General features: G+C 62.5%; 7 protein-coding genes across 24 annotated transcripts; 2 read left to right on the top strand and 5 right to left on the bottom strand.

The window, feature by feature from the left end:
• Window positions 1–13,256: 13,256 nt before the first annotated feature.
• Window positions 13,257–19,256, top strand: MAPK15 (mitogen-activated protein kinase 15). 5 transcript variants are annotated; one of them, XM_087864526.1, is made up of 14 exons: window positions 13,257–13,380; window positions 14,535–14,633; window positions 14,890–14,919; window positions 15,029–15,119; window positions 15,617–15,747; window positions 15,835–15,998; window positions 16,223–16,362; window positions 17,107–17,164; window positions 17,569–17,706; window positions 17,846–17,951; window positions 18,080–18,281; window positions 18,375–18,508; window positions 18,585–18,713; window positions 18,845–19,108. In XM_087864526.1, exons 1-14 carry the CDS (start codon window positions 13,312–13,314, stop codon window positions 19,031–19,033), a joined length of 1,680 nt encoding a protein of 559 aa, XP_087720652.1. In that variant the 5' UTR covers window positions 13,257–13,311; the 3' UTR covers window positions 19,034–19,108. The 5 variants fall into 5 exon arrangements, with proteins under 5 accessions (XP_087720652.1, XP_087720651.1, XP_087720649.1 ...); XM_087864525.1 differs by having other exon boundaries at window positions 17,527–17,706; XM_087864523.1 differs by having other exon boundaries at window positions 18,375–18,713; window positions 18,845–19,256.
• A 1,450-nt stretch (window positions 19,257–20,706) lies between these two features.
• On the bottom strand, window positions 20,707–30,288 carry SACK1H (scaffolding CK1 anchoring protein H). 3 transcript variants are annotated; one of them, XM_045777409.2, is made up of 5 exons: window positions 30,087–30,288; window positions 26,476–26,937; window positions 25,487–25,651; window positions 25,293–25,417; window positions 20,707–25,083 (listed from the first exon to the last, which is right to left on the bottom strand). In XM_045777409.2, the coding sequence occupies exons 2-5, from the start codon at window positions 26,920–26,922 to the stop codon at window positions 22,314–22,316; spliced, it is 3,507 nt and encodes a 1,168-aa protein (XP_045633365.2). In that variant the 5' UTR covers window positions 26,923–26,937; window positions 30,087–30,288; the 3' UTR covers window positions 20,707–22,313. The 3 variants fall into 3 exon arrangements, with proteins under 3 accessions (XP_045633365.2, XP_087720645.1, XP_087720644.1); XM_087864519.1 differs by lacking the exon at window positions 30,087–30,288 and adding an exon at window positions 27,651–29,920; XM_087864518.1 differs by lacking the exon at window positions 30,087–30,288 and having other exon boundaries at window positions 26,476–29,920.
• Window positions 30,289–30,513: 225 nt separating this feature from the next.
• Window positions 30,514–54,185, top strand: IQANK1 (IQ motif and ankyrin repeat containing 1). Its single transcript, XM_087864521.1, has 12 exons — window positions 30,514–30,590; window positions 32,033–32,121; window positions 35,518–35,607; window positions 35,780–35,782; window positions 51,249–51,631; window positions 51,702–51,893; window positions 51,964–52,089; window positions 52,544–52,825; window positions 52,962–53,054; window positions 53,251–53,546; window positions 53,622–53,756; window positions 53,819–54,185. Exons 2-12 carry the CDS (start codon window positions 32,037–32,039, stop codon window positions 54,120–54,122), a joined length of 1,989 nt encoding a protein of 662 aa, XP_087720647.1. The 5' UTR covers window positions 30,514–30,590; window positions 32,033–32,036; the 3' UTR covers window positions 54,123–54,185.
• Window positions 54,186–54,220: 35 nt separating this feature from the next.
• On the bottom strand, window positions 54,221–75,311 carry SCRIB (scribble planar cell polarity protein). Of its 4 annotated transcripts, none has more exons than XM_045777300.2 (37): window positions 74,809–75,311; window positions 73,537–73,654; window positions 73,350–73,428; window positions 73,169–73,258; window positions 73,011–73,067; window positions 72,850–72,913; window positions 72,680–72,754; window positions 72,467–72,611; window positions 71,942–72,060; window positions 71,531–71,730; window positions 71,274–71,440; window positions 71,056–71,186; window positions 70,838–70,963; window positions 69,923–70,066; window positions 69,293–69,700; window positions 68,544–68,606; window positions 68,007–68,096; window positions 67,438–67,515; window positions 66,486–66,809; window positions 66,308–66,388; window positions 65,969–66,223; window positions 65,564–65,674; window positions 65,172–65,465; window positions 64,877–65,065; window positions 58,694–58,804; window positions 58,562–58,609; window positions 58,259–58,333; window positions 57,099–57,161; window positions 56,267–56,374; window positions 56,019–56,178; window positions 55,804–55,939; window positions 55,499–55,690; window positions 55,268–55,410; window positions 55,154–55,191; window positions 54,968–55,042; window positions 54,675–54,726; window positions 54,221–54,597 (listed from the first exon to the last, which is right to left on the bottom strand). In XM_045777300.2, the coding sequence occupies exons 1-37, from the start codon at window positions 74,965–74,967 to the stop codon at window positions 54,452–54,454; spliced, it is 4,914 nt and encodes a 1,637-aa protein (XP_045633256.1). In that variant the 5' UTR covers window positions 74,968–75,311; the 3' UTR covers window positions 54,221–54,451. The 4 variants fall into 4 exon arrangements, with proteins under 4 accessions (XP_045633256.1, XP_087720642.1, XP_045633260.1 ...); XM_087864516.1 differs by having other exon boundaries at window positions 56,267–56,326; XM_045777304.2 differs by lacking the exon at window positions 54,968–55,042.
• A 568-nt stretch (window positions 75,312–75,879) lies between these two features.
• On the bottom strand, window positions 75,880–88,558 carry PUF60 (poly(U) binding splicing factor 60). Of its 7 annotated transcripts, none has more exons than XM_045777306.2 (12): window positions 88,444–88,558; window positions 83,829–83,912; window positions 81,430–81,525; window positions 81,214–81,303; window positions 80,189–80,239; window positions 77,870–78,031; window positions 77,695–77,787; window positions 77,342–77,555; window positions 77,072–77,262; window positions 76,800–76,935; window positions 76,392–76,627; window positions 75,880–76,309 (listed from the first exon to the last, which is right to left on the bottom strand). In XM_045777306.2, the coding sequence occupies exons 1-12, from the start codon at window positions 88,465–88,467 to the stop codon at window positions 76,010–76,012; spliced, it is 1,677 nt and encodes a 558-aa protein (XP_045633262.1). In that variant the 5' UTR covers window positions 88,468–88,558; the 3' UTR covers window positions 75,880–76,009. The 7 variants fall into 7 exon arrangements, with proteins under 7 accessions (XP_045633262.1, XP_045633263.1, XP_045633267.1 ...); XM_045777307.2 differs by having other exon boundaries at window positions 83,829–83,909; window positions 88,444–88,514; XM_045777311.2 differs by lacking the exon at window positions 88,444–88,558 and adding an exon at window positions 88,002–88,167.
• A 3,220-nt stretch (window positions 88,559–91,778) lies between these two features.
• NRBP2 (nuclear receptor binding protein 2) lies at window positions 91,779–99,592 on the bottom strand. 3 transcript variants are annotated; one of them, XM_045777418.2, is made up of 18 exons: window positions 99,203–99,590; window positions 98,566–98,688; window positions 98,392–98,493; window positions 98,180–98,269; window positions 97,974–98,014; window positions 97,793–97,887; window positions 97,652–97,675; window positions 97,498–97,581; window positions 97,368–97,423; window positions 97,190–97,285; window positions 95,999–96,131; window positions 95,802–95,904; window positions 95,635–95,685; window positions 95,425–95,560; window positions 94,351–94,404; window positions 94,189–94,252; window positions 94,036–94,091; window positions 91,779–93,949 (listed from the first exon to the last, which is right to left on the bottom strand). In XM_045777418.2, exons 1-18 carry the CDS (start codon window positions 99,323–99,325, stop codon window positions 93,881–93,883), a joined length of 1,500 nt encoding a protein of 499 aa, XP_045633374.2. In that variant the 5' UTR covers window positions 99,326–99,590; the 3' UTR covers window positions 91,779–93,880. The 3 variants fall into 3 exon arrangements, with proteins under 3 accessions (XP_045633374.2, XP_087720641.1, XP_045633375.2); XM_087864515.1 differs by having other exon boundaries at window positions 94,189–94,404; window positions 99,203–99,592; XM_045777419.2 differs by lacking the exon at window positions 98,566–98,688.
• Window positions 99,593–101,521: 1,929 nt separating this feature from the next.
• On the bottom strand, window positions 101,522–129,414 carry EPPK1 (epiplakin 1). Its single transcript, XM_087864514.1, has 4 exons — window positions 129,351–129,414; window positions 109,679–124,136; window positions 103,070–109,573; window positions 101,522–102,977 (listed from the first exon to the last, which is right to left on the bottom strand). Exons 2-4 carry the CDS (start codon window positions 124,082–124,084, stop codon window positions 101,937–101,939), a joined length of 21,951 nt encoding a protein of 7,316 aa, XP_087720640.1. The 5' UTR covers window positions 124,085–124,136; window positions 129,351–129,414; the 3' UTR covers window positions 101,522–101,936.
• Window positions 129,415–132,887: the final 3,473 nt, after the last annotated feature.

Below are 132,887 nucleotides of genomic sequence, written 5' to 3'. Positions count from 1 at the left end.
GGTATGTGAGCGGTGCCAACAATGCCAGCACCTAGCAGGCCCGGCCTCCCACTGTGTTCGATGCCCCTGAAAGAGGTGCCTCTCTATGCCCTTGGACCTGCAACTTCAATCCACACCTGTTTGGGTCCTGTCGTCCTGCAGTCCGTCTTCTGTGCAGGCCTGTCCACGTTTGCTGGAGTGTGGAGAGACCTGAGAACTGTCCACTGGCGAGTCGGTGAGGAGCCCGCTGTAAGGAAACCCACATCTGTAGGAAGGCTTGTGTGGAGACCCGTCTCAGGAGGCTGATTTCAGAGCTGTGATAATTCCCTCGTCTCTCGGCTTGCTCTCTCGGCTGCACCCGCGTGGAACATGGGGCCGAGCCTCCTCAAATTAGGAGCACAGAAGAGGTATTTTCCTCATAGTAACAAACGTGGTTTATCAGTGAGAATAAAATGACACACTCAAGACCACGAGGGATCTCCACTTGGCGTTAAAATTCCGAGGCAATGTGGATTCATAAACTGAAGCAGCGTCAGACAACAGACTGTCGTCCTTAAATGATACGGTTTTGTGTCTTTTGGTTGTTTGAGGCGGCCCAACGCCCAGCCTGCAGCCGAGTGCGGGGCCTGAACTCAGACCCTGAGATCCAGACCTGAGCCAAGATGGAGAGTTGGAAGCCTAACCGACTGAGCCACCCCCGGGCCCCCATGTGTGTTTTGTTTTGTTTTGTGTTTAATACGAAATTGGTGCCTAACTTCTTACGGGAACTTGGGAAAAGACCAAGTAGACTCAGGGAAAATCGCGAGCGACCCCGCAGTGGGGGCTCCCCCGAGCCCAGGGAGAATGTTTGCTTCTACTCTCCAGGGCCTGGCGTTACCAACCAGGGTCCCTCTGCTCCCGGGACAGACGGCTGCGCTCTCCGTCTGGCCACCTTCAAGACCCGGCAGGGGCCACCGTCCCCATTCTCCAGATTGCTGGACAGGCCGCCCCTGCACACACCCCACCCACCCCCCGGGCTCCAGCGCCGCACACCGCCGTCGCGGGGGGAGAGGGGGTCTGGTTGGCCTCCGCCTTTTAATTTCTGGTGCGAGGTGAGGGACTCAGCGGCAGAGATGATTGGTTTAAGTCGTCCCAGCCTCCGGGATTTCGCGGTGCTTTGTCTTCGCCTTACGGCTCACAAACGCCTCCTCCCAGAGGTCCTGCGAGCGCTTTGTTCTCCTCTGCCTCCAGTTTTCTCGGGACTCCTTCTTCCCAATTCTGCAGTCTCGAAGCAAGGGTGGGAGAGCCACGTGGGAAGCCCCCGCCCGGCGCCCAGCCCTAGTGCCCCCGGGGTGCACCGGGGCGCACCCCAGCCCGGCGCGGCCCCAGCCTGGGTCCCGCCCTCACCACCTTCAAGCCACGCCCAGCCTGGCTCGGCTCCTTCCCGGCCGCCCCCCACCCGCGCCAGCCACTCCCCCTGCGCCTCTGCTCCCGCTGGAGTCGTGGCCTCGGTGTGCCCGGCTTCCCCGCAGACCGCCGCGGATTAGGGGAAGGCGGGGACCCTGATTTCCCTGCTTCCTGGCGCTTGCTCTGCGCCGCGGGCCTCGGGGCGCAAGCGTGACTCCAGGAGCAGCCCCTCTCCCCGGGAAGAAGAGAGTGCCTGGCTTGGAGGCCCGCGGAGATCACCCGCCACCCACACCCCCACCCCCGGGGGCCTTTCCTGTGCTGGGAAAGGGGTGTCTCACCAGGTCCCACCGCTGCCCACAGAGACAGAATTAACCCCTGAGGGCTCAGATTCAAAGCCAGGCCTTACCTATGACATTTCTCCCCACACTTGGGGTTCCTGCCCCCCTCCCTCCGTGAATAGGCTGGTGGTCTCTGTCCCTCCAGACTCAGGCTGGGGAGAGTCTGGGGTGAGGGGTCACTCACCTCCTGGCGGGAACACTGAGCTGGAAAGACACTAGGAGGAAGGGGGGTGAGCAGTCCGCTCAGCTTCTGACAAGGCTGCCCCTCCCCCACTCCTGGGCTCCCCCAGCTCTGTGCTGGGGGCTTGCCCTGGACCCCCGAGGGCAGTTCACACTACTCCTCAGGCTACTTACTACCCACTACACACACCCACATCCCCAACCCCCTAGTCAGGCCTCTTAAGGGCCCACTCTCCGACCCCATCTTGCTGTGCCTTCTGTCTTTCATGGCCCTCCCTACTCAGCTCCTGAGACTTGGGATGAGCCCTTCCCTCAGGAGTAGCTAGTGGGGTTGGGCTATGCTTGGCCCTGAGGTGAGCACTTCAGAAGCAGCGGCTTCTGCTCCCATTTCACAGATGGAGAAACTGAGGCACAGGGTGCCTTGTCCAAGGACCCCTGGAACCAGTAGGGCTGTGACTTGGACATTGGTGGGCCCTTCCCACCGTGTAGACTACCTCTTGTCAAGTCTTTCCCCATCTCTGCGCTGCGCCCAGACACCTTTATGGAACCTTACCCCACAGCGGCCTGAGGCCAGCACGTGGCGAGTGCCCACGACCCTTCTACCTGCCTAGCCCAACCGGACCTGGAGAATTGGGGGGTTCAGGTGATACCCAAGACCTGATCTTGAAGCTCAGCCCTGGGCGGGAGCCAGATAGTGAACAGTGGGCAGAGGCAGGAACCCTGGGGAGTCTGGTGGTCGGGATGCCCCCGCCCAGTACCTCGTCCCTTGATCAGAAGCACAGCGCTGATGGTGATCGCCACGGCCAAGGGGACGATGGGCAGGACTGTGAGCAAAGTCCAGGAGAGTCTGTCTATCCAGTGTGTCCTCTGGCTGGGGTCAAGCCCTGGGTGACCCAGGCCTGGCTGTTCTCTGGGCCCTGGGCGGGACCCAAATCTGGCCCCTTGCCTATATCCTAGTTTGGGTACTGCCTGCAGGCCTCCCCCCTCCCCACCCCGCCCCCCGCCCACATCCCCAGACCAGGGAGCTGGCTCTAGGCCGGGCAAGGGCCTCCCCTTCACAGCCAGGTACCTTGGAACCTGTGCCAGAGCCACACCAGGTTCACGGCCAGCCCCAGGTGGAATGCCCAGGTCCAGGCCACGATGTGCGTCAGCTCCCACAGCCACGGCTGCCCCTGCAGGAAGCACTCTGCCCTCCCTGACACACGGTGCAGTGAGGGCCCTGGGCCCTGCCAGCGCTTCTCAGGAGCAAAGACAGGCCGGAGCCAGTGGGAGCCCCTGGGTGTGTGCATGGAGCCCACGAAGGCCAGGTGGGGCTCCACGGTGATGCTGCGGTGGTGACCCAAGTCTCTGGCCTGCTCAGGGTTGTCAGGGTCACAGCTTTGGTGCAGGCTGATGAGCTTTGAAAGGCCTCGTTGGAGCCCAGGGCCTGTGGGCTTGGCTCCCTACTCCTCCCTGGAGGGGGTCAAGCCGGGAAGGCTGGGGTACGGCCCAGGTCAGCCTGCATGCCCCCCTCTCCAGGGGTGCTCACCTACCTCTGTTTGTGAGGAAGACGATGACAAACAGAGGGATGCCCAGTGTCCAGAGCCCCCCGCAGGCCCCGAGGGCAATGCCCACGCCCACCTCCATGGGCTGGCTCAGAGCTGCCCCTGCGAGACAGCTGTGAGCAGGATCCCAGCCAGGAGCACACCTCCTCCGGGACCCCCCCCCCCCCCGATCTCAGAGATGACCACATCTACACTCCCAGCGTGTTTTCCTGGAGTGACCTGGAGCACCTGAGTCCACAGCCCACGTCGGGAGCAGGAGAGAGGAGATGATGGCTTCAGAGATCCAGGTTCTAGAGGAGTGTAACAGGTCCATTCCCGCAGAGTGGAGAGGCTGTGCTTGAGACAGGGGTGGGCAGCAGGGGACACAGCCGTGCTACGGACTCAGACCTTGACACTGAGGGGTGAGGGTGGGGCCCACGCACCTGGACTGTGACCCGCAGGAAGGGGCGGGGCCCATGCACAAGTACTGTGACGGTCTGCAGTCTGGGAGGTGGGGACCCTGTGAACTTGGTCTCCTGAGTTACAAGGAGGCTGGTGATGGATGAAGCAGGGGGTTCTGACCACATTGTTTCAACCCAGGGACTTTGATCTGCCGCTTGCTCGCTGCCTGCCAACTGTGGGTCTTCTGGACAAGGGCTCCCTAAACTGCCATGTAGCAGTTAAAAATTAAATACACAGTCCACTTTTTAGCTAATGCATGATAAATACCCCAGCTGATAATGAGCTCAAAACAAAGCTGGGTGTTAGAACTGCATGCAACAAAATTTATTGTTGGCTAACAACCGATGAGAAAATGAAATCTTCTTGGCCAAATTTGTATCTGTGAGGTTATTTGGACAGGGTAAAGTCGGACTGCGTAGACATATGGCCCCAAGAGAAAACACATAATAGCAGCTTTAAAAATAACTAATGGGTGAATCAAATGCCTATTGAAAAATTGACTCGACAATTAAATGTAATGAAGTCCACTCTGCAGAATTCTTTTTTGCTGAAGTTCATGGATTTTGGTATAATTTTGCTTATGGGCTACATTCTCAGTGGCAGAATGGCAGGATCAAGACCTCCTCTAGCTTGGGGTTCGTGAGGGAAGGCAAGAAGAAGAGGGGCTGGCCTCTGTCCCCTGTCTTTGGTGCTCCAGCTGCGCCCTGTCCTCAGCAGCTGCGTGGGGCTGCTCCGCACTCTCCTGGGAAGAAGCTCTTGCTGACCGAGCTCACTAAGGGTCCTGTTGTCCCTCTCCTGGCCATGAGCTCTCCATCAGTGCGTCCAAGTCTCATTTCCTGCAGACTGGCCAACGAGCTACCAGTCCTCCCTCCATCTCCATCCACATGCCTTCTCCTCTTTGTCCTAGTGGACGTATCGCTTTTCAATCTGTATTTATATTTATTCTTGAGTATATTTGGGGAATGCTCCCGCTCATTCAGATTTGCCATTTCAGCCAAGTTATCAGATTGATTGATGTGAGGTTGTTCATAATACACTTTTTTTTTAAAGATTTTATTTATTTATTCAACAGAGATAGAGACAGCCAGCGAGAGAGGGAACACAAGCAGGGGAGTGGGAGAGGAAGAAGCAGGCTCATAGCGGAAGAGCCCGATGTGGGGCTCGAACCCAGAACGCCGGGATCACACCCTGAGCTGAAGGCAGACGCTTAACCGCTGTGCCACCCAGGCGCCCCCATAATACACTCTTGTTATCTTTTTAATGTTTGAAGAATCTGTAGGAATATACTGTCTTTCATTCCTGACATTGGTAATTTCTCTCTGAGTTTTAATCAGTTTAGTTAGATTTTATTCTATTTATTCAAAGGATCAGCTTTTAATTTTTATTTTTTAATTAATTTTTTTAAAAGATTTTATTTATTTGAGTGAGAGAACATGCATGTGAGAGAGTAGGAGCTGGGGGAGAGTCAGAGGGAGAGGAAGAAGCAGACTCTCTGATGGTCATGATTAGGGAGCCCAACTCGGGGCTCAGTCCAGGACTCTGGGATCATGACCTGAGCCTATGTCAGACGCTTCACGGACTGAGCCACCCAGGTGCTCCAAGAATCAGCTTTTAACTATTGTTTTTTTTCTCCTGCTTATACACTTTGCATTTTGATGATTCTTACTCTTGTCTTTACTTCATTCTTTCTACCTACTGTAGGTTTAATTTTGTCTTCTTTCTCTAGCATTTTAAGGTGAAAACTGAAATCTTTTGTCTTTTCTAATATAAGCGTTTACAACTGTAATTTCCCCTCTGAGCTTTGGCTGCACCCTGCACATTCCCACGTCATGTTTTCATTACCTTCCAGCTCAAATTTTTTTCTAATTTCCCTTGTAATTTCTTGTTCGACCCACTGTTTATTTATATGTGTGTTTAATCTCCAAATCTGTGGGGGTATTTTCCAAATATCTCTCTGATTTTTAATTCTAATTCAATTTTGTGGGATCCGAAAACATACTCTGTGTTATTTCAGTCCTTTAAAATTTGTTGATCTTTGTTTTATGGTACTTAGAATATGGTTTATGTTGGGTGACTTTCTTTTTTAAAAAGACTTTATTCATTTGAGAGAGAGAGAGAGACAGAGCACAAGCAGGGGGAGCAGCAAAGGGAGAAGGAGAAGCAGACCCCCCAGTGAGCTGGGGGCCTGGTGTGGAGCTTGATCCCAGGACCCTGAGATCATGACCTGAGCCGAAGGCAGATGCCCAACCATCTGAGCCACCCAGGTGCCCCATATCTTGGTGACTTTCATATACATTTGAAAAGAGTGTGTATTCTGATGGTGGTGGGGATTGTTCTATAAATGTTAATTAGGTGGGACTCGTGGGGGGCTCCGCCGGGTTAAGCGGGTTAAGCGTCTGCCTTCAGCTCAGGTCATGATCCCAGGGTCCTGGGGATTGAGTCCCGCATAGGACTCCCTGCTCAGCAGGGAGCCTGCTTCTCCCTCTCCCTCTGCCGCTCTCCCTGCTTGTGCTCTTTCTCTCTGCCAAATAAATATATAAAGTCTTTAAAAATAAATAAATAAATGTCAATGAGGTCAAGTTGGACAACAGTACTGCTCAGGTCTCTACATCTTTATTTTCTGCTTGCTTGCTCTACTAATTATTGAAAAAGGAGTGTAAATTCTTCAACTGATTTGATTATTTCTTCTTTCAGTTCTCTCAGGTTTTACTTTATGTATTTTGAGAATTTGTTATTAGGCGCATACACTCTCAGGACTATAGTATCTGCTTGATGACTTGACACTTGTATCATAATGAAGTGTCCCCTTTTCTCCTTGGTAGTATTCCATGTCCTAAAGTCTACTTTGTCTATTATTAACATAGCCGCTGAAGTTTTCTTGTGATACTATTTGCGTGATGTATCTTTTCCCATCTGTCTTAGCCTACTCAGGCTGCTATAACAGAATACCATAGACTGGGGGCTTATAAACAACAGAAATTTATTTCTCATGGTTCTGGAGGCTGAGAAGGCCAAGATTAAGGTGTCTGGCTGGCTCAGTCAGTAGAGCATGCAACTTTTGATCTTGGAGTCATGGGCTTGAGCTCCACGTTGGGAGGTGGAGTTTACTTTTTAAAAACAGTCCAAGATCAAGGAGCCAGAGTGGTTGCAATCTTTGTGGTTCATAGCCAGCTCCTGTCTGTGTTCTCACATGGTGAAAGGTTAGGGATTTCTCTGGTGCCTCTTTTATAAAATCATTAATTCCAGCATGGGGCTCTATTCTCATGACCCGAGCACCTCCTAAAAGCCCCACTTCTTAATACTATCACGGTAGGAGTTAATGTTTCAACATGCAAATGTGGGCAGGGGGGAACCAGTATTCAGACCATGGCATCATTTGTTTGCCTTTAACTTATGTATGTCTCTATAATTAAGGTGCATGTTTTGTAGATAGCATATTCTTGGATTTTGATTTTTAAAAAATAAAGGTTGTGTAATTGCTGCCTTTTAATTGGTGTAATGAGACCATTGACATTTAATGTAGTTATTGAGATGCTGGGGTTTAAGTGTACCATCTTACCGTTTGTTTTCTATTTGTCTTATCTGTTTCTTATTCTGTTTCTTTATTTTTCTGACTTCTTTCTGATTAACTGAGTAATTTTTAATATTTCATTTTATCTAGACTATGGGCTTATTAAAAATTATTTCATTTTATCTAGAATATGGGCTTATTAACTATGTCTCGTTTTTATTTTATTTATTTTTACTTTTATTTTACTTTTATTTTATCTATCTTTAGATAATATTGTCATTCTTCACATGTAATATAAGAACCTTACAATAGAATATTTCCATTTTCCTCCTTTGCATATTGGCATAATACATTTTACTTTTACAGGTTATAGACCTCACAATATATTGTCATTATATCTACTTTAAACAGTCAACTATCTTTTTAAAAATTATTTTTAATCATGGTAAGAAACACAACATAAGTGTTACCACCTTAACTATTTTACGTGTATAGTTCAGTAGTGTTAAATATATTTACATTGTTAGGTATAGTCACGTATTCACCGATCTCCTGAACTTTTTTATTTTGCAGTCTGAAACTTGATACACATTAAACAATAACTCCCCATTCTCTCTTCCCCACAGCCCCTGTTAATCACTATTCTACTTTCCATTTCTATGAATTTGACTACTTTAGATATTCATACAAGAAGAATCACACAGTATGTGTCTTTTTGTGACTGGTTTATTTCACTCAGCATAATGTCCACGTTCATCCATGTTGTAGCATGTAACAAGATTTCCTTCCATTTTGAGGATGAATAATATTCCATTGTATGTATGGACCACATTTTGTTTACCCACCCACCCACCAGTGGACATTTGCATTATCTCTACCTCTTGGATATTGTGAATAACGCTATGAACAAGGATGTGCGAATATCTCTTTGAGACCCTTTTTTCAATACTCTTTTGGTATATACTGATAAATGGGATTGTTGAAACATACGGTGATTCTAATTTTAATTTTTTAAGGAACCACCATACTGTTTTCCATATTGGCTACACCATTTTACAGTCCCACCAACAGTGTCCAAGGGCTCCAATTTTTCCACATTCTCACCAACACTTTTTTCCCCCATTTTTTTTGTTTGTTTGTTTGGATTGGGTTGGGTTTTTGTTTTTTGTTTCTTGAGGTTTTCTTGCCATCCTAATGGGCGTGAGGTGGTATCTCATTATGGTTGTGGTTGGATTTGAGATAGACTTTTGATCATATCATTGAGTTACCTGGTCTAGCTAGGGCAGTCAGCTATCTTTTAGTGAAATTTACTAGATAAGAAAAATGTCTTATATATTTAGCTACTATATCCCATTTCCAGGGTTCTTTATTTTTTTTTATGTCAACCCAGATTGTCATCCAGAATCATTTTTCTTCATCCAAGGAAAATTTCATTAATATTTTTTGTAGTTCAGGGACACCTGGGTGGCTTAGTCGGTTAAGCGTCTGCCTTCAGCTCAGCTTATGATCCCAGGGTCCTGGGGTCAAGTCCTGTGTAAGGCTCCCTGCTCAGTGGGGAGCCTGCTTCTCCCTCTGCCTGCCTCTCTCTCTCTCTCTGTCTCTGCCAAATAAGTAAAATCTTTAAAAAATATATGTTTTGTATACATATATTTTGTCTACAATGTTACATACTCTCAGCGTTTGTTTGTCTGAAAAAGTATTGTCTTCATTTTGGAAGGATATTTTCTCTGAGTATATAACTCTAGATTGGCAGTGTTTTTGTTTTGATTTGTATACTTTTGTTTTTGTTTCTAGCACATTAAGGATGTCCTAGCTTTGTCCTCTGCCTTGAAACTGTCTTCTGACAAGAATTCTGTGGTTATACTTATTTTTGTTCCTCCGTTTGTAAGTTTTTTTGGATAATTTTAGTATTTTTTTATCATTTTTTCAGCAATTTAGTTATCATGTGCTCATTATGGCTTCCTTTGTGTTTTTCCTACTTAGGTTTCATTTAAATTCCTGGATTTGAGAGTGTATTACTTTTCCTTCAAATTTGCAAAAATTTCAGCCATTACTCTCTCAAATATACTTTCTGCATCACTCATTTTATGTTGATACTGTCTCACAGGTTTTTAATTTCATTTTGGTTTTTTTCCTGTTTCAATTTGGATAGTTCCTGTTGCTGTATCTTCAAGTTCACTGACATCCCTTCTGATGCTAAGTCCATCAAATGAGTTTTGACTTCACATACTTTATTTTTCAGCTCTAGAAATTCCATTGGGTTCTTCTTTATAACTTCTCATCTCATCATATTCATATTTTTCTTTAAATCCATGAGCATACTTATAACAGCTGTTTCTTAAAGTCATTGCCAATTGTGTCGTCTCTGTCATTTACAGGTCTAGTTCTATCAACTGATTTGTTTTCTGGATATGGGTCATGTGTTCCTGCTTTCTCACAAGCCTTGTAACTTTTTTATTGAGGTGAAATTCACATAAAATTAACTACAATAAAGCATCCCTTCAGTGGCATTTGGCACATTCCCAGTGTTATGTAACCACTACCTCACGCTAGTTACAGCACAGGCTCACCATGTTGTAACAAGTAGCGTGCACTTCAGCCGTTTTTGCGGCCGAATTATATTCTGTATGGATAGACCACATTTGGTTTATCCATTCATCAATTGGTGGACATTTGGGTTGTTTCCACTTTTTGGCTTCTGTGAATGTTATGAATGCTTGTATGCAAGTATTTGTTTGAATACCTGTTCTCTATTCTTTTGGGCACATACCAGCAGTGAAATTTCTGGATTGTATGCTAATTCTATGTTTAACATTTTGAGGAACTGCCAAACTGTTTTCTGCAGCAGCTGTACCATTTTACATGCCCACAAGGAATCAATGAGAGTTCAAATTTCTCTCCAACCTTGTGAAGACTTGGCTATTATTATTATTATTATTATTATTATTATTATTATTATTGCAGTCATCCTAGTGAATGTGGAGTAGTATCTGTAGAGGCTGCTTTTAGGCCACAGGCTTGAGCACTGGAAACTTGAGTGAGATAACAGGGCCCACTGCGACCACGGGGCTGAATGCAAACAGGCTCATTAGGTGACCTACCTCAAAATAGCCATAGGCTCTAGCCCTGACCAATGGGCCACTGACAACCAGGAACATGTACCAAAAAAGAAAATTCCATATGTTCCTGTACCCCCTCACTCCCCTGCAGTAAATACAGCACCCCCACTCTCCCACCCGCCTCCTGGCAGATGGTGTCTCCTTTGCTGTCCTGCCCGCTGCTCTTTTGTGGTATATTCAATAGACTTCTATCTCCTTTGTTCTGTTTTTGGTGAATTCTTTCCCCGCCCACACCACCGGCCTCCACCTGATCGGGTCACCTGACAGTATCTCCTGTATCTTTGGTTGCATTTCCCTGATGATAACGATGTGCATCTCTTCATGTGCTGTTGACCGTTTGTGTATCTTTTCTGGAGCTGTGTCTATTCAAATTCTTTGCCCATATTTTTAACTGGGTAAATCTAGTAACTTTTTTTTTTTTTAAGTAGGCTCCTCGCCCAGCGTGGAGCCCAGTGCAGGGCTTGAACTCACAAACCTGAGATCAAGACCTGGGCTGAAATCAAGAGTTGGAAGCTTAACCTACTGAGCCACCCAGGGGCCCCAAATCCAGTAACTTTTTATTACATTCTGGATGCTGGGTATTTTGAATTTTGTGTGATTGAGTGTTGTTTTGTTGGCGTTTCCCTTGAAAGAGTGTTGAAGTTTTTCGCCTGGCAGTCAAGCTATGTTTGTAGCATCTTGTTCCTTTTAAGGCTTGTTCTCCACACTCGTGATGGGTGTGGAGTAAGCTTTGGTCTAGAGCTAGCTTAGTCACTTTATTGAGATGTGACATGTCTGGGGTCTCTCCTGAATGCTATGGTGTGCACTTGGCTCCTCGGCACTTAATGACCCCCCTACTGAAGTGAAATCTGGAAATTATTCAGCAACACCATCCCCCACCCCCTGCCACCAAGTTGTTCTTTTTATGGACTCGCTGCCAGCAGGCCAGGTCCGAGAACCCAGGGGGTCCCACAGGACCAGCCAAGATGGTCCTTGGCTTCATGGAGGATAGAAATCAACCATGAGCCAGCAGGAAGCGAGAGCAGAGATTATTGAAGATATAGAGAGAGCAGATACAGACAGAGCATCTGAGAGACTCCGGAAGGAAAGGAACATGAGTCTGGTCTTTGGGGAATGGGGTGTTTATCGAGGATGGTGGTCTGGTGTACTTGTCCCCTCAGGCATCCAGGAGCTCTCATCACAGATGAGAGCTCAGGTGTTATTCCTGGGAGCCAGGAGGTGTGGAGCACTGGTGGTCTGGAATATGCATATGATGACTTGTCTGGTCATTCTTACCTGGTCCTTCCTTAGACGCTATCTGTTCTAGAGAAATCATTAACTCCTTGTCTCTTACAAGGAGGACATACACTACGTGTATTCCGAGGCCTGTGTGAAGTGGTGGTGCAGGTCCTAGCAAGAATTGAAGCAGGAAAAGGAGTAAAAAGCAGATTTTTACGGATCTTCGAGTTTCTCTGTCTCGGACCAGTGGAAATTTCCCCCCACCCGTCCCTGACACATTGCTGGCACTGGAGTCTAGAGGTTGTTTGTTCCTGGTTTCCTGCACTGCTTGTTGTCCAATTTGCAGAAAGTTGTTTCGAGTATTTTGTCCAGTTTTCCAACTGTTTACTGGGGGATGGCATCATGTCCAGGGCACCCCTGGATGCTCTCTGGGGACCAGAAGACCAGTCTCTCCCACCTGGCTTCTCTCCCTTGCTTATTCTGCACGACCTCCAACTTTATATCGAGATACAACCACGTATTTAGTGTATGATTTAATTAACTTAGACAGAAGTATACACCCTTGAAAGCTTCCCCGCAATTAAACATTTCTATTACCTCTGAAAATTCCAATGCCTCTCTCCCTCTGCTCCCCCCAGCGGCCGTCCCTGGACTGTAAGTAGCATTTTCTACAGTTCCATATAAATGGGTTCATACAGTGTATTCTTTTAAGGAGGGGTCTGACTTAGCATAATGATTTTGAGATCCATTCATGTGGTGTATTTCTGTAGTTTCTTTCCTTTTTGCTGAGCAACGTGCCATTGGACGCCTAGGCCACGTTTCGTTTATCCGTTCCTCTGTGTCAAATGTTGGAAGTGGCATTGGAGTCGTTTCCAGTTTGGGGCTCCTGGAAGCAAAGCTGCTATGAACATTCGTGTATGATTCTTTGTGTGGACCTGTTTTCATTTCTCTTGAGTAACTCTCCAGCTCAAGAATGCCTGGGTCATGGTAAATTTCTGTTCAAGAAACTGCCGGACTGTTTTCCAAAGAGGGTGTAGCATTTTACGCTCCCACCAACAGTGTGTGCAAACTCGCCTCCTGCCGGCCCGCCCTGGGCTGCTAGGGAGACGCCCCCGCCCTGAGAGCCCACCCCCCAGCTCCTGGGGCGCCTCGACACCTGCTCGCCCTGGCGCTTGCCCCCGCAGGGGACGGCCCGGCCCCCGCCCCAGCCCGCTCGGTAGTGGGGGGCGGTCTGCGAGCACCGCCCTGACCGCCGGCACCACATCGGCGGAGCGGGGAGGCAGCGGGAAGAGCACCCCGGCCGAGGGCACCCGGCGGACACACGCGCCGCGCCTGCAGCCTGGCTCCAGAGGCCCGGGCCCCGCTGGGGGGGCGGGATAGGCGGGGCGGTGGGAGGGGCGGGGCCTGGAGCCGAGTGGGTGGGGCGCTGCCGGGGGCGAGGCGGCGGGGTGGGGCTTGGGCCTCACACCCCGCCCGACACCGGCGCCGCGCAGGCGCGCGGGGGAGAGGGTGGGCGGCCCAGTCTCCCAGGCAACCGGGTTCAACAGTCCCAGCCCAGCGGCCGTGTGGAGGCCTCTCGTTGCCCGCCCGCCGGCATGTGCGCCGCGGAGGTGGACCAGCACGTAGCCCAGCGATACCTGCTTAAGCGGCGGCTGGGGAAGGGGGTGAGCCCGGCCACCTGCAGGGCGGGGGCAGGTCCAATGGGAGGTCTGTTCTGTCCGACACTGCCTGGGGTCCAGGGCTCAAGACCTGTTTCCTCCACGGACTGGACGGTGGCCTTGGGCAAGCCCCCCAGTCCCTCGGGCCTCAGCGTCCTGCGCAGGGCTCTAACAGCGCCTACTCCAAGGAAGCCTGTCGCCTGGCTCTGGGCCCACAGTGGTCTCAGGCCGGTGGGATCCCGGACAAATCCCCTCCCCGGCCCCCACCCGGCGTCCCCTGCTCCCAGCTGCCTCTTCTGGTGCCCATACGACACTCTAAGGAGGCCGGGCCCACACTCCAGTGGCTGAGGGCGATGGGCGGATCCCAAGCCTGGCCCAGGAAGGGCCTGAGTGGGTAAATGGGCATGAAGCGAGAGCCAGAACCTTGTGTGAGCAAATGTGCATGTGGGATTTTAAGAGTGTATGTGAGGGTGTGTGACCGTGTGGGTGTGTCATGGGGGAGGAAAGAAAGACTCTTCCAAACAGTGCAGACAGCAAACGCAAAGGCCCTGAGGCAAGGACCTGCTGGCTGTGGGGAAAGATCAGAGTTTGTGTGAAGGGGGTAGGAGTGACTAGGAGGAGGGCTCCGATCTCCTGCGGGTTTGGGAAGCTGCAAGGGCTTCTAGTGAGCATGACGCAGAGGGTGGTAGCAGGCTTTGGTGCCACAAGACTCGCCCTGCTCTGTAGAGGAGGGACGGTGGATGTGCGAGAGGCAAGAGGCTCAGACGGTGGGGCAGCAGAGATGGTAGCAAGTGGTCAGATCCTAACGAATTCGGAATGTGGAGCCAACAGGATTTGCTGATAGGCTGGAGGGGGGATGTGGAAGACGGGAGCGGTGCCCAGAACAGGCTTCATCTCCCACCCAGACTCTCCCATCTGTGACCTTATTTCCTCCTGGGGCCTTGCTTCCCATCACCCTTCTCTGGAAGACGCCGGGGGCCTGGGCAACAGACTGAGCAGCCTGCAGCTGCAGGGACCTCCTCACCCAGAGCCGCAGCCCCTCCCCACACCCTCATTCCTTCCCAGGAGCCAGAGCAGGCACCACGAGCAGTCCAGTGGGCAGGGGAGGGCTGGGCGGGAGGCCGGCCCTGCGCCCAGCAAGCTGACGACCCTTCTCGCAGGCCTACGGCATTGTGTGGAAGGCAGTGGACAGGAGGACTGGTGAGGTCGTGGCCATCAAGAAGATCTTCGATGCCTTTAGAGATGAGACGGATGCCCAGGTGAGTGAGTGGAGAAGAGGTGTGAGAGGGGCCAGGGCAGGGGTGTGGGGCTGACTCCTGCTGCCTGGTGCCTGGAAGCTCTGGTGTTACTCTGAAAGCCGTTCCCAGAAGGGTTCTGTCATTGCTCAGAGCACCGTCTGCTCTGTGACCCTATAGTCCAGTGGATGTGGGTGACAAGCATCAATCCCTACGCACCCTTTCACGAAGCGGGCTTCCTTCCTCCCCCACACCCACACATGTTTCCGTCTCATTCCAGAGAACGTTCCGGGAAGTCATGCTGCTCCAGGTGAGTGGCCAGGGCTATCTGACCACCTCCCCAGGTGCAGTTTCTCCAAACAAGGGGGGAGGCCCAGACCTTGCCCCTCAAAGCACACAGCCCCTGGCTCTCTCCTTAGGAACTTGGGGACCATCCCAACATCATCCGCCTCCTGGATGTGATCCGGGCGGAGAATGACAGGGACATTTACCTGGTGTTTGAGTCTATGGGTGAGTGAGGCCTTGCTCAGTCCTGGTGCAGGACCCTCCGGTGGCCTGCCTCCCTTGTATGGCCCTCTGCTGCTGGGGTCGCCACAGCGGCCAGCCCTCAGCTAGGGCGGTTCCTCGGTGCGCAAGGACAAACAGCGGGCGTGTGTCCGCCCCGGGGCCTAGCAGTGACCACCTTGAGCCCACCTCCACAAGGCTCCTGCTTTCTCCACTGTTCACAGCTGTATTTTCCTTTTTTTACCCATTTTATAAAACAAGGCAACAGGAAATAAAGTATTAAAAATAATCCCACAGACTTTTACTACCGTACCAACAAAGGCAGCAAGCAGGCCTGAGAAGCCTGCTGGGACCACTGGGAAGTGTGTGTGCCCAGGACAGGGTCAGGGACAGGGCTTCGAGGGCGGCCAGTGGGACCTGGGCACTGCAGCCACCGAAGGGCTCCAAAGCGGGACCCCAAGCCCTCTGCCCAGGCCCCCAGGCTGACTCCCATGCTCCCCTAGACACTGACCTGAACGCCGTCATCTGCAAGGGCAAGCTGCTGAGGGACATCCACAAACGCTACATCATCTACCAGCTCCTACGGGCCACCAAGTTCATCCACTCAGGATGTGTCATCCACCGGGACCAGAAGGTGCCGCCCATACTCCATTCGTGGGCCCTGTCCCCCCACTGTGGGGACCCACACCTGAGAGCCCTCAGTCCACCTCCTTTCCTGCAGCCATCCAACATTCTCCTGGACTCCAGCTGCTTGGTGAAGCTCTGTGACTTTGGTCTTGCCCGCTCCCTCAGTGGCCTCCCTGAGGGGCCTGAGGGCCAGGCCCTGACAGATTACGTGGCCACACGCTGGTACCGGGCTCCCGAGGTGCTGCTGTCCTCCAGCTGGTAAGAGCCCCACTCCCCCCTCAACCCTCCCCTCCCCCTCTGCCCAACACCCCCCCCCATAACCTCTTGCTCAGCCAAGGCCCCCAGGCCTTCTTGTGCCCCCACGTGCATCCTCACTGGCTCCCTTCTAGTACCCCAGACCCTGCCCCCTTGAATGTCTCTCTTCCTCCTTCCACCTCTGCCTCAAGTGTCCCCCACCATGCCTCCACCCCTTTTTGCCCCAGGTACACCCCTGGGGTGGACATGTGGAGTCTGGGCTGCATCCTGGGGGAGATGCTTCGGGGGAGGCCCCTGTTCCCCGGCACATCCACGCTGCACCAGCTGGAGCTGATCCTGGAGACCATCCCACCGCCATCCAAGGAGGGTTAGTGTGTGCAGGGACCTGCTGGGCATCAGGGAGTCTGAGGGTCAGTGCACACAGTTGTACGGGGACAGCTCATGACAGGCCAGGACTGGTGGGAAGGAGGCTGGGGATGAGGGCGAGGGGGAAGGGTCCAGAGCCTCAGAAAGACTGGAAAGGGCAGGCCCTACATATGATAGGCCCAGGGAGGAGCTACGGGTCCTTGAGGGCCAAGTAGTGTCCATTGCTGGGTGACCCAGTGCTGGGTGGGTCAGGACAAGAGCAGGACAAGACCTGGGACTGGCGGGAGCAGGTCCAGCAGCTGTGCTGGGAGTGGGGCTGCAGAGATGGGGGAAGAGGTGGAAGAAGATAGCCATGGGGGTAGGTAGTCTAGGGAGTCCTTCCTCTTCCCTGGGGGAAGGAGCAGGGCAAAAGTGAGGGGAAGGACCAGGTGGGGGGAGCCCTACTGTCATCCCGGGTGGAGGGGGAAGGGACTCTTCCAGGGAGGTGGGGATGCCCAGACGTGGAGTGCGTGTGCGAGAGTGGGAGTGGAAGAGTGTGCCAGGGCAGGCACACGTGCACATACGCACACATAGCACACATCCAGGTAGTCAAGCTTGGAGTCCTGCCAGACGGCCCAAGCCCTGCAGAGAGACAGGCACTCCACAGGGCAGGAGGAGACGAGGACGTAGCCCAGACCTACCCGAGCTGCCCCGCTGGACCAGGCTCTCCCCATCACACACCTCCTTCCGTCCACCCACCCTACAGACCTCCTGGCTCTTGGCTCAAGCTACAGTGCCTCGATCCTGCCCTGCCTGGGGTCCCGGTGAGTGGGGCTGCTTAGGAGCCTGGCTCTGGCACTCTTCCTGTCAACTTGCTGGCCGGTCTGCCAGTCCAGACCTGGGCCCTGGTCTTCCGATGACGGTCCCAAACCCAGCAATTTGATGACGCTAAAAATACGGAATCTCCAGCGTCACCCAGCATGGCCTGAGGTGTGGGAGGCCCACAGGAACCGAGCAGGGCACGGAGAGGAAAGGACCAGAAGGCAAGGCAGGGAGGGGTCTGGCCACCCTCCCAGGCTACCTGAGTGTGTTGCATGGGGAGGGGAGAGGCACCGAGACAGCTAAGTAGTGCTGGGCTGAGGGTCAGGGTGGGAAGCAGAGCTGCCACAGATAAGGATGTGGGGAGGGCCCCCGACCTGGACAGGGGACAAAACGCAGGCGCCCGCAGGCCACGGCAGACGCTGGACACCCTCCTGCCGTCAGACACACCCCCGGAGGCCTTGGATCTCCTCAGGAGGCTCCTGGTATTTGCCCCGGACAAGCGGCTTAGCGCGGCCCAGGCACTGCAGCACCCCTACGTGCAGAGGTAGGGCGGGGTCCCGTGGACCAGCTCCTCCCCTGCTGGGGCCGGGTGTTGGGTCGCAGCTCTGGGCTCGGTCGGAGAGGCCCGCTGGACCGCAGCCGAGTCTCGCTTCTCCCACACCCGCCTCGACGGCTCCCCGCAGGTTCCACTGCCCGGCCCGTGAGTGGGCACTGGATTCGGCTGTGCAGCTCCCGGTGCTTGAAGGGGTTCAGCTCTCAGCCCCCGAGTATCGCAGCCGCATCTACCAGGTGCTCCGGCGGCGACCACCGCCGTCCCCCACCCACGCTCACCCTCGACCCCTCCCACTGCCTCAGCGACCCCCAGGACCCTCTACACCCGCACCCGTGAGCCTCTGAGCGCCCCTCCCTTTCCGCAGATGGTCCTGGAGCGCAGGGGCAACAGCCGCGTCCCCAGAGAGAAGGGCCTGGGGGGCACAGCCCCCGGGGCACAGCCCAGTGCCCCCCGGCCCCAGGCGCCCCTGCTCAAATCCAGAGTCGTCCCGCAGCCGGCCCCGGGCTCGCCCCCGCAGAACTCCGGACGCAGACCTCCGAGCAGCCCCGGTCACCAGCGCGCGCACGGTGTGTGAGCTCCGACGGCCGCCCCTTCTGGGTGGAGCCACCGAGCGTCCGCCGCGCGGGACTAACCCCGGGGTTGATCTTGCGACCCCACAGGCGTGGCCTGCGGAGCCAAGAACCTTCCGCGGCAGAGCTCGGCCCCCCTGCTCCAGCCTCCACCCCCAGGAGGTCTCGGGAGAGGGGAGAGGCCCCCTGGGGCGACGGCGGAGGCCCCCTCGGCACCCTCGTGGGTAGGTCGGCCCGGGCGCGTCCCTCTCACTCCTTTCCGCGGGCCCGGCAGTGACCCCGTGACGCGCCCCTTCCCAGGTGAAGCCCAGCGGGAAGGGGCCGGCGCCCTCCCTGGTCTCCCAGGCCGCCGCCCAGGTGGCCATCCAGGCCCTCATCCGGAGCGACTGGAATCCGGGCCGTGGGGTGAGGGCGACCGGCGCGCGACGGGTGAGCTCGCCCGGATCCCCGGCTCTCGGCTCCCTTGCCATCCTCCCCGCCCCCTCCGCCGCTGGGTTCGCGCGGGGCAGGGCCCCCACCCGGGCCGCCCCTTACGCGGCCCCTCGACTGACCGTGTGCAGGTCCCTCGCGGGCTTCCTGCGGATGCCCGGCCCGCGCCCCGGCCGGGCAGGAGGATGTTCAACGCCTCGACCTCGCAGGGGGCCCAGGGCGCCGCAAGGGCTGCTCTCGGGGGCTACTCTCAAGCCTACGGGACCGTCTGTCACTCGGCGCTGGGCCACCTGCCCCTGCTCCCGGGGCCCCGCGCATAAGCTGCCCTACCCGCCTTCAACCCAGCTCTTCTGCTCAGCCCTCGCCCCTCTCCCAGCCCCGGATTTGCCCCCAAGTTCCCCATGCTCTTCACCCCCCTTCTACCTGCTCCCCCTTTTGCCTGGCTATATTCTTGAGATCCCGGGAGCCTGTGCAGGCCTCTCTGGGGGAGTAAATGAGGTTCCCACCCATCCCCAATCACTTCCTCCAATAAAGTCTTGTCCATCCCCAGCCTGCCTGCCTATCTTCTATTCCCAGTGAGGGACTCCCTCTGAGGCCACACCACCCCTTGCCTGGAGCCCACCCCCTTCAGAGGACCCCCGTGTCGAGTACAGAGCCCATGAGAAGCTGCGTGGACCCTTTCTGCTGTCCCTGTGTGGCTCCTGTCTGACCAGTGCCCAGTGCTTTCCCTGGAGGCTTTCAGTGCTAATGCCTGGCCTGGGGGCTCCTCGGGGCTAGCTTCCCCTCCTCTCCACAAGGGTTCCGGAGCCTGCCTGGTGCAGGAGCACCATCAGAGGGACAAGGCTGTCCCCCAAGGGGCTCCAGGGGTGGGCAGGGACTTGTGCACCTGTTGCCTCAGTGTGGTCATCACATGACATCATTTGTGACGCTGAGCCAGAGTAAAAGTGTAAGAGATGATGGGCCCCAGGGCACAGCCCCTGACTGTGGTCACTGTGCTCCCGGCCGCCAACCGTGACTGGCAGCTGGTCTGTCCTGATAGGGGGTGGGTCCAGGGGGGTAGGAGCTGAAGAGATCCAAGGGCCCCACAGGCACCTGTCTCATGGTTTCCAGGTGTGCCTTGCACCACACCTGACCCTGGGCAGGGGCTGGAACACGCAGGCCGCTTCCCAGCTGCGGGGCTGGAGCTCAGCGTCTGAAGGATGTGGCCTGTGCCGTGTTGGGGGCTGGGCTGCCGGGAGCAGGAACTCTGCTCACCTGTAAAGCTGCTGGCTGCTAGGAGAGGCACAGGTGGGAAGGGCAGGGAGAGCTGGGCAGAGGGTGGGCCCAGACCCGGTGGCTGCGAGAGAGATGGAGAAAGCAGAAGAGAACTGGGAGGAGGCCCAGAAAGGAGGCAAGAGGAAATGCCCCAATCCTGGCTTGGAGGTGAGCCAGTCAGGAGACTGGGCTGCCGAGGGAGTAGTCGGTTGATGGGGGCAACACGGACTGAGGAGGAGGACGGATGAGGCAGCGGGAAGGAATGCCACAGCCCAGAGAGGAGCAGGTGGGGCCCCAGGAAGCCCAGCCCTGCGCGCACACACGGGGCGGGGGGGGGGGCAGTGTGGCCCGAGAGGGATCCGGACACCGGGGCACCGGTGTCTGGGGGGCGGCTGGGCAGTGTCTTCTGGGCTCTGTGACCAGGAGCCCCCAGGGGAGCACCGTGTGGTGAGCCTGCATGGAGAGCGGGCGGGGTGAAGAGTGGGAGTAGCAGAGGAAAGCAGTTTGCCTGTGAAGGGAGCGGGTCGCGGGCAGCTCTGCGGTGGAAGGAGTCTCCTGGTTAGATGTGGCTGCAGGTGTTGGCAGCACAGACGTGTGTGGGGTCTCTGGTGGCCCCCACAGGGATGGGTGGTGCTGTCCAGAGGGAAGCGTGAGTTCCCGACTAACGCTGGCAATGTATAAACTGGGTGATTAATACATACATACATACATACATACATATATATGTATAGGAATGTGCTGGAGTATTTTGTTGTGTTTTATTAACACCAAAATGTGCAGACTCGCATCTGAAATGTGGTGTTCAGCACGACGTGGAGGACGCAGACAGGAGGCTGCAAGGGCTCCCCCTGAGCAACGGGGCCACGGCAAGCCACGCAATAGCACACGTGTCAGCAAGCACCTCAAGGCCAAGGAACAGTCCAGCACATCTGGCTCCTCGGTGACCTTTTCCACCTGAACCAAAGTACCCCCAGCCCCCAGCCCGCCCTCCCTTCTCCCGCTGTTTGGAGTCAGACTGCTGCCTTTGCTCCGCGGCCTTGTTCCTTAAACCCTTTCCCAGTCTGAGTGATTGTGATTTCTTATTCTTAAACACAAAGCAAAACAAAACAAAACAAAACCCCACAAAAAACAAACAGTTGCAGAAAGACTACTTCCACAATGCTAGCACTTACAGCGGGGCACTTCCTAAGCATCAGGTGTCAAACGTGTTATTCAAATCAAAGTCACTCTCCAGAGGTGAAAAAGAGGAAGGATAGGTGGCGAAACTTCAACTTTGCAGGCTGGTGACAAAGAGGGAGGGATCCAGAACAGGATGGAGTCAGGCAGGGTCTGCTGAGCACCTGAAGGGTCAGGACCCTTGGAGCAATGGGCTAGGACTCAGGCACCACCCCACTGGACCCCTACCCTCACCTGTTCATAAGCTTTCCCATCCAGCCCTTTTCCAGGGCATGGCCGAGGCCCAGCATCCATCGAGCCCTGGCTTTATTGTGCTGCAAAACCCGGCGCTCTCACCCCTTGCTGGGTGCTGGGGTGCTGGCTGGAGCCCTGCAGGAAGGGGCCCAGGTTGGCCTCAGTTCTCCTGGCAGGACAGTCTCTCAGGAGTCCTCTGGGCCCCCCTCCCCCCCGCAGCAGCCCAGCAGACAGCACTTCCGAGAGGAACAACCTTTGGGTCTGGTCCCACCGCCAGCACGAATGGCCTGCCGCCAGCCCTGCCCCCCACAGTGAAAGGACGGGCCACTGAAGAGGGTGCCAGGAGGCAGTGAGGAGGAATGCAAGCAGGGCAGGAAGTGAGCCCTGAGCCCCCTGAGGTGGAGGGGGAGACCCCAGCCCCGGGGAGGTGGGAGGCCCAGGGAGAGGGGCTGGGGCTGCCAGGACACAGAAAAGAGGCAGCAGCGAGGAAGCAGCAGAGCCAGGAGGCAGTGAGCAGAGGGGAACCCTGAGACATGGAAGCCCTGAGATGTGGGGCCCCCAAAGGTGGGGGACCAAGGCACAGAGATGGGCCCCCCCAAAGGTGGGGGCCCTAAGGCACAAAAAGATGGGGCCCTGAGGTGAATGAAGGTCTAAAGGGGACCTGAAGCCCAAAGAGGAGATGGAGGCAGATGTGTAGGAAGGGGGAGACTCAGGACACAGGGGCAGGGACTGAGCTAGAGGCAGTGAGGGGCTGGCGCCCGCGCGGGGAGAGGCCGGGACCAAAGGCAAGGCAGCTACTGGGAAAGCTCCAGGCGGAGCCGAGCTCCGGCTGTGCTCAGCCGCTCGCACGCTGCCTTGATGGGAGAGCCAGGTGCTCTGCCTGGTGGTGGCGGCAGTGAGGCAGGCGCCCGGTCCGGGGCTGGGGGGCCAGGAGGCTCACTTCTTTTTGAAAGTACCCAGGATCCTGGGCATGAACTTGCCCACCTTGCTGTCCCTGGTGTCGTCCTCTGCTGTGCCCTCCCCTGTCCCTGGGCCTCCGGCCTCTTCCTTTTTGCAGAAGACCTCAAACCGACTATAGACACGTTTCTCCTTGCGCATACTCTCCATGCGGCGCAGCAGCCGGTCGCGATCCTCTGCGCTGGCGGGCAGGGTACGGCTTAGCCTACCTTGCGTCCCCAGGCTGTCCGAGCGGAAGATGGCGGAACATTTGTCCTTGTCGGACATGTCAGGGGCCAGGCCGCCAGCGGCTGGTGAGCGGCCTAGTTCAGGACTGCTGTGAGCCAGGCCGGGGGCCGGGGCGGGGACCCCGCGGTGTTTCTGGCCGTGGGCGCTGATCTGCTCCAGAATGGCTTTCGTGTCATCCCGCAGGTTGCTGCTGTACAAGGCGTTGGCCGTGGCGGAGGCCATGCGCGCCCGCGGGCCCCGCTCGTCTCCAGCGGCAGCCTCAGTGCTATCAGCCCTGCCCAGCGACGGCCGCCGGGGGCTCTCGGGCTGCCCGTTTTCCTGCGGCGCTGGGAAGCCGCCCTCTTCCTCTGTGCGCCGTTCCCCCTTGGGGCTCAGCAGCTGGCGGAGGCGCAGGGAGCCCTTGCGCAGGACTTCCATGGGGCCGCCAGCCGCCTCCTCCACGGTCCCAGTCTTGGGAGACTCCTCGGAGAAGGTAAGGGTTAGACTGCCCCTGCGCTCTGGCACAGGCGGGACCGGGCTGCCTCTGCGCTCCGGCACAGGGGGGACCGGGCTGCCCCTGCGCTCGGCCACAGCGGGGACCGGGCTGCCCCTGCGCTCGGCATAGGCCGAGGTGGGGCTCCCTTTCGGCTCAGGGTAGGCAGAGGTGGGGCTCCCTTTTGGCTCAGGGTGAGGTGCCTGGCGCGGCCCAGGCCCCTCCAGCGGGGGGCTGACCCGCCCTTGTGGGGAGGCGGAGCGGCCCTGGGCAGAGAGAAAGCGGGAGGGCAGCCGGTCAGTGCCGCTCCGGCCCAGCGTGTCTAGCAGCTGGGTGGCAGTAAGCGTGGCAGCTCCAGGCTGCCTCTCGGACTCCTGGTGCAGCCGCTGTGCGAAGGAGTCGCGCAGGTCCAGCAGGCAGCTCTCGAGGCTGCGGCGCTCGCTCCCCGCCCCACCCGGCGCCACCGCCTCCTCCCGCCACGCCTGGGACACTACAGCCTTGCTATGGCTGGCGACTGTGACCTGGGCCCCCGCCCCTCCGGCATCACGCGCCGGGCCCTTGTATTTCTCCAGGAGCTCGGCCACCTTGGTGGATGTAGCGGAGCGCATGGCCTCGCCACTGGGGCCCAGCGTCTCGGTAACCGCCTGCTCCTTGTGCAGCAGCTGCGCCTTCTCTGTGGTGGCCCCCATGGCCCCACCGGCGCCCTCGGCCTGCGAAGTGCTGAAGATCAGGGAGGAGCGCAGGCGCGAGCTGCGCTGGATCAGCGGGTTCAAGCGCGAGCGGAAGGAGTCCTGCTTGGCCAAACCTGCCTCCTCCAGGCCCTCGCGCTCTGGGCTATCGCCACCGCCGGGGCAGGGCACCAGGCCCTTGGCTGGAAAGGGTATGGGCGCACGGGAGGCTGAGGGGAGCAGGTCCCCGGGGCCCATTCGGCCCCCGGACACCAGAACATCGTCTTCATAGGCCTCAGCCTCCATGGGTGCCGTCAGGCCCTCTTCGCCCACGTCCTCGCCATGGCTACCGCTCAGGTAGGAGGCCAAGCGCCAGTGCCGCAGCCCGGCCCGCCCCTCGGGCCCGCCCCTGCGCTCCTGCTCAGCGTCGGGCGCGGCGTCTGGGCCCAGCCTTGCCACTGCCTGGCAAGGGAAGCGCTGGCCCAGGTTGGGGCGTGGGGCCCCGCTGGGCTCCAGGCCGCGGGGCCCGGGCGCTGAGGCGGGGTCTGAGCCGTGGCGCACCTCGCGCGACGCACTGGACGGCACATAGTCCAGCCGCTGGTGTCCGTCGGGACCGAGCTCGGGGAAGCGTGGCCCGGACCCTAGCGCGAAGTCGTCGTGCTCCGCGAAGCCGGGGCGGCCAGCACGCAGCTTCTCGAACAGGCCCTGCGGGCGCGCCGGCGCAAGCTGAGGGTCCCACTGGTAATGCTGCTGGTAGAGCTGGTCACGGTGGAAGTGACTGGTCTGGAAGCGGAAGTCGTCACCGTGGCTGAGGAACGTCTGCCGTGACACCTGCCGCGCGGCCGCAAAGTTCTCCACCGCGCCGGTGCCGTCGGCGGCCGCGTAGCTGTGTCGCTTGAAGGTGTCCATCTCCAGATGCCGGGCCTGGAACAAGCCCCGCGGGCCCGCGAGCTCTCCCCCAAGTCCTGCCTCGGCGTCCAGCCGCCGCGACAGCGGCCGCAGCCCCGCGTGCGGCTCCAGGGCTCCCGCGGTCATCCGCGCTGGCTCCTCCCGGCGGAAGGCCGACAAGAAGTGGCGGTCGGGGTCGAGGAAGGAGGGGAAACCCAGGCCCTCTTCCCGAGGCGGTGGGAACAGGAGGTGCGCTCGTTTGGGGAAGGAGAAAGGCGTCGGTGCCCCGGTCACCTGGCCGCCCATAAGGGGCCCAGCTCCCGCGTACGGAGCCAGGGCGTAAGCGTCCATGCGGGCCAGCGCCCCCGCCGAGGGCACCAGAGGCTCGGACTGCGCGAATAGGATGCGGAACTCCTCATCGAAGCTGGAGACCAGCTCGCCCTGGAACACGTGCGCCAGGCTTCGGTGGATCTTCTCGAAGGACCACATGAAGCTGCGGGTGGGGCGGGGGTCAAGATCAGAGTCGAGGAGGGGGCGGGGCCGAGTAGCCCCAGGGGGGCGCGGAAGGACACCAGTGGTTCTGAGTGTCAAGTCTGCAAGGTGGAGGGGCGGGGAGGGGTCTGTGTTGGGGCTACTGGACCAGCGCCTGGGCAGAGGGGGTCCTTAGGTGGGGAGGTGTCGGGGTTGCGGGGCTGGGCGCACCTGTAACTCCCACTCATCACCACGGCACAGTCCACCAGCAGGAACTTCTCCTTCACGTGGCCCTTGAAGGACTTCCCAGTACGGCAGTAGTAAGTGGGGCCCGCCACAGTGCGCACGCGCAGGAACTGGGGAGGGAGCGGCATTAGGTCTCCGCGGAGGAGTCTTCCACCTCCCCACACCCCTCAGTCACTCACATCCACGTGGTGCAGGTTGACGCGGCACTTGTCGGCCATGTCTAGGAAGTGCTGCGCGTTCATCTCGTCCAGGAGGATGTAGACAGGGACGCGGCGAGCGGCTGCCTCCAGCACCTCACCGAGCAGGTCCACGTCGGTGAACATGTCCATCACCACGGCCACCACCTGCGGGGGGCGCGTTAGGGACAGAGGACACACCCCTCTGCTGTCCCCACCATTCTCTAGCCATTCCTGCCTGGCCCAGCTGGGGCCTCGGGCTCACCCACAAACACTGCAAATCGCCCTCTGGCCCATCCCAGGGGAGACAGGGGTCCTGCCAGGGAAGGGGAGTCAGGAGGAAGAGGCCTGCCAGAGGGGGTGTGGGGCTGCTGGCTGGTGGGTGGCCCATGATGGAGCCCTACGCAGGCACGGGGCCTACCTCCTGTTGGGGAAGGGACAAGGCAAAAGAGGACCCTGCCACGCACCTCGAATGGCCCCGCCCAGGCTCTAGCCCTGCCCCTGGGAGGAGACTGCTGTCAAGGGTGCACAGGGCAGTTGGGGGTCTCTAGCTTCTGGACCTGCTGCCTCAGCTTCCATCCATGTCTGGTTCCCTTTGCTATTTGCCACCTGTTTGGTGGGGTCAAGCCTGTGTCAAAGGTTCGACTATGAGGGGATCCTCTGAACCATAAATCCAGACCAGGAGGGGGGCCCAGCCACCCCAGAGCCCTTGAGTTTCTGGGCACCGGCCATGACCAAGAGCAAGCAGAACTGTGCAGTGAGCCCACAGCCTGCAATAACCAAACACTCTGTGACCCCAGAAGTTGGCTGCCAGGGAGCCCGTGCTGTAGCTTCAAGGCTGGAGAGGCGTGGCCAGCTGGCCCTAGCCTCACCCTTGCCCCCTAAGCCGGAAATGCTGGTATTTTTCTTTCACCCGCACACTCCTCCTCACGCTTCAAGGTCCAGCTCAGGCAGCCCTTCCCCCACGGCCCACCCAGCCCGCATCAGCACACCTGCTGGGCAGAGCGGATCATCCTCCGAGCCTCATCCTTGATGCTGGGGCTGTCCGGTGGTGGAGGCTGGACCAGCGTGGTGACTTCAGTGCCCTGGAAGCCGAAGGTCAGGGGCCAGCCCAGGTCAAGCTCGGGCACTGCCTGGTCTGAGTTCATGGGCCAGTAGGTGCCCGAGGAGCCATCCATGTCCACATTGGGGGGGCTGCCTTCCGGGGGCTCGCGAGCAACATGCTGTGGGGGCCGCAGGTGGCGGCTCACGTGCTCCAGCTCCTCGGGGCACAGGAAGGCAGGTGCTCCCTCAGACGCCAGGAAGCGGCTGTAGGCCTCCGGCCCTCCCTCGGCCAGGGCATCTACCGCCAGGCGATAGTACTCTTTGTAGTGAGGCGGCAGGTACCCGGGTGCCAGTGGGTTGTCCCCCTGCGAGGAACTCTGGGAGCGACGGGCCATGTCGGGGCCAGGGGCCTGGGGAGGGGCAGGGAGACACATTACTGGGGCAGTGGCACTGGGCCCGCTCCCCCCACCCCACCACGTGTAGACACACATTGTAGCAAGGGCTGTCTGTGACCTTGAGTGGGCTGTGGTGTGCAGGCCATGCCTGGAGGCCTTCTGGGCACCCCTGGACCCCAGAATGCCCCCTAGCTGGGGGATGCCAGCAGGGTACCCAGGCACAGGTGCCCTGGCCGGGTCTCATGTTGCTCCATTCTGGCAGGGCCCTTCCTCTCCCCAGGACCTCAGGAGCGCCTGCACCCTGGTTTCCAGGCAGGGGTTCTGGCTGCACGAAGCCCCCACTCAGGGCTTCTTTATGGCCCTTGTGACCCAGTTACTTCTTTGTGGGCCCCTTTCTCCATAAAAAAAAACCCAGTATTTTATGACTGTTGGTATAAAGAAAATATAATCCAGGCTGTTCTTTATTACATTCGTTTTCTTCTGATTTTGGCATGAACGCATTTTCATGGGCCTTGAATGAAGTTGTGTGTACTGAACAAGTCAGGTGGCCCCCGCCTGTGTGTCTGCCCACAGGACAGGGGCGGCGGGGGGGGGGGGCAGCCAGGGCCGCTCACTGTGCCTCTCTGGTTCACTGTAAAATACAGCTGTCAGGGCTGACCTGCTACCATGCCTGGCCCAACGTGAGCTCAGCTTACAAAACCTGGCACTACTTCTGTCCCAGGACTCACCATTAAGTCCGCAGTCCCTGGCCACACCTGCACCCATTCTATGGGCTCACACACTCTGAGCCCCACAACCCATTCACGGACTTCACAGCCCAGCAAACTCTGACCTTTGCCCTTTGTCCCTGTCCACCAGGACCACTCCCTTCCCTCCGACCCATCCCTCCACTTCTCTAGCCACCGTGCCACCTTAGATAAAAACTCTCCGGGCCACACCCCCTGGAAGATCCGGGCAGCAGCCTCCTCTCTCCACAAGCTTAGAGTCCTGCATGGCTAAAGCCAGCCCTGTGTGCCAGTGGTGGTCTTCTGTCTCTGGTCATGTCCTGCTCCCCCCGTGCTCTAGATAAAGCCTGAATCCTTGGCTGTGGCCATCGGGCTCCTCCAGATATGCCTCTCACCTTATCCCAACTTCACACTGACACCTAAGCCCCACCTCGTCCGCTCCAGTCCACCTGCCTCCCAAGGGCCTGTAAGGGGGCCTAGGCTGGGAGAAGCTGCCATTAGCTCTGGAAGGCCACATGGGGGCCTCTTTTAGATTCCCAGGGGGCATCAATCTCCAATCCCTGAACTGCCTGGATACCTGTCCTCCTCCTACCCTGGAAGGAGAGAGCCAGGCACTGCCCACCCCACCCCAGCTGCTGCTCGGGGCTGGGACTGAGCCGGACTCAGATCCCACCTAGCTCACGGGTTCCCGGATGCTGGTCCTGCCAGACTGCACAGTGTGCCCCAGTCCGCAGGGGCAGCTGGTTGCTGGACTGGCTGGGGTCACTGGGTGGTTGGAGGCAGCTGGGAACGGGAAGATGTCAGGGCCAAGACTGCTGTGTATGACGACCTGAGGAACCTCTCCTGTCCACTCTCCCTGGGGGGTGACAGGCTGACTGGACGTGCCGTGGGGCTGGGCAAGGCTACCTGCTGGACGGTCTGAGGGAAAGCTGTTCTGCCGTTCCTTCATCGGGGTACCATCCCCTACACAGTTACATACAAGATGCCCACACTGCTCTCAGGGGTGGACCACACTGGGGCACAAGGTGCAGGTCTGTCTGTAGCGGGGTCTCCCACTGTACCTGGTCACCGTGGGGAGTGTCTCCCACAGTGTCCCACAGAGGGTGGGGGGCGGGAAGACACTGGAATTTGGCTGTGTGGGGTCAGCGTCAGACAAGGCAAGGCTTGCGGGCACTATCCTACGGTGGAGAGGGAGCCTTCCTAAGCTGGGGAACCCTGCAGTCCCCTGCACTTCACTGGGAGGGGAATCAGCAGAAACTGTCCCAGCTGGCAGGTGGGGGAGGGGGGGACGCCTGCCATGGTGCCCAGGAACCACCTCAGCAGACAGGACTCGTCAGGAAGGGGGGGGGGGGCATCCTGAGTGCCCACACCAGGTGGCCCTGCATGGCCTCACACAGTAATCCCCATGCCCCCACTGCCTTTATTCCTTTCACCTTGCTCACCCCTCAACTGTGGACTGGGCAGTGGACAGGGCCCCAACAGTGTGGCTCCTCACACATCTGCCTACTAAACGCCTGCCCTAAGGGAGGGAGGGGCACTTATCCCACCCAGGTGGATGACTCAGCAGGAATCTGCTCCTTTGCTGCTGACCTCTGACCCCTGACACAAGGCAGACCAAGCCTCCAGGGCCCTCAGGGTTCTAGTGGGCCCCTAACTAGGGACCTCCCACCTGGGTAGGAGGTGGGTTTCCTAAGTGACTGGAAGGAGCACCAGGCGAGGTGACCGGGTACAGCCAGGCGCAGGCTTCCCCGCAGAGGCCTGTACAAGCCTTGGGCAACGGGGACGAGGTTGGGGGGCGGGATTCGGCCGGCTGGGACGCACAGACCGAAGCTGACGAGCTGTAGTCTTCGCCGCGTGCCCCGCGGGGCCAAAAGGGCTTAGTGCACCGAGGAGCTAGCGGCTGCCTGGGCCTGGTGTCCCATCCACCCGCCCCCGTTCGGGGACTTGGGCGCGAGGGAACCAGGGCCTTCCGCTCTCCGGGCACTCCACGCAGGACTGCGCCTCCGCCTCCCCGGCCACCCCCGGTCCCAGGAGCCCGGGGCGGGGTCCCCTCAGGGAGGGGTCCAGGCCGGGCCCAGCACTCTCCTCAGGCTCCAGCTAGGCCGCGAGGGCGGGAGCGAGTAAGGACGGCCCGGGCAGGCTGGCCCCGGGGCCCCGGGCCCCTTCCCACTCGGCTCCTGCCGGGCCGGCGTCGTGCGAGGGCGCTCGCGTCCACGGCGGCACACGCGGCCCCGGCGACCTCCCCCCGGCCCGGCCCCGCGCCCCCACCGCCCCGCGCTCCGCCGCGCGGCCCCGGCCCAGGTGCGGGTGGCAGCGCCTCCCAGGTGAGGCCGCGCGGAGGGGCGCCGCGCGCGCCGCCCCCGCCCCAGCCAGGGGGCCCGGCCGCGGCCTCCCCTCCGGCGCGCCCCGCCCCGCTCGAGCCGGGGGAGGGGGCCCTACCTGGCCAGGTGCGCGGGGTCTCGGGACAAGGGCAGCAGGAGCCGACCGCCGCCCAGCGGCCTCGCGGTCCGGTCGGTCCGGCAGCCACTCCCTGTCGCGGCCCGCCCGCCGCGCGGCCTGATTCACGCGCCCGCCCCCGCCCCGCCCGCCGCTCCCGCCGCCGGCCTGCCCGGGCAGCACCTGGGGGCGGGGCGGCCCCACCCGCGGCGCGCCCGCATTCCGCCGCCCGCCGCCGCCCGCACCCCCGCGGCCCCCGGCCCCCGCCGCGCCTCCCGGCCCCGGGTCCCCGGCCGCCGCCGCCGCCGCCGCCGAGGCCCCGCCTCCCGGGGCCCGCCGCCCCCGGCGCCCATCCGCTCGCCGAAGCTCAAGGTCCCTATGCCTGACCCCTGACCCTCGCCCCGGAAGTCGAGGTGACTCGGAAGTTCCGGCTCAGTCGCTAGGAAACGGGTCAGCCCGACGTCGGGGGCGGGACTTCTCGCCCGGCCGGCGAGTTGGGGGAGGCAGGTGAGGCAGGTGAGGTCGCGGGGGCGGCGTCGAGCCCGTGGCGGGCCAGGGCCTGGGGACCCCGCGAGCCCCGGGGACCCCCCGCCACACCCGGGCACCCCGTAAGCCGATGCCCTCACAGAGGACCCCCGACCTCTGCATACAATACTCACAAGTACCTGGGACCCCACTGACACACAGAGACACTGCACCCGTAGACCCCCTGCCCACACCTGGGACACAAGGGAGCGTCCCACACACCAGTCCCCTCCAGGCCAATACCCCCACGTAGATGGGACCCCACAGGCACATCAAGACACACACAAGGGCTGCCACACACACCTGCCTCCTTACACACCAACGCCTCCACATGTAGGGGACCCTACGTGCACAGCAGCCCCACACGCCTATCACCCAGACACACACCAACCCCACACACAAACAGGGAAGCCCACAGTCGCTGACCCCCCAGCACAGGATTCCACGAGCACCAGGCCCCTCCCCCACAGAACCATGCCCATGTACATGACCCCTCACGAACTCGGAGAGTCCTTCACGATGCCCTGCTAGCATCGTTCCACGTGGACAGGGGACCCTGTAAGCACACTCTGACCCCCCCAAGAAGTCCTCAGTCCCCCCGAAACACTTCAGATCCTTGCTCAGAACCTCAGTTCCCCACTGGATCCCACTTAGGGCCTACCCTGCGGTCTACCATGTGTCCAAGCCAAGTCCCCTGCCCAAGGCTTCTCCCTCCCCAGTCCATGCTGGAGAACTCTTCCTGTCAGTCTCTGGTCCCCTTCCTCCTTGTCCCTCTTGCCACATGATCCCATCTTCTAGGTTTCCAGGGTTGCTTTCTGTTTTGTTAATTCCTCCCCGAAACGCTCTGAGACACCCCACCAGCAGAAGGTGGTGGGCACACAGGCAAGGGATCACACCGGGGCCCAGGCCATGCTGCCGTGCCGCACCTGTGCAGTGGGGGAGGCAGGGGGACCCAGCCCAACCTGGGCCAAGGGAGGCCTCTCAGGGGAAATAAACTTTGGGGTCAGCCGCCTGGACTAGGGAGAAAGGCATTGCTTCCAGGCCCTGACAACAACGCGCGTCAAGGCTGGAACAAGAGAAGGTTGGGGGCACAGAAGTGTGGGTGTTTTGGGTGGGCTGTGGGCAGTGGGGAAGCGCGGCGGCTTCGGCAGAGCGGGGTGGCGCTGTGTATTAGGACGAAGCTTGTTCAGCTGGTAGCCCGGTGGTTCGGAGCAGCTAAGTAGGTACCAGACACCCAGCCCTGGGGGTCCTTGCAAGCATTCCCCCGGAAGCTGCTGGGCACACTTGGGCCAAAAAGCAGGAACAGGCAGGTGGGTCTGGAAGCTGGCAGGAAGCTGGGTGGGGGGTGGGGGAGGACATGAGGCTATCTGTCCACACAGGCCACTCTAAGCACACACCCCTTGACCTTTCCTACCTGCCCCCAGGAAAATGAGCAGCAAGAAAGGGGGGCCCAGAGCTGCATCAGGGAAGTGGCAGACATCCCTCCCTGGAGCCGAGCCAAGAGCTGTTGCTGGTAAGTGCGTCTGACCCCCAGAGCACCTCCACTCCAACACCGACTTGTGAGACCCTCGCTGCAGCTGCCAGGGGTGCTCTGAGAAGACCCTTCCCTCTGAGAGTGGCTTTCAGGGGATCTCTGAATCTTGAGGATTCAAGGCTCAGAAGTCCATTCCAGACCCTGACCCTGAGACCTGTGCCCTGGGCGGGGACCAGGGGCAGTGCTGGGAGGAGCATAGCGTTAGAACACATGGAGATGGAGTGCAGGCCCATGTGGACTGAACACAGGTTCTGAGACAGAGCTCACTCAGAATGCATGTTGGGGGTTCTCAGGCCCTATGTGTGTGGTCCACTCTGACCCTCTGTTCCACCTGGGCCATCCCCTTGCTTTTCTCTGCCTGCGGCTGCTCTCTCAGGCCACCCTCTCCATAGCCACTCCCAGAGTGAATGGTGACAGCTCGCCCTTGGTTCAGTCCTGCTGTGGGTCAGGAAGGGCACCTCCTCTCATTCCTACCCCCACCCATTGTCCTTCCCTTCTCTGAGTCCCACTTCTTCTCTGTCGTGGCACTCAGGAGTTCTCTGTGAAGCTGTCAACACCTTCCAGGCTGCAGTTCTGGGTCCTTCCAGCACCCAGGCCTGCGCCGGGGTCTGTGTTGGCTAACGGAGCACCCAGCTTGTTCCCCAGATGCAGCCCCTCTGCTTGGAGGGGGGCTGACCCAAGTCCCTGGACCTCAGAGGGCTCGCAGATCACGCGCCCAGCTGGGGTGACGGTGACTACTCTTCCATGCCAAGCCGGGGTTAGACCCGGTTTGGTTTCCCAAAATAGCCCCAGCGGCGTCTGAGGAAGCAGCCTTTCTGGAATGAGGATGATGGTCCCAGGGCCGCATGTTTCTTCTGTGATCTCAAGCCCTGGGAACACAGACTGCAATAAACAGTGGAGACGGGGTGGGTGGCCAGGAAGCCTGCCGGGAAGCCCTGTTGGGGGTGTGGGGGGGTGGGCACGATCCTCACTTCTGCTGCCTGCTGACTGTCCACCTAGGCCCTTGCTGCAGCCCTCCCCCTACACACCCCAAACACTGCCCTGGACAGCTCCAGCAGCTCCCTGCCCTGGCCCACCTGGCCAGGATGCTTGGGTCCTTTGTAGGAATACCTCTGCCTCAATTTTCCTGAACAAATATCCTTTCTGGGCACTCTCTACCCTCCAAACACTGGGCCAGCCTGGGAGGGCTTGCTGTCACATGGTCACCCTGTGCGGTGTGAAAATGGACCCACAGTTATCCCACAGCCACCCTGGCCTCAGCACATGGTCCAGCAGGTATCCGTAGGTTGCTTGCATGGCTACCACACCCCCACAGACTGTGCGGAGCCTCCCCCACCCCCTTACCTGGCCTTGGGTCTGCAGCACCTCAAGGCCCTCGCTCCGGAGTTGCTCCAGTGCCATGGCCAGCTCCAGCCCCTCCACGCGCACCCAGGCCTGCTCCTCCTGTAGCTGCTGCAGCCACAGCTGCTCCTCCTGCCACAGCTGCTCCCTCCACAGCTGCTCCTCCTGCCACAGCTGCATCTGCAGCTGGACCTGCTGCCGCCGGTCCTCCAGCAGCCGCTGCTCCTGGGCCAGGCACAGCTGGACCTCGTGGAGCCTCAGCAGCTCGGGACCCAGGCCCGGTGTGAGGCCCCCTGCCCCACAGCCTTCCATGTCCGCAGGGGGGACTAACACCAGCTCGGACCCCAGAGCAGTGGCTTGCACTGGCCCCTCGGCTGCTTGTGGCTGCTCTGGCTTGGCCACCCTGGGGTGTCCCTGGGCAGCTGGCTTGTTGCTGGTCACGTGCTCTGCAGGGGCCACCCCCACCTTGTCCTGAGGGCCCCCTGCGGCGGGGGGCGGGGGCTCGGCCTCAGGGCCCTGCTGACCCAAGGCCTGCTGTGCCTTGCCGGCCCTCCTGCCTCGGGGTTTTCGAGCCCGACTTCGTTTCCCCGACATGGCCCCGATCCGGCGCCTTTTACCAGGTGTCAGCTCCCTGGGGGCCCTGGCTCATCGCTGGCCAGCCGTGATCAGGCGGGCACAGCGGGCATCCCTGGGAGGCCACAGTGGGCCCTCTGCTCCTGCCCTGCCCCTCGGCTGGTGCCTGTGGCGCAGCCGCTCCGGGCCCCGGTGCTGCCTGTGGGCCTCACGGGCCCCACTCGTTGGGCTGGGCCACGCTGGGGAGTTTATAGGGACTCGGCGGCGTGGTGGCTCACCCAGGCGCGAGGGCTGACTAACGTGCTGACACAGGGCGCAGGACTTTACAGGCCACGGGCCTCGTTGGCCAGACTGGGAGGGAGACCGAGAAACTGGAGGAGGTGACTCTCGGCAACCAGATCGCCAGCTGTGTATAGCAACGAGTCCGGTCCTGCCCTGGGCGGGCCGCAGCGCCTCCTCCCCCGCCCCCGCCCTGCCCCTGGTCCGGGGCAACTCACCAGCCCACGGGCCCAGCAGCGGCATCCCAATCACACCATCCAGAGACCCTCACTGGCCACAACAATCCCAACCCAGCTAGCCTGGGAGCCCCCCAGCCAGCACACTCCTCTGAGCCGCACAGGGGCCCAGGCTTGCCTGGGGTGCTCTGTGGAGAGGACCAAACCGTTCGCCCAGCCTGGTGGCCTCCTGCCGGGGGCTGGTGGAAGAGACGGGGCCTGAGACCCAGATGGCATTTTGTGGACTGAGATGGGGCAGCAAGGAACAGTCCAGCCTGCTCTAGAGTGGGGCAGGGGCTCTCCATGCCTCCTGGTTGGGGGTCCACCTGCCCTGCCCACAGAAATAAAGGCTTTGGTGGGAGGGGGGGGTGCAGGGCCGGCCCCAGTGCTGGCGTCCCTGGGCTTCCTGTTGGGAGGAGGCCCCAGACAGCCTCCTCCCCAGCGTTTCCCCAGCCTGGGGCCGCTGACTCACACCCACGCCCAGGGCCCCATCCCAGCCAGCTCTGCCACACTGGCTTGACTGGTTTGCCCAGCACAGCCCTGCTGAGAGCACCCTCCTCTCCTCCCACTCAGCCCTGTCCCTGAAGCTTCAGGGGGTGGTCGACAGCAGGCCACCACCGGGGAGCGCAGGCGGACACACAGGGATACGGGCCAGGACGGCGGGCCGCGTTAGGGGTGGGGCAGAGCAGCGGCAGGTCCTCCCACCGGGGACTTGGCCACACCTGCGTTCGCTAGAGCTGGGGCTTCAGCGCCCAGGGGTAGGGGCTGTCCCGCCGGCTGGGCTCACCGGCGCCCCCGCGCGGCACCCCAAGGGGCGACGCCGGACTGCCGTGGAGGACACGCCCCGGGTGCGCGCTCCGTAACAGCTAAGAAGCACCTGTCCTCCCTGTAGCCCAGAAACGCCTCCCGAGGGTGATGGGAAGGGGTGGCCCCACGCCTCCACCGCACTGACCGCCCCCTCCCCCAGGGAAGCCGGGAGAGACCCGCCAGCCGCCGAGGAAGACCGCCCGGCCGGCCAAGCAGCCCGCGGCCCCTGAGTGCCCAGAGGCCCCCGCAGGTGAGAGCCTGCGCGCCCCGCGTCCGCTCGGGGCGGGCGGGGATGGGCAGGCCTGGGGGTATGCTGGCAGGAAGGGGGCTGCCCCGGACCGGGACTCGCATGGTGTGCGTGCATGGGCATGTGCGCGTGCACGCGCGCGGGTGCTCGCGGAGCCGCGCGGCCCTCCCCGGAGCAGGTGGAGCGAACCCAGGCCCTCTCTGACGGCTGCAGCTCCGTGCTTTCCCGGAGAGGGCTGGGAGGGGTTGGTCCGGTGCCCGCCTCCCAGGGGCGCGGCCTGTCCGGGAGTCCCTCTCCTTCGCGCCTTTAACTCGCCGTGGTCGTAGGGGGCCTTCCCCCTCCCGCTGCGTCCCTCCGGTCGTCAGCGGGGCGCTGGCGGGCGTCCTGGGGACTGGAGAGGGGGTGCCACCTTGGTGTCCCACCGTGCCTCTCCCACCCACTCTTGGGAGCCTGTGCCCAGGGCCTCTGTCGCAGGTGGTGGTCGTCCTTTATTTATGTATTTGTTTATTGGGGGGGGGCAAGGGGAGGGAGAGAGAGAGCGAGCCGGGAGCCCAAGGTGGGGCCTGATCTCACAACCCTGAGATCATGACCTGAGCCAAAATCGAGAGTGGGTAGCTTACAGACTGAGCCCCCCAGGCTCCCCAAGCTGTCTTCTCCGGCTGGCGTCCTCCACTGTGGTCTGGACACTGACCTCCAGAGCCCTGTCTTTAGCAAACCATCGTCCTGTGCCCTGAATCCATATTCCGCTGCAACCCCCAGCCCTGTCCTGGGTGTCTTCACACTCACCAGCACGTCCAAGTGCAAACCCTTCATCCCCTTCCTCTCCACTGCACCCTGGTGATCATGTGCCCAAGCCCTCATGCCCACAGAGAGGTCTTTGTGTTCTCTCTCTCCCTCCTCCCCGCCCCTCCCACCCTGGCCTTGGTCTTTTCACCTCCAGACTCCCATTTTACTTCTGGCCTGTCCCCCACAGAGTGGCTGGTCTCAACCCTCACACAAGCTTGGTCTTGTGTGGGTGGTGCTGGCCTTGCCCCAGGATAAACTCCCAGCACCCCACCCACACGCTGCCAGCCAGGACAAGGAGCCTGACCTTGTCCCGAGGACAGGGGTGGACCACAGATGGTTTGTAAAGTCCTGCCCACGGGTTTTAGAAAAGTTATCTACACACGATGTATTAATCGTGGTTCTGGATTATGCATAGTAGGACTCATTCTCTGCAATTTTTTTTTTAAGATTTTATTTATTTATTTGACGGAGAGAGAGACAGCCAGCGAGAGAGGGAACACAAGCAGGGGGAGTGGGAGAGGAAGAAGCAGGCTCCCAGCGGAGGAGCCTGATGTGGGGCTCGATCCCAGGACCCCGGGATCACGCCCTGAGCCGAAGGCAGACGCTTAATGACTGAGCCACCCAGGCGCCCCTGATTCTCTGCAATTTAAGCAGAAATGGAATGTGCTGGAAGGATATTCAGTAGGTGGAGATTTGGTCTGGGAAAGAGGCAGACGTGAGAGGGAGTGCAGGGCACAGGCCAGGCCCCAGATGAGTCTGAGCGGGAAGTCCCATCTGTCACTAGAAGCCAGTGCTGGCTGTACCCTCAACTGCAGCTCCGCCAGGAACCGTCTCGACCTGTGCCCGTGGCCTGCCGTTACTCCCGGGAAGAAGCCGTCCACACTTAGGTCACCCTCTCATTGTTGGGGAAGGAGGGACAGAATCTGTCCCCAGGCCCCTTTTTCAGTTTCTGTACTGGACAGGGGGCTCCCACCGAATTCCTCAGAACAGCACCCGAGCTGATGAGGTGGGAGTCCCAAGTCCTGTCCTGAGGACAGCAGGCCCGTCCTCTCTTCTCTAAGGCCAGCTGTTCTGGGCCGTGGCATGAGGCTAGACAGGCCCCACTGCCCTGCCTCTTTCTGCTGCGAGGTGGGGGCTCAGACTGTGCATTCGGGGTTAGTAGGTCTGTGCAGATGGCAGCGTGAACAGCCAAGCCAGTAGGAGTCTCCCCGTAGGAACCCACGTCAGCCAAAATAAAGGGTGTGGGCCTCGCATGGAAGGGGTCCAGTAGGACGGCTGCATTCGGGCCTGGACACCCAGAGGATGAAGACGTGTGTGGGCCCCACCCCGCTGCCATGGCCACGTGGCTTGTAAGCCCTGGGAACAAGTCTTTGTGTCCATTTGCTGACCCAGAGCCTTCTTTGCAGTGGAGACACTGGCCAGCATCACACGGGTACACCGTTCTCACACTCTGGGTTTATTCTGAGAAGTCCGTTCAAAGGGCGTCTCCCCCAGTCTCCTCGCCAATGCCTGCGTTTCTGACAACGGGTCCAAAGCATCAGCCGGAGCCCAGGGGTCGGCACGAGAAGGTCACTGGGCAGTGTCTGATCTGGATCGGCCTTGATGAGAGCGGCTCGTGCTGTTGGGCCCCGGTGTCCCCAGCATCCCTGCCACCTCGGCCGCTCCGTGCACTGGCCTTCGCAGCAGCACTGGGTGGCCAGGGAGAGAGGCTGGCCGACATCCATAGGACACTTGTGACATACACCCGGGTGTCCGATGTCTCCTCTGCGGTGGACTCTCTCCGCGGCCGTCGCATTGAGAGGCAGAGCCAGCCCCACGCGCTGGCGCCCCGAGCCTGCTCCTGCCGCCTGCCCCGCGCATGCCTTTCCCAGCCCTGCCTGTCTCCGTGGTTCGCTTCCGGCTCCCGATGAACCAGCCAAGCCTTTCACCGTTGTCCTGGGGCCGGTTTTCTGTGCACCCCAGGCCACTCTTCGCATCCACAGGGAGCAGATGACCAGGTGCCCCTGGGCAATTGCCCGCACCGCTGCCCTGCAGGGTCCCCTGACGGAGGAGCTGTGATGTGGCAGCGGTCAGTTTGAGTTAGTGCCGCCGTGTGGACTCAGCTGTCCGCGCGTCCGCGTGTCCGTGCCGAGGCTTTCTCCACCACCTCTCGTCCCAGGAGGCCGTGGCTGTGGGCTGAGGAGAGGCATCGATACTACAGAAGAGAGGAGAGCGTGGCCCGGCTGTCTGCTTCATGTCTATCCTGCGATGGGTTCCCGCTGTGGCTGCCCAATGCCAGGAGTCCCCGGAGTGAGGACCGCAGGTTGTGATGGGCTCCCCTGACGCACGTGCTCTCGCCCCGATTGGACTCCCAGTCTCCACCAGGGCCTCGGAACCGCGTTCTGCCGTGACAGGCACAGCCTTACTCTAGAAGCGTGGAGTCCATGCCGCCCCGTCCCGTGGGGGCTCGCCAGGGGTTCCACAGGGCATCCTTCCCCCACAAATACCTGCGGGGACCATTAGCCTTCTGGGTCTCAGTAAATGGGGCGGGGCGGTATTCCCGGGTACGCCGAGCTGCTCTCAAGCCCTGGCGCGCTTGCCCACCGCTGGGCTGCTTTCTTGATGGAAGGAGGTACGAGGCACAACCACTTATTTTTGACCTTTCGATGTCCTAGCAAGTCCTCGATTTATGAACCCCGAAGGCTGCCCCGGGCTGGTGGTTTTGTCCCCCTCCATCCGGAAGTCTGAGGGCCCGCGTGACGGCAGGGAGATCTGGGCTCCTGGGTGAGCTTCCTGTGGCTGAGCAGCCCACACTCAGCAGTCTGCAGCAGCGCTTGTTCGTTCCCCTGCACATACGTGGGTTCAGAGTCTGACACGGGCCCAAGTGCTCACAGAAAAGGCCTTAGGAACTGCGACCCTTTCCAGAGGCTCTAGAGGGAAACCTGTGTCCTTGCCCTTCTCCGCCTGCTGGGGTGCTCCTGTCCCCTGGCTTGTGGCCCCACCGCCTCCAGGTCAGCACTGTTGCAACAGCTCCCTGCGGGCTCCTCTGCCCCTCTCCCACACTGAGGGACCCTTGTCATTACATTGGGTCTACCCGCATAGTCCAGGATGATCACCCTGTTCTAAGGTCACCTGATTAGCAGCCTTAATCCCCCCTGCATGTCACACAGCACATTCCCAGGCTCCAGGGCACACGACAAGGACATCTTTGGGGCGGCCCTTGGCCTCCCGCGGTCCCTATGAGCCGTAGTATTGCAGGAAGTCAGAGCATGGCCGTCCTCTTGAGAGAAGACGGTGAAGGTGTATTGCTGTCTTGGCCAGATGAGGGGGGTGAGGCTGTGGTCCGCGGCGAGGATGCGGAGGAAAGCGCCTGCCGGATCAACGGGTCTGTACCACCCACAGCACGGCGCCAGGGGCCGGCTCGGTCTGCTCCAGGGAAGACAGCGGTTCGCCACCTGTCCAAGTTCACCGTGGTCCGTCTTCTTCCACTATTCATTTGTTTTCTGCAAAGGCCAGACAGGTGAACTCCATGCAGATAGGATGGGAACCACTACTCCTGCTTTCCTCAGAACTGTTTGTCTGGTTTTTTTGTTTTTGTTTTTTTCAATTAAGGCTTTATTTTTTTAAGAGCAGTTTTAGGTTCCCTTCAATTGAGGGGAAGTGCAGAGCTTTCCCTCATACCCTCTACCGCGATCATGTACAATGTCCCCATCATCATCATCCCCACCAGAGTGGTGCATTCGTCACAGTCGATGGACCCACGCGGGCACACGTCATGAAGCCTCATCACCCAGCATCTAGTTGACCTCAGGACTCACTCCAGATGCCGGACCTTCTGTGGGTTTGGACAGACGTGGAACGACGTGTATCCACCAGCAGACCGTCGTACGGGGCAGTCTCACTGCCCTAGGCCCTCTGTGCTCTGACTGTCCCTCCCGCCTCCCAGCCCCTGCAACCACTCGTCGGTCTCCAGGGTTCTGCCTTTTCCAGAACGTCGGAGACTGGGAGTCACACACGGTGGAGCCTTTCCAGACTGGCTTCTCTCACTTCGCAACGTGTGTTTCAGGTTCCCCCGCGTCTTTCCACGGCTGAGAGCGCATTTCTATCTAACGCTGAAACATTCCGTGGTCCTCAGGGGCCGCGGTTCACGTATCTGTCCGCCTGCTGAGGGCGACTCGGCTGCTTCCAGGTGTTGGTGATTCTGAACAAAGCTGTTACATACATCCATGCACGGGTCTCGATGTGGGTGTAAGTTTTCAACTCTTTGGGGTAAATACCACGGGACGCGGTTGCTGGAACACGTGGCAAGAGCAAGTCTAATTTTGTGAGACATGTCCACGCTCTCCTCCAGAGTCTCTGCACCGTTCTGCTCTCCCGCCAGCCACGGGTGAGCGCTCCCGTCGCTCCGCGTCCTCACCAGCATCTGTGTCGTCGGCGCTCTGGATTTTGGCCATTCTAGCGGGCGTGTCATGGAATCTCGTTGTTTTAATTTGCATTTCCCTGATGACATACGATGTGGAGCATATTTTTTAAAAATTATGTTCCGTCAGCCACACACAGTACATCGTTAGTTTTCGATGTCGTGTTCCACGATTCACGAGTCACGTACAGCACCCAGTGCTCATCACCGCGCTGCCCTCCTCAATACCCGTCACCCTTTTACCCCCTCCCTCCACCCGGCGGAGCATCTTTTCTATGCTTATTTGCCAGCTGTCTATCTTGTTTGAGGAGGTGTCTATTAAGGTCTCCGGCGCAGTTTTTATCTGTGTTGTTTGTCTCCTCACTGTCGAGTGTCAGGAGCTCTTGGTATATTTTGGAAAACAGTCCTTTATCACATGCAGCTTTTGCAAATACTTTGTCCCAGGCTGTGACTTGTCTTCTCACTCTCTGACAGTGTCTTTCACAGAGCAAAAGCCCAGTGTATCAATTATTTCTTTCATGGATGGTGCCTTTGATATTGTATCTAAAAATCGTCACCATACTCAAGGTCACGTCGGTTTTCTCCTATGTCCTCTTCTAGGAGCTTTATAGTTTTGCGTTTACATTTAGGTCTATGATCCATTAAAAAAAATTTTTTTTATTTGACAGCGAGCGCGCAGAAGTGGAGAGAGGGACAGAAGGAGAGAATCTTCAGGGGCGCCTGGGTGGCGCAGTCGTTAAGCGTCTGCCTTTGGCCCAGGGCGTGATCCCGGCGTTATGGGATCGAGCCCCACATCAGGCTCCTCCGCTGTGAACCTGCTTCTTCCTCTCCCACTCCCCCTGCTTGTGTTCCCTCTCTCGCTGGCTGTCTCTCTCTGTCAAATAAATAAATTAAAAAAAAAAAAAGGAGAGAATCTTCAAGCTGACTGCCTGCTGAACAGAGAGCCCAACACAGGGCTCCATCCCATGACCCTGAGATCATGACCTGAGCTGAAACCAGGAGTCAGATGCTTAACTGACTGAGCCATGCAGGCGCCCCTGTGATCCAGTTTTTGAAAAATATTTCAGTTTTAAAGTAATATCTATAGCCAGCGTGGGGATCGAACCCACAACCCCAAGATCAAGAATTGCACAGTCCACTGACTGAGTCCCCCAGGTGCCCCTGGTCTGTGATCCATTCTGAGTTGATTTTTGTGAAGGCTGTAAGGTGTGTGCCCAGAGTCACTGTTGTTTTGTGTGGGTGACCCGTTGTGCCACCTCCGTTTGTTGAAGAGACTGTCTGTGCTCCGTTGTGTTTTCTTTGCTCCTTTGCAGAGACGAGCTGACTATATGTATGTGGGTCCCTCAAGTCTTCACGTTGCTGTGGAAATCTACAATTCCTCTAGGAAAGTACTGTTTCTCTCTTGTTCACTGTCTTAGTGGGTATGAGGAAGTTCCATGAGCTCCCGCTTGGCTCTTCCTGAGCGTCCTGACCGCCACTCTGGCTTGCTGCCCCTCAGGACACCAACACCATCTTGCAGCCACTTAACCTCTTCTCTTCTAGAATCTGGCCACCCCCCCCCCCCCCGGTGAGTTCTGCATTCACTCACAAGTGTCTTTCTTCTCGTTCTACGGTTCTACGAAGGGCGTCTTCTCTGACCCTTTGCAAGGACCCTAGTCAGGTGGAAGGTTTCCAGACTAACATTAACCATTTCCTGCCAAAAAAAAAAAAAGTTTTTTGGAAGCAGGCTATTTCTTCCTGGAGCCGATTTGCACTTCCCTGCTCAACCTGTTGTAACCCCTGACTCTGCTTACCTGCCTGGGTGCAGCGGGGGGTGATGGGGCCCCATCTCTCCAGGCGCCTAGCTCGGGTGAGGTCGTGACATGGTTCAGAAGGACCGCTCTCATTGTGGCAGAGAGCTAGCCGCATGGTCGCTGCTGAGGCGCGAGAACGTGTAGGCGGGAAAGAGGAAATCCCTTCTGCCCCATCCTGCCTTCCAACCCTCCTCCTGTGCCCCCTGTTGGCAGAACAGGGGAGGAAACTCTGGCTGCGGCCCCAGCACTGCAGAGCGGAACCGAGGAGGACGTGCTCCAGCCCTCGGGCTACGGCCTCCACACCGCCGTTCACACGCACGCGCCCTCGCAGAGCCTCTGCCTAACGCACTGCAACCTCTGGAGGAGTGAAGACGTTCTGAGGGTCCTTCCAGCAGTCCAGCATCACCTTCACATCCCTCCGGGAACCTGGATTTTCTGAAGCTTAAATACTAAATTGTAAAGTTTACCGGTATCAACAAGTCTTATGTAAAAAATGAGAGACGAAGGGGCGCCTGGGTGGCTCAGTCACTTAAGAGTCTGACTCCTGGTTTCAGCTCAGGTCCTGATCTCAGGGTGGTGGGATCGAGCCCCGTGTCAGACTCTGCGCTCGGTGGGGAGTCTGCTTGGGACTCTCTCCCTCTGCCCCTCCCTCCCGTGCCCTCTTTCTTTCTCTCTCCAAGAAAAATAAATAAAATCTTTTTTAAAAATTAGAGAATAGAGTAGAAAAAGATATCAGTTAATATCTACAAATGTATGTGACAAATAAGCAGGAAGTTGTGCACCTGCTACCCCCACTCTTGTCCCTGAGACCCATCGTGGCCGCGGCTGCTGCTCAGCACCCCTGCCCCTACCCCGTGCCCTTCGCCCTCAGCGAAGGTGGGCCTGGGTTCCCTGCCTGGAGGGTGTGAATCCTCGTGGGTTCTCACACTGCAGGGATACCCGGGTTCCAGACATCGCCCTCCTGGCCCCCGTGAGGACCAGGGAGCTGCCCCACGGGAGGTCAGAACCTGTCACTCCCGTTGGTGTAGAAATGCCCTTCTTTGTGTTTCAGACTCGTGCTCGGGCGGAGGCCTCCAACTGCGGTTCAGGCCATTCCTACGTCGCCCGGTGGAAGCATTCCCTGGGAGCCGAGCCCTCCCCCCGCAGAGGTGCGAGCCCTGGAGAGGAGGGACAGAAAGACCGCTGGGGGGTCGCTGGGGATGATGGGGGCAGAAGCCGCTCCTGCTTCTGCTTCCTGGTGGCCGGACACGTGTGTGTTGGCTGTGGCTGGAACAGCCACGTGTTGGTCCTCAGTTGCTGCTTCACGCGTCACAGTCTTGTGGCTCCAGGGTCCTCTCTCAGTCCTGCGGGTCAGGCGTCCAGGCACAGCCCACGTGGGTCTCTCTTGGGCTGCGGTCTCATCCCGGGGCTTGGCTGGGGAAGGGTTTGCTTCTTCGTGGGCCGTCGGGTGAGACCCTTGCTTTCTCTGGGCTGTCCTGCCACGTGGGTCTCTCCAGCGGGCGTCCTACAGTATCCAGTTTACACATTGAGGAGCTGAGGGAATGGCCACACGGGGTCCCGCAGAACTACCAGGCCTGGTCTGTGAGCTGGGGCCCGAATCCCACCGTCTCCTGCCCACTGGGGGATCAGCGTGGTGTCTGGGGCCCCAGTGCCTGTTCTCGGGAGTCGCTACTGCCCTTCCTCCAGGGACGGTCACCCGTGTCCATGCACAAGCTTGTTTGTGGGGCTCGGAGGCAGGTTTACTGTCCACACTGCGGCAGGCCGCTGGTTCCTCCCGACGGGACCCAGGCCTCCCGCTCAGCCCCAGGTGCTGATGTGGCTCCTTGTGATACTGTCTCTCACCGTGGATTACCGGCAGCTCGCTTCCTGTGGCAAGGAGCTCAGCCACAGCATCCGTATTCCATTGGTAAAGTAAGTGTTTTAACATTTCATCACTACACCAGAGATCGGATCCTTTGCAACTATTCAAACTTGTTAGGAGAAATTTTAAATGTCAACTTCATTTTTTTTTTAAGATTTTATTTATTTATTCGACAGAGAGACAGCCAGCGAGAGAGGGAACACAAGCAGGGGGAGTGGGAGAGGAAGAAGCAGGCTCACAGCGGAGGAGCCTGATGTGGGGCTCGATCCCATAACGCCAGGATCACGCCCTGAGCCGAAGGCAGACGCTTAACCGCTGTGCCCCCCAGGCGCCCCAATTGCATTCTTAGATGAGTTATGCAAGTTTGACGACTGGGTTCTAGACAACTGGATTATTTTTTTAAAGTTTATTGCACTGGGGCGCCTGGGTGGCTCAGTCGGTTGAGCATCCGACTCTTGATTTCAGCTCAGGTCGTGATCTCAGGGTCCTGGGATCGAGCCCCGTGTTGGGCTCCCCACTCGGCAGCGAGCCTGCTTCTCCCTCTGCCTCTGCCCCTCCCCCGCTTGTGCTCTCTGTCTCAAATAAATAAATATTTGTAAAAAGTAAAGTTTATTTATTGAAGTAATCTCTGCACCCCACGTGGGGCTGGAACCCATGACCCTGAGATCCAGAGCCGCACGTCCTTCCTCCCGACTGAGCCCAGTAGGTGCCCCTAGACAACTGGATCTTTCGAATCGCACCAAAGTAGCCACTTGTGGTGAATGTTTCCTGGGATGGAATCAACATATGGATCAGACCAAGAGCCGCGTGGCGTAACAGGTGCTCCGCGTCCCTTTGAGGAGAAACGGCCCGGGGACCACAGCTGGGATTCGAACCGCCTTCCGACTGAATTTGCAATAGTTCAGTCCCTCCAAAAACTACCCATTTTCGGCAGAAACAGAACTGAAGAAGTTAGTTCTCTCTGTCGGTCGACAGAGGCTCTTCTCTGCACTCCATTTTCTTTGATTCCCTCTTCTGATTGGAAGAGCGTGGCTCTTCCGCTTGGCCTTTCCTGCAGGAGCCTGGTGATGAGGGTCCCGAGAGCAGCGTTGGCTGCGTGCTTACTGTGCGCCACAGCCCGCTCTACGTATTTTGTGTTGATTAATCAGAAAACCAAGCCCAAGCCCAAATGCTGGGGAGCAGGTGGGGTGGTTTTCCCTATTTTGGGGGCTCACGTGGTTTCCTGACGCACAGTCACACCTGGATTTTGCGTTGTCTGCCTCAGTCTCGCGTCTGTACCATAAGAGATGGTTTTCACAAAGTCAAAAAAAGCCCCGCAGGCTTTGATCTGGGAATTTAGGGGTGTTTCGCGTGCCGCTGTCTTCCGGGGGCCCTGCAGCGGATCTGACCCTTTAGCAGCAAGAGCACAGGGAGAGAAGCACCCGCGGGGGTGGGGCTCCGCCAGCACAGGACAGACGCACGACACTAGACAGCACCCCCAAAATCCGGTGCCTTGTAACACTGTGAAGCCGTGACAGAAAGTCAGCCACTATCTCACCATCTGGAACAGGGCCGCGCGGACACGTGGCAGTCTGCTGTTTCCGTGTCCTGGTTCCTCCTGCAGCTGCGCCCGCATGGCTTTGGAGACGCCGCTCTGGCTCCTTGCGTCCCCTGCTCTGTCTCCTCCCGGTCACTGAGTGTGGGCCCCGGGGCTTACGGAGCCGGCGGCTTTCCCCTGAGGCACCAGGCGGATGTGGCACCAGCCCGTTCACTTTGTCCCACAGGAGGCTGAGTTCTCATTGCACGTGGCCCTCAAAGATCTTGTCAGTTGTGTCCTTTACTCTTTGATTTGAGAGAGTCGCGGCTTCCACCCAGGGGGTCCTTGAATTTCCCAACACGATTGCTTTTCCATTTTCCGTGCAAACAAGCCAGTTGTATTCTGAGCTCGTCTTTGTGAAGAAACTCGTGGAAAGCGGCCAGCATCTCTGATGCCTGCTGCGCACACCTTCTTGCCCCGCGTCCTAGAGCGACAGGCTCCCGAGATGCCCGCTCCGCCTGCGGTCTGGCCTGGAGGACGTCCTCCCGCCGCTCCGCATGCCGCCTGCAAGCGCCACCCCCTCCCTGCCGCAGCCCAGGCCCCGGTTTCCGCCCGGTGCTCGCAGTGGTGGCGCCCACCTCCTGCTACCAGATTCTGAGTCGGTCGGGAGAGCCCAGGCCTCCAAGTCACAAGTTTCTTGCTTTAAAATAACAAAAGCTTAGGGTTGCCTGGGTGGCGCCGTTGGTTAAGCATCAGGCTCGTGGTTTCGGGGTCATGGGATCGAGTGCTGCATTGGGCTCCTCGCTCTGTGGGGAGTCTGCTGGAGAGTCTCTCTCCCTCTCCCTCTGCCGGGCCCTCTCAAAATAAAGACATAAATCTAAAAAAATAAGAAAAGGTTATTTCCCTCTCGGGCTGTGCTGCCGGGCCGGGTCCGCGGACGAGCCCTCCCCTTCTCCAGGTGCCGCGCGGCTCTCCCGCGGGGCGTGGCCGGGACGGTCGCTTCCATGGGCTTTATTGTTTTTTGTGTGTTTTCTCCTCTGACACAGGGCTTGTTATAAAATGTATTTCAGAATTTCTAACTATATGGGTATCTAGTTAATTTTTCATTTCATCTTAAGCTTAATGCAGCTACATTCAGAAAGTGATCTGTGATTTCAAGTACGTGATGTCTGTTAAATGTGCTTTACGGCTCAGGTTTTGGTCAGTTTCGGTAAATCTTCCCTGTGCGCCCGGCGAGTCTGTGCCGCCCGCGGTGCCTGGCTTCGGCGCTCACCCTGCCCGCCGGGCGGCTGTGCCGGCCACACCGTGGCGGCTTCCGTGTCCTCATGGGCTTGCGGCGCTCTTTGTTCTGACAAGTACCAAGAGGCCTGCGCTGACCTTTCCCACTACGTGTTCAGATCCCTCGGTTTCTCTCCGCGGTGTTGATGTGTTTTGGAGCCGTGTCTCTGGACGGCAGCGGCCTGGCAAGAGCCCGGCTGTCTTGGCGGCGGCCGCCTCTCTTCTGCGCTGCTTCTCTTTAGTGCCAGCGAGGCTCACTGCCACCCGCAGTCGGGCGTCCTTTCTGTTTCCTGCTGCCCGGCGAGCGGGCCTACACTGAGCAACCAAAGGCCGCACAGTCCTGTGGGACCCGGGCCGCCCCGTCTCGGGCACCTGCAGTGGCGATCTGGACGCTGGCCAGGGCCGCAGTCGCGTCTGGAGGCTCGCGTGGGAGGCGCGCACCGCAGGGTCTCTCGGGTCATTGGCGGGTTCGTGTCTCGCGGTTGCAGGCCTGGCTCCTGGCTCTTGGTTGGCCCCGGGCCGCTGTACGGCCAGTCAGTCTGCGTCAGCCCGGGAAGCGCCATCGCCGTGGCCGTGCTGGTGCGGCTAGAAGCAAGTCACGGGCGTCGCCTGTGCTGCGGGAGAGGGCGCCACCTCGCGCTCTGTCCGCCACGACGTTTCTACGGCAAGCAGCTCTCGGCCTCCTGCCCTGGAGTTTTCAAGTCTAGCGTGACTGCCCGCCGTCCTGACATCGCACGGACTTCCGCACTCTTCACCACCCCTACCCTCTTCCCACGTACGTGCTCTTACTCTGTGTGTGTTTGAGCTCTCGTGCGTCTGTGCGGCTCTCTCTGTGGGACCTCAGCCCTGTCCGCACCTGCGCACCAGGCTCGGCGGCTCTCTCCCGCCAGCAGCGAGCCTCCTGTCCCTTCCGCAAGCGAGGCTGGCTGCCAGGCCCCTCTGGGTTCTGTTTGCCCGAAGGTGTGTTTATCTCACCTTAAATTTTTAAAAAGATTTTATTTATTTATTTGAGAGAGCGAGAGCACGTACGACCGGGGGAAGAGGTGGAGGGAGAAGCAGACTCCCCGCTGAGCAGGGAGCCCAACACGGGGCTCCATCTCATCACCCTGAGATCATGACCTGAGCTGAAACCAAGACGTGGATGCTGTACCGGCTGAGCCCCCGAGGTGCCCCTTCCTTTAACTCACGTGAAGACTTTTCCTGCTCTGCTGGGTTTTTAGCAGTGTTACCCGGCTGTGCTTTGGGGGGTGTGTGCGTTTCCCTGCTTGTTTTCATACTTGCCCCACTTGGAATTCATAGCCCATGTCAACGCTGTCACTTGATGTCTGTTGGTTTTGAAAAGTTTTCTTTAGGTGTTGCTCCCTCCTCCCTGCCCTTTCCGTTTGCAACTCGAGTGACCTGGGCATCAGACCTTCCCTCTCGTCTCTGCGCCTCGAGCCCGGCCGTGTCCATTCGCATCGCGCTCCAGCTCACAGGTTCTGTGTGCGGCCGTGTCCGTTACGCCGTGAGGCTTGCCCGTCGGACTCCCAGTTTCAGGTTTTGTATTTTACATTCTCACACTTCCATTGGGTTCTTTATTATTGTTTCCAGCTCTCTGCCCAGACTTTTTAATCTGTCTTTCAATTCCCTGAACATGTCAATGGAAGTCCGCGTTCCGGAGCCGCTCGTCGGCTCTGTCTGGGTCTACTTCTGTTGTTTACCATTTTCTTCGTTTTTCAGCCATATTGTGTTTCCTCATTTGCCTGATTATCTTTCGGGTGCCGCACATTGTATGTTAAACATTTTGGAGGGGCGCCTGGTGACTCAGCCGGTGAAGCAGCCCCGCGTCAGGCTCCGCGCTCAGTGTGGAGTCTGCTGGGGACTCTCTCTCTTCCTCTCCCTCTGCACCCCTCCCCCAACTCGTGCATACGCTCTCTCAAAAAAAATTTTTTTTGAGATACGCCCGAGTTCTGGATGACGTTCTTCTCCTCCAGAGAGGATTTATTTTGTCTTTGTCGGGCGTCAAGGCGAGGGGGACCTCCAGATCGCCTTGAGCCCATCAAGGACTCAGTGATTTGCAGCTGGGCCTTCCTTTCCCACGAGGGTTCTTCATTTTCCAAAGAATGGAGTTCTTCAGGATTTCTACCCAATAGGGCTGCCAGATAACATACAGGGCACTCATTTAAATGTGAATTTCAGATAAACAACAAATCCTTTTTTTTTTCCGTGCACATCTCCAAAATTGTGTTTTGTGTTGTTATTAGCTCACGCTGGCAAGCCCAAACCCAAAGCTTTACTGAGCGCTCCGCATCACACACAGGTCTTGTCTGCTTGGTGCTGTGGTCGGCCCCGGCCTCGCCTCCCTCCCGTGGGTGCTGCCAGGTGAAGCCCCCCGCCCCCGGCTGGGACCGCCCGCCCGTGTCGCCGACCGCCTTTGCACGCCCAGGTCATAGTGGCGTCACTCTGGGAGAACACGTACGGAATCTTCTCCAGCTATTGCTTCCCTTCAGAATCCCGTACGCTCTGATTCGGGAGAGCCCGACTTGCTTGCTTTTCTAGCTGGGACCTTGAGGAGCTTTTCTTGTTTTTTTTTTTTTTAAGGTGCAACAACCTGGTTAGGATGTGAGCGATGCTAGTGGTTTTGATTCCTGGCATATTTTTTGTCACTCTTAAGATTTATTTCAGGAATTTTTTATGTATTTCATCTGTATTTTCCCCATTGCTAGTCTCTGCGTCCCAGAGACACGAATTATTCTCGCGTCCCTGTCCCCCCTTCTGCTGCGTCTCCGCTCACTTCACCCATGGTCACCACCCCCACTTCCCGCCACACCGCCACTGGCCTGCGGGACTGAGCGTCCCTTCCCTCTGTCTCTGCGCCTGCGCCAGTGCCATCCTGCCGCCTTAGCCTGGTCTCTGACCCCTTGTCTCACTGAGTCCCTCTGGGGCTCCTCCGTGGCTTGTGGTGTTTTCAGAGAGCGGGCTTCGTGGCCTGTGTCCCTGGGGCCACCACACGGTCACCACGCTGTCCCCTGCAGTCTGTCTCGCCTGCCCTGGCTGTTTCTTTTCCCGCTGAGCGTGGTTAGCGCTGTGATGCCCGGAGAACTCCACAAGCCCGCGGAGCAGTTAGGAACGTTCCGGAGCCCACCAGTGCACCAGCATTAGACTTGAAAAGCCCCGTGGGGTGTGACTGCCATCAGTGCCCTGTTTCCGAGAAAGGGACATGGAGGCCCAGAGAGGTAACTGACCCGACCTCAGGTGGGCAGAGAGCCCGCAGGGCCAGGTGCAGACCCTTGTCCGGTGCAGGCGGGGTCCGAGGCTTGGCGTCCTGCTCAGACCTTCTGCTGTGGCTGCTGTGCAGGGGGCAGCTGTGCAGGGAGACGACACCCTGGGCTCCCTCTCCCGAGTCCCAGTGGGCTGGTGGGTTGGGACCCCTGCTTCAGCCTGGCCAGCCCAGCCTGCACACATGAGTGCCTGAATGCTGAGGGGGGCCCCCTGGCTTTCAGGGGGAGGGGTCCTGGGGGGGGTGCACGGGACTTCTCTGCTGGAGGCCACCTTCCTCCCCATCCCTCAGGCTCCCTGCTAGCTCCTCCAGCGGGTCCGCAGCTGGGGATTCCCGGGGTCCCAGCTGTGTCTGGGCTGGGGAGGGTCAGGAGGCCTGGGCCCTCCGTCCGCTCTCGGTTCCGTTCTCCTACCTCCTCCCCTGCTCTCCGCCAGTGGATTAATGCAGTGTGGCCTCATTTGCAGATATTAAAGATTTTAGGTTTAAGCAATCTTTGCACCCAACGTGGGGCTCGAACTTACAACCCTCAGATCAAGGGTCGCAGGCGCCACCGACTGAGCCCGCGCGGTGCCCCAGCCTTTGTGGATTTTAGAACATTTCTGGCCTTAGGTTGGGTGGAAAGCCCTGTGCGGGCTCCGCTCGCCGTGTGGACCTGGAGATCCGGTGCGCCTGGTGCGGGAGGCCCCGGGGGCTGCTGGACGGCAGCTCGGAGAGGACCGGGACCCCAGAGCCCCTCTCCCCCCACCCCGCAGGGCCAGCTGCGGAGGACCGAGCGGCCACTGTCCTCCAGTGCGCCTTCCGGCGGCTCCGGGCCAGGAAGGAGCTGGCCCGCCGTCAGCGGGAGCAGCAGGACTACCAGCGGCAAATGGAGCAGCTGCAGAGGGAGGTGAGGCTGGCTGCGCGGCCGTGGGGGCGCCAGGACCCGCGCACTCGGGCCGGGGAGGGTCTCCCTCGCCCGGTCTGCCCGCAGGCCTTCGTGGCCCTGGTGCGGAGGGAGCAGGAGGCGGCGCGGCGGCGGCGGGAGGCGGCGGAGGAGGCCGAGCGGCGGCGGCGAGAGGAGCGGCAGCGCGGGGCCCGGCTGCGGGAGGCGGCCTTCGACGGCGACGTGGGCGAGATCCAGGCCGTCCTGCGGGAGGTGAGCGGCGGCGGCGGCGGGCGGCCCGGGGCCCGTGAGCTCACGGCGCTCACGGCGGGCCTGCGCGCAGGCGGACGAGCTGCTGACCCGCGAGGGCGTGGGCCACGACGAGGCGGGGGCGGCGCGGCGGCGGCGGCGGCGCGTGGCGCTGGTGGACAGCGAGGACTGCAGCGGCAACACGCCGCTGTCGGAGGCGGCGGCCGGCGGGCAGCCCCTGGCCATCCAGCTGCTGGCCGAGCAGGGCGCCAGCCCCAACAGCAAGGTGGGCGTCGGGCCGGGGCGGGGGGCGCCGGCCGCCCCCAAGGAGCCTGGCTCAGGAGCCCCTCGCGCAGGGCGCCTTCGGCCGGACGCCGCTGTACCGAGCGGCCTTCGGGGGGCACCTGGAAGCCGTGGAGGTGCTGCTGAAGCTCGGAGCTGACCCCCGGGTGTACGCAGAAGACGGCAGCACCCCGGAGCAGGTGTGTGCGTGAGCGTGGCCGGGAGCACCCCCTCCCCTGCGACGGCGGGCCCCTTACCACTCCTGGAGGGGTGGGGAGGCTTGGGCTGCGGGGGCTGGCTGTGCCCTGCAGGTGCAGACGGCCAGGGAAGGGGAGGGCCGACTGGGACCGGGGTGTGCAAACAGGGCAGTGGACACCTGCCGGGGGCCTGAGGGACTGGCCAGTCGGGGTGGAGAGGAGGGGATCCCGGAAACGGATGTGGAGACCGTTTGGTCTTGGTAGGGAGAGGCCCAGAGGACCCTTGGGTGTCTCGTTTTGGGGGGCAGCTGCAGCAGGATGGTCAAGGTTTTGGGGCCGTGTTTCAGCCCGTTGGCGCCTTTTTTCCGTAACACGGGATAGCAACAGAGCCTCCTCCCAGGTTAGCAGAGCATGGAACCCACGCTCTGAGCTCCTCGCCAGTGCCGTCGGTCCCTAGGTGGCCTCCTTGGACGCTGTGGCTACTGTGCTGCGGTCATGGGATCTGAGCCTCACGGAGGCCATGCTCCAGAACATGGAGGCCGAGCAGCAGCGCCGGGCCCAGGAGGCTGAGCGTCATGAGGAGGCAGAGGCCAAGCGGTGCGGCCGGGGGGAAGGTGGGTGGGGTGGGGGGTGGCACGGAGGGCCTCTGATGACCGGGCCACTCCCCCCCCCCCCCCGCCCCAGAGTGAACCTCAAAGTACAACAGCTGGCGAAGGCACAGCAGCAGCGGCAAGCACAGGTGAGCCGCCCCCTGGCTGCCGGGGAGCCGAGGCTCCTGGGGGATGGGTGGTGCGGACAGGCAGGGAGGCGCCCTCAGCGGGGTGGAGCTGGTCCGGAGGACACCAGGCCAGCCCCACCCGGGCCCTCACGCCCAGCTGCAGCAGGCCTACTGCGAGCTCAACCAGAGGGTCACGGAGCACGAGGAGTGCGAACGGAGGTGCCCGGGCCAGGCTGAGCTCACCCTACAGGTGGGGTTTCTCCCTCTCACGCCTGGACTTGCAGGGCCTGCGTCCCCCTCCCGAGCGTGGGTGTCACCTTCCAGTAGCAGCCTCTTGGCAGAGTGGAATGGGGACCGCTATCCCCTCCTTAGTTGTCTGGACCACTCCACAAAGAGGGAGTACAGCCTCGCTCTGAACAGAGCACGGGGCCCCTCCTCTCCTGTAGGCCGTCAAGGACGCAGAGGCCCAAGTGGACAGACTGCGGCTGGAGGCCCAGGAGGCCGAGGAAACGCTGGCCATGGCCAGGCTGGAGCTGCGGGAGCAGAGCCAGGAGGGTGGGCGGGGCTGGGGGGCAGGGGGACTAGGCCCAGGGAGGGGTCGGGCACCGGGTCCTGCCGTCGGTGCCCGCCCCACTCACGCCCTCGCAGGGGAAGAGGAGGTGCCAGGGCTCAAGTGCCGGGTCGCTGAGCTGCACGACGTACTAATGAAGGACGTGGGCGACCGCATCCGTGCCGATGGCCGGTGGGTGGTCACGGCTGGGTGGGACGGTGGGAAGAGGATTTGGGTGAGCGGCAGTGACCCGGTGGCCACTCCCAGGTGGCCTCTTGTCATCGACCCTTCGGGCCTGGCGGCCACCTTCCTGCGTTACCAGGACAGCAACTACGTGGACGCCGCGAACCCTGCCCACCTGCGGCCAGAGAGGATCCGGCTGGCGCTGCTGGGGGCGCTCAGGTAAGTCGGGGGAGGGCGGGGCCCCCTCCCCCGGGCACCTCACCCACCGGGCCACCCCGCAGGTATGGGAAGCCGCTGGTGTTTGACCTGCGTGAGGCAGACCTGTTCCCCGTGGTGTGGCAGCAGCTGGAGGCCGTGCGGCCAGGGCTGGCCCAGGAGCTGCTGAGCCAGGAGCTCCTGGAGCAGGAGCGGTACCTGTCGCTGCTGCGACCTGCCGACGGGCCCGAGTACAACCCCTCGCGGTTCCAGGCGGCGCGCCTGCGACACTTCCGTGTCGTCTTCGTCACCGAGGCCCCGTGGCCACCCACGGAGCAGCTGCGGGTGTTGCTCCCCATTCGGGTGCTGCTCCCCAGCGGGGGCCTGTAGGGCCGGGCGGTGGGGGTCCGGCTGGAGGGCACGGGTTTGCAGGCAGAGCGTGGAGCGGGGGAGGGGCCCCTGGGTAAGACGGGTGCACACGCAGGAAGTAAAACGTAGTCAATTTTATTCTTCTGAAACCACAAAATAGAGTCTTTGGTTGTACAAACGTCACTAGTTACAGTCTTGCCAACGGGTCCCAGCTGGGAGGGGGGGCAGTTAGCGGCCAGAACGCCTGAGGGGTCTCTTTAAAATGCTAACTCCCAGGTTAAAAGACTTGGGTCAAGGGTGCGGTGCAGCTGGCAGGGCCCCTCCCCCAAGTCGAGGGCGGCACCGAGCCTCTAGGAGGGCACTGGCCCCAGGCCCCGGCGCCCGGGCCGCACGGGGCGGCGGCTGCTGCACAGGGTCACCTCCTCGGGGCCCACGGCGCCTGGCGAGCGCCTGCCCAGAAGCACCATGGCCACCTCTCCGTCCTCCTCCTGCAGGCCTAGTGGGCAGAGCAAGGCACGGAGTGAGCTGACCGGCTCCCTGCGCGCACCCCCGGGGCTCAGCCTGCCAACTCACCAGGGCTGGGAGACGGTTCTAGGGACCTCAGCTCCTCAGCAAAATCTGGGGACTGCGATGGGAAGAAGCGTTAGGTCAGGACGGCACCCCAGGCCTGCCTGCAGCCACCCTCCAGAGCCTGGGTGGGGGTCCCCGCGGAGCCCTGGCCCAAGGATGGGAGCTGGCTGGGGAGGCCCCGCGCCCACGGAACAGGACTCGAGACAGGCAGAGTGAGAGGGACAAGCCTGGCTGGCAGGCGCAGGTGGAAAGGCGGCAGGCGCTGTGCGCGGCTGTCCTGCGGACGGGCCTGGTACCTGCATGTCATAGACAGGTCTGGAAGAAGGGAGGGCTGCAAACACCCTGTAGTCAAACTTCCTCCCAGATAAGGCCTTGAAAGGACAGCGTGAGGGAGAAAGGCAGAGAGTGTGAAGAGGGGGAGGGGAGGGGCGGGCTGAGTCTGGGGAGGGGTGCAGGGCGGGCAACAGCTGCAGGCTCCTCACCAGGCGTCCAGGGGAGGTGCTGGTCTGGGGCCCCAGGTCTGGGGGGACAAGAAGCGGGTGTTGGGAAAGGTCTGGGCTGTGTGCCCCACCCGCCCCCCCGGCCTGGCCACAGACCTTCCCCGGGTGTGGGCGATGGGGTGGGCGCGGGCGAGGGGGCCTCAGCCAGCCGCTCCAGGGGCCCGCGCCTGCTCCGGCCCTCCTGGGACTTGCTGAGGACCATCTGCGCACGGAGGGCGTCCTGCTCCAGGGACTTCATCCTGTGGGCGAAGGGGAGGCGGTGCTGGGCGGGTGGGCGGGTGCGGTGACGGGTGGGGGAAAGGCCTCGCCGGGCCAGCAGGGCCTCACCTGGCTGCCCTCCACAGCGCGCGCTTCTCGGCCTCCAGGGCCCGCCGCTCGGCAGGGGACAGAGCCCGATCGGGCACAGGCGCCGACAGCTCCGGGCTCTGAACGCGCAGCCGCTCCTGATGGCGCCGCTCGGCTTTGGCCGTGCGCACCGGGGCACCGCCTCCGAGGGGCTGGGGGGACTGGGGGCTGAGCCTGGGACAGGAGGCGGGGCAGGAGGACCAGGTGGGTGGGGTGCCACCGGCACAGGGACCCCTGGGCGGTGCCTCCCCACCCCCATCCCGGGAGACGTGCGGGGTGTCCCTCACCCCACGGCAGGGCCGGCCCAGGGCCGCGGCTCCTCGGGCTCCTCCTCCTCGGGGGCCTCCCCGTCCAGGTCCAGAGTAAGCCCGCTGTCCTCGGCCTCCCACAGCAACTGCGCCCTCTTCTGCTGCAGCTTCCGTGCTGGGGTGGGGGGTTAGGTGAGACCCCGGCCCGGCCCCCCCTTCCCGCGCCCTTCCCGCCTGCGCAGCTGGCCACCTACCTTCCTCCTCCTGCATCTTGCGCAGGTCGTCAGCACCCACCAGGGACACGCGCTTGGGGGGGCCCTCGGCCTGGGGCACCCGCACCTCTAGCTCAAAATACTTCTGCCGCTCACGGAAAGACAGTTGCTCCGGGGAGGCCATGGGCCCAGGGGTGGGGGGCTGTGGGAAGCGGGTCCTGAGACCTGGGCTCTCTGGGCGCACGCCCCACAGGCACACGTGGCAGAAGGGCGGGCCGCCCACCGCGTACCTGGGCAGGGGTGTCCTGCGGGGGGTGTGGGCCAGGCACAGCAGCGAAGGTCCTGTAGGCCTGCTTCACGTTGGTGGGCAGTGCGTCGGGAGAGGGTGGGGATGGGGGCTGGGGTGGGGAAGCATGTGAGCCGGGCAAGGACAGCTGTCCTGGCTGCAGCCACCACCCAGCCAGCCCCCAGCTGTCCCCACCAGCTGCCGCTGACTCCCGTGCCCCGTGGATCTGAGCACTCACAAAGTGGGGATCGCCTCTATCCCTGGGGGCCACGGAGCCCCCTGGCCAGGCCCAAGCCAGTTTTCTCAGCAAAGGGCAGGGACGAAGGCCAGAAAGAGGGACTGGGGTCCGGGTAAGGGGATGAGGGGGTCGGTGGAGGAAGGAGACCTGGAGCCAGTGGGGTGGCTTGGGTGGGTAGCCAGGGGCATGGGGCCCACACTCGCCTGTCTGCTATCTGCAGGGGAAGACGCTAGGAGCTGGCCTCCAAGCTGGCCCTGCCAGTGCTTACCCCCACTGCAATGTAGCAAGAGTGGGGGTGCCCATGGCCTGGCCCTCCCATGCAGTAGACCCAGGGAGCCTCAGTAGGACCAAGCTGGCCCCCAGGGACTCATACACAGGCGGGCAGGTGAGATGAAGCAGCCCTGACCACCCAGCTCTGTCTGCCCAGGGGCCGCAGGGAGCCCCTCCGCCCATCGCCAACCACCCCTGGCCAGGGAGCCGCTCACGTGAGCTGTGCCCTCACGGTGAGGAGTGGCAGCTGGGGGAAGGCGTTATGCCCTGGCCCCACCTCCCTGGAGGAGGGGGCACTGTCCTTCACTCCCACCTGGTGGGCACTCACCTGCTGGCAGCTGGGGGAGCAGGGGCCCTCAGCCATCTTCCCTCCTGTCGCCCCAGGCAGTACCTGCAGGGGTCAGGCAACGCCGGGGTGAGGGTCAGGCAGGGCTGGGGCCCCACCAGGAGGAGCTCCTGGGGAATGGGTGCTTGCCCAAAGCTGCTTCTTTGTTCCCTGACCCGACGCCAGCCCAGGGGAGATGCCCGATGGGCCTAAACCACCGCTCAGCCAGCATGGAGTTCTCCCCTAAAGGCCATGACCCGGTTGGCCAGGCTCCCCTCTGCCCCCACAGGGCCAGGGGGACAGGAGGGAGGGTCTTCCCACACGGGGGGGGGGGCAGGGGGGAGGCAGCTGTTCCACGAGCAGCCCCCCCCACCTACCCTCCCCATGTACTCTGAAGAGGTGTGAGCCAGGAAGGCCCTGCCTCTCACCGGCCACCCCACAGCCAGGCCCCTTTCTGGTCCAAGGACACTGGGCCCCCACCCTGGGGGCTTCCCATTCAGCTGCTCGTGGCTCAGGAGCGAAGGTCTACACGAAAGCCCCTGGCAGCCCCCAGGCCCTCCCCCAGCACAAGCACCCCCCTCCTCGGCAGTACTCGTGCCTCCTGGAGCCCTGCCGGTGACCACTCGCCTTCCTGTAGGGCTTCTGAGCCTCGGCCGGCTGCGCACAGCCTCTGGGAGGCCTGTTTATAGCTCTTGGGGGAGGGGTGAGGCCCAAACATCCGTCCTGCCCAATGCCTGCCCCCCAGCTGTCAGCACTGGGCCACTGCCGCCCCCGCCCCGCCCCGGTCTCCATGGCTTCTCGAGGCTGCTCCACGCTGTTCCCATCCACAGTGGCTCAAACCCAATCCCACCAGGACCCCCAAAGGCTCCAGTGGCCTCCACTCTCCCCAGCCTGCTTGGCAAGCCTGAAGGGGAGGGGGGCTTCCCAGGAGCCGGCCCTGAGCCCTTTGCCGCTGCTGGGCTTGTCTGCAGGATGAGGCCGGCCAGTGCCGGGTTAGGAGGCAGAGCTCCAGCGTGGGTACTCATGGCCAGTGTCCCCTGCAGGCCCCGCCTACAAGCTCTGTGCCCTGGGGTCTCAGTAACGAGTGGGGGCTAAGGCAGGGGCAGGACAGAGCTAAGACGGGCAGACAGAGACCAGGCCGGGGACGTGACTTGGACACTGACCCTCTGCGCGCTGGTGGTGCCGGGCATGGCGGCTAAGGTGCGGTAATCCAGCTTGAGGCTCTCCGAGCTCCGACCCTGGGGAGCAGAGTCAACACGGTGGCGCGAGAGGCCGTGTCTGCACCTGAGTGTGGGGCTGGCAGACGCTACCGAGCGTGGGCTGCAGCCACCCGCCGCCCCGTGTGCTGCGTCCACCCTGGTGGCCTGCAGCACCCCAGCGGGTAGGGGGCGGCTGGAGCCCAGAGCCCCGGGGCCTGAGCATGAAGACAAGCCCGGCGTGTAGCGCAGGAGCGCCCGGACACTCACCACAGCCTCCAGTCCCCACTGCGGGGTCTGTCCCGGCAGCTCCTTCTCCTGTGGGCAGAGAGGATGCCAGTCAGGGACCGCCAGCCTCAGGCTCCCCAGCCCCGGGGGCCGCCAGCTGCAGGTGGCTCTGACCTTGCCAGAGCCCTCGGGGCTCAGCTCCCGGTCGATGGAGGAGATGCTCTCCAGGCTGTTCCGGCGGCCGAGGCCTGCCGCAAAAGGGTTGGCAATGACGCCAGGGGACACCTGAGGAGAGAAGCAGGCTAAGGGCAGGGTCCCCGGCCTCAAGATCCCTAGCTAAGGACCTGCTGGCAACCCCCCCAGCCGAGGCAGCCTCCTGGGTCGTGGAGGTCTGGGACTGGCGCCACTGGTCACCCGGGACGCCGTGCCATCAACCCCATCCGCGACACGGGGTAGCCCCAGGTCACGGATGCACATCACAGGCACTGGGGGCCTTTCTGACACGTGGCAGGAGGCAGGGGAGGTCGACCGTGCACACTGAGCCGTGGGGTGCCTGGTGGCTGCTTCTGAAGTCTGCAGCACGAGCGCCCAGCAAGGACTCTGAAATCAAGGCCACGATGCAGGAGAAACCCAGCGGCTCTGAGCAGGGGACAGCCTGCTGTCTGGTCACGAACTGGGCTTTGACCGTGAACCCCGAGGGCGAACACAGAGAGACGGAAACACGGAATGGCTCTCTCTGCAACCCCACGAGACACGAGGGGGATAGCTCGGTCTTGACCAACAGCAGGAACCAGAGTGGGGGCAGCACAGGAGAACCCCTGACGTGAACAGCCCCCACTGACGGGGGCTGTCGGTGTGGCCGAACACAAACCCAGCGCAGACGTCATTCAGAAAGGCCGAGTGGGAGAATGAATGAGCGGAGGGTCAGTGGGGCAGCAGCCCCCCGGAAAGCAAGGACAGGGGAGCCCCCAGCAGGGAAGAGGGAGCTCAAGGCTGAAAATATTGAGCAGACATGGGGACGCTGTCATGACAAATGGTGTCGCTCGCAAGATGGACACAACGACTGCGGGCAAAGACTCGAGATGCGGGCTTGGCGGGAACTCGCGGGAGGACCAAATAGCCCCGGGATTCTGACAAAAGTGGAAGATTTAACGACGGACACTAAGGAGCCCACCTTCCCAACTTCTGGGATACGTTTGTCCAAAGACCACAGGCAGGTCCCAGAGAGGCGGGACCGAGCGGAAAGCATAAGAGGCAAGGCCGCCGCCTGGTTTCTCTCATCCGAGTCTGAGAAGGCCACGTGCACAGGGAAGGGCTGGCCTGTGGGGCAGGACGTGAACTCATGCTTTTCCACAGCAGGAGACACCCACACGTGACAGCCCGGCCCTGAGAAGTCCTGAGGTCGCGAGCACACCCAGGGCCCAGATCTTGGCTTCTAAACACCGCTTTCCGCTAAAAGGAACCAGCGCTCCTTGGAGACACGGCACGCGGGGTGGGGGGGCCGGGGCTGTGCCAGGAAGGAGGCTGCCCATGGTGAGACGAGCCACGTGAGAAGGGCCAGCTGGAAGCCCTTCCATCAGCCGAGTCGGGGCACGAAACCGGCACCCACAGCGACAAACCGTCACCCGTGAAAGAACACAGAGGCCGGTGAGGCGCGGTAACAGCAGACAGGTGAGTATCTCACCACGGGGAAGGGGGCGGCGGCGGCGGCACAGAGCCCACTGCCAAGCGCAGAAGGAGCCATGAACTGAGAACACGGCTGCGAGCCGCGACCACGGTACTAATGCTGGAAACACCCACGGGTGCCAGCACTGGCGGGTGAGGATGTCAGGACGAATGGCACATTCAAACACTCTCAAAGTATCCCGCACAAAACACATACAGATTTCAAAAGGGAAAGAGCCGGGGCGCCTGGGTGGCTCAGTCGTTAAGCGTCTGCCTTCGGCTCAGGGCGTGATCCCGGCGTTCTGGGATCGAGCCCCACATCGGGCTCCTCTGCTGTGAGCCTGCTTCTTCCTCTCCCACTCCCCCTGCCTGTGTTCCCTCTCTCGCTGGCCGTCTCTCTGTCAAATAAATAAATAAATAAATAAATTCTTTAAAAAACAAAACAAAACAAAAGAGAAAGAGCCACTTCGCGATGGGGAAACCCAGGGACAGCGCTGTGGAGGCTGTCGGTGACGGGACACACCGCCACGTGTGCGCCCGGTCAGGAGGCTCTGGGGACCACTGCGGTGATCCATCACAGGGGCACCCACTGAAACCAGTCTCGAGCAGCCACGGGACACTCTGCACAAGGTCAGGGTCAAGGAGACTGGGGATACGGGGCAACCAGACGCCCACGCACCCCCGGACCGAACCCTCTGCTACGAAGGACGCCGTGGGCAGCTGGAGAAGTGCACGCAGGGCCTCTGAGGGACAGAGTCTGCGGCCTGTTCTTGCCACTTGTTTCCAAGTTTAACATTATTTTATGTATTTGTTTTATTTTTCAAAAAGACATAATGCGGGGGGGGCGCCTGGGTGGTTCCCCTGGGTGGCTCCGTCAGTGAGGCATCATGATCCCGGGGTCCTGGGATTGAGCCCCATGTCCACTCTCTGCTCAGCGGGGACCATGCTTCTCCCTCCCCCTCTGCTGCTGACCCTGTGCGTGCGCTCGCTCTTTCAAATAAATAAAATGTTAAAAAAAAAAAGATACAATTGCAAGATAACCCCAAGCTAACACACATGGTGGACTGAAGAGGGGGCAGGGAGACAAAGGCAGACTCCTCAAAGGAACTGTTTGTAGTTTTGGCTTTGGAACCGCATAAACGCAAACACTAGCATGAAACCGGTCTTTTAAAACCATCCCTAAAAACTGAAAACAAGTAAGCCTAACCATATACCAAGTTGGCAGCATAACGACACAAAGAATTACTTCAAATGACTTAAAAACACAGTATTCTGATTACACATCCCAGTGAACAAAACTTACGGGCACAGGGAAATCTTAACTTGCTCTCATATGTCCTGTTATTAACGGCAATACTGGTACTGCACTTTGGAATTATTAATTACGATATTGTTACTTAAAAAAAATTTCAGTACAAGAAAAAAGATACAAATGTAAAATCAAAAGTTAGTAAAAAACCTGTAATCTCAACTATGAATAAAAATGCCAGTATGGAGGATCCTGGCTGGCCCACGTCAGAGGGGCCTGCGACTCTTGATCTGGGGGTCCACGCTGCGTGTGGAACCTACTTAAAAAACCAGTACAAACTCATGGCTTCTCTCTTCCTAGAAATATCCACATCCCAGGCTCCAAGTGCTGCCCAGCCCCGGCTGGGCTCTTGGGGCCAGCGGCCCCTGGAAACAGCCGACTCCAGGACTGGGGCAGGAAACACCTGGATACCTGCTCACTCCAGAGAGCAAGAAAGCTGTCGAATGACAGGTATCAGGCTGGACAGACAGCCCCACACCCGACGAGGGCACAGTGTGGGCACAAACGTCAAGAACACACGGCCCCGTGAATTCAACAAGAGAAAAACACGTCAGCTGCCATCTCTGGAGATCTCCAAGGCTGCAGCTTGTTCCCGAAAACACGGACAAGATGAAGGGAAGGGAGCCGGCGTGTATCGCGTGTGTCCGGGGTGGCGTGGCTCGGGGTGGGGGGCGTCTCCTCCCCGCAGGCCGTCTGCAGAAGGCGGAAGAGCGATGCGCAGAGGACAGATGGGAGCACCGCCCCCTCGTGCAGGCGGTAAGGGAGGGCCGAAGAGGAAAGGTGAGCGAGGACGAGGCCCAAGTGCTGGCTCTCGAGGCAAGCGTGAGCCGGAGGCCAAGAAGGGACGTGACCGCAGTGTGCTCCCGCGTCGCCATGCGGGCAGACTGGCGGGCATGTGGGTGCCGTCTCCTCGGTCTGAGCCTCCCTGGAAGCCCGGCACCTGCCCGAGCACCACACCGAGGTCCATGAGACTGTGCAGGCGCCCAAGGAAGCACGGGCCCAGAGGACAGGCCGGCAAGTCTGCACAAGTCCCGCCTCCCGCCGCCATGGAGAGTGCTGGGGGAGAGACGTGGCCTGGGCACGAGCTAGCAGCAAGCCTGGTTTTCAGAACCCAAGCAAAGTTCAGAGGACACTCGGCGAGCCCTGGTTCCTACAGGGGTCAGACACGCGCATGCAGATGAGGAAGCAGACTGAGTTTAAGGAAAATGGGGGGGGGGGTGGCAAGCAGAGAGTTGTGAGCGCCTGCCCCACTCCCTGGGGCCTTCAGAAATGACAGCAAACATCCAAGTGCAAGTTGAAACGGCCCCTTCAAGTTGGCACAAGACGGGGCAGCTGGCCGCCATCCCCCTGCAACCCCGAGCACCAGGGGTCCCAGAGCAGACCGGCAGAGCCTGACCAGGAGAGCCAGGTCCACAGGACACAGGGCTTCCGACCAGATTAGAATTAGTAAGGAAACCAGAGCAATCGTGAACGTGCTCAGGGAAAAAAACGCAATCACACGGTGAAAGAATTCTGAAACCAGAGCTAATTCTTGGGTCCCAACCAACTTGTTACAGAGCTCGGCAGGCTCTTTTGGAAGAGAAGACACACTTCTCTAGAACTTCTCTAAAATAGGAAAAACGGGCGATGTGACCAACTAGGGATCAAAGCACACAGGAAAGCGACCGTATTTAGGACACACAGGTAAGGCAGGCCCCAAGTTCCCCAACCTGCGGGGACGACAGGTGCACAGTGCCCGCTGCTGACGTGACACATCATTTCACCCAAAAGCAATTCCGGGGGGTTACAGAGCTCTGCTTTTAACAGTCACATTAGTACAACAAGGAAACGTGAGACAGCGTAGGATGCGGAAGACTTTCCTAAGCAAAACCCCAAATCCAGAAGACACAAAGGAAAAGATCCGAAGACGTAATTCATAGAAAACTTAGATTTCTAAAATCTCAACGAAACCATTCTTAAAAAGTGAAAGTGACAAAAACATTTACGTCCCACGAAACCAGGTACCAACGCTTGGAAGGTGAAAGAGCGCCCATCAGTTACGGGACGACAGACAAGTCCAAGTGCCCAGGCTGGGGGCTGGGGTTGGAGGCCCCGCAGGGCAGGCCTGCCCATCTGCCCACCGCCGGTACCCCCAGGGCGCCTTCCTGCACGAACGCCCCAAAAACCAAAGACAGGCTCCCAGGCTTGCTGGCTGGTGCGCTGGGAAGCCCCGGAAAGCCGCCCGCAGGAGGAAGCACACACGTGACACGGGGAGGGACCGCCAGGAACAGCCAAGGGTGTGCACCCCACCTGTGACTCGCTGCACGTTCACGCCCTTCCCTGTGCAGCTGTTTTCTTCTTTCTCTTTAAAATCGGCAAACATACTGGCTGAAACGCCTCTAAACACACATACGAAATAAATAAAAAATAAAGGCTTCTCTGGGGCCACTCGGTCTAGCCTTAAGTCCTAAGAGAAATTCCTCCCTGGAAACCACCAGGGTTCCCACAAAGACGGAGGAAGATGTGGGCGCGGGGCCCCCAGCCCAGGGTCCGGGCCTGGAGTGAGGTGCACGAGCACAGGCTCTGTTCCCTTCAGCAGACGACACGCGACAAGGGGCGAGCCCTCGCTGGCAGTGAGTCACTACCCCAGAGACCCACCTGATGCACGGGCCGACCCGCGGGGACCGCCTTGGCCCTCTGCGGGTCAGGAGCTCTCGGAGGCCCGCGTGGGCTGCAGGCAGGCACAGCCGCGTCAGTGTACGCCCAGGGGCCCCAGGGACAGCAGGGGAGAAGGCAGGACAGCGTGGGGACGCAGAGGCTCGGAAGCCAGAGTCGCTCAGCACGCAGGCCAGGCTGAGGGCTGAGCCTCGGGAGCCCAGTCCTGGTCCTAGACGCCAGCCCTTGCCCTGAGGGGCCGGGCAGGAGCACAGCTGGGCCCCCACGTGCCCACCACCCCCACCCCCGGCTTCTGCTCTGCGGCAGACACTCCCAGGGAGCAAGCTGGCTGCTGAGGGGCTGCCAGCAGAGGACAGTGCCTGGACGGGCTGGAGGTCCCTGTGCGTGTCTGTAGGCACAGTCCTGAGGGGCCGTGTGCTGGGCTCAGAGCAACGCCCCCGTCCCGGCCTCGTGGCCCTGCCCTGTAGGCGCCGCCCGCCTGGAGGTGCGTGGCACGATCGTGCACTGCTCTTCCCGGGCCAAAGCCTCCACACACTGTCTCGAGCAGGCGGCCAGGAGCACAGCCTGGAGTGGCCCATGGCCCATGGCACCCTCGCATGCCACCTCACAACGGCTTAGAGACAGAGCAGCTGTCCCGGCCCGCACACGGTCCCTCGTCGCACGTCTAGGCCGAGCCGCGGACAGGACCCTGTCCCTACGGTGGAGCACTGACGGGGGCAGACACTGACCTCAGCGGGGGCAGCGGTGCTGGCGTCGAAGCCATCACAGACGAGCACGGTGAGGGAGTCGCCGACCGCACGCAGCAGCTGCACGGCCTCGCCATGCGTCAGGCCCAGCAGGCTCTGCTGGTTCACCTCCAGCAGCCGTTGCCCTACCCGCAGCCGGCCATCACGCCCGGCTGCTCCCGTGGGGCTCACCTGCAAGAGACCGGGGCCTCCAACTTCAGGACTGGCCCAGGGTCTGGGCCCTCGTCCCCTCCCCCAGGAACCCAGTGGGGCGGGTCTGGCAGGGGAGGGGCCTCACCTTGGAAATGAAGATGCCCTCATCTGTGGGGTCGCAGGGGTTCCCTGCGTGGCCCTTGGCGCCCCCTCGAATGCTGATGCCCAGCTTCTCCCCGGGGGCCTTCTGGATACAGAGTTCCCGCATGCCCGGGGGTGGTGGGTCCCTCCTCACGAGCAAGACCAGCTCCAGGCAGGGCCGAAGCAGGGCACTGACTGCCTCCTGGTGCGTGGCCTCACGGATATCCTGCCCGTTCACCGCCAGGATGCGGTCCCCAACCCGGAGGCCGCTGCGTGCAGCCAGGCCCCGTGGTAGCACCTGTCGGGGGCGACGATGCTCAGCGGGCTGGGGACCTTGCTGCCCCGTGCCCAGGCCGGGCCCTCCCAGCACAGAGACGCCTGTAGGGCCCGCTCTACCTTGGAAATGAACACGCCAGGCTCCTGGATACCAAACGGGTGGCTGGAGTGATCAGAGCCCCCAACGATGCTGAGCCCCAGGGGGCCCCCGGCTCTCGGCAGGCAGATCTCCTGGGGATAACGAGGGGGCACGAGGGGCTGCTGGAACGAACCCGCTGGAGCAGCAAAGGGGCGCCTCTCCAGCCCAGAGAGTGTGCGCGCCCCAGGTCCCTGCTGCGTCAGAGCACACAAGCACACCACACGGGGACGCAGTGACCATGACACAGAGCCCCAGGGACCCGGCACCAAAACAGAGAGAGCGTGAGCACCTACTTTCCCACCTGGAGAAACTGGCACCCCGCAGCTAAAACTTTACGGGGGGCATGGGGGGAATAGGGACAGGCAGGGAGAGGCCCAGGATCTTACCTCCACAGGGTATGGCCCCTCCAAGGCAGCAGCCAGCAGGCTAGGGGCCAGCCTCAGCGGCCCAGATTCCCCAGGGGTGGCAGTGACCACGGCGGTGGTGGCTGCAATGGGGGGTGGGGGGGAGTGTGGCAGAGGGCTGGGGGGAAGGGGCCCCCCGGCCTCCCGCTCCAGCAGCAGGGCGATGGTGGGGGAAGCGGCGGTCAGCAGGGAGACGGCGTGGTCGTGCCTGGCCTCAGTCATGTCCACCCCGTTGATCTGCAAGAGTGCGGCCAGTCAGGGTGCCCTGTGGGGTGAGCGGAGCGGATGGGGCAGTGAGCAGGCCCCACTACCCCCACTCACCGAGAGGACACGGTCGCCGACCTGCAGAGTGCCCGCCCGGTGGGCAGCGCCCCCCTCTGCGATGCGGGAGATGAAGATACCCTGCGGGGAAAAGCAGAGCCCGGGGCAGTGAGTCCTCGTCCCCGCCCAGCTCCCCCTGCCTGAAGCACCCCCCGCAGCCCCCGCGAACCAGCCTCACCCCATCGCCAGCCCGGTAAGGAGTGGAGCCTTTCCCGCCCGCGATGCTGAAGCCCAGCCCCTTCTCGCTGCGCACAAGGCAAGCCACGTGACGCTGGCGCGGAGGCCCCGCAGACTCAGGCTGGAGCAGGGGCAGGCGCAGGCCAGCTCCCCGCCACTCCCGCGGGCTGTAGTCATCCTCCGGCCGCAGAGGCGTGACGGTGACCGCGTTCTCTGGCTCCACCATGCGCTCCCGCCACAGCCGCATGTGCACGGTGGCGCCCGCCCCCCGCAGCGCCTCCACAGCCTGCTGGTGCTCGGCGCCGTGCAAGGCCACGCCGTTCACCTGCAGCGCGCGACACCCGTCAGGACACGGCCACGGCCACGCCGAGGCTCTGCGTGTACCGCCGCCACAGATGGGAGACAGAAAAGGAACGAGCCACAGAACTCCTGGCGGGGTAACCACCCCCTCAACCACCCTGTGTGGCCCTGGGGGTGGGGGCGGGGAAGGGTACGAGCCAGGCTGACGGGAACAAGGGGACGCACCTGGGTCCCTAGCCCTGCAACCCCCCTCCACCTGTCCCTCATCCGAGCAGTCCCACAACTGAGGACGCCCAGGGTCACCGGGCGTCTGACCCTGTGCCTCCACGCTGACCCCGGCTCAGTGAGGCTCCCTCCCCTCAGCCCTGCTTGGGCCAACACCCGCTTGGCCTGACAGCCTCTGTCCACAGCCTCTCCAGGCCCCGCAGAGAGAGAGGGTCGGTGGCCCTCAGACTCCAAACTGGTGCGTCAGTAATCAGCACAAGCGCAGTCTCCCAGGAGCCCCCAACACACGTGCCAAGGTTCCGAGGCAGGACTAATCCCCCGCCCAACTTGCTGGAGGGCTGACCACCTCCCCGGCCAGCCTCCGAGGGCGGCCTCTGCTCCCGACACAGGCGGGGCCGTGTGGAGCCTGAGACGCGTCATTGACTCACCTCTAGGAGCTTGTCACCCACTCGGACGCCCGCCCGGGCTGCGGGGCCGTCCTCGGACACCCGAGAGATGAATATGCCCTGAGAAACAAGCAGGAGCTGAGCGAAGAAAGAGGACAGGGGCCGTGGAGGGCCTGCCTAGCCTGACCTGCTGGGGAGGAGTGGGGCAAGGCCTGCAAACATGCCCAAGGGCACGGGAAGAAGAGAACCGGGCTTGGGGCCGTCATAGGCGCTAGGCTCACCGCTGCAGAGCCAGAAGGCATAGGCCGACCTCCTGGGACGATCTGCACCCCCACATCCAATAGGGGTAAACACGGGAGGGAAGGCAGAGTGCCAAGGAGCGCTCCGGCACGCTTCCCGTCTCTAACTAAGCTCCCTGGGTCAGTCCTGGGCTGGCAGTCATGGCCAGGCACCTGGAGAGCAGGGAGCCCTGAGCACGAGCAGATGCCCAGAACAAAGTGGGCTGTGAGGTCGGAAGGGGCGGCACGACAACCCTCAAAACTGCGAAAGCCTCTTGGAGAAAAGGCAGGGATGCTGGGAAAGGGGTCCCTGAGGTGGCCACGGCTCCTCACCTCGTCGTCCCCTTTGTAGGGTGTAGAGCCCTTGCCGCCAGCGATGCTGATACCCAGGCCCCCCGTCTGCCGCACGATGGTGAGCGTCAGCTAGAAACAGAACAGACGCTTGCTGTCTGGGGGCTGCCTGTGGGCCTGGCAGGGGATGGGGAGGGCCTCGTCGTGTCCAGCAGCCTGGGCGGCCCCAGGCAACACAGAGGGGCTGCACAGGGATGGACACTCGCAGGACAGAGCACAGCCTGGATGGAGGCCCTGCCCTGCCTCCACCTGCAGGTGCCGCCTCAAAGCCCCGCGGTTCCTGAAACGCCCCAGCACCCCTGCCACCAGGCCCGGCCGCCTTGCCCAGGCCTGCACTCCGCATCTGTCCACCTGTGTCAGAGGGCCGGCAGGCCCCAACCCGAAGGAGGTGCACAGAAGCTCTTACGGGGCAGGGGTCTGCACAGGCGTGCGGGGCGGGGGAAGGAGGCGCAAGAGCCCACAGCCCCGGAAGCAAGGCCAGCAGCCCGGGACACGGAGCGCAAAGCGGAGAGTACAGACCTCTTCTTCCTCAATGCGTGCGGGTTCTATCAGCAGGTTATTGGCCTGGTCAAACGACACCCCCTGTTAGGACAGGACCAGCGAGGGCATGCAGGTGAGCCGCCGCCCCGCCACCGCCTCACCCGGCCCCGCCGAGAGCAGAAAGGACAGCAGCAACCACACCAAGCTCCCGCAGCCTAACCACCGGCCCCTCCCCACCAGTCCAGAAGGGTGGCCACCACCGCCGCTGCACCGTCAAATGGGGCAGGCTCGGCTAGTCAGGGGGGGGACCCCCCAGCAGGCTGAGACCACGTCTGGCTGTCCCAGGCCCCTCAGATGCCACGGCATTGCGCTCATGCTCAGGACAGAACCTCGACATCAGATACACAGGAGTGTTGCGGGGGCAAGACGGCCCCAGGGAGCAGACGGGACCTTGTGTGGGCCTGAGAGCCACCCTACGGCTGGGGAGAGGACTCGCATGAGGGTCCACAGTGGGCCCGAAGGCCAGCTCTGAGGAGGACCTGAGAGGAAGGAAGAGTCCAGGCAGCGACGGGACAGCCGCCAGACCCCAGCGCCCCAGTCTGAACTCAGCCCAAGAGGACCCTGGAGAGTCAGCAGCCCTTGGGGGTGGGCCCCTCCCCTGGCAGCAAGATTGGGACGGGGGGCCCAGAGCTGCTGTGAGAACTGCCAGAGGCCTCAGCGTGGAGTGCGGCCCGACGAGGAGGGGCCGGGGCAGCCCTGCTCGAGTGGGTCTGTGAGCAGAAACCCACCTTGATGGACGGTGCGGACACCACGGCTTCCTCCTTTTCCTCCTCGGCCACTGCTGCCTCCACCTCCGCCTCCTCTTCTTCCTCAGCCTCCTCCTCGGCCTCCTCCTCTTCTTCCTCAGCCTCCTCCTCGGCCCGAGGAGCCCAGGGCGTGTGGGGGCCGTTGTGCCAGCCCGCGGACCCTACAGGGCTCTCACCATCTGGCTGTGTTCCCTGCAGCAAGGCCACCACGGCCTCGGGCTGGGGTAGCTTAGAAATCTTGAAGTGCTTCTTATAGTGAGGTGTGTCCTTGCGGATGAGACGCTGTCTCCCACCAGGCAGGGGCCAGGGCGCCTCCAGCTGCCCCTCCTCGTTCTCGCCGTCGTCCCCAGGGGGCAGCAGCAGCGTGTCCTCCGCGAAGCGCACTGTGGGCTGGATGAAGCCGGTGTGAGCAGGGCGGTGGGGTCTGCACCCCCAGGAGCCCCGCGTCCCAGAGGGACGGAGGCTCTGAGCAGCACGGCGCCGAACTGTGCTCAGCGCCCAGAAATGCGTGGTGCCAAACGCAGGGGGCAGAGCCCGCCCCGGCCCCGGAGGCCCAGCCGCGCACTGACGGGTCCCGCCCACGCGTCTGCTTGGCCCTGGGGCCAGGCTCACCTCCTCGTAAGTCTCTTCCGTGGCCTCCTGCTGGCTCAGCTCCTGTGCTTCCGTCAGTGGCCCCTCGGGTTCACCCTGGGAGGCTGTGCCGGCGGATGCCTGCGAGTCCTCACTCAGACCAGACTCGATGCTCAGCCTCTTGTCCTGCAGCCGGGCAGGCAGCAGGTCAGTCTGCGGCGCCCCTGGCGGGCTCACCCCTGCACAGGTGGGGGCAGTCCATCCCAGCCCACGGGGAGGCCACGCTGCCCTCTAACTCAACAGAGGCTGTGCAAAACCACAGTTCTGTGGCGTAGCTCCTCAAAGATCTTCCTGAAAATAACTGAAGAACAAGGACCAGACGAGCTCCCAGGAGAACGCCAGCCTGAGAAAGGCCGGCAGCCCCGACAGCAGCACGGCTCTGCAAACAAGCTGCCAACAGCAGCTTCGAGGGGTGGGTGGGCCTGCCCCATGTCCCCCAGGTGTCACCCTCGGGATCCCAGAGCTTCCCCCAGCCCCTGTGGCTAGAAACCTCTAAAGAAGCAGAACTGGGCTTGTAAACACTGATCCCAGATCCCTACACCCAAGCTGATCCTGCCCCCAGCCAGCTTCGTGAGGACCCGCGGGCCTCGCTCTCCATCCCCCATGCCACCAAGAACGTGGCCACCTCTGGCTCGCCCTGTGCTCCTGCCCCACATGGCTACGCCACATACTCCCCACAGCCCTTGCAGGACACGGTCCTGCCCTGTGGGATAGCACAGCACACTTGGCCCTGGACCCCCACCCCTCACCAGGCTCATCTCCTCCCATCCCCGCCCCCCCGGCCACCCTGGGCCCTCAGAGCCCCACACCCAGGATGACAAGACGCCCAGGGCTCCCGAGAGGTGCAAGCCTGCCGGGCTGGTGTCCCTCCTGCGCCGTGCGGTTTCCCAAAGGCACCTCCTCCAGGGGCGAGGGCGGCCTGGACTCAGGCCTGCAGGAGTAGGCTTCACCTCGACGCTCCTCGACACCCCTCTTCATCACCTTCAGCTCGCTAGGGTGAGGCGTGGCCCGGCGCTGCAGGCCCTGCAACGTGCATGAGGGTGCAGGGTGGGGCAGGGCAGGGATCAGGGGAGGGCAGGGAGGAGGCGGCCCACCCAGGGAGCCCCCCGCCATACCCGCTTCTCAGCAGCAGCTCCCTCGGCATCGTCGCCGCACGCTGGGACCTCCAGGAACTGGATGACGCTGACACGGCTGGGCGGGGCGTCGCTCCAGCTCTCCGCAGGGCTGCTCTGCGGCCCCAGATCCTCTGAAGCAGATGAACGTCAGGGGCAGGCGGACTCGTCTGAGGCCGTACCCACCCCTGGGTCACAGCTGCCAACCGCCAGCAACCTACCAAGGCTGGGCGGGGGTTGCTGGGGCAACAGGTAGCAGGTGAGCACCTTCTCGCCCGTCTGAGCGTCGTCCTCCGTCTGGAACCGGAGCATTGGCTGCGCCTGGTTCTCGGCCAGCCATAGGGCCTTGAGGTTGAGGTGGGTGAGCGCAAATGGCAGACTCTGCAGCCTGGCGGCCGGTGGGCATGGTCAGCTCAGCTGGGGGGCCGGTGGGCACGGTCAGCTCAGCGGGGGCTGGGCAGGGCGGGTGGGCACTCACCGGTTCCCGGCCACGTCCAGCACATGTAACTCAGCCGTGTGGGCGAGCTCGGGCGGCAGGGCGGCCAGGCGGTTGTCCCTTAAGGAGAGAACGCTGAGCGCCACACAGCCTCCGATCTCCGGTGGCAGCGCCTCTAGACGGTTCCGGTCCGCGTTGAGGTTGGTCAGCTTGGTCAGTTTCCCCAGAGAGCGGGGCAGAGCCTGGCCGGGAAAAGGGAGGGCCAGGGGTTGGCCAAAATCCACTAGACTTCGGAAGGAGGGAGAACCCCTCAGGAGCGTCTCCAGCCCCCACGCTGTGCCACCCCCGCCAAATGCTTCCTGTCAGCGGCCTCCCGTCCGACCAGACAGCCGGGCCCTGCCACACAGCGGCACCCTGTCCTCGCTCCCCGGGCCCCGCCAGGCTGGGCCATACCGTCAGCAGGTTCTCCGTGAGCATGAGCTCAGAGAGGTTCTCACAGTCGCCGATAGCCTCGGTCACCTCGCACAGCCGGTTCTGGTCCACCTTCAGGATGGACAGCTGCTTCAGCTGACCTGGGTCGGGGACACGTGGGGACAAGGCTGAGTGGGGTGCAGGGACCAGCTGCCCATACGGCACAGGCAGGGAAAAGCCCCGCCCTGCCCTGGGGAGGCACGCTTCTCTGCTGCCCGCCCCTCTGCCGCCCGCCCCATCCTCCCGCTCGTGCAGCCCCTCCAGCTCCCCAGCCCCAGAGAAGACAGCTTGGCACTCCGCGTGGCCTTCCCGACTCACCATCCCCCCCGCCACAAGACACCTCGGCTGCTCAGGTGCGGCACCTGGTCACCCCCACCCCCAGCCTCAGCGTCCTTTCCTCTTCTCAGGGGTGTCTCTCAGAGCCCAGGGAGAGTCAGGGCCCCCCCCAGGACCCTCCTCTAGGCCAGGGCTCAGCACCCGCCGCGCCCCTCCCAGGCCGGTGCTGACCGATGCCGTCCGGAAGCCGCTGCAGCAGGTTCTGGGAGAGCAGCAGGTCAGTGAGCAGCAGCAGCCCACCCAGCTCGGCGGGCAACTCCTCCAGCCGGTTTTCTGACACGTCCAGGCATACGAGGCGCCGCAGGTTCCCCAACTCCTGAGGGTGGGCACAGAAGGTCAGGGTCCGGCCGGGGGCAAGCTAGGGGCTGCCACACCCTCACTCACCGGGGGCAGTGCTGACAACTGGTTCCGGTCCAGCCACAGCTCTCGGAGGTTGGGCAGAGCCCCGAGGGTGTCAGGCTGCAACAAGAGATGGGGACAGAGTGACGGGGTTGAAGGGACAGCCCAAGGCTCACCTGCCCTGCCTCGCCCAGACGGCCCCGCCCTCTCCGCACCAGTACTTCCAGCTCATTGCCTCCCAGATCCAGCTGTTCCAGCTTGACCAGGAAGGAAAGAGACCTGCAGAACAAACAGCGAGTTTGCTGTGGCCGCGTGGCCCCAGGCCCTCGGCACCACGGCCCAAGCAGGTGCTGCTGGAAGACCCGCGCCCACTCACGCAGGCAAGGACTTGAGCAGGTTCTCCCGGAGCTCCAGGGTCACCAGGTTGGCAAGGCTGAAAGAGAGATCAGGGTGGGGAAGTGATGGAAGCAGGGATGGTGGGGACAGATGGAGGAGTGAGGCTGAGCTGAGTCTCCCTGCCCTGGGATCACTCACTTGCCCACGTCCCCAGGCAGCGCCTGCAGAGACACATCATTAAGCGCCAGGTGAGCCAGGCTTCGCAGCTGAGTGAAGCCTTCAGGGAGCCTGTGCAGAGAAAGGGGGACCTCAGATGTCCAGAACATGGCCGCGGAAGCCCCCATGCCCGCCGCTGCCCCCCAGCGCAGCCACCACCCACCTAGACAAGGGGTTCCCGCTGAAGTCTGCAATCTCCAGAGCCTTGCAGAACTTGATGCTCTCGGGGATTTCGGGGATATCTGTGATAGGAGAGGGATCAGCGCAGAGACACACCCAGAGTCTCCCAGAGCTTGAAACCCTTGCTGCCGCCCCTGGGCTCCACCCCAGCCCTGCGCCGGGCTCCGCACCGTTGCGGGACACATCCAGCTCCACCAGCTGCATGAAGTTGGCCACCTCGGGGGGCAGCCGCTGGATTTCGTTGTCGCTGAGGCCCAGCTTCCGCAGGTTCAGCAGCCGGAAGAAGGGCTGTGAGCAGGGGTGGGGTTAGGGTAGGATGGACTCTGCAACACAGGGCCCCTCCAGAGCAGACACGGGTTCACACATCACAGATCCCGTGGGCCTTTGCCTGCTCCAGGCCACACAGAAACCCAGGGTCCTGCCTCATCACCCCCAACTGCAGCAAGAAAAGGAGAGAAAAACGTGTACCCGCCCCTCGCTGTGCTTCTAACTTCCTAACTGTTGGTACCTGGTCCCTTGATGTCACCTGAGACGCCTTCCTTGCAGCTGTTTGGCCATAGAACGGAGCTCATGTGCCCAAATCTCAGCTGAGAAGTTCATCCGCTCCAGGCTGAGCAGCTCCCTGTTCCTTACTCTGCGTGCTCCCCTCGACTCCACTCACCACCTGAAGCCCCTCTTATACCCACCCAGGGAGACCGCCAGGGCCCACAGTGCTTTCTGCCATGGCATCCAACCACCCCAGCCTGAATCTGTGACAACAACTTGACAGCTACAGAAAAGAAAAAAAAAAAAACAAAAAAACGACAACCACAGTGAGTACCACAAACACGGGCAGCTGTGAAGGTTCCTGGAAAGGGCGACGGACAGAACCGTCCCATCCAGTCCCATCCAAGCCCTGAGGGGGGGGGGGCGCCACACCCTTTGTGGCACACAGCCGCCAGGCACTGGGCCACTTAGCACCCTGTCTCCAGAAAGGAAATCCTTTTATGACCTGCTTCCTTTGGCCTCTTCTCCAGAGCGGCCTTAGAAGGAAAGCAAGCAGACGAGGAGGCGCGACACCAAGGGGACGTGGAGAGCCTGCAGACCTGCTGGACGAGGACCTTCCGGAGAGCTCGCCTACCCCACCTCAGCCCCAGGAAGAGAGCAGGCCGAGAAGGCTAGGCTCCCCGCCTCCAGCGCAGCGCAGCAGGCTGGTCTCCACCTGCCAGACCAGGTTCACCTTCCCCTGCGTCCAGCCCGTCACATCTACCACGGCCGCGGCTCTCCCTCCACCGCGGCTCTCCCAGGCTGTGCCCGGCCCCGCCACTCCCAGGCGCGCACCTGACGATCGCTGCCGCCTGGTGCCAGCACCCGAGGTAGGTGAGGAGGGTGGGGTCAGCCAGCCGGCGCCCCGGCCCGGCCCGACCCCGCCGCCCGGTGCCCAGGTGCGGGCGGCCGCTCACCTTGGGCAGCTCGCGCAGCTGGTTGGCGTCGAGGAGCAGCTCCTCCAAGCTGCGGCTGTAGCGGTAGATCTCCTCGGGCACGGCCTGCAGCGAGCAGTGCCGCTTGTCCACCGACTCCACGTGCCGGTTGCAGCGCCACAGCGGGATGCACTTGAGCATGGTGCGGGCGGGCGGGCGCGCGGCGCGGGCTCAGGCGCGGGCTCGGGCGGCGGGCTCGGCCGGGGGGCGGGGCTCGGTCCGCATGAGCGCCGGGGCCGGCCGCGCGGGGGAGGGGCGGGGCGGCGGCAGCGGCGACGCTGGGCCCGGGCCGCGCTCGGAACGCTCGGCCCGAGGCGGCCCGAGCTAAGGGGGGGGACGGGAAGAGGCAGGGACCGGGGGCAAAGGTGGGTGCGCGGCCCGGCCGGCGCTCAGACTCTGGGGAGGCGGCGGCGGCGGCCCCGCATCCCGCCCAGCCCGCTCGTCCGCCGCTGTGCCGCAGCCGGAACAGCCGCCGCTGCCCGCCGGACTGCCCCGCCGACAACCGCCGGCCGCCGCGCAGCCCGCCGGGAAGCCGAGGCCCGCCCGCACCGCCCATCGCCGCCGGGAACTGCAACCCCCACAAGGCCTCGCGGTGCCGGCGCCCCTGAGATCCCGTAGCAGTCTCGCGCACAGCCTGCTGGGAAGCTTTGCTTCCGTCCGCGGGCGCAAGGGACGATGGGACATGAAGTCCGCGTAGGTACCAGGCTTCCCTGGCTGCCCAGAAGCTTCCCGGGACGCCGCACCAATACCCCACCTCCGCATCCTCCCTAGGGTCGGCCCCGCGACCCCACAGCGGCCGGCTACTCCTCCCCGGCCCCCCAACCCGCTCCATCTAAGGGCTTCACTCGGCAGGAACAGGTCATACCGGGGAGGGGTGGGGGTCCAGCCGGGGCGGCAGGGGAGCCCCTGCGCATTCCGCGGCCAGTCCTCCATCCCTTCCTCCGGGGAAGGGAGGCGCTTGCAGGCCTCCAAGGCCCCCCCCCCCCGCCTGTCCCTTCCCCCAGGCCGGTCCCCGGGAGCCCAGAAGCACAGGACCACTGCCACACAGGGATGTTGAGGGCCAACGGCATCTGCACCTTTATCCCCACGCGGGCGGCTGGGCCTGAGACACCAACACATCAATCACTCCAGAAAACCCGGAGGAAACAAGGAGCAAGTGCAAGTCCAGGCAACAGGGCCAAGGTCACGCAGAAAGGTCACTGTTATCAAAACGCTCCTGGTCATACACTTCAGCCACCACCTTGCGGCCAGCAAACCAGCGCCCATTGAGGGCCTGGATAGCCTTGTGAGTCTCGGAGGCTATGGAAAACTCCACAAAAATCTTGACGATGATCTCCGCATCCTCCTCCTCGCCCTGCTTCTCCTGGTAGATGATGACGCGATTGACAGCACCAAACTTGCCACACTCCTCTGTCACCTCCCCCTCCAGGTCATCGTCGATGTCCTTGGGGTCCACCATGTTGCGCAGAACCATCACTGTGGACTGTGTGGGGGAGGGGACAGCTGAGAGCTATGGCTGGCTGGACCACTCCTACCGCCCACCCCCACTAGCCCCCGCCGCCCACCTCCTGCTTGCGGAGCAGCTTCTGCATCACCATGTGGCGGGCGCTGCTGCCTGAGATGCTCATGTGCTCCTGCTCACTCAGCATCTCTGGCCGCTCGGACTCTGGAAACAGCTCCTCCTCTTCCTTCTCCTTCTTGGGCTCCAAGAGACCCAGCGTTGGAGGGCTGGCCAGGATGGGGTTTACCACTCCCACAGAGGGGATGGTGACCGGAATGGGAGGCCGGGCTGGAGTCACACCTGCAGCAAACCCACCAGGTCCAGCAGTCACGCTTCCCCATCTCTGCCCTTCCTGGGAAGGCGCCCCAGCACCACGCAGCGATAGCTGAGCAATGTCCTACCCGGGGTGCAGAGGGCTATGCCAGGAGGACTGGCGGGGGAAGGAGGGAAGCTTTGACCCACCCAGGCTCACCTGTGATGACTCCTGGGGCCTGGGCAGCCATGACAGCCTGGGGCAAAGCCCCCAGAGGCTGGGCCAGAGTCAGTGCAGGGGATACCAGTCCAGGCGTGGCCAGGGTACCCAGCACCGCTGCTCCAGCCACTGCTTCCTGCAACCCAGAAGGCCACCACACTCAGTCTCCGATCAGGCTGCCTCCGCTCAAGACCACACAAAGAGCCAACCCCCAAAGGATGAGGGAGGAGCTGGCACCCACAAATGAACTAAGTGACTGGACCAGCCCTCACCTGAGCTGTGATCTTGGCTGTGGCTGCAGCTGCAGCCACAGCAGCAGCAGGCGGGAGGCCTCCAGGTGTGGCAGGAGTAAGCAGGGGCATGGGGGGAGTGACAGCCTTGCCCACTCGCAAGTACTGGCCACCCAGATCAAAGAGGTTCATGGAAGACACGGCATCCTGGGACGACTGGGCCTTCTCATACTCTGCAGGGCAGGGGCAGCAGTGAGGGTTAGCCACAGGGCCCGGTGGGCCCCGCCCTCACCGTAATCTCTCCAAACTCACCAATGAAACCATAACCCTTGTGCTTGCCAGTTGTAGGGTCGCGGGCGAGCGTGCAAGATTTGATCTTGCCAAAGGCCTCAAATACACTCTTGATGTCATCATCTGAAAGGTCCTGGTGCACAGAAGCCACATAGATGCGGTTGAAAGCTCGTGCCTCCTCAGCCAGCTGGTCTATGATGGGCTGGGCCTGCCCTATGTTGCTGGGTCTGCCCACCTGGGGGAGAGGCACAGAGACCCGTCAGCACAGGCCTGGCCACTGCAGATTCAGGCTTCTGGAGAGGCTGCTCTGCACTGCCTGGCTGAAAATAGCATGCTCACGTGCCAACCCCAAGGCCCACCTCCCTGGCCCTCACCTTGATGTTCCTGCCTCCGAGCATCACCGAGTTCATCTGCTCCAAGGCAAGCTGCGCGGCCTCTGGGACCTCATACTCCACAAAGGCAAAGCCCTGGGTATAGGAATGTGTCATGAGACCAACAGACCCCAAGGTGGGGAGGGTGGGGGGTGGGGAGGGGCAGACTAAAGCCCACCTTGTGCTTCATGGTGACGGAGTCCCAGGACATGTCAATGCTCTTGATGGGTCCAAAAGGAGCAAAAGCCTGGCGAATGGTGTCCTCCCCAAGCTCATAATAGATGGAACCCACGTAGACCCGGCACATGATGGCCAGTGCCCGCTGCCGCTGAGCTGCCATCTGGAGCAGGACATAAGGGGAGAGAGAGCCACTGGCTTGTGAGGGGGTGGCAAGAAGCTGGGCAGCCCACTCCCCTCCTGGCCCACCTACCCAGCTCCGCTGTGGGGAGAGCTCCCCACACGGCAGCACGGTGCAGGCTCAGCTCCTGCAGTCAGGGTAGCAGGGGTCAACAGGACCCTACCCCTAGGAAGGAAGGCCAGGCCCAAAGGCAGGACACGGACGCACCCCGGCCCATCCAGGTCCTGGGCAGACTGGCAGCAAAGCTGACAGGTGGCTGGGAGGCAGGGCTGCATGCCCTCCCACCCTGCCCACCTTCCAGTCTGGGGGCCAGGTACCCTGAGCTGGGCTGGAAGATCCTCCCAGGGTCCTGGTCAAGTACTCCAACAGAATAGGGAAGGGGAAGCCATCCAAGCTGGAGGGACCCACTAGTGTGGAGGCAAGAGAGGGGGCAGAAGACAGGGCAGCTGCTGCCCAGAAGAGAGCCCAGGGGAGGAGGTCAGGAGCCCAGATGGGGACTCCCTGGAGAGAGAACAAAGAGCAGCTGCTCATGCAGGGCCAATTCAGGTGGGGGCTTAGCATTTTGCAAGTCCCGCAGTGTGTTGAACACCTGACAAAAAATGGCTGGCTGGAGCTCACATCTGCAGCCCCAAGGCCCAGCCCCCAGGAACAACAGAAGGTGGCAGAGCTGCCCAAAAGAGAAGCCCCGGGGCTCCTTGGAGCAGGGAGGTACCAGGCCCAGCAGGCCCAGAGCTCTGCCTGGGCAGACACTGCCTCTGCACTGGGGCGAGCTTGGGCCAAGGGACCTCTCCACGCCCTCAGGGATGGGCTTCCCACCCCTGCCACCTCTACGCGATGTGCTAGGCAGGGGGTCCCACGGCCACATGCAGTGGGCCACCGGGAGGGGCTGAGCCCCAGGGAACACACCACAGGCCCAGGACAGGCAAAGAAGACGGGGTCCTGGCTATAGCTTCTCCATAAACAGGGGCTCCCCTCACCCTCAAAAGGCCCCCATAACCGGAGACCAGTTTCCCCCTTTAGACACCAGCTGGCCTAGTATATAGACCAGGCCTCCCCTTCCCTCAGAAAGGAGCCTAAAAATAAGGTCCACATATCCCCGAAACTAGGAATTCCCCCCAAATGGGACTGCCCTCCTCAAACTGGGCTCCCGACAAGTAGGCCTCAGGCCCCTGCTGAGGCCAAGGACCACCAAAGGTGGAACTATGTCCCCTCTTGCACCAGGCACCCCGACATGAAACCATCTGCCCCTCGGGTCAAAATTCCCCAAGACAGAAGCATGTCTCCTCTTCAGTGTGGGCTTCCCAACAGGTGGGCCAAACGCCCTCTCCCTGACATCTCCCCACAGACAGATGCTTCCCAAAGAGGACACTGGGTCTGTCTGGGCCTTAAAGACAGGGCCACATCTCCCCTGTGAGAGTAGCACAATCAGGGATGACCCCTGGGAAAGAGCCATGTTTCCCCCACAGACTTTCTGGAGCGGGGCCTGGCCTCCTCCTCAGCTTGCCTCTGGGGGATGGGGGAGCATTTCCTTTCCCAATTCTTCCGCCCACGGCAGCCAAGGCCTCAGCTATTGCCCCTGCCTGCTCCCTGGCTGCATGGCCCCTACACCTTGCTGACAGCCAGGCCCAGAGGACCAAGTCCTTGCCGTTCCCTCTCCTGCTTGCTTGGGACCCCCCAGCCCCCCACCCCCATCCATCCATCCTCCCTCCGGGGTCTGATGGGGCCATGAATTAGGACTTTTCTCTCCTCAGGGGCCTGACCCCAACCCAGGAGCCCGGGCAGCCTGGAGACTGGCAGAGCTGGAGGCCCAGGTGCTGCGCCCTGTGTGTGCAGGCGACATGGGTGCAGGTGGGCCTGGCGTGGGCAGCTACCCTCCTGGCCTGCTGCCCTCCGCAGTTACCTGGCCGGTTAGTTTTAAGGCGGGACCTCAGAGCAGATGGAGGCCTCCCCAGGGGCGGTCCCGGGTGGGTGCCCGCCCACACCACTGGCCCCGCCACGCCTGGCGCTCTGCTGCGCTCGTCCCGAGCTGGCGGGCAGGGCCGGCTAGGGAAGCAAGGTCCCCAGCACGCGGGCTGCACTGCCCCCCTCTAGCCCTGACTAAGGACATGAGCCCCGGAAGAAGTGAGCATTTCTATTGACCGATTGCAAAGGTGAGAGAGGATCTCCAAAGCCCATTGTCACTGCTGCCATCTGAAAGACAGTAAAGACAGAGTTCAGTCTGTTGGAGCCGAGCAGTCTCCCGCTCTTGTCACACCTCACGCAGACAGCGGCAAGGCCCGGAGTCCCCGCCCTGCCAGGGAGGTCCGCCTGCCTTCCCAAACTGCCAGCCAACTGGCCAGCCACTGGCACCTGCCCAGGGGGGCCTCAGAGCCCCAGGTGCCCCGCCCCACAGCCTGGCCGGCAGGGCAGAAGGAAGGGAGGGGGAGGAGGGAGGGAAGGGGGGGAGGAGGAGGAGAAGGAGGTGGAGGAGTAGGAATAGGAGGAGGAGGAGGAGGAGGAGGAGGAGGAGGAGGAGGAGAAGGAGGGTGCAGGTGGAGCACAGTGAAGAGCCAGGGCGTCTCCTGAGGACTGGGCAGGGGGCAGGGGGCTCGAGGCCCAGGCACCTGTCAGCCTAGCCCTGGCCTCTCCCCCAGAGCCACTGCTGCTTCTGACCACAGGGCTAGAGCAGGACGCTGTTGGAGGCGCCCCCAGCCTGTCCTCCCTGTCCTTGACCCCAGCTCAGGTGGTCTGGACTCACTGCAGGGGTCGGGGCCTGACCACTCTTATCCGAGGGGGATGGGGAGGAACGCCCCTACATGCTGCACCACCAGCTGGGTGCAGAGGCAACCTGAGGCGACAATCTCAAGTCCAAGAGGAGAAGCCAACTCAGGGTGCAGGGCACAGCTACAGCGAAAGGGTGGGGAGGGGACCACGGGCACTCAGCAGATGGATAAGGCTGGGCCACTCATGCCTCACGGAGGAACCTGGGCGTCCCAAGAACGAGTCCTTGAGAAACAGAACCACAACACCTTGTGGGGACGGCCACAGGCACAGGAGGAGGAAGAGAAGGAAGAGGAGGTGGAGGTGGCAGGGGAGGGGCGGCGGAGGCTCCCCGGCCCAGGCGGGTGGGGCGGCCTCCAGCAGAGCCGGCACCGAGGCCCAAGGGTGGGGCCCTGGCCGCTCACCTGCAGGTTGGTGAGCTGCTGCTGCTGGTGCGCGATGGTCTGCTTCACCAGCACACTCTTGATGCTCTGCTCCATGGCGTACTTCTTGGCCTGCGGGAGAAGGTGGTGAGGAGCACTGGGGGGGCCCGGCCTGTGGGGAGATGCGCCTTCCTCCGCTGACTGCCCTCCCCCCACCCCCCAGCCATGCCCACAATTCCCCAGGAGGTACACTCTCACCTTCTGGAGGGCCTCTTGCTGCTCGGGCGTCAGAGGAGGCAGTCCCAGCTTCGCGGCTGTGCTCTGCCCATTCTCCATCTTGATGGAGTCTGTCCCCTGGTGGTGGGGAGCAGAGCAGTCATTAAGAACCAGCTCAAGATCTCCCTCATAGGGCCCCAGGAACCCCACCCCACCGGTCTCCCCTACAACTGCACAAGGCCTCCAGTCCAGCCCATTCCCAGGGACAGGCAGGTCTGCCCTTCTGCCATCCCTGTGCCTGTCCCTAGGTCTGTCTCTCCCAAGACCCATGCCACTGAGGAAGGCAGGTACGTTGGGGGCCTTGGGACCACCCAGAGCAGCTGCAGGGCCCTGGCCACAACGGTCGCCTCAGGAGCTATGAAGACAGGCAGCAAGTAGTAGAAGGGGCCCACCCCTGTAGCAAACCTGACCCCAGAACCTCAGTCCCATGCCATGCCAGGGAACTAGCCCTGGCCATCCTTTATAAGGAAAAGGGGCCATGGTTCTCTGGATGTGCAGGAACTTCTCATTCCTGGACTACCTGGCATCCACCACTGCCCCCACGCCTTCCCGCAGCCCCAGCCAGGGTCACAGACTTGGCTTCCCTGCTTGGGCGGAGTTCCAGGGACCACTCAAGGAGCAAGTAAGGGAAAGGGCCTCCCTCCCAGCACACCTCCATGCAGCGCCCCATCCCCCATCCCTGCACACTGCTGAGAACCTGGAGCTGCTCTCCAGGCCACAACAGCCCGGAGGAGGGCTCCACCCCACCTCCACCAAACTCCTCCCTGGGCTGTACTTAGCCCACTGGGAAGAGAAGCCAGGAGCAGACCAGCCACAGAGGAAATGTGGACCTGCCCACACCCTAGCCAGGCGAGCATGGGGACCAGGATATATTCTGGGGGATGGGGGAGAGCAGGCACAGCCCGCTGCAGACAGATCCAGTGCAACTAGGATTAAGCTGACATTCCTTCTGTCAAAATTCATTTCTAAGCTGTTTGCAGGGGAAGAATATAGCCGTGCGAGCAAAAAGAAAAGCACAGCCACCGGACCAAAGAGTGTGTATCAGGGGTCAAATCACACCTGCCTGCCCACCAGTTCAGGGGGCCTGGGGCTACCCAGCAACTGCAAGGACAGACCACCGCCAGCCCCCTCCAGAGGGGATATTCTGCAGCTCCCAGCACACAGCCTCAGGAGGGACAGCGGAGGAGGCAGATCCCCAATGCAGACGTGACGAGCAAGGACAGAGTTTCGAAGGAGGCAGGAAGTGGCCAGCTGACCCAAACCCCAAGAACCATCATCCTGACCAGCCCAAGTATTAGATTTCCAGCACAGGGTCAAAGGGCAGGAGGGGCCTGGAGGCCCCTACTCTGGCGACCCAGTCTGGCCCTGGAGCTTGTCCTCTCCGCCCTCCCAGCTGGCCCCAAGCCCAGTTCTCCTTCGTGGGACAGAAGCCCTGAGAGCCAGGGGCTGTGACTCCAGAGCAGGCTGTCACCATGGTAATCAATGCCAACCCCCTTCCAGCCCCTTAGAAACTTTTCAATCTCTTCTTTGTCTTGATAAACAAAAGGCCCTTCTCCCATCAACCAGGGCAGGGGAGGGCTGGCTAGAGGGATGCCCTGGCCCCTTTGCCCATCTGCTTCAGCCCCCATAACTTCCCAGGATCCAGGCTGCATACCACGGCCAGCCCTCCCCTGAGTGTGCTGGGGGGCCCACAGGAGGGCCCAGCTCCAAAAGGCCACCAGGCCACCTTGTTGAGCCCCCACTGGAACCCACCGGAGGCAGGCGCTGCCATGGAGAAGCACAAAGAACCTTATTACCCAGCGACAAGGCCTGGCTCCACCTCCAACAGGACAAGCTCCCAAGGGCGAAACCACCAGAGCAGGACACGATCTGCCCACGCCCACTCTGAAACCTGGCCCGAGTCCCACACAGACCCCGTGCTCTAACTTGCACGTTATTCTGCTTTGTTGTTTTATTTAAATTTGAGATTTGAAATGAAAATCCTTGTTTCTGGCTCTTAACACCCATCACATTCTGGAACAGCATGGCTGCCCTCCTGTAGGACACTGATGGCTAACAACTTACACTGGCTCAGGTTCAGCCCCCACCTGACCATTGTCACTCTCCACCCAAAGTCTGAAGACACACGAGGCTGCGAGCCACCACAGAAGCAGGGTGGACGCTACGGGGAGAGGCTGGAGCCAGGCCTGAGGCTGGGTGGTAAGGGAGCAAGACAGGCACCTCTACCCAGAAGGCAGAGAAGAGTCCCTAGGGCTCCTCCCACCCCATCCCCATCTCTCTCGGCCCAGGGACGCACAGGCAGGCAGGCGGGCGGGCGGGCAGGCAGACGGGCGGGCGGGCGGGCAGGCGGGCCTGAGGGCAAGGATGCTTAAGGTCAGTACCTGTGGAGGTTTCCATTTGTCTCCCGCTGCCACCACTGCCGCCGCCGCCGGCTCGGACCCCCCTCCTTGCTGGCCATTGACCTGCTGCAGGCAGGAAGGAGATGTTGTAATGGACAGTCGTGAGACCCACCCGCCCCAGCCCTCTCTCCCCTTCCCTAGCTAAGGGCTAAATGCCCATGGACGAGAAAGAGAGGCCAGCAGGGGCACAGGAAGAGACCAGCTCTGGCTTGGCCCCTGAACATCCCAAAGTATCCCACTCCATTCCACCCATTCTTCCAGGACACCTGCAGCTAACCAGGGCCCTGGTACAAGGGGCTGGCCTGGCAGAACCTAGGGTAGCCCGGCATTGGCGGGGAGTCATCAGGAAAGAATAGGACAGAGAATAAAGGAGCTCCTGTCCCATGCCAAAGAAAGGCATCCTCCCCACGGCCTAAACCTGCCCCCTGGCCACGGAGCTGAGGTCCTAAAAGATCAGCTCCTTTCCTGCCAGCAGGCTGGGCCAGGCCAGACGGGATGACAAGGGGCACCGCTGGCCATCTCCCCTCATGCCCTTCGAGGCAGACAGGGGCACCTCTCTAGCACCTCTACACACGGCTCAGCATCAGTCCTAATGCCTTCCACAGGCTCTGGTCAAGCCCATACCCCAAGCCCCTCCTGAAGACACCTCTGAGGAGGGCTGCCCTTTGAACGACAGGGCCAGGCAGGTGGTTTGTATGCACAAGCCTCTCTTCACCCAGCAGTCAAACCGTCCAGGGCTGGCAGCTGAGAGCCTGGCCATACCCCACACCCAGAGGGGCCATGGAGCCACTGCCATGCAGAGCCAGTCTAACGGAAGGAACAGCTCCCAACTCAGCTTAGCAGGATGGCAGGAGCAAAGACAGGCCAAGGGCAGGAAGTGGGCAACGTCATGGGGATGGGGGACTTGGTAGAAGGGCCCTGAGACCTACTCCACCTTCCCAGAGGCTACACGGCGGGAACTCAGAGCAGAATACACTTACCCCACTCCCATCTCAAGACCCACAGATATCTAGGAACACAGAGGACAGCCACAGCCACCCCTGGAGCCCTGTGCACAAAGCCAGAGGCTGGGGCTGGCTTGGTCAGAGCGTGTCTCAGGCTCTCTGGCCCCAAAGGAGACAGCAACACAAGCCTGTCTGTGCTAGAGACATGGCCAGTGGGCACAAAAGCTGTGGCTAACGCCCAAGCAAAGCCTTGCGTGATGGTGCTCTGAACTCAGCACCACTGCTACTTAGGGGAGAGAGGGCCAAAGGATGTGGGGCCCTTCTGACAAAGGCCCCCCTAGTGGGTGTATGGCAGGTGGGGACAGGGTCAGTGTCTAGCTTGCCCCAAGTCCCCTGGCACCCCCAGGAGCACATCTGGAGCAGAGGCTGCCCTCTCAAGGCTCACAGCAAGAGATCACTTCGGGTCTGGGGAAGCAATCCAGTCCCTTGACCCATGAACAGAGCCAACTCGAGGGCACAATTATAAACAACTTCGTGCTCTCCCAAATTACTGTAATAGCCAACACAGGAAGCAGGACATTGCTGAGAGCAGAGCACGACTCAGAAGAGACTTCTCAGGAAAAATCAGTCCTGGAGAGGATGCTACACAGGACATCCCGTCGCCTCCAAAGAAACCAAGTTCCTCGTTCCCGCAGAGCCTCGGCTTCTGTTCTAAGCAGATACTCAAAAAGCTTGGAGAAAACTGCCATTTGTTATCACAGTTGGTCACATGCTGTCACCATCTGGCAATGAAAACAGGAGGCTTTGTGGTCACAAAGCCCCCTAGCACCAGGCAGCAGTGCCTCAAGGGGTGAGAAGTCCCCTCTGGGAGGCAACGCAGCAGCCCTGTGAGTCTGGGACCCGAACTCCAGCACTGCCAATGCTCAATAGCCCAAGACAAAGAGGATTATTTCCATTAGAAAACCAGAAAAGTTAAGTAATTAATATTTCCAGGTTTCTGGCTCTTCAGGCCTGTGTCCCGGGGCTGGCATGAAGCTTCAGTGAGTCACTCCATGTAAAGTACTTCAGACCATCCATGCACACGGCATGCTTGCCGTCAGTCTTAGCGATTATTAGCATCGGTGTAACACCCAGAGTCAGATCCCCAAAGCAGAATGCTTTCCATCTCTTCAGTCCTCTTCATGTGGGGACTTGCTCTCTACCAGACAGCTAGGCTCTGTGCTGGGCACTTTGGATGCAGCAAACACAAGACGAGACACATGCCAAGTGGCACCTACATAAGAGCACTTCTGTGGTTCATGAGCACTAAGAAGAAAATCAAGCACAAGATGCAAACAAAGGGACTGAGGCACACGGCCTAGGCAGCCGGCGGGGGGGGGGGGGGGCGGCGGCTAGGAGGTAGCGTGCACGCCAGGGTCTTCAGGAGGAAGAGGGAGCGACGGTGCCCACAGGGAAGGGAGAGGGTCTGGTGCCCCTGCCAGATGGAACCCAAGGGTAATGTCCCCAAGCAGGCACGAGCCCAGCTGTCAAAGGTCGGGAAAAATGGACTGGTAAGTCAGAGACACACAATGCCACCAGAAGACTATGTCCGTGACAGAAAGGGGCTGTGGCCTGTTTCTGCAGGACTAGGTGGAAGGCATAAGTGACAAGAGACACTTCTGCATCTTCCTGTGTCCTTCCCTACCAAATCACTATCAGCCAAGTTCAGTGCCACTCTATCCTCCCAGAAGGGCTGAAGCCACATCTTAGGATAGCAACCAGCGTTGTTTGGCATGCATGGAGCACAACACAGAACAAGCTCTCACTACGCCCAACTAAGACAACAAGAAAACGGGCTGTCTAGGAGTCTGTCCACTGAACAGGTTACAAGAGGAACATACCAGGCCACAGCCTGGACCTCACTCCCAGAATCTGATGCAAGCCTGGATCTTTAGTTTTCATACACCCACTGACATGCACATGTTAACCTCTTGAGAGAATTCAATGGGCAACAAACAGCCCTACTGAAAACCTCAGCTTACAGGGTTTGGACTTTCTGCCCCCGTCCATCTCCACTGTGATGCACCTGTCTGGCACTGTGCCACAGCAGAGCTGAGCCAGCTCATCACTCAGTCTCCAGAGATCCAGGGTGCTGCCAGTTATAGCCTCCGGCAACCACCAAGGCTGGGCTTGGTGTTCTTGCAGCCCTGGGATGCTCAGGGGAAACCAATCATCCCCTTTCATTGGCTTCTCTTCCTCCTCCACATTCCACACCTTCCCAGGAGTCCGGGCCCCTGTCTCCAAGCCTCCCTCTCCTTCACTGTCCAATTTCAAACGCTATCTGGGACAGTCACCAAGTCCTCCACCCGCATCTCTTTTCTAACTTCCCTCTCACGAAGGTCACTTGCTCCTGTAGCTTCAACAAGAAGATGTGGTAGAAAGAGGTTAGCCATATCTGAGAATCACACACTGGGCCCCCTCACAAGCGGGGGCCTCTCTCCCCCTGGGAGTCAGTTCCTACCCCAGGGATATGGGTCCAGCCTCCGTCACTGGGTGTCAGCCCCCAGCTCAGGGCCTGGGCAAAGCCTAGCTCTAGCGTAAGTATACTCCCTGACCCCCAAATGTCTTCCCTATCCGTCCAGCCTCCAGGCACCTACAAACGCTGCCTTCGCAGACAGGCCTCACCGTGTCACTCTGGGTATGGCCTGGTGGCAGGGGGGCAGGTAAATAAAAGGATGAAGTGATGCCATGAAGGGTCCAGGAGAACAAACACTCATTTAAACGGAGCAGGGAAGCAAAAGGGTCAAGGGAGACTTCATCATGGAAGCGTGGTGTGTACAAGGGTTCTCTATGCTACTCACTCAATGCCACTAACAAGTAGGTGAGCACTGAAAAGGGGAGGGAGGGGTTCCTTCCTCTGGGTGCCCACAACACCCTGAGCACACGTGCCCCGGGCTGGCAGTCCACGGCCTCCGTGTCCACCAGACCCCTGAAGAGGGCAGGGACGGCCTCTGGTTCCCCGCTGTGCCCCGACACACTGTGACCGCCTGAGACAAAGTAACTGCTCAGAAACGTGTGCTCAGACAGCACGTTCTCTCCTTTCTAAGATAGGACGAGTCCCTGTTAGCTGGTAACCCCTTCCCCGCAGAGCATCAGTGGGAGCAGAGTCACAGCTGTGGATGCATGCCGCCGAGGCCACCACCCTTCCCAGAGGGCCAAGATTCCTTCCTACAGGCCGTGCACGCCTGGAGGTCCCTTCACTCGGCCGGGAGAAGAGACGCCATCGCTCCCAGGACCCCCGCCGTCAAGTCCGGGCCGCAGGAGCACCGTTGGCAGAACGGTACGACGGCCGCCTGGCTCCGCCCTGAGGCTGCAGCTCCGCGGCGCCATTCGAGGCCGCTCGCTGGGGCCAGGCCGGCCGCACCCCGATGGGGCCGCGCCTGGGATCGGCCCCCCGACGCCGACCGCCGGAAGCTGTAGCCCGCGAGCCGGAAGCTGGGGCCGCGGGCCGGCCCTCGCCTCGCGCCCGCTCCGCCCCCGCCTCGCGCGACCAGGAGCCGCGGGGGCTCGGGAGCGACCGCCGCGTCTCCGAGGGGCCTTGGCGCTCTAGCTGGGCCGACGACCCCACTCCCGCCAGCTGAGCGGCGGCCCGCGGTCACGGACGGCTCACTTACGAGAGCTATGGTCGCCGTCGCCATCTTGCGTCCGTCGCGGCCGCCGCGCGCGCCACACGCTCCTGCTCCCTCCGCGGTCTCGCGCGATCTGGGCGCCGGCGGAAGGGCCCGAAGGAGGACGGAAATCTCGCGATAAAAGGCCCTTTCGCCTTCGGCGGGAGGGGTGGTTGGAGAGAGGAATGAGCTTCCGGTGTGGGGAGGGACAGTTAAGGCTCGGGAGCTGAGAGGATGGAAGGGGCAGGGGCAGGGGCGGGGGCGGGGCGGGCGCGCCCGCTTTTCGCTGTCGCTGTCCGCGTCTTTTCTACTTGCTGGGCTTTCCCTCCGTCGGCGGAGGACCGTCTCGCCTGTTTGTCTCGGCCCCTGGCTTCACCCTCCTGCACCACTCCGGCCGCTGCTCCATTTCCCTACTTCCTTTACAGAAAAAACTTAGGTGATGCGTGTCTCCTGCCTCCACGCTCGCACGCAAGAGGGAGGGCAAAGGAAGTTCGCATCCCCTCCAGGGCTGAGGAACTCCCGTCTGCCCAAACGCGTGCTGGGAGAGGTGACAGAGTCGCCATATTTCAGAGTCAGATTCCAGGCTGCTTCACGTCGTGCCCTCTGAAGTTGGGGTGTGCCTACCAATGGATGGTGGGCTCTCATGGAATTAGCGCTCTCTTTCCTAGTGACCTCTAAAACAGTAGTGCATCTTAAAGATGACGGCGTCCTAGATTCAATGATCCACAGTCGGTAGAACCGGAATTGAAGAGACAGACTTGTGAACCAATTCAGTGGAAAGGGCTTGCACCCAGAGTCCCCTAAGTTCTCCCAACTATTTTTTAAAGGCTCCAGGTACCCATCAGGGCACTGAGCTGCCCTGGACGTCTGCCCCATGTCCCACCCAGCCCGAGGACCCTAACTCAATGAAACCACGTCTGCAAGCTCCAGCAACCTCAGCCTGCCTGAGGCAACAAAGTGGCCAGGTAGGCAGGTCCCTTCTCAACCCTGGGAGGGTTTAAAATAAAATACGCCTCTAGTTAAACATGGCAGGATATTTTCTTCACATCCCTCTCCCCTCTAGAATGATAGGGAAAGAGTTTTATAAAGCCAAAACCCCATGAACACAGAAGTGAAATATTGTGCAACTGGAGGAAGGTGGCCAATGGGATCTGCTTTAGCTGACCAGAGGTTAGTGTCCCAGGGGTTGTGTGTGAAAATGTAGTTGGAAAAAGGAGACCCCACACTTCTATCCCTACTGGCAGTGGCTGGGCTGTCAGAGTAGGGTCCTGTTCCAAAAGTTAATGAGATTCTTGCCCTTTTCCCACCTCCACCCTGGCTCCCAAGTCTAGCCCCCAGCATGTGCCACCCATGAAACTCAGAGCTCCTTTCTGTAGCATCTCCTGGCTCAAAAGAAGACTGGCAGCTGGAATGTGCTCAGGAGAATGGCCTGGCTAGATCCCTGGCCTCAAAGCTCACCAGGCAATAAGCCCCACCAGTAAGATACCACTCTTAAAAGCAACTGGGCAGCCCAGGATCACCAGCCACCTAAGGAGGAGGAAGAAAACAAAAACAGAAAAGGAAAAGGAACTCAGAAAGAGCAGAGACAATAAAATAAGAAAAGCTAAAACCATATCTGCAGAGATATTAGAGAGGATGTTGCATCCAAAGTCAAAACAATCAATATATTGCACAACTGAAACTAATAAAACACTGTATGTTAACTAACTGGAAGTAAAATAAAAACTTAAAAGAGAACCAAAATCAAGAACAAGAGGCTATAAAGAAAGAAAATTTAGCAAATGAGAAAGAGTGCTTACAAATGAAAAATATGAGAGGAAAAAGAACAATTCAATAGAGAGTGAAAGATATAATTGAAATATTTCAGAATGTATAAAACAAAACCTGATAGGTATAGAAGAGAAAATATAATCAATCACACTGAGTAGCATTCTCTAGGGCTTAGAACTGGCCTGATACCTCAGCAGCCTCCATAATAGAGGGGGATAGATGAAGTGGTGAATGGGCTGGGACTTGCCACCACCACTGCAGTGGGTTGGGGGGCACAAGCACCACCTTCTGGTGGCAGCTTCCCCTATGAAATTTGACATTGATATATAATAAGGCATTCAGAGTGCTTGTGTGCTGGGCACTGTTCTCATTACCTTACAAACTTTACCTTGTGTGATCTTTACAACAATTCCACGGAGTGGGTACTGTTATTATCCTATTTTTACAGATGAGGAAGGAGGGGCACAATATCATACAACAGGAAGCAGCAGAATGGCCCAGAGTCTGTGCCCTTAACTACCACATTTTGTGCCTCTCAAAAGAGAATTCTAACATCTAAATAACAAAAGTTCCACAAAATAAGGGGGAAAAATAAGCAAAACCAAAAAACAAAAACCACAGAAAAAAACAAAAAATGCCCCAAAGAAAATTTCCTAGAACTGCAGGGTTTGGATCTCTGGACAATAGATGAAAGAGAAGTTTTTAATCAGGAAACATCATTGAGATTTCCAAAGGGAGGGAGGGAGAGAGGAAGAGGAAGAGAGAGGGAGGGAAATCACAAAGGGTTAGAATCCAGAAAGTCATGGGAATTCTTGGGACTAGAAGAAAATCACATGATACCCTCAAAATTCTGGGAAGAAATAGTTTTCAACTTAGGCAAACTTTTGTGCCTAACTACACTAACAAGCAGATGTAAGAGTAGACTAAGCACAAATAAGCAACAACTCCATAACTTCCCATGCGCCCTCTCTCAGGAAACTTGGAGGATGTTCTTCCTCAAACAGAGGGTGAATGAAGGAAGAGGAAAGCGAGGGATCCAGTAAAAGGAGAAAGGAGGTGTTCCAGGCTGCTGATGAAGGAGCAACTTGGGCCACAGGCCCAAGAATAAGCAGCCTGGGGCAGAGAGCTGGCATAGTGGGGGCTCTGGGAAAAGATGAAACTGAGCTGTCAGTTGTGCAATGAATCTCAAGTATTGAGAGGTTCACACTTCTGCAGGAGAATCTAAGAATGAATTAATGAGACATGTATAGAAAACTAAGCAAACAAAAAGAAAGGCAATTATTAACTCCAGGCAAAACAAAAAGTTGTGCAAGAAAGCAAATATAACCCTAGGACATCTCATTTTCTGCTGAGACCTGCAGTAATGAAGCTGTAATAATATACACCAGACTGGGATGATGCTGGGTCAGGAAACTGAGGCCAGTGACCCCCCCCCTTCTCCAAGGACACCAGCAGGGGACACCTTATGTAGAAAAACCAATAAAAGGCAGTAAAAGCATGTGTGGTTTGTGAAAGATGGATTTTACATGCCTGAAGAAATAGCTAAGAGTTAAATCTGGGAAGGATCAGAGTTGGAGACTGCATTGATCATTTATTGTTGGCTTAAAAAAACCCATTCTATTTTTAAAACGATATGTATATAACTTTGAAAAGATAAAAGATGAAAACCTCAACATGAGCATGATTAAATGAAGCAATGATAGTGTTGACACTTTTGAGTTCAGTTTAATCATGGGTATGATCTGTTATGCATTTGACACTCAGATTATTTAAGAAGATAGCATCAGGATTTCTAACTAGACTTGTACGTTATTGTAGATTTGTTATTTTAAGTTGAAAGAGTAACTTTGTAGAGTATTGGGATGTTTAAGACAACCTTGAGATTCACTATGTTTGTACATTTATTTGATACACCTTGGTAACTTTGTTTTGGCTTTTGGGTAGGGTAATGTAATGGTGGAAAAATGATACCCTCTCTCCAGGATGTCCATACCCTAACCCCCAGAACCTGTGAATGTTACTTTATATGGCAAAAGGGATTTTTACAGATATGATTAAGGACCTTGTGATGGGGAGATTATTCAGGGGGACCCAACCTAATTACATGAAGCTTTCCTGGCTGTAGAAAGCCACAGATGGTTCATGAGAAAGACTCAACTGGCTGTTGTTGGCTTTGAAGATGGAGGATGAGTGCATGAGCCAAGGAATGGCGGTGCCTGTAGAAGCCAAAAATGACCTTCAGTTTATAGTGGGCAAGAAAATGAGGACCTTGGCCCTACTGTGGCAAGGAAATGAATTCCTTGCCAGTGCCCAGTGTCCATGGCATGCCTGACACCTGCAGGCCAACAATCTGAAGGAGCAGAAAATGGAAATAGTTCTAGGTTCAACTAGAACCTCCAGAAAGGAACACAGCCTCGCTAACTCCTTGAGTTTAGTCTGGTGAGACCTGTACCAGATTTTGACCTGCAGAGCTACAATAAATTTGTGGTGTTTTCAGCCGCTAAGTTTCTGGTAAATTCTTATAGCAACAACAGAGTAGTAACACAGAGGTGAGCTTTCCTGGTTTAACAATAGAAATACTTCAAAAGAAACCTGAATGCACTAAGTTTGTACATGCAATTTAAAATGTTTAAGAATGTTTAACTCAATTTGAAGATGGAGTGGAGGTGGTCCAGGAGAAAGGAGACTAGGGCAATGAGGGGTGGGAGGGAGTTGAGTAGGAGACAGGGAGTCAGGGGCTGATATCCTCAGGACCTGGGAAGCAGCTGCCACAGGAGGGGGTGAGTGACATTACATGGGGGGTAGTGAATTTGAGAGGAGGCACGGTGAGGAGCAGGGAGGGTGCCCGAGCCCAACCCCTCCAGGCCTGGGAATGTGGGGAAAATAGCCCTCTGGAGAGGGCTGCAGGAGCCAGAACAGTCTGCTGAGGGGGTGGCAGGTCCCTGTCCCAGAGCAGTGGAAAGTCAGAGGAGGGTTCCAAGGTGAGTCTGCACTGGGCAGGGGCTGGAGGGCTGTGCAGGAGCCATGTCAGGCTGGGGACTCCTGGAGTGTCTCTGCCATCTGCTTCTCCTGCCAGGTCGTGGCCCTGCTCAGTGCCCAGCATTGTACCTGACGCCTGCAGGTGGGGTACCACTGGCTTAATGTGGGGGTTCCTGGTGTGGGACTGTGGTTCCAACAGGGTGTGGAGCATTTCCCTGGGCAGGCATCTGTCTAGGACAGACCCCCCACCCTCAGCACTGTGGCTCCCTGCAGGGCAGCCCCCCCGCCCATGGTGAAGGCTCAGTCACTGACCAGGTATCCTGCGGTGGGCGGGGAGGGGGGGGGATGAACTCTTGCTGGGAAATGGAGGATATGGGAAGGGACTGTGAGTTGTGGAAGCTGGCTAGGTGGGGGAATCCTGATCCTAAGGACATGTGGGGCCTAATTACTCCCCTGACCGCCAACCCAGTCTCCTTCACCCCCTGATGGGCCCCAAACCCACCACCCTCCCCACCCCACTCCAGGGCCTCCTTGAAAGCTGTGGAAGGCAGAAGTTCCTCACTAGCAGGCATTTGGTCATTAGCCCCTAAGCATGTAAGCAGAGGTCAGCCCCTGGCCCCCTGAGCCCTGGGCCAATGCTGAGCTTCCCCATGTGGGCTGCCAGGGCTGGTCCCCAGGGGGTTGGGGTGCGAGGTCATGGCTGAGCTCCGAGGTACTTGAGGAAGGTGCTTTCCAGGAAGGCAGCCAGCTTGGTCCGGTCATCCTGCAGTGTGGGAGGGAGGCATGGGGTGACAGGGACGCACAGTCCGCTGTGTCCCCCTCCCAGCCCGGCTGGGTCGGCCCGCACACCTCATGAACGAAGCCATAGTATACCAGCTCGGTGGCGAGGTCCTGGGCACTGTCGGCTGCAGCAGGGGCACAGGCAGGGGCAGGACAGAGGTGTGAGGCCACTGCCTGGGCCCATAGCTGCACCCGTCCCCGCCTGGTCCCCGCCCGGCCTACTTGGGAGCAGGTCGTAAGTGAGCTGCCGGTGCAGCCGGTCCTCCAGCACCAGAAGCAGAGTGAGCTGTGGAGGCAGAAGGGCGTGGTTGGCTCCCAGAGTCCCCCCAGTCCCCTAGTGGCTCCCCCTGCCCTGCCCCCTGCGGGCCCCGCCCCCCTGCTCACATGCCAGCGGGCCTTGTCCTCGCTTCTCTCCAGGTTGCACTGCATCTGGACCACCTGGGGACAGGGGTGGACTGATGTCAGCCACAGAGGCTTGACCTCAGCAGTAGAGGAGCAAGAGCAGAGGCCTGCTCGGGGTGCAGAAGGAACAGTAAGGACTGGGGATGGGCGTGATCTCCAGCACGTTCACTACCAGCCGCCTGGCAAGTTAAGGAAAAGTTCTGAAAGAGTAGATGCCGAGTCTGGGTACCGAAGGAGAAACAGAGCTTTCACAGGTGGGGGAGGAGACCTGAACAAGGAGAGAGCTGTGAGAAGTGATGGAAGGGAGGGGTTGGCAGGAATACGAAGGAGCAGAGGCATGGGACGCCAGCAGGGCCAGGCCTCAGAATACCTGCGGGTTGGGCTGCAGACCCCCACCATCTCTTTGGGCAGCTTTGACTGTTAGGACATGAATCCTGGCTGCACCATGGAGGGAGGCCAGGAGGAAGGAGGCTAGGTTGGGGGCTGGTTCAGCATCCAGGTAGGAAATGGGGGTGGCCTAGATTGGGGTGGAGACCACCGAGACACACCCAAGGCCAAAGCCAGAGCCTCTGGAACCCAGTAGGCATGGACATGGAAAGGGGGAGAGGGGCTGAGGCTGACCAGGGCGGGTCCCTGGCCAGGAGGGAGCCTTGCAGATGAGGTTGGGGGAAACACAATATCTGGGAGGCCTTGGAGGAGACACCAGGACACAAATATCAGGGAATCAGAAAGCTAAGGGCAGGGGATCAGAGAGGCCTAGGGGTAGAGGAGATTCCCAGACGAAGGCTGCTTGGAGCACAGTAGGATCGGGGCAGGGCTGGGGGGCAGGCAGCAAGAGATGGGGGATGGGTTTGCAGGGGGCAAGGACCCTCTGAAAAGGGGAGTATCCTAGCATGTCCTACCATCTCCTAGCCCCCATATCAGGGTCAGCCAGTACCTGGTTTCTGGCAGCCTGGAGCAGTGCTGGGCTGGGGGCAACTCAAAGCCCCTGGAAAGAGACCCCTCTGGGCTGTGGACAGGCCTGAGGATGGGCATGATGCAGGAGCCAGGGCTCACCTTTCTGGTCTCTGAATCAAAAGGTTCTGGCGTCGGGGTCTTGGCCTTCTGGGCTTCCTCAGGGGGCGGGGCCAGCACACGGGGCAGCCCCGGGGGCCGAGCAGCCGCAAAATTCATCAGTGGGTAGATCCCGTTCCTGGGGATACACTGGGGTGGCTGGAGGCTCAGGCCTGGTAGCCACCGGTTCCCCAACCTCACGGCAGCTCTCACCTGACATCCTCCAGGAATTTGTCAAGCTCCAAGCAGGAGACCTCTGAGTACCTGGCACAGGTGTGAGAAGCAACATGAGGGGGGCCAGCCCACCTGCCCCACTGGGGCAGGACCGGGTGGGGGCTGGCCAAGTGCAGAGGGGAGGCCTCTGGGCAGCCCGCGCTCACCGCCACTGCAGCGGGGGCCGGGGTGGCCGGGGGATCTCCGCCAGGACTGCATGCAGGTCCACCGCCTTGGTTTTTTCCTCCACCACGTTCTCAGGCATGAGGTCTGCAGGCCGCAGGAACACTCAGGGCCCTGCAGGGGGCCCTTTCACACCCCGACCCCAGGCCCGTGGCCCACCCCCTGCCCGCCTGCCCCTCACATTGGTGCTGGATGAAGCAGTGAGCTGCCAGGAGCTTCAGCGAGTGCACTTCGAAGAGCACGCGGTGGAAGAGGAGGTTGTGGGCGGAGGGCCGATGGCTGGGGTCGCGGGCGAGGCAGGACAGGATGAACTCCTGGGGGCGTGGAGAGGACAGGCCCACGTGGCTGCAGTCTCTCTGCCCTGGCCCACGGTGTGAGGAGAGGAGGCCCCTGAAGTCCCCAGACCCCAGGGGTCCAGTCCTCATGGGCGTCTTTTTGCAGGAATGGGCATAGGGAGAGGCATACTGCTGGCAGCCAGGCCGGGACCTGGTTCTACAAGTAGGACAATCGGGCCCTGGGCCCAGAACTTGACACGTTCTACTTCCTGTAACCCTCACAAAAATCACAGGGGGTCGGTGTTGTCATCTGCAGTTCACAGATGAAGCCTGTAATGCAGAGGGAGGACTGCAGCCCCTGCCCTGCAGTCCCGGAGGCAGGGGATGGGGGGCGGTGGCGGCGCTGGGCAGAGGGCCAGCAGATCAGCCCAGGCTCCTGGAGGTCCGTGCAGCCCAGCATAAACCCACCTACCCACACCCTGCTCCTCTTCTGGTTGCCTCCGCTCGGGCCCAGCTCGAGATGACCTGATGGGTGTCCGCCCCGCCCTGCGTCCATGTCCTCTGCTGCCCCTCACGTCTATTCTGGCTCCGCTTCTCACCAGCCCCATCCAGGCCCCAGCACCTCACACCCTGATCCCCAGAGGCCATGCGGTCAAGCCAGAGAGACTGTGGACACAGCTTCCATCCCACACTCCCTTTGCCCCCTCCCCACCACGCCCTGACATAAGCTGGGGCCACATCGCCTCTAGCTGGCTTCCTAGAGGCTTAAAGGCAAGGACGTGGAGTGGAACACCGGCTCCACCACTTACCCCAAAGCCCTGGGCCTCTCTGAGCCTCTTTCTTGTCTCCACAAGAAGTGCAACAACAGTGCCCACAGAGGGAGTATCTCTCTAGTCTCTCCCTCCTTAGAAGGACCCTTAGGGCCTCAACATGCACCATGGGTAAGGCCCTCCTTGTGAGTAGGCCTGTGTGCAGTGGGGCCGGTGTACCCCTCTGCAGCACTGAGCCACTGCACCGCCGGGCCTGTCCCCAGCACCGGACTGGCCCTACCTGGGACTCCTGGGAGCCAGTTAGGAGGGGCAAGGCCAGCTGCTTACCCGCATGTTGGGGTCACTCAGTGAGTGCCTGGCACGAGTGATGGCCTCTTCCGTGACCCGGGTGTCCCCATTGGCTTGGATCTCCAGCACAGCCATCTGGGAGGCAGGGCCAGGTCAGACATGGGGAAGAGGTGCAGGGTGAGCTAGCTGGGAGGCCACGTGGCCACTGGGCTAGTACCTCCAGTGCGCACATCCCAAAGGAGAAGATGTCCACGGCAGTGCCGTCGGCAACCTCTGAAAGGGGGAGAGCAAGTCAGGCGGGACGAGGCGGAGGCAGCAGCAGCGGGGCTCCTGGACTCGGGACTCACCGCCATACTCCGGCGGGAAGAAGTGGAGGTTCCGTAGTTCCTCACGCTCGGCCCGGATAGGGCTTCGGAGGTCGTCTGGGAGCGCTGGGAGAGTGCGGAGGGTAAGCAGATCGGATCTCGCCGTGCCCTCCGCCCCCCTTGAGTCCCCACGCACCATTGGAGAAGATGCGGTGCCACACTGCACCGGCCACCACAGGGAGAAAGAGTAGGCGTCAGTGTGATGGGGCACTGGCTGTCCTCTGCCCACGGTTTCCGGCAGCCGCCCCTCCCCCCAACCCTGCACCCCCGCCAGCACCGGAGCCAATCTTGATGAGGCCATTGTGCTGTATGAAGATGGTGTCACTGGTCAGGTTCCCGTGGATGATGGGGGGACTGCAGGCATGTAGAAAGCTGCAAGAGGGAAGGAGAGGAGGCGCAGTCAGGTCAGGGGGCACTGAGGGCATAGGGGTGTGGCCGGGGCAAGCCCAGGCCCTCACCTGAGTGCGGACAGGATCTGCGTGCACCAGCGCTTCCAGGCCTGGTGGCGGACGGACTCCATCGGAGCGGTGCAGAGAGGCGGCTGGGCCTATGGTCCCCACCCTGCACCCCTACCTCGCATCCCTGACCCAGCCCCAGCCCGCTCCTGTCCCCAGAGCTGCCCCTCACCCACATCCCCAGTGCAGCCCCAGCCCACTCCCCATACCCGGGCGTTCATGGCCTTGTGGTTTTTCTTGGTCTTTTTGAGGAATTGCTTGAGGCTGCCCGATGACACGTACTCTGTGATGAAGATGACCTGCGGGGCGGGCGGGCTACGCCAACTGCAGGTGGGTCCCTACCACCCCCCATCCCCCATCCCAGCTGTGGCCACATCCCACCCTGTGGTGTGCCTGTGGTGTGCCTGTGCCCATGGCTCACCCGCGCCCGGGCTTCTGAGGCATCCAGCCAGTATTTGTGCAGCTTGACAATGTTGGGGTGGTCTACCAGCACCAGCTGCTCAAACATGGTCTGGATCTTCTCCTGGGAAGGGGGGTGCGGTCACGGGGTGGTGGGGGGGGGGGCACGGTCGCTCAAGGGATGGGCAGGCCTCACCTCATGGGCCGCGAAGGCCTTCCTATCCCCGAAGTGCAACTCATTCCACACCACCTCCACCCCCTCCTCTGTGTCCATGGCCAGGAAGGTGCTCTGGACCCCTGGCATGTTCCCCTGGTTCACCTGGCAGTGGGGGTGGGGGATATGAGTGTGCTGATATGTGTCAGGAGACAGAATGGGGGCTTGGTGTCTGCCCACATCCTTGGAGGGGAGAGCAAGCATGGGATGCTGGCCCTGACCCTCTCTGGGGGACTGGAGGAGGGCTGGCTCCTGCTAGCCAAGTGGTGGTATCCAGGGGCTGGGCTGAGGGGGTTTGGAGCAGGTTTCAGGGGATTAAGGGTGGTCTTCATGGGGCTAGCAGCTGGTCTGTCGCAGAGGCATGGAGAGGTGGTCCTGAGATGAGACTGGACCTTAGGGAACTGGGGGTCCCTTAGCAGGGCGTGGTGACCAGGCCAAAGGGGTCCAAGGGCCGGCCAATTAGGGGGCTGCCTGCGCGAGGCCGCAGAAAGATTTCTGGCCTCCTGGCTTGCCCAGCGCTCCCAGGGCCCCGCGTGGCCTTCTCGACCCCTCCGCTGGAGGTGGGAGGCGACCACCCTCTCCGTGCCCTCCCCCCCCCCCCCCGCCCCGCGGAGCCCACCTGCTCCCGCCGCTTCTGCCAGCGGCCGCACGGGCTCTCCTCCAGGATGTCGCTCTCGTCCTCGCTCTCATCCTCCCGCTCCCGCTCCCGGCCCCGCCTCGGCGCCGGCTCCGGGGCCGCCATGGCTCAGCTGGCCCAGGCCGCCGCCCTTCGTGGGATCCGCGGCCCCACGCCGCCGCCGCCGCCGCTCCCCTCTTGCCCTGACCCTGCGCCCAGACGCCCAGGCGGGAGCGGAGCCGCCGGCCGCCGCCTCGAGCCCCCACCCTGCTCCTGGAATTGGGAGGCGCGGGCGCTCGGCCGGCCGGGGGGTGGAACCCGCCCGCCCCTCCGAAGCCGCCGCTTCGGGTCGAGGCCCTAATGGAGATTCCCCGCGGAGTGCAGAGCCCGCGCCGCGCCCAGCCCAGGCCCCGCCCATTCCCGGGCAAAGCCACGCCCCGGCCCCGCCCGACGGCGACGGCCCCGCCCACCCCGCCCACGGGCACTCCCCACCCGCGGTCTCGCCCCGGCAGAGCCCACAGTGGCGAGCCCCAGCCCTTATGAGTCCCCCTCCCTGACCGAAGCCCCGTGGGTCCCTGACTAAGACCCCGCCCCACGGAGTCCGCCCCGGTCCGGGCCCCGCCCCCGGAGGTCCTGCTGGGGGCCGAAGTCCCCCGCTCCCGCCGGAAGCCTGCGGGGAGAGCAGTCCCCGCCACGAGCCTGACTCCAGCGGCCCGACCTCAGGGCTTTTGGCGCCGGCCTGGAGCCGGGTACGTCGGGTCCTCCCTGGGCGCTGGGCGACCTGCGGGAACGGAGTCAGGGGCTCCGGGAAAGGTCCCTTCCCGGCTCTTGGCTCTTGGAGCTGCAGTGTTCCTGCATGGCCGTCCCGTCACACTCATGCTACACACGACCCTGGGGCCCAGGCCCAGACCGCCCTTCAGGCTCCAGGCTTCAGCCTGGGTCTTGTACCGGAGGGTCTGGAGGAAGGCCTGGGATGCGGCATCCCCTTTCCCCAAGGAACATGTGGGACGTCTCTGAAGTGACTTTAATTCACGATCACAAGCCTCCCACCGCTTGCAGCTCTGTTCTTTCCATTCATGTGCACGTGTTCACTGCCCCCCACTCCCGAAAAGGCCCTTTCTTCCCTCTCTTCCCTTTCTGTTGACACAGAGGAGGCCAAAGTAGAGCCCTACGCACATGCAGCCTCTTTCTCTTCAGGAGGCCCCTCGTCACACCCTCTGGCCGTGTCACCAAGACACATGCTCTAGAATTCCTGCCTAAAATCTTCCCTGACCTGACGACCCCCACTGCCTTCCCATGGTCTCCCCCTCTCACACCTGCTGAACTCCTCACCCACGCATCATTGTCTCTTTCTAGGGAGAAAAGTGGTACACGTGTGCCTTCTCTCAAACTCGCACTCCAGCCCCAAACTCCTACTCCATCTCTGTTCAATGGTCTTCAGCCCCACTGGTGTGTCAGAGTCAACAGGGACACCTCTCTTTTCCCCAGATGTTGCCACAGATGGCATCTGACCTCTTCCACCATCCCCACTGCTGTCATCCCTATATGACCCGCATTGCTCACCAGGGCCGCCGCAGCAGCCTGCTCCCTGTGTCCCAGCAGCCACCGAGCACCGGGATACATGACAGGAATGTCCCTCAGCTGCTCAGAACTCTGTCTGTAGTGAAGAGGGAGACCAGGGAGGACGGGCCCCATGTCCCAGTGTTTAACTAAGGACTGAGGTTCTCGGCAATTCCAGGGGTTGTGCTCCGAGACCTGCGCCGTTCTCAGAGACGATGCTGGACACAGCTCCATGGTGCCCTACGTTGGGGACGTTTCCCATTGTTTACTTTTTTTTTTTTTTAAAGATTTTATTTATTTATTCGACAGAGATAGAGACAGCCAGCGAGAGAGGGAACACAAGCAGGGGGAGTGGGAGAGGAAGAAGCAGGCTCCCAGCGGAGGAGCCTGATGTGGGGCTCGATCCCAGAGCGCCGGGATCACGCCCTGAGCCGAAGGCAGACGCTTAACCGCTGTGCCACCCAGGCGCCCCCCATTGTTTACTTTCTTATCTCTACATTCAAAACATATGAACATTAAAAAATCTGGAAAGAAGAGAACTTTTTTTATAAACACATAAAAACATTTCTCTGTAAACTATGAAGGACGAAGCTCGAAAACACGCCAGTCAACAACCCACGAGACACGACGTAACAGACAACGCAGAGAGACACGTTCAGACCGAGCCCTCACTGCGCAGAGTGCAGAGCACGGCCACCAGGAGCCTCCAAAGAGCCGCGGACCACTGACTGATGGGAAATGAGTTAGCCACAAGCGGGAGAATATCTTCGAAATGTGTGGGAATGCATTTAATGAAAATAGGAAAACAACAATTGGATGTATACGCTACAGTGAAATAAGCCAAAAAACCTGGAAAAAAAAGGAAAGACGTCTTAAATCTATGCAACAGAAGTCAACCAATATCCACCACGGAGATACACACAGATGATAATTTCACCAGTAAAAATTCCACGTCATATACATATGAATGTCATGGAGGCGCACATACACATCTTTCCACAACTTGGGAAACATGGTGACACTGGAAGGAAAAGGGAAATTATTGGACTGTCAGGAGATTTACATATAAAAAAAGGGGCAGTGAATAAACACACACACGGAATGTTTCGCGATTGCTGAACTACTGCAGTATGCTTTAAAACAAACCCAAAGTGACAATAGGAGAGACCATGCTACCTCAATGGACAGGAAGAAGTAAGAGGCCGGTCTCTGGGTCTACAGTAGCTCTCTGCAGGAGCTCCATGTAAGTGAGGTTCTCGTGCGTGTTGGGGTCGAAGAAGCCCTTGGTGTCGTCGCTCGGGTCCGCCAGGACGCGGCTCATCTCCTCGTCGAAGTAGCCGCGCTGGTAGGCCACGTCCACGGGCACGCGGTGGCTGTGCACCGGGTCGATGATGCCGCCCGTGGCGATCTGGGCCTCCAGCAGGCGGATGCCGTGGTCGCGGACGATGAGGTCCTTCTTCATGGCCTGGAACAGGGAGATCTGCTCCCCGGTGTAGGGGTCGGTGTAGCCGGTGACGGCGCGCTCCGCCGACAGCAGCTTCTCCTGGATCTCGCCGCCCACCACGCCCGCGGCCACCGCCTCCTCCACGGACAGCCTCTGGTTGCGCACGGGGTCGATGACGAAGCCGGTGGCCGCCTGCGCCTCCAGCAGCACCAGGGCCGTGCCGGGCCGCAGGACGCCCTTCCACATGGCCTGGTAGATGCTCATCTTCTCCTGCCGCCCGGGCTCGTCCTTGGCGGGCACCAGCACGCCCGCGATGCAGCTCGTGCCCTGCAGGTAGCGCTTGACCGAGTCCATCTCCGTCACCTCCTGCAGGGTCTTGGTGCCCTGGGCCAGGTCCCGCAGGGTCTCGGGGCCCAGGATCCCGGACGTGTGCAGCTCGGAGGCGGACACCTGGCGCCTCAGGCCCCGGAAGGACACCTTGCTCAGCCGCTCCTCCGCCTCCTCGATGGCCCGGGTGAGGACGGCGACCAGGGCGGGCACGGCCAGGGCGCCGGCCGCGTGCTGGGCCAGGAGCTCGTCCCGGCGGGCCCGGCTCAGGTAGGACGAGAAGAGGACCTCCCACACGGAGGGCCGCTGCCCCCGGAACTGCCCGGCGTGCACCTCCATGGTGGCCGCACGCAGAGCCTGCTCCTGGGGGCCGCCGGCAGCGGCGGGCTCGGCACCGCCCTCGCCCCCGCCCTCGCCCCCGCCCCCGCCCTCGCCCCCGCCCTCGCCCTCGCCCCCCGCCCTCGCCCTCGCCCCCACCCTCGGCCTGGCCCTCGGCCTGGCCCGGGGAGGGCCCCGCGTCGCCGTCCGAGCCCCCGCGCCCGGCTGGCCGGGCCTCCTGCGGGCCGCGGGCGGCACCCCGCTGCACGCGCTCGGTCCCCGCCGGCCGCCTCCGCCTCCTCGATGATGGTGGTCAGCCTGCGGGTCAGCGCCGGCAAGCCCAGCGTCCCCGAGCCGAAGCCGGCCAGCAGCTGCTCCCGCGTGGCGCCGCTCACGTAGCCGGAGGCCAGCACGTCCCACACGGGCACCGCCGGCCCCCGCAGGCGGCCCACCTTGACCTCCATGGTGGCGGCACGCAGGGCCCCGCGGGGGTCCGGGGGGGCCGGGCGCGGGCTCCCGTCGTCGGCGCGGGCCAGCTGCGAGGTCAGGGCGGCGCCCACCTCCTGCACGGTCAGCGCGCCCGCCCGGTACCTGCCCAGCAGGTCCTGCCGCAGGCCCTCGGGCACCTCGCGGTAGAACAGGAGCTCCCAGACGGAGACGCTCTGGCCCTGGAGGACGCCGGGGCCCGGCGCCACGCGGGCCTCACGCAGGGCGCCGCGCAGCTCCTCGCTCAGCTGGTGCACGGCGGAGCCCCGGCCGGCCAGCTGCAGCATGTAGAGCCCCGTCTCGGGGTCGAGCACGCAACGGCGCAGCAGCTGCACGTAGGTGAGGTTCTCGTGCGTGTTGGGGTCGAAGAAGCCCTTGGTGTCGTCGCTCGGGTCCGCCAGGACGCGGCTCATCTCCTCGTCGAAGTAGCCGCGCTGGTAGGCCACGTCCACGGGCACGCGGTGGCTGTGCACCGGGTCGATGATGCCGCCCGTGGCGATCTGGGCCTCCAGCAGGCGGATGCCGTGGTCGCGGACGATGAGGTCCTTCTTCATGGCCTGGAACAGGGAGATCTGCTCCCCGGTGTAGGGGTCGGTGTAGCCGGTGACGGCGCGCTCCGCCGACAGCAGCTTCTCCTGGATCTCGCCGCCCACCACGCCCGCGGCCACCGCCTCCTCCACGGACAGCCTCTGGTTGCGCACGGGGTCGATGACGAAGCCGGTGGCCGCCTGCGCCTCCAGCAGCACCAGGGCCGTGCCGGGCCGCAGGACGCCCTTCCACATGGCCTGGTAGATGCTCATCTTCTCCTGCCGCCCGGGCTCGTCCTTGGCGGGCACCAGCACGCCCGCGATGCAGCTCGTGCCCTGCAGGTAGCGCTTGACCGAGTCCATCTCCGTCACCTCCTGCAGGGTCTTGGTGCCCTGGGCCAGGTCCCGCAGGGTCTCGGGGCCCAGGATCCCGGACGTGTGCAGCTCGGAGGCGGACACCTGGCGCCTCAGGCCCCGGAAGGACACCTTGCTCAGCCGCTCCTCCGCCTCCTCGATGGCCCGGGTGAGGACGGCGACCAGGGCGGGCACGGCCAGGGCGCCGGCCGCGTGCTGGGCCAGGAGCTCGTCCCGGCGGGCCCGGCTCAGGTAGGACGAGAAGAGGACCTCCCACACGGAGGGCCGCTGCCCCCGGAACTGCCCGGCGTGCACCTCCATGGTGGCCGCACGCAGGGCCTGCTCCTGGGGGCCGCCGGCAGCGGCGGGCTCGGCGCCGCCCTCGCCCCCGCCCTCGCCCCCGCCCTCGCCCTCGCCCCCACCCTCGGCCTGGCCCTCGGCCTGGCCCGGGGAGGGCCCCGCGTCGCCGTCCGAGCCCCCGCGCCCGGCTGGCCGGGCCTCCTGCGGGCCGCGGGCGGCGCCCCGCTGCACGCGCTCGGTCCCGCCGGCCGCCTCCGCCTCCTCGATGATGGTGGTCAGCCTGCGGGTCAGCGCCGGCAAGCCCAGCGTCCCCGAGCCGAAGCCGGCCAGCAGCTGCTCCCGCGTGGCGCCGCTCACGTAGCCGGAGGCCAGCACGTCCCACACGGGCACCGCCGGCCCCCGCAGGCGGCCCACCTTGACCTCCATGGTGGCGGCACGCAGGGCCCCGCGGGGGTCCGGGGGGGCCGGGCGCGGGCTCCCGTCGTCGGCGCGGGCCAGCTGCGAGGTCAGGGCGGCGCCCACCTCCTGCACGGTCAGCGCGCCCGCCCGGTACCTGCCCAGCAGGTCCTGCCGCAGGCCCTCGGGCACCTCGCGGTAGAACAGGAGCTCCCAGACGGAGACGCTCTGGCCCTGGAGGACGCCGGGGCCCGGCGCCACGCGGGCCTCACGCAGGGCGCCGCGCAGCTCCTCGCTCAGCTGGTGCACGGCGGAGCCCCGGCCGGCCAGCTGCAGCATGTAGAGCCCCGTCTCGGGGTCGAGCACGCAACGGCGCAGCAGCTGCACGTAGGTGAGGTTCTCGTGCGTGTTGGGGTCGAAGAAGCCCTTGGTGTCGTCGCTCGGGTCCGCCAGGACGCGGCTCATCTCCTCGTCGAAGTAGCCGCGCTGGTAGGCCACGTCCACGGGCACGCGGTGGCTGTGCACCGGGTCGATGATGCCGCCCGTGGCGATCTGGGCCTCCAGCAGGCGGATGCCGTGGTCGCGGACGATGAGGTCCTTCTTCATGGCCTGGAACAGGGAGATCTGCTCCCCGGTGTAGGGGTCGGTGTAGCCGGTGACGGCGCGCTCCGCCGACAGCAGCTTCTCCTGGATCTCGCCGCCCACCACGCCCGCGGCCACCGCCTCCTCCACGGACAGCCTCTGGTTGCGCACGGGGTCGATGACGAAGCCGGTGGCCGCCTGCGCCTCCAGCAGCACCAGGGCCGTGCCGGGCCGCAGGACGCCCTTCCACATGGCCTGGTAGATGCTCATCTTCTCCTGCCGCCCGGGCTCGTCCTTGGCGGGCACCAGCACGCCCGCGATGCAGCTCGTGCCCTGCAGGTAGCGCTTGACCGAGTCCATCTCCGTCACCTCCTGCAGGGTCTTGGTGCCCTGGGCCAGGTCCCGCAGGGTCTCGGGGCCCAGGATCCCGGACGTGTGCAGCTCGGAGGCGGACACCTGGCGCCTCAGGCCCCGGAAGGACACCTTGCTCAGCCGCTCCTCCGCCTCCTCGATGGCCCGGGTGAGGACGGCGACCAGGGCGGGCACGGCCAGGGCGCCGGCCGCGTGCTGGGCCAGGAGCTCGTCCCGGCGGGCCCGGCTCAGGTAGGACGAGAAGAGGACCTCCCACACGGAGGGCCGCTGCCCCCGGAACTGCCCGGCGTGCACCTCCATGGTGGCCGCACGCAGAGCCTGCTCCTGGGGGCCGCCGGCAGCGGCGGGCTCGGCGCCGCCCTCGCCCCCGCCCTCGCCCCCGCCCTCGCCCCCACCCTCGCCCTCGCCCCCGCCCTCGCCCTCGCCCCCACCCTCGGCCTGGCCCTCGGCCTGGCCCGGGGAGGGCCCCGCGTCGCCGTCCGAGCCCCCGCGCCCGGCTGGCCGGGCCTCCTGCGGGCCGCGGGCGGCACCCCGCTGCACGCGCTCGGTCCCGCCGGCCGCCTCCGCCTCCTCGATGATGGTGGTCAGCCTGCGGGTCAGCGCCGGCAAGCCCAGCGTCCCCGAGCCGAAGCCGGCCAGCAGCTGCTCCTGCGTGGCGCCGCTCACGTAGCCGGAGGCCAGCACGTCCCACACGGGCACCGCCGGCCCCCGCAGGCGGCCCACCTTGACCTCCATGGTGGCGGCACGCAGGGCCCCGCGGGGGTCTGGGGGGGCCGGGCGCGGGCTCCCGTCGTCGGCGCGGGCCAGCTGCGAGGTCAGGGCGGCGCCCACCTCCTGCACGGTCAGCGCGCCCGCCCGGTACCTGCCCAGCAGGTCCTGCCGCAGGCCCTCGGGCACCTCGCGGTAGAACAGGAGCTCCCAGACGGAGACGCTCTGGCCCTGGAGGACGCCGGGGCCCGGCGCCACGTGGGCCTCACGCAGGGCGCCGCGCAGCTCCTCGCTCAGCTGGTGCACGGCGGAGCCCCGGCCGGCCAGCTGCAGCATGTAGAGCCCCGTCTCGGGGTCGAGCACGCAACGGCGCAGCAGCTGCACGTAGGTGAGGTTCTCGTGCGTGTTGGGGTCGAAGAAGCCCTTGGTGTCGTCGCTCGGGTCCGCCAGGACGCGGCTCATCTCCTCGTCGAAGTAGCCGCGCTGGTAGGCCACGTCCACGGGCACGCGGTGGCTGTGCACCGGGTCGATGATGCCGCCCGTGGCGATCTGGGCCTCCAGCAGGCGGATGCCGTGGTCGCGGACGATGAGGTCCTTCTTCATGGCCTGGAACAGGGAGATCTGCTCCCCGGTGTAGGGGTCGGTGTAGCCGGTGACGGCGCGCTCCGCCGACAGCAGCTTCTCCTGGATCTCGCCGCCCACCACGCCCGCGGCCACCGCCTCCTCCACGGACAGCCTCTGGTTGCGCACGGGGTCGATGACGAAGCCGGTGGCCGCCTGCGCCTCCAGCAGCACCAGGGCCGTGCCGGGCCGCAGGACGCCCTTCCACATGGCCTGGTAGATGCTCATCTTCTCCTGCCGCCCGGGCTCGTCCTTGGCGGGCACCAGCACGCCCGCGATGCAGCTCGTGCCCTGCAGGTAGCGCTTGACCGAGTCCATCTCCGTCACCTCCTGCAGGGTCTTGGTGCCCTGGGCCAGGTCCCGCAGGGTCTCGGGGCCCAGGATCCCGGACGTGTGCAGCTCGGAGGCGGACACCTGGCGCCTCAGGCCCCGGAAGGACACCTTGCTCAGCCGCTCCTCCGCCTCCTCGATGGCCCGGGTGAGGACGGCGACCAGGGCGGGCACGGCCAGGGCGCCGGCCGCGTGCTGGGCCAGGAGCTCGTCCCGGCGGGCCCGGCTCAGGTAGGACGAGAAGAGGACCTCCCACACGGAGGGCCGCTGCCCCCGGAACTGCCCGGCGTGCACCTCCATGGTGGCCGCACGCAGGGCCTGCTCCTGGGGGCCGCCGGCAGCGGCGGGCTCGGCGCCGCCCTCGCCCCCGCCCTCGCCCCCGCCCTCGCCCTCGCCCCCACCCTCGGCCTGGCCCTCGGCCTGGCCCGGGGAGGGCCCCGCGTCGCCGTCCGAGCCCCCGCGCCCGGGTGGCCGGGCCTCCTGCGGGCCGCAGGCGGCGCCCCGCTGCACGCGCTGGGTCCCGCCGGCCGCCTCCGCCTCCTCGATGATGGTGGTCAGCCTGCGGGTCAGCGCCGGCAAGCCCAGCGTCCCCGAGCCGAAGCCGGCCAGCAGCTGCTCCTGCGTGGCGCCGCTCACGTAGCCGGAGGCCAGCACGTCCCACACGGGCACCGCCGGCCCCCGCAGGCGGCCCACCTTGACCTCCATGGTGGCGGCACGCAGGGCCCCGCGGGGGTCCGGGGGGGCCGGGCGCGGGCTCCCGTCGTCGGCGCGGGCCAGCTGCGAGGTCAGGGCGGCGCCCACCTCCTGCACGGTCAGCGCGCCCGCCCGGTACCTGCCCAGCAGGTCCTGCCGCAGGCCCTCGGGCACCTCGCGGTAGAACAGGAGCTCCCAGACGGAGACGCTCTGGCCCTGGAGGACGCCGGGGCCCGGCGCCACGCGGGCCTCACGCAGGGCGCCGCGCAGCTCCTCGCTCAGCTGGTGCACGGTGGAGCCCCGGCCGGCCAGCTGCAGCATGTAGAGCCCCGTCTCGGGGTCGAGCACGCAACGGCGCAGCAGCTGCACGTAGGTGAGGTTCTCGTGCGTGTTGGGGTCGAAGAAGCCCTTGGTGTCGTCGCTCGGGTCCGCCAGGACGCGGCTCATCTCCTCGTCGAAGTAGCCGCGCTGGTAGGCCACGTCCACGGGCACGCGGTGGCTGTGCACTGGGTCGATGATGCCGCCCGTGGCGATCTGGGCCTCCAGCAGGCGGATGCCGTGGTCGCGGACGATGAGGTCCTTCTTCATGGCCTGGAACAGGGAGATCTGCTCCCCGGTGTAGGGGTCGGTGTAGCCGGTGACGGCGCGCTCCGCCGACAGCAGCTTCTCCTGGATCTCGCCGCCCACCACGCCCGCGGCCACCGCCTCCTCCACGGACAGCCTCTGGTTGCGCACGGGGTCGATGACGAAGCCGGTGGCCGCCTGCGCCTCCAGCAGCACCAGGGCCGTGCCGGGCCGCAGGACGCCCTTCCACATGGCCTGGTAGATGCTCATCTTCTCCTGCCGCCCGGGCTCGTCCTTGGCGGGCACCAGCACGCCCGCGATGCAGCTCGTGCCCTGCAGGTAGCGCTTGACCGAGTCCATCTCCGTCACCTCCTGCAGGGTCTTGGTGCCCTGGGCCAGGTCCCGCAGGGTCTCGGGGCCCAGGATCCCGGACGTGTGCAGCTCGGAGGCGGACACCTGGCGCCTCAGGCCCCGGAAGGACACCTTGCTCAGCCGCTCCTCCGCCTCCTCGATGGCCCGGGTGAGGACGGCGACCAGGGCGGGCACGGCCAGGGCGCCGGCCGCGTGCTGGGCCAGGAGCTCGTCCCGGCGGGCCCGGCTCAGGTAGGACGAGAAGAGGACCTCCCACACGGAGGGCCGCTGCCCCCGGAACTGCCCGGCGTGCACCTCCATGGTGGCCGCACGCAGAGCCTGCTCCTGGGGGCCGCCGGCAGCGGCGGGCTCGGCGCCGCCCTCGCCCCCGCCCTCGCCCCCGCCCTCGCCCCCGCCCCCGCCCTCGCCCTCGCCCCCGCCCTCGCCCTCGCCCTCGCCCCCGCCCTCGCCCTCGCCCCCACCCTCGGCCTGGCCCGGGGAGGGCCCCGCGTCGCCGTCCGAGCCCCCGCGCCCGGCTGGCCGGGCCTCCTGCGGGCCGCGGGCGGCACCCCGCTGCACGCGCTCGGTCCCGCCGGCCGCCTCCGCCTCCTCGATGATGGTGGTCAGCCTGCGGGTCAGCGCCGGCAAGCCCAGCGTCCCCGAGCCGAAGCCGGCCAGCAGCTGCTCCTGCGTGGCGCCGCTCACGTAGCCGGAGGCCAGCACGTCCCACACGGGCACCGCCGGCCCCCGCAGGCGGCCCACCTTGACCTCCATGGTGGCGGCACGCAGGGCCCCGCGGGGGTCCGGGGGGGCCGGGCGCGGGCTCCCGTCGTCGGCGCGGGCCAGCTGCGAGGTCAGGGCGGCGCCCACCTCCTGCACGGTCAGCGCGCCCGCCCGGTACCTGCCCAGCAGGTCCTGCCGCAGGCCCTCGGGCACCTCGCGGTAGAACAGGAGCTCCCAGACGGAGACGCTCTGGCCCTGGAGGACGCCGGGGCCCGGCGCCACGTGGGCCTCACGCAGGGCGCCGCGCAGCTCCTCGCTCAGCTGGTGCACGGCGGAGCCCCGGCCGGCCAGCTGCAGCATGTAGAGCCCCGTCTCGGGGTCGAGCACGCAACGGCGCAGCAGCTGCACGTAGGTGAGGTTCTCGTGCGTGTTGGGGTCGAAGAAGCCCTTGGTGTCGTCGCTCGGGTCCGCCAGGACGCGGCTCATCTCCTCGTCGAAGTAGCCGCGCTGGTAGGCCACGTCCACGGGCACGCGGTGGCTGTGCACCGGGTCGATGATGCCGCCCGTGGCGATCTGGGCCTCCAGCAGGCGGATGCCGTGGTCGCGGACGATGAGGTCCTTCTTCATGGCCTGGAACAGGGAGATCTGCTCCCCGGTGTAGGGGTCGGTGTAGCCGGTGACGGCGCGCTCCGCCGACAGCAGCTTCTCCTGGATCTCGCCGCCCACCACGCCCGCGGCCACCGCCTCCTCCACGGACAGCCTCTGGTTGCGCACGGGGTCGATGACGAAGCCGGTGGCCGCCTGCGCCTCCAGCAGCACCAGGGCCGTGCCGGGCCGCAGGACGCCCTTCCACATGGCCTGGTAGATGCTCATCTTCTCCTGCCGCCCGGGCTCGTCCTTGGCGGGCACCAGCACGCCCGCGATGCAGCTCGTGCCCTGCAGGTAGCGCTTGACCGAGTCCATCTCCGTCACCTCCTGCAGGGTCTTGGTGCCCTGGGCCAGGTCCCGCAGGGTCTCGGGGCCCAGGATCCCGGACGTGTGCAGCTCGGAGGCGGACACCTGGCGCCTCAGGCCCCGGAAGGACACCTTGCTCAGCCGCTCCTCCGCCTCCTCGATGGCCCGGGTGAGGACGGCGACCAGGGCGGGCACGGCCAGGGCGCCGGCCGCGTGCTGGGCCAGGAGCTCGTCCCGGCGGGCCCGGCTCAGGTAGGACGAGAAGAGGACCTCCCACACGGAGGGCCGCTGCCCCCGGAACTGCCCGGCGTGCACCTCCATGGTGGCCGCACGCAGGGCCTGCTCCTGGGGGCCGCCGGCAGCGGCGGGCTCGGCGCCGCCCTCGCCCCCGCCCTCGCCCCCGCCCTCGCCCTCGCCCCCACCCTCGGCCTGGCCCTCGGCCTGGCCCGGGGAGGGCCCCGCGTCGCCGTCCGAGCCCCCGCGCCCGGCTGGCCGGGCCTCCTGCGGGCCGCGGGCGGCGCCCCGCTGCACGCGCTCGGTCCCGCCGGCCGCCTCCGCCTCCTCGATGATGGTGGTCAGCCTGCGGGTCAGCGCCGGCAAGCCCAGCGTCCCCGAGCCGAAGCCGGCCAGCAGCTGCTCCCGCGTGGCGCCGCTCACGTAGCCGGAGGCCAGCACGTCCCACACGGGCACCGCCGGCCCCCGCAGGCGGCCCACCTTGACCTCCATGGTGGCGGCACGCAGGGCCCCGCGGGGGTCCGGGGGGGCCGGGCGCGGGCTCCCGTCGTCGGCGCGGGCCAGCTGCGAGGTCAGGGCGGCGCCCACCTCCTGCACGGTCAGCGCGCCCGCCCGGTACCTGCCCAGCAGGTCCTGCCGCAGGCCCTCGGGCACCTCGCGGTAGAACAGGAGCTCCCAGACGGAGACGCTCTGGCCCTGGAGGACGCCGGGGCCCGGCGCCACGCGGGCCTCACGCAGGGCGCCGCGCAGCTCCTCGCTCAGCTGGTGCACGGCGGAGCCCCGGCCGGCCAGCTGCAGCATGTAGAGCCCCGTCTCGGGGTCGAGCACGCAACGGCGCAGCAGCTGCACGTAGGTGAGGTTCTCGTGCGTGTTGGGGTCGAAGAAGCCCTTGGTGTCGTCGCTCGGGTCCGCCAGGACGCGGCTCATCTCCTCGTCGAAGTAGCCGCGCTGGTAGGCCACGTCCACGGGCACGCGGTGGCTGTGCACCGGGTCGATGATGCCGCCCGTGGCGATCTGGGCCTCCAGCAGGCGGATGCCGTGGTCGCGGACGATGAGGTCCTTCTTCATGGCCTGGAACAGGGAGATCTGCTCCCCGGTGTAGGGGTCGGTGTAGCCGGTGACGGCGCGCTCCGCCGACAGCAGCTTCTCCTGGATCTCGCCGCCCACCACGCCCGCGGCCACCGCCTCCTCCACGGACAGCCTCTGGTTGCGCACGGGGTCGATGACGAAGCCGGTGGCCGCCTGCGCCTCCAGCAGCACCAGGGCCGTGCCGGGCCGCAGGACGCCCTTCCACATGGCCTGGTAGATGCTCATCTTCTCCTGCCGCCCGGGCTCGTCCTTGGCGGGCACCAGCACGCCCGCGATGCAGCTCGTGCCCTGCAGGTAGCGCTTGACCGAGTCCATCTCCGTCACCTCCTGCAGGGTCTTGGTGCCCTGGGCCAGGTCCCGCAGGGTCTCGGGGCCCAGGATCCCGGACGTGTGCAGCTCGGAGGCGGACACCTGGCGCCTCAGGCCCCGGAAGGACACCTTGCTCAGCCGCTCCTCCGCCTCCTCGATGGCCCGGGTGAGGACGGCGACCAGGGCGGGCACGGCCAGGGCGCCGGCCGCGTGCTGGGCCAGGAGCTCGTCCCGGCGGGCCCGGCTCAGGTAGGACGAGAAGAGGACCTCCCACACGGAGGGCCGCTGCCCCCGGAACTGCCCGGCGTGCACCTCCATGGTGGCCGCACGCAGAGCCTGCTCCTGGGGGCCGCCGGCAGCGGCGGGCTCGGCGCCGCCCTCGCCCCCGCCCTCGCCCCCGCCCTCGCCCTCGCCCCCGCCCTCGCCCTCGCCCCCGCCCTCGCCCTCGCCCCCACCCTCGGCCTGGCCCTCGGCCTGGCCCGGGGAGGGCCCCGCGTCGCCGTCCGAGCCCCCGCGCCCGGCTGGCCGGGCCTCCTGCGGGCCGCGGGCGGCACCCCGCTGCACGCGCTCGGTCCCGCCGGCCGCCTCCGCCTCCTCGATGATGGTGGTCAGCCTGCGGGTCAGCGCCGGCAAGCCCAGCGTCCCCGAGCCGAAGCCGGCCAGCAGCTGCTCCTGCGTGGCGCCGCTCACGTAGCCGGAGGCCAGCACGTCCCACACGGGCACCGCCGGCCCCCGCAGGCGGCCCACCTTGACCTCCATGGTGGCGGCACGCAGGGCCCCGCGGGGGTCCGGGGGGGCCGGGCGCGGGCTCCCGTCGTCGGCGCGGGCCAGCTGCGAGGTCAGGGCGGCGCCCACCTCCTGCACGGTCAGCGCGCCCGCCCGGTACCTGCCCAGCAGGTCCTGCCGCAGGCCCTCGGGCACCTCGCGGTAGAACAGGAGCTCCCAGACGGAGACGCTCTGGCCCTGGAGGACGCCGGGGCCCGGCGCCACGTGGGCCTCACGCAGGGCGCCGCGCAGCTCCTCGCTCAGCTGGTGCACGGCGGAGCCCCGGCCGGCCAGCTGCAGCATGTAGAGCCCCGTCTCGGGGTCGAGCACGCAACGGCGCAGCAGCTGCACGTAGGTGAGGTTCTCGTGCGTGTTGGGGTCGAAGAAGCCCTTGGTGTCGTCGCTCGGGTCCGCCAGGACGCGGCTCATCTCCTCGTCGAAGTAGCCGCGCTGGTAGGCCACGTCCACGGGCACGCGGTGGCTGTGCACCGGGTCGATGATGCCGCCCGTGGCGATCTGGGCCTCCAGCAGGCGGATGCCGTGGTCGCGGACGATGAGGTCCTTCTTCATGGCCTGGAACAGGGAGATCTGCTCCCCGGTGTAGGGGTCGGTGTAGCCGGTGACGGCGCGCTCCGCCGACAGCAGCTTCTCCTGGATCTCGCCGCCCACCACGCCCGCGGCCACCGCCTCCTCCACGGACAGCCTCTGGTTGCGCACGGGGTCGATGACGAAGCCGGTGGCCGCCTGCGCCTCCAGCAGCACCAGGGCCGTGCCGGGCCGCAGGACGCCCTTCCACATGGCCTGGTAGATGCTCATCTTCTCCTGCCGCCCGGGCTCGTCCTTGGCGGGCACCAGCACGCCCGCGATGCAGCTCGTGCCCTGCAGGTAGCGCTTGACCGAGTCCATCTCCGTCACCTCCTGCAGGGTCTTGGTGCCCTGGGCCAGGTCCCGCAGGGTCTCGGGGCCCAGGATCCCGGACGTGTGCAGCTCGGAGGCGGACACCTGGCGCCTCAGGCCCCGGAAGGACACCTTGCTCAGCCGCTCCTCCGCCTCCTCGATGGCCCGGGTGAGGACGGCGACCAGGGCGGGCACGGCCAGGGCGCCGGCCGCGTGCTGGGCCAGGAGCTCGTCCCGGCGGGCCCGGCTCAGGTAGGACGAGAAGAGGACCTCCCACACGGAGGGCCGCTGCCCCCGGAACTGCCCGGCGTGCACCTCCATGGTGGCCGCACGCAGAGCCTGCTCCTGGGGGCCGCCGGCAGCGGCGGGCTCGGCACCGCCCTCGCCCCCGCCCTCGCCCCCGCCCCCGCCCTCGCCCCCGCCCTCGCCCTCGCCCCCGCCCTCGCCCTCGCCCCCACCCTCGGCCTGGCCCTCGGCCTGGCCCGGGGAGGGCCCCGCGTCGCCGTCCGAGCCCCCGCGCCCGGCTGGCCGGGCCTCCTGCGGGCCGCGGGCGGCACCCCGCTGCACGCGCTCGGTCCCGCCGGCCGCCTCCGCCTCCTCGATGATGGTGGTCAGCCTGCGGGTCAGCGCCGGCAAGCCCAGCGTCCCCGAGCCGAAGCCGGCCAGCAGCTGCTCCTGCGTGGCGCCGCTCACGTAGCCGGAGGCCAGCACGTCCCACACGGGCACCGCCGGCCCCCGCAGGCGGCCCACCTTGACCTCCATGGTGGCGGCACGCAGGGCCCCGCGGGGGTCCGGGGGGGCCGGGCGCGGGCTCCCGTCGTCGGCGCGGGCCAGCTGCGAGGTCAGGGCGGCGCCCACCTCCTGCACGGTCAGCGCGCCCGCCCGGTACCTGCCCAGCAGGTCCTGCCGCAGGCCCTCGGGCACCTCGCGGTAGAACAGGAGCTCCCAGACGGAGACGCTCTGGCCCTGGAGGACGCCGGGGCCCGGCGCCACGCGGGCCTCACGCAGGGCGCCGCGCAGCTCCTCGCTCAGCTGGTGCACGGCGGAGCCCCGGCCGGCCAGCTGCAGCATGTAGAGCCCCGTCTCGGGGTCGAGCACGCAACGGCGCAGCAGCTGCACGTAGGTGAGGTTCTCGTGCGTGTTGGGGTCGAAGAAGCCCTTGGTGTTGTCGCTCGGGTCCGCCAGGACGCGGCTCATCTCCTCGTCGAAGTAGCCGCGCTGGTAGGCCACGTCCACGGGCACGCGGTGGCTGTGCACCGGGTCGATGATGCCGCCCGTGGCGATCTGGGCCTCCAGCAGGCGGATGCCGTGGTCGCGGACGATGAGGTCCTTCTTCATGGCCTGGAACAGGGAGATCTGCTCCCCGGTGTAGGGGTCGGTGTAGCCGGTGACGGCGCGCTCCGCCGACAGCAGCTTCTCCTGGATCTCGCCGCCCACCACGCCCGCGGCCACCGCCTCCTCCACGGACAGCCTCTGGTTGCGCACGGGGTCGATGACGAAGCCGGTGGCCGCCTGCGCCTCCAGCAGCACCAGGGCCGTGCCGGGCCGCAGGACGCCCTTCCACATGGCCTGGTAGATGCTCATCTTCTCCTGCCGCCCGGGCTCGTCCTTGGCGGGCACCAGCACGCCCGCGATGCAGCTCGTGCCCTGCAGGTAGCGCTTGACCGAGTCCATCTCCGTCACCTCCTGCAGGGTCTTGGTGCCCTGGGCCAGGTCCCGCAGGGTCTCGGGGCCCAGGATCCCGGACGTGTGCAGCTCGGAGGCGGACACCTGGCGCCTCAGGCCCCGGAAGGACACCTTGCTCAGCCGCTCCTCCGCCTCCTCGATGGCCCGGGTGAGGACGGCGACCAGGGCGGGCACGGCCAGGGCGCCGGCCGCGTGCTGGGCCAGGAGCTCGTCCCGGCGGGCCCGGCTCAGGTAGGACGAGAAGAGGACCTCCCACACGGAGGGCCGCTGCCCCCGGAACTGCCCGGCGTGCACCTCCATGGTGGCCGCACGCAGAGCCTGCTCCTGGGGGCCGCCGGCAGCGGCGGGCTCGGCGCCGCCCTCGCCCCCGCCCTCGCCCCCGCCCTCGCCCTCGCCCCCGCCCTCGCCCTCGCCCCCGCCCTCGCCCTCGCCCCCACCCTCGGCCTGGCCCTCGGCCTGGCCCGGGGAGGGCCCCGCGTCGCCGTCCGAGCCCCCGCGCCCGGCTGGCCGGGCCTCCTGCGGGCCGCGGGCGGCACCCCGCTGCACGCGCTCGGTCCCGCCGGCCGCCTCCGCCTCCTCGATGATGGTGGTCAGCCTGCGGGTCAGCGCCGGCAAGCCCAGCGTCCCCGAGCCGAAGCCGGCCAGCAGCTGCTCCTGCGTGGCGCCGCTCACGTAGCCGGAGGCCAGCACGTCCCACACGGGCACCGCCGGCCCCCGCAGGCGGCCCACCTTGACCTCCATGGTGGCGGCACGCAGGGCCCCGCGGGGGTCCGGGGGGGCCGGGCGCGGGCTCCCGTCGTCGGCGCGGGCCAGCTGCGAGGTCAGGGCGGCGCCCACCTCCTGCACGGTCAGCGCGCCCGCCCGGTACCTGCCCAGCAGGTCCTGCCGCAGGCCCTCGGGCACCTCGCGGTAGAACAGGAGCTCCCAGACGGAGACGCTCTGGCCCTGGAGGACGCCGGGGCCCGGCGCCACGTGGGCCTCACGCAGGGCGCCGCGCAGCTCCTCGCTCAGCTGGTGCACGGCGGAGCCCCGGCCGGCCAGCTGCAGCATGTAGAGCCCCGTCTCGGGGTCGAGCACGCAACGGCGCAGCAGCTGCACGTAGGTGAGGTTCTCGTGCGTGTTGGGGTCGAAGAAGCCCTTGGTGTCGTCGCTCGGGTCCGCCAGGACGCGGCTCATCTCCTCGTCGAAGTAGCCGCGCTGGTAGGCCACGTCCACGGGCACGCGGTGGCTGTGCACCGGGTCGATGATGCCGCCCGTGGCGATCTGGGCCTCCAGCAGGCGGATGCCGTGGTCGCGGACGATGAGGTCCTTCTTCATGGCCTGGAACAGGGAGATCTGCTCCCCGGTGTAGGGGTCGGTGTAGCCGGTGACGGCGCGCTCCGCCGACAGCAGCTTCTCCTGGATCTCGCCGCCCACCACGCCCGCGGCCACCGCCTCCTCCACGGACAGCCTCTGGTTGCGCACGGGGTCGATGACGAAGCCGGTGGCCGCCTGCGCCTCCAGCAGCACCAGGGCCGTGCCGGGCCGCAGGACGCCCTTCCACATGGCCTGGTAGATGCTCATCTTCTCCTGCCGCCCGGGCTCGTCCTTGGCGGGCACCAGCACGCCCGCGATGCAGCTTGTGCCCTGCAGGTAGCGCTTGACCGAGTCCATCTCCGTCACCTCCTGCAGGGTCTTGGTGCCCTGGGCCAGGTCCTCCAGCACGTCCTTGCTGATGATGTCTGCGTGGAAGAGTTCTGATGCGGTGATTTGTTTTCGGATCCCTGGGAACCATAGTTGTTTCCTGCTTTTTTCCTTTTCCTGTATTATTTGTAAAATAATTTTTACTACCCTCTCCAGTGCCTGTGCCAGGTGTGTTTTGTAGTCGTTCACCAACTGGAGTTTCATCTCCTGGGTCACATACTCAGAGTTGAGCAGCTCCCACACTGATGGCCTCTGGTCCTTGTATCTCCCCACTGGGACCTGCACCTGCTCGGCCTCCAGCGCCCTCCTCGTTGCCTCGTCGACATAGGCAGAGGGTTGGCGGTCCCTGACTACCGGGAAGAGAGCCCACCCCGTCCCTGGGTCTTCCTGGCTCCTCTCCTTTAGCTGTTGGTACGTGACCCTCTCCTGAGTGTTTGCATCCACAAACCTTCTGTTCATGTGCTTCTGGTCGGCAATGAGTGGGTACGTGTCCCGGTGCAGACAACCACGTGTGTAAGCCACATCCAGCGGGAGTCTGTGGTGGCGTACGGGGTCGATGATGCCCCCTGTAGCCACCTGCACCTCCAGCCGTTTCAGTGCATCCCCTCTTTGCACGAACTTTCTCTGCATGGCCTGGAACAGGGAGATCGTGTCTCCCGTGGTTGGGTCTCTGTAGCCTCGGGCAGCCTTCTCAGCATCCAGAAGCATTGCGTGCAGCTCCTCACCCACCAGGCCCTCAGCCACGGCCTGCTGCACCGGGAGCTTCTTCCGGCTGCAGGGATCCAGCATGAACCCCGTGGCTGCCTGGGCCTCCAGCAGCTGAGCCGCAAACCCCATAGGGATGAGTCCTTTCCTGCTGGCCTCGTAGAAGCTCATCGCCTCTTGGGTAGAGGATATAGTCACCCCTGCAATGCAGCCACTACCTTCCAAATAGGTCCTCACGTGCGCCAGCCTGCTTAGATCCTGCCCCCCAGATTCCTCCCTGGGCAGGGCATCCAGGGTCCTCTTATCAATGATTCCAGAGTTGAAGAGCTCTGTAGCTGTCACCTCTCCACAGATGCCTGATACCTTTATGCTTTGGTATTGCTTCTCTGTTTCTCCCACTGTAGCAGTGACGATCTCCAACAGCTGCTCTAGGGATAGATTCCGGGCTCTGTACTCCTGGATAAGCTCCCGTTTCCTTTCCTCTGTGAAGTACTGAGAGGACAGCAGGTCCCAGAAGGAGACCGTCTGATTGGCAAACCTCCCCACGTGCATTTTCGTAGTTTGGGACTGCAGAAGTTGCCTTGTGGCTCCATCAATATAAATGTAGGTCTCTCCTTTCTTCACGATCTGTAACATGTAGAGCCCGGTCTCGGGGTCCTCCACGCAGCGCTCCAGCAGCTCCATGTAGGTGAGGTTCTCGTGCGTGTTGGGGTCGAAGAAGCCCTTGGTGTCGTCGCTCGGGTCCGCCAGGACGCGGCTCATCTCCTCGTCGAAGTAGCCGCGCTGGTAGGCCACGTCCACGGGCACGCGGTGGCTGTGCACCGGGTCGATGATGCCGCCCGTGGCGATCTGGGCCTCCAGCAGGCGGATGCCGTGGTCGCGGACGATGAGGTCCTTCTTCATGGCCTGGAACAGGGAGATCTGCTCCCCGGTGTAGGGGTCGGTGTAGCCGGTGACGGCGCGCTCCGCCGACAGCAGCTTCTGGTAAGTTTCCCTGCCAAACATCCCTGCCGCAAACGCGTCCTCCACGGTCAGCCTCTGGTTGCGCACGGGGTCGATGAGGAAGCCAGTGGCCGCCTGCGCCTCCAGCAGCACCAGGGCCGTGCCGGGCCGCAGGAGACGCCTCCTCAGGGCCTCGGAGATGCTCATCTTCTCCTTCGTGCCCTGGACCAGGACCCCAGCAATGAAGTTGCCTCCCTCCAGGTACCGCCTCACACTGCTCCTCTCCGTCACCTCCTGCACCGTCCTTCTCCCCTGATTCAGCGCGTCCAGCGTCTCCTTATCAATCAGCTGGGACCTGAACAAGTCACTGGCCAACACCAGCTTCCGGAGTCCTCTAAAGGAGGCCTGCGAGGGCTGTCTCTCTGAGGCCTCGACCAGGGCGGTAACTGCCTCGGCCACCTGCCGCAGGGCAGTGGCCCTCCCGGACCGGCAGAGTGCCACCAGCTCCCGCCGTTTGTGGATGTCGACGTACTCTGAGTGCAGCAGGTCCCACAGCGACACGCTGAGACCTTTGAACCTCCCAGTGCCAACAGGCACCTTCATGGCCCTCAGGGCCACCACCAGGTGCTCATCCACCTTCAGCACCATGTCCTGGGCGCATGGCAGCAGCCACAGGCCGGTGTCAGCGTCCAGCACGCAGCGCTCCTTCAGCTGGTTGTACGTCACCTTGTCCTGTGTGCCGGGGTCGAAGAAGAACTTGCTGTCCTTGGCTGCTGAGGTTAGCACCCGGCTGACCTGCTCGTCCAGGAGGCCAAGCCTGCAGGCTGCCGCCTCGGGCAGGTGCACCCCGTGGACAGGGTCCACTGCGCCCCCTGTGGCCAACTGCACCTGTAGGAGGGGGAGGCCCTCACTCTGGGGCACCAGCCCCTTCTCCATGGCCTGCCACAGTGAGAGGGAGGCTCCTGAGTAGGGGTCAGGGTACCCGGCCACGGCCCTCTCGACTTGCTGGAGCTGCTCGAGCAGCACCCCAGCCACCAGGCCGGCCTTGACCGCGCCTTCCACGGATAGCCTCCGGTCGGTCAGAGGGTCAATGAGGGAGCCAGACGCCACTTGCGCCTCCAGCAGCCTTTGCCCCAGGCCCTCAGGCAGGAGGCCGTCCCTCATGGCCTGGCTGATGCTGACCTTGGTCCCCGATGGCTGCAACAGCATGCCGGCTACACAGCCCGTACCCCACAGGCAGGCCTTCACGGCGGGCTGGTCAGCAACGTCGGCAGGTGACCGTGTGCCCTGAGCCAACGCCGCCAGTGTCTCCTGGGTGATGATGCCGGCACGCAGCAGCCAGACGGCAGGAACCTCCCCCCTTGGGCCGGGCACTGTGACGCGAGCCTGCGCCAGGAGCTCAGCTTCATGCACCTGCTTCTGCACCGTTTCCTGCAGCTGCTGAGCGGTGGTCTTCCCCGCCCTGAAGTCCTCCAAGAAGTTCCTCCGCTGTTCGTCGGTGAAGTGGCAAGAGTTCAGGAGCCCCCAGAGGGATGTGCCGTCCTCAGCCCCCTCCGTGGCTTGCAGGGTCTCCTGGATCTGCTCGTCAGTGGGGACAGCAGCAGCCTTCTCTGGCAGCGGCAGGAAGTAAAGGCCAGAAGCCTCGTCCCTCAGACACTGCTCCAGGAGCCGGCCATAGCTGGTGTGTCCCTGGCCATCCGGTGTGGGGAAGGTCTTGGACGAGCTGGACAAGGCAAGCTCCATCTCCTGGTCGATGTAGCCACGCCGGGTGGCCACGGGCATGGGGAGGTGGTGGTGGCCTGTGGGGTCAATGACCCCTCCTGTGGCCACCTGGGCATCCAGGAGGCGGGCAGCCTGCTGTACAGGAACAAGGCCCTTCTTCATGGCCTGGAACAGGGATACCCACTTCCCAGAGAAGGGGTCTCTGACGCCAGTGACGGCGTCCTCCGCCTGCCTCAGCCTGTCGTACAGCTCTGGCCCCACCAGCCTCCTGCGCACGGCCTCATCCACTGAGAGGGTCTCCAGACCGTGGGGGTCGATAATGGCTCCAGTGGCCGCTTGAGCCTCCAGCAGGGCTAGCGCCACGCCCGGACCCAGCAGCTTCTGCTTCATGGCCTCGTAGAGGCTGAGCCGCCGCCTGGAGGGCTGCAGCAGCACGCCGCCCACGGCACCGGAGCCACGCAGGGACGTCTGGACGCTGTCTATGTGGAGGAGGGCCTCGGGGCTCACTGCCCCCTCCAGCACCCGGTCCAGGAGCTCTTGGTCAATGATTCGGTCCTCCCAGAGCTGGTAGGCCGTGACTCGGCCCCGTGGTGCGGGCAGCGGGATGAGCACCCACCTCCCCATCGCTCTGTCCAGTAGCTGTGCCACCTGCTGCAGCGAGAGCCTGTGCTGCCGGTAGTCCCGCAGGACCTGCCTCCGCTGGTCCTCGCCGAAGCATTCGGAGTTGATCAGCTCCCACGCGGAAACCCTCTGTCCCCGGAACCGCCCGTACCTCACAGACAGCAGCAGGCTCTGGAAGGCCTGTCGGGTGGCGCCGTCTACTAGCTGGGGCCGTGAGAGGCTGAGCGGCAGCAGGCGCAGCCCGGTCTCGGGGTCCTCCACGCAGCGCTCCAGCAGCTCCATGTAGGTGAGGTTCTCGTGCGTGTTGGGGTCGAAGAAGCCCTTGGTGTCGTCGCTCGGGTCCGCCAGGACGCGGCTCATCTCCTCGTCGAAGTAGCCGCGCTGGTAGGCCACGTCCACGGGCACGCGGTGGCTGTGCACCGGGTCGATGATGCCGCCCGTGGCGATCTGGGCCTCCAGCAGGCGGATGCCGTGGTCGCGGACGATGAGGTCCTTCTTCATGGCCTGGAACAGGGAGATCTGCTCCCCGGTGTAGGGGTCGGTGTAGCCGGTGACGGCGCGCTCCGCCGACACCAGTTTTGCAAACACATCAGGCCCGATGAGGCCGGCCCTCAGGGCCTCCTCCACAGAGTACCTCCTGTTTTCCTTTGGGTTAAGGAGGAAGCCCGTGGCCACCTGTGCCTCCAGGAGGATGAGGGCTGTGCCGTGCCTGAGAAGCCCCCTCCCACGGGCGTCATAGATACTGAGCCGCTCCTGGGAGCCGGGCAGCAGCACGCCCGCGACGCAGCCGGTGCCCTGCAAGTACCGCTGGACCAAGGCCAGCCTGCCCACCTCCTGGGCTGTGGTCTGTCCTCGTTCCAGCTGCACATACACGTCCTGGTCAATGATCTCTGCTTTCAACAGCTCGTCCGGCGTCACGGGCCCCCTCAGCCCGGCAAACGTGGTCCTGGCGGTGGCTGCGGCCTGCTCAAGGGTGGCCCTTAGCACCGCCGCCAGTTCCTCCACCGAGATGGCGCCTTCCCAGTGCTGCTGGGCCAGTGCTGCCCTCTGCTCCGCGGAGACGGGCTCGGAGAAGAGCAGCTCCCAGAGTGACGTGGGCCGGCCCCGGAACTTGCCCACGGAGACGGTGGCCGTGGCCTCACTTAAAGCCTGCCGGGTGCTGTGGTCAATGAATGGGGGTCCCTGTGGCTCCCCTCCGAGGGCCCCGTCTGAGAGAGGAAGGAAGGCCAGCCCTGTCTCTGGGTCGGTGACGCAGCGGGCCATCAGCTGCCCATAGCCAAGGCTCTCCTGTGTGCTGGGGTCCAGGAAGCCAGTGGCCCGAGAGACACACGGCCACGTCTCTTCGTCCAGGCAGCCGGAGCGCAGGGCGGCCTCCAGGGGCAGCCGGAGCCTGCGGGCTGGACACACTAGCCCACCTGTGGCCAGCTGAGCATCCAGGAGTCGCAGTGCCAGAGCCCTGTCCACCAGCTCCTTCTGCATGGCCTGGAAGAGGGGGACTCGTGTGCTGCTGAAGGGGTCATAGTACCCAGTCACCGCCTGCTCTGCCACCAGGAGCTGTCTGTGGAGCTCTGGGCCGAGCAGGCCTGACCCAACGGCCTCCTCCACCACCAGCCGCTGCCCGGTAGCTGGGTCCACCAGGGTACAGGTGGCAGCCTGAGCCTCCAGCAGCGGGAGCGCAGCACCCATTGGGAGCAGGTGCTCGGTGACGGCCTGGAAGAAGCTCTTCTTGCGGCCAGAGGGCAGCAGGACGACCCCTGCCACGCCGCCCGTGCCCTGCAGGTAGCGCCTCACGTCGGCCCATGCACTCACATCCGACACCGCCAGCTCGCCCTCCTGAAGGCCCCGGGCGGTCTCCCCGTCCAGGACCCCCACCTCCAGCAGCTCTGCCAAGCTCACCGCCCCACCCAGGCTGGGGAAAGTGGTCTTGAGGGGCAGCAGAGCCAGCCCTGTCCTCGGGGCTCTCACGCATCTGCCCAGCAGCCCGCGGTAGGACAGCCACTCTCCTGTGTTGGGGTCCAGGAAGCCAGGGGCACCAGAGCCGGGCTTGCCCTCTGCCAGGCCACGCCACGTCTCCCAGTCCAGGAGGCCCTGCTGGCAGGCCAGCTCTGGGGCCACTCGTGCACCCCGAATGGGATCCACCAGGCCCCCAGTGGCCAGCTGGGCCTCCAGCCAGCTGCACCCCAGTGCTCTATCTATAACCTCCTTCCCGATGGCCTGGAAGAGGGCCAGCTTCCCGCCACCATAGGGATCGGGGTACCCAGTGACTGCCCGCTCCGCAGTCAGCAGCTTTTCCTTTAGCTCCAGGCCTACCAGGCCCTGCTGCACGGCCTCAGACACAGAGAGTAAGTGGCCCTGCGTGGGGTCCACAAGGCCCCCAGTGGCGGCCTGGGCCTCCAGCAGAGCCAGCCCCAGCTCACCGCACAGGAGGCCCTGCTTCATGGCAGTGTAGAGACTCTGGGCCTGGCTGGAGGCCTCCACGTACACCCCAGCGATGCTCTTGGACTGGGGCCCGGAGGGGGTGCTGGTTCCCAGCATGGCCTTCATGGTCTCGGGGATGGCGGTCAGCTCAGTGCTGTTGGTGGCCAGGACATCAAGAGGAGGAGAGGTGTGGCCATCCATCATGCTTGGCCAGTTGTGTAGAATTCACTCACCCAAGATCTGCTGGGTCTGCTCCCTGCAGGGCACACACACAAAGGCTCTGTTAGGGGCCCTGGGATGGCCCAGGCAGGCAGGAAGGGAACAGTCAGGGGTCAATCCCAAACCCTGAATCGGCCTCCAGACACGGCTGGCCCTCCTCAGGGACAGGGTCAGCATCCAAGTGAGGCCCTTTGCCTTGCCCTGTGGGATCCCAGGAGGGACACGAGGAACCTCAGACCAGCAGGGCAGCCTCCAGGATGTGTGGACTCTGTTTTCTCCTGTGGGCCATTCTCTGGCCTCTATCCCAGCCCAGCACCCTCAGGCCCCCTCTCCAGGATCCCGGTGTGGACCGGGCGTGGAGGGACCCGCATGCTCTGAGCAGTCAGCCCTGTGCCACGGGGGCTCTGGCCCCATCTACCCTCACCCGCCACATCCAATTCACACCTTCCAGCCTCACAGGCCTCCCCGTGCTCCCCAGAGCTCTACCCCCCATCCTGCCACCCCTTGGGTTCAGGGACACCAGTACTGTTCCCCCTTCCAGTCACCTCCTCCAACTCCCCATCCTGGACCTTCTGCTCTGGCCTCCATTCCTTCCTAGAACCCCACTGGGCTCCAGGCAGAACCCCCCAGAGTGTCCTCCCTGCCCCCCACAACCCCTGTGCTCTCTGGACTATGGCCTCTGTGTCGGAGGCTCAAGAGAACAAAGACAGTGCTTGTGCGCTGGTCTGGCGGGAGCCGTGGGGATGGCCAAGCACTGGGCTCTGGTCAGCTGGCTCAGAGCCCCAGCAGCCCGGTGGCTGTCCCCTCAGCAGACAGCTGTGTGCCCCACTTCTCGGAGCTGCGGTGACAAGTGCCTTACCTCCCATCCTGTATCACACCTGCACACCAATCTCCCTCACCCACGCCCATCCCCTTCCTGCGGGGTTCAGTCACGTCCCCCAGAAAGAGATGTCCGCGTCCTAACCTCCAGGATCTACAACTCTAGCTTATTTGGGAATAGGGTCTTTGCGCGTGTAACTCAGTTGAGGTCCCATAGTAGGGAGGGCCCTGACGCAAGGGGTGTCTCTAGGGAAGACAGAGGCGCAGGAGAGCGCCCGCAACGTGCCGTCTGGAGCGGTGTGGCCAGAAGCCCAGAGGCAAGGAGGACCGCCAGCCAGTGCCAGGCCGACTCTGGACTCTGGCCCCGTGAGCCTTAAGGGGAGTTTCTGCTGTTCTAAGCCGCCCAGGTTATGGTAATCGTTGGGACAGCCACGCCCCCTCCCTCCTCCGCCCTGTGAACCGGCCCAACCCAGTTTCCACAGAACCACACTTCGCTCCCTGCTGGTGCTGGCCCTCCCCTCAGGAGCCAGACCCCGCCTGCCCTGGCCTCCAAACCAGCTCTCTGCCCGCGCCCCACGCAGACCTCGGTACAAGGCTCAGGCGGCATGTGTGCCTCCACTCCACGGCTCTTGCTAAGGTGACCTTGGACTCTGGCTGCCAAACCCAACAAATGCATTTTGGATCTGACGGCCCCGCATCCAGTCATGGGTGTGCAGCCTTCTCGCTGGTGACAGGGCTCTGCTCCGCCTCCACTTACCCATGAAATCAGGAAGCCCCTCACACTGCCCTCAGTCCCCCACATCTGCATCAGCAGCCCAGCCTGTCCTGGAGTCCCAGAATCATGTGCCCTGCTGCTTGCGGAGGGGACTCAGACTCCCCTGCACCTGCAAACTGCTTGTGCTCTGTGAAGGGTTCTCCCTCATCCACTCTGTCCAGCCGGGGCCCTGAACCCCCTCACACCCTCCCTCGCCCCTGCTGGCCCATCTCACGGCGGTGCCTACGGCCTCCGTGCACCCCTCGGCCTCACACAGCAAGTACTATGGTGCCGCTTAAGTCCACTGTCCTCCAGCCCCGCAGCAGGTGTGGTCAGCAAGTGAAGAGACCTCCATGGGAAGGCCTCCGTGGCCAGGGCTATGCAGGGGACAGCACGGTTCAGCCAGGTGCTGAGCCCCCACTCTCGACAGGACTCAGCCGGGGCTTCGATGACGCACAGATCTGGTAGGGTGGACACTTCCAGGCGCTGCCCAGACCCCACCCGGGACTGAAGGAGGGCTGCAGGCAGATGGCCCCCACTTCTGCCCCCTCGGGAATTGCCTTGCCCTTCCTGGGCCTGCACTGGCTCAGTCCCTCAACTTGGCTTGGGACCCTCCTGCAGGTCCCTGGGGCTGGGTGAAATCCTGCCCCCTTCCCTTCCCATACACAGGTGTAGGGCAGGAGCCTTCTGGACCCCAGCAGCAGCACGCTGCTCAGAAGCGCAGACAGGGGGTGCTGGGACCAGGCAGACACTGAGCCGGGCTTTGGAGGGGCGTGCTGCGGCCTGGCTGGCCATGGGAGCTGGGCTCCAGGAGGGGCCTCAACCCGCCAGCTCTCCGACCTAAGGGGAGAGAAGCATCAGGCATTTGAGACGAGGGCTAGTACGGAGCACACAGTGGAATGGGTGGGGGTGTTGCTTAGCAACGAAGCTTTGGAAGAAGGTCACAAATGGCTGTGAGTGACCAGCTGGGCATCTAAAGCCCATGCGGGCACCTGGGGCTTCGCAGTGACCAGTGAAGAGGCTCTGGTCTCTGCAGTGCAGGGCAGGCTGGGGCAGTGCCGTCGTGGCAGGGGCGCTGCAGGCGAGCCGGAGCACCAGCTCCCAGGTGACCCCGTCCCCCGGGGAGGGGGTGTACTACCTTAAATGTGACGCACCTGTCCCCGTAGATGGACCACATGGGTCCAGGAGCCAAGCGATGGAAGCAGACGTGGCCCCCCACCATCCCTCCGAGGACCCCATTCCCCGTCCCTGCAGCTCTGGGGTCAGTCCCAGAGGATGACAGCTTCTGCCACAGACAGTCCTACTGTGCTGAAGGCCACAGCTGCTACCAGGACATTCTGGCTCCTTGTGTCCAGGACCAAGAGGCCACAAGGGGAGTGACCTGACAGCCAGGAGGAGGCAGCGTCTGTGACAGGGTAGGGGCGGGAGTGTGCTGGCTTCTGGCAGCTAACAGTGTTGCCACCTGAGGGGACCTCAGGGCCGAGGGTTTGTTCACAGCCCAGGGGAACGCCAAGCCCAGCAGATGGGCAGAGGGGGTGTTTGGGGGAGGCTGGGAGTGGCGAGGGGAAGGAGGAGTGGAGCAGAGAGAGGAGGCCCCTGTCCTGTGGGTTTCCCAGGACGAGAAGCCCACCGGTGCACTGGGTGCCGGTGGTGGGTGCAGGGCCGCCCTGACCTCCTTCCAACAGTGAGACTATGTTGTAGGCCGGCCGGCTCCTGCTCCCCGTCTTCCTTCCACAGGGGCCATCCTGAGGCCACTCCTAATGCTCCTGCTGTCAGACGCTGCTCCTAGGACGTGACCTGGACACAGGCTTTGTTGCCCAGCTGCACCGATGACTGGCATGTTTGTTTCAGGACTGCCTTCAGAGGGTCTGTGAGCCCGGCGGAGCCATGCACGGCCCGCACCCAGCCCTGCCCCAGTCCCAGCAGTAGCACCAGGTAACAGGACTACTGGGGTAGTGAGAACAGGGTGCCTTTCCCTCGGCAGGGGACATGGGTGGGGAGAGAAGGGAGGCACCTCACTACCCAGCAAAGGGAGGGAAAGGTTCTGGGCCACGGCGGGGGCAGGAGCAGCCAAGTGAGCAGGGCCATGGGTGGCCCCTGGCCAGGACGCAGGCAGCCAGCCTAGAGCTATGCTAGAGACAGGCTGTGCTGGGGGTGGGGGCAGTGCCAGGCGGGCACTAGACAGGAAAATTAGAGCCAGTACCTGCTCCCGGGAACAGGAGGCTCCAGTTTCCTGCACAAAGGGGATTCATGGTGGGAGGGAGGGGGCTGGGCATCTGACGGAGCAGAAGAGCAGGAAGTGAGGGCGATAGCCAGGGAGGCCCTGTGCCTGCTGCAGCTGGGCCACGCCCCCGTTTGGCTGGCAGTGACCTTGAGCCTGGTATGAGTCTCCTTGGACCCTGCCCCGGTGGGACATGAGGAGGACCCCGGGAGTGGGCACCTGAGTCTGCAGTGGGGACCTTGGGAAGGCAGCTGGACAGAGGGGTCTGCTGCTTGGGAGAGACAGACCAGGGCATGTGACTGGTGTCCAGGGCCTGGGGAGTGGGAGAGAGAGTGGTTTCAAGGGTGGGAGGCCCAGGCAAGCCCAACATCACAGAAGCCAAAAGATTGGTGTCCCAGAGAGGCGGCCACCAGCAGATGTGGGCATGGTGTGTGACGCAAAGGGTTAGTGGCCTTGGGGCTGGGTGAGAGAGGCTGAGCAGATTTTCCGGGAAGGAAAAGGGAATCTGAGAGTGGGGACGACTCTTCCTGGGGCTTCCCTGGAGTGGCCCCATCTCAGGTGGGCCCCAGGCAACAAGGGCAGGAAGGCAATTCCTGAGGAGGGTGAGTCTGCATTCCTTGGGTGTGAGTGGCCATCTGTCACCACCCCTGAAAGTCAGCCCCCCTCTCCAGCCTGGGATGGGATAAGGGCAGAAAGATGGCTGGCTGTCCACCTGAGCCATATCAGGACAGGACTAGGAGGCCAGGCGCCTCAGGCCCACAGAGGGAGGCAGCTGCGGGGAACTGCAGCAAGATCCCGCCCACCTCCGCGGGGCAGAGACCCCGCCCACCATCACGGGGCAGAGACCAAAGGCCATAAAAGTTTGGCATAACAGGAGGGTATAGGGAAGGCAGAGCCCCTCCCGACCCTGCCTCCCAAAGATCTTGAGATGACCCCGCGCAGGAGTCCCTGTGCCCACCCATCCCGACAGCAGGTAGCCCCCCCAACGGACCAGGGCCCCAGCCAGGAGCAGCACCCCCCCTCAATTTGTCAGCCTTGGGCACCACCCACCACCTTGGGCGCCCGACTCACTCCTGCCCCCAGTGTCCGCACCCCCTCCCCACACCGCGCGCTACAAGGTGGGGCACCCCCGGAGAGGCACCTGAGCTGCAGGACCCCGCCCAGAGCCGCACACCAGCCCTGCCGGGAAACCGCTGGGTCGGGGAGGATCCCCGCGGGCGGCATCTCCCACGTCCGTGCTAGTAGCCTGGACCCTCGCCCACCAGGGCTGCGGCGAGGTCAGCGGCCCGGAGCTCAGCCTGCCCGGGGAGAACAGCCGAGCCCGAGCCCAGAGCTCAGGCCGCTCCGCCCACGCAACGCGCCCGCACGCGCCCCCCCAACGCTCCGCGGACCCAAGCCCCGCGCCTCGCAGGAGTTTCGGTTTCGCTCCCCGGCCCGGCCCGGCCTGCGAGTCCCACCTGCCCGCACGGCGCGCCCGGCTCTCGGCACGCAGTCCCTCGCTCGCTGCTCGGTCGGTGCGCCCCGCCGCCAGGATTTAAACGCGCCGCCGGCCCCTCCCCGGCGCGGCCCCGCCCCCGTTGGGGGAGGGGGCGGGGGGCGCACCCCGAAGCGGGGTGCGGCCGGCAGGTACCCGGCACCCCGCGGGGCCGGGTCGACGCCCCGGGCGCGCCCGTCTGGCAGGCTGGCCGCTTGCGAGCGCCCCTGTTGAGGAGCGCCCCCGAATTGTGGAGACGGCTGCCCTCTCCCTCGTACCCAGCGGCGCTGGTGGACGGCTTCCCCCGAGCCACGGCCGAGCCCCTCGGGGCGTTTGAATGGAGTTTGTAAGAGAAATGCAGACCCACCCAGGCGGTTTCCCTCTGCAAAAGCTACTTGACTGCCTGTGAGCAGGCCCGGAGGGCGGGTGCCGCCTGAGCTGCTCTGCTTCCATCTGGTCCCGTTGTCCAGTCCCCTCCAGTCCCCTCCCGGGCTGTCAGCTAGGTTTGCTCGCTCCCCTGGAGCCAGCTCCCTCCACTGCTGCTTAGACTTGCTGGGCTGAGCCAGAATGTCCTCAGGGGCTCCTCCAGTCCTCTCTGGAAGAGATGACCGGCCCCACCCCACCAGTCCAGCGCCTCCACCTGGGCGCAGAGGAGGTCCCCTGTCCATCCAGGAGGACCTAGCTCACCTCTCCTAACACCATCAGAGTACCTGCCTCCTGGGGCCCCGCCTGCTGCAAGGGGATAGAGGCCCAGAACTTGGGGGCGCAACCTTGGTGGCCAGGCTGCCAGGGGCCACGACCCAGGGCAGGAACCTCCCATGGATCTTCCGGCTGGTCCCGCTCCAGGCTGCCCAGAGACTTTAGATGGACAGAGCAGTACTGGCGCCCCTCGTCTCCCCAGGCCAGAGCCCAAGGCCTCTCCTCCATTCATCAGTCCCTGCCCTGAGTGCTCAGTCTCCCTGCTCCCCTAGCCCTCACCTTTGCCTGGTTCATTTTTAACCAGATGCTCATTCAGGGCCACCCAGCCACCTCTGACAGGTCCCTGTGCCGTGGGGGTCTGGACTGCTTGGCGGGGGCGGGGGGGGGGGGCTCTGCCCTCACCCCCGCCTACCAGGCCCACACTCACACCTGCTCACCAAGGCTCCCTGGACCTGGGGCTGGCCTCTGCCCACTTGGGCACTGGTCCCCATCCATGTGGCCCACACTTGCCATTCTGTGTGGCTGCTGCTGGCCGCTAGAGAGCCCCGACCCCAACAGAGTAGTGAGCTCTGGCATGGGCCCATGTCCCAGCAAGGTGTGCGGGGCCAACTGCATCCATGCCCAGCCCTGCTCACCAGCCACCAGGACACTGTCCATGATGTCCTGCTGGGAAGAGTGGCTATGCTGGCTGTGGCTTGTGGCCCAGAACGTGCCTCAGAGCCACTCCTTCCCATGGCCAAGCCACACATCCAGCTGTGTGCAGCCCCTCACTATGGGAAGGAGGTAGGAGGCTGGCCAGGCTTGTCTTTCTTATGGGCTCAGGCGTGGGCAAGCTGGCATGCAGCTGGTCCTTGTGCCACCGGCGCTTGTCCCTGTGTCCTCGTTTTCCTGTGGCAGCCTTCAGGTCAGCTCTCCCCAGGACAGCCTGTGGGGGGCAAGCCTGGGTGACTGTCCTACTCCCCAGGCCCCCAAGCTGACCCCAGAACTCCAGCCCAGTGCTTCTGCCCAGCAGCCCCCAGGGCCGCAGGCAGCTCCTCCAGCCAGCCCACCGCCCCTCCCCACCGGTCCACCTGCGCAGCAGGAAGGGGCCTCAGGGAGGGGCAGTGGTGTCAGGAGGCCAGTGAGGTGATTCCCCCTATGCCCAGGCCTGCTCACTGCTCGACCTGTGACCATTTTCTCCTGAAGCTGGTGTGCCTGGCCAAGCTCTGTGTGCCAGAGGGTCCAAGGAGGGGGTCCCAGGGCACCCAAGAGCAGCGTTACCGTGCTGACCGTGGCCTGGTCCGGGAGGTAGCTGCATGGGCCGCAGCCCTTGGCTACAGGCCCTGCTTGGGTCCTGCAGCGCTTGGTCTGACTCAGCCTAGGGATACAGCAGCCCCTCCACAGAGTGTCCGTTGGAGAGCGTCACTGTCGCTTCCAGGACGCACAGCCTAGAGTGGCGTGTGTCAGAGGTGGGCGGGGAGCAGAGTGGCAGGCTGACCTCTCTCTTGAAGGACTGGATGCTGGAGCCAGGCAGCCCAGTGGCTCTAGCAACAGGCCCAGAGGTTGGTACCCATGATGGCAGCCCCTCCGCTCCGCGCCAAAGATGCAGACAGGAGCGGTTCTCCGCCAGCTCCCGCTGGAGCCCATGTCGTTTGAGGAGCTTCATAATCTGCCTGCTGCCAAGAGGCCTCTGTCCCCCTCGCTACCCCCAGATCCGGATCCTCAAGGGCTCGAGACACAGGCGGGCCCGGTTACGTGGCAGGAGGGCTGGGCCAGGGCAGCCTTAGCCAGGGCAGCCGTGGGCCTCAGGGCACGGCCCGTGGAGGGAACGCAGCGGGTGAGCCAACAGGGGCTGTTCCTTATTGCAGGGTAAATTGTACCCTCCCCCAAATTCACATGTTGAAGTCTTAAGCGCTGAGCCCTCCGAGCGTAACCTTACTTGGAAGGCTGTTGCTGATGTTATTAGTTCAGGCGAGGCCTCCTGACGCCCTGACTGGTACCCTTATACAAGGGAGGGATTTGGACAGACACACACCATCTGCCAGCCAAGGAGAGAGGCCTGGAACACACCCTTTCCCTCGTACCCTCAAAAGGAATCAACCCTGCCGACACCTTGACCTTGTACTTGCAGCCTCCAGAACGGTCAAGTCGTCTGTGTTGCTTCAGCCGCTCAGCCAGGGCAAGACCAAGTCAGCGCCCGAGCGTGCGAGCGAGAGGGCATCAGGGGTCTCAGCGCCCGTCCTGTGTTACAGGAGACAGGAAGGGGAGGGGGAGGCGGAGCAGGGTGGGAGGCACCCGCTGACTGCCAGGTTGTGCCTCCAGGCTCATTAAACTAGGACAGATGCCTGACCTGGGCTTTAGCATTAAGTTTCTTTACATCTAGCTCCAAATACATGTTTTCTTTCCAGTTCCTGCATAAGTGGGAGTCAGAAATACCAATACTGAGCTCTGGATCGGGAGCTCTACTTGTTCGAGCGGGTGCAAGGTGCCCCCTGGAGCCTCTCTGTCCCCAACCCAGATCGGCTTCCGCTTTGCCGAGGGCTGTCTCCAGTGGGCCTATCTGCCTCTGGAGGGTGGTGGCGGGGGCCTGCCACTGTCTCCAGCCGTGACCCTGCTGGGGCGGGGGCGGGGGCAGGGGCGGGGACTTGAAGTTGTGCAAGAGACGGGAGCCAACTCTAGAAATGGCCGAAAATAAATTCCTTCCACGGGCAGGCAGGGCCCCAGTGCAGAGCCGCCAGGTTGTCAGCTTGTCTGGGGTCACCTTTCTCCTCCCCCACCTCTGGGCTGAGCTATTCCCCATCCCCCTAGTTTTCCCAGGCACCCGCAGGGCTTCGGCCCAGCT

The sequence above is a fragment of the Ursus americanus genome, chromosome 9 (genome assembly GCF_024610735.1).
Source record: "Ursus americanus isolate L20-20 chromosome 9, mUrsAme1.1.p, whole genome shotgun sequence".
NCBI classification, from domain to species: domain Eukaryota; kingdom Metazoa; phylum Chordata; class Mammalia; order Carnivora; family Ursidae; genus Ursus; species Ursus americanus.
This window is presented reverse-complemented; position numbering and strand designations above follow the sequence as displayed.

What these genes read in the sequence shown, in the direction of transcription:
- MAPK15 (XM_087864522.1), top strand. Translation starts at nt 13,312, where the DNA reads ATGTGCGCCGCGGAGGTGGACCAGCACGTAGCCCAGCGATACCTGCTT. An exon ending in CAGCACCCCTACGTGCAGAG is followed by an intron (nt 17,707 to 17,845) that starts GTAGGGCGGGGT and finishes GGCTCCCCGCAG; the next exon opens with GTTCCACTGCCCGGCCCGTG. An exon ending in GGGCGACCGGCGCGCGACGG is followed by an intron (nt 18,714 to 18,844) that starts GTGAGCTCGCCC and finishes GACCGTGTGCAG; the next exon opens with GTCCCTCGCGGGCTTCCTGC.
- SACK1H (XM_087864518.1), bottom strand. Translation starts at nt 27,018, where the DNA reads ATGTGTGTCTACACGTGGTGGGGTGGGGGGAGCGGGCCCAGTGCCACT. An exon ending in TGATCCGCTCTGCCCAGCAG is followed by an intron (nt 25,652 to 26,475) that starts GTGTGCTGATGC and finishes CGCCCCCCGCAG; the next exon opens with GTGGTGGCCGTGGTGATGGA. An exon ending in TCAACCTGCACCACGTGGAT is followed by an intron (nt 25,418 to 25,486) that starts GTGAGTGACTGA and finishes CTCCCTCCCCAG; the next exon opens with TTCCTGCGCGTGCGCACTGT.
- IQANK1 (XM_087864521.1), top strand. Translation starts at nt 32,037, where the DNA reads ATGAGCAGCAAGAAAGGGGGGCCCAGAGCTGCATCAGGGAAGTGGCAG. An exon ending in AGCAGCAGCGGCAAGCACAG is followed by an intron (nt 52,826 to 52,961) that starts GTGAGCCGCCCC and finishes CCTCACGCCCAG; the next exon opens with CTGCAGCAGGCCTACTGCGA. An exon ending in CGCATCCGTGCCGATGGCCG is followed by an intron (nt 53,547 to 53,621) that starts GTGGGTGGTCAC and finishes GGCCACTCCCAG; the next exon opens with GTGGCCTCTTGTCATCGACC.
- SCRIB (XM_045777300.2), bottom strand. Translation starts at nt 74,967, where the DNA reads ATGCTCAAGTGCATCCCGCTGTGGCGCTGCAACCGGCACGTGGAGTCG. An exon ending in CACGCATTGAGGAAGAAGAG is followed by an intron (nt 68,097 to 68,543) that starts GTCTGTACTCTC and finishes TTCTGTTTCTAG; the next exon opens with CTGACGCTCACCATCGTGCG. An exon ending in TGGGCCGGCCCTGCCGTGGG is followed by an intron (nt 55,691 to 55,803) that starts GTGAGGGACACC and finishes CTCCTGTCCCAG; the next exon opens with GCTCAGCCCCCAGTCCCCCC.
- PUF60 (XM_045777306.2), bottom strand. Translation starts at nt 88,467, where the DNA reads ATGGCGACGGCGACCATAGCTCTC. An exon ending in AGCAAGAGGCCCTCCAGAAG is followed by an intron (nt 81,304 to 81,429) that starts GTGAGAGTGTAC and finishes CTTCTCCCGCAG; the next exon opens with GCCAAGAAGTACGCCATGGA. An exon ending in CTCTCTCACCTTTGCAATCG is followed by an intron (nt 78,032 to 80,188) that starts GTCAATAGAAAT and finishes GTCCTGCTCCAG; the next exon opens with ATGGCAGCTCAGCGGCAGCG.
- NRBP2 (XM_087864515.1), bottom strand. Translation starts at nt 99,325, where the DNA reads ATGGCGGCCCCGGAGCCGGCGCCGAGGCGGGGCCGGGAGCGGGAGCGG. An exon ending in TGAGTGACCCCAACATGCGG is followed by an intron (nt 96,132 to 97,189) that starts GTAAGCAGCTGG and finishes CCACGCCCCCAG; the next exon opens with GAGTTCATCCTGTCCTGCCT. An exon ending in CGGCCCCCGCTGCAGTGGCG is followed by an intron (nt 95,686 to 95,801) that starts GTGAGCGCGGGC and finishes CACCTGTGCCAG; the next exon opens with GTACTCAGAGGTCTCCTGCT.
- EPPK1 (XM_087864514.1), bottom strand. Translation starts at nt 124,084, where the DNA reads ATGATGGATGGCCACACCTCTCCTCCTCTTGATGTCCTGGCCACCAAC. An exon ending in CCGCCCGCGGCCCGCAGGAG is followed by an intron (nt 109,574 to 109,678) that starts GCCCGGCCAGCC and finishes GGCGAGGGCGAG; the next exon opens with GGCGGGGGCGAGGGCGAGGG. An exon ending in CAGGAGGCCCGGCCAGCCGG is followed by an intron (nt 102,978 to 103,069) that starts GCGCGGGGGCTC and finishes GCGGGGGGCGAG; the next exon opens with GGCGAGGGCGGGGGCGAGGG.